This window comes from Globicephala melas, chromosome 4, assembly GCF_963455315.2.
Source record: "Globicephala melas chromosome 4, mGloMel1.2, whole genome shotgun sequence".
Classification (NCBI taxonomy): domain Eukaryota; kingdom Metazoa; phylum Chordata; class Mammalia; order Artiodactyla; family Delphinidae; genus Globicephala; species Globicephala melas.
The window spans coordinates 80381975-80526153 of record NC_083317.1 but is presented as its reverse complement, the minus strand read 5'-3'; the positions used below and the strand labels follow the sequence as shown (position 1 = coordinate 80526153).

At 40.7% G+C, this 144179-nt stretch overlaps 5 protein-coding genes, 4 non-coding genes and 1 pseudogene across 13 annotated transcripts; 9 read left to right on the top strand and 1 right to left on the bottom strand.

Moving 5' to 3' along the window:
• The first annotated feature begins 21909 nt into the window (after positions 1-21909).
• FETUB (fetuin B) lies at positions 21910-40686 on the top strand. Of its 3 annotated transcripts, XM_030856741.1 has the most exons (7): positions 21910-22137; positions 22471-22581; positions 24153-24240; positions 26306-26475; positions 27190-27288; positions 39217-39300; positions 40327-40686. In XM_030856741.1, exons 1-7 carry the CDS (start codon positions 21910-21912, stop codon positions 40684-40686), a joined length of 1140 nt encoding a protein of 379 aa, XP_030712601.1. The 3 variants fall into 3 exon arrangements, with proteins under 3 accessions (XP_030712601.1, XP_030712611.1, XP_030712619.1); XM_030856751.1 differs by lacking the exon at positions 22471-22581; XM_030856759.1 differs by lacking the exons at positions 22471-22581; positions 24153-24240 and having other exon boundaries at positions 21910-22141.
• A 10558-nt stretch (positions 40687-51244) lies between these two features.
• On the top strand, positions 51245-60203 carry HRG (histidine rich glycoprotein). The gene is given in 9 exon segments (XM_030864540.2): positions 51245-51404; positions 51407-51436; positions 53312-53400; positions 53402-53428; positions 54192-54282; positions 55654-55820; positions 56819-56899; positions 58763-58864; positions 60012-60203. Coding segments are annotated over 9 exon segments (939 nt in total).
• Positions 60204-65837: 5634 nt separating this feature from the next.
• On the top strand, positions 65838-93400 carry KNG1 (kininogen 1). Of its 2 annotated transcripts, XM_030856720.3 has the most exons (11): positions 65838-66180; positions 68391-68501; positions 69269-69353; positions 72327-72499; positions 73624-73731; positions 82951-83035; positions 83897-84069; positions 89453-89560; positions 89679-89765; positions 91149-91226; positions 93178-93400. In XM_030856720.3, the coding sequence occupies exons 1-11, from the start codon at positions 65989-65991 to the stop codon at positions 93256-93258; spliced, it is 1281 nt and encodes a 426-aa protein (XP_030712580.1). In that variant the 5' UTR covers positions 65838-65988; the 3' UTR covers positions 93259-93400. The 2 variants fall into 2 exon arrangements, with proteins under 2 accessions (XP_030712580.1, XP_030712574.1); XM_030856714.3 differs by lacking the exon at positions 93178-93400 and having other exon boundaries at positions 91149-91910.
• An 8382-nt stretch (positions 93401-101782) lies between these two features.
• Positions 101783-102593, top strand: LOC115853333 (zinc finger and BTB domain-containing protein 44 pseudogene; annotated as a pseudogene).
• Positions 102594-118900: 16307 nt separating this feature from the next.
• EIF4A2 (eukaryotic translation initiation factor 4A2) lies at positions 118901-125199 on the top strand. 2 transcript variants are annotated; one of them, XM_030861142.2, is made up of 11 exons: positions 118901-119014; positions 119830-119875; positions 119959-120091; positions 120384-120523; positions 121266-121434; positions 121537-121646; positions 121896-122039; positions 122359-122496; positions 122742-122831; positions 123051-123130; positions 124409-125199. In XM_030861142.2, exons 1-11 carry the CDS (start codon positions 118986-118988, stop codon positions 124551-124553), a joined length of 1224 nt encoding a protein of 407 aa, XP_030717002.1. In that variant the 5' UTR covers positions 118901-118985; the 3' UTR covers positions 124554-125199. The 2 variants fall into 2 exon arrangements, with proteins under 2 accessions (XP_030717002.1, XP_030716991.1); XM_030861131.3 differs by having other exon boundaries at positions 118925-119014; positions 119827-119875.
• LOC115857734 (small nucleolar RNA SNORD2) lies at positions 120214-120282 on the top strand. Its single transcript, XR_004041365.1, has one exon. It is a non-coding gene; the product is annotated as a small nucleolar RNA SNORD2 (small nucleolar RNA).
• LOC115857723 (small nucleolar RNA SNORA81) lies at positions 122089-122267 on the top strand. Its single transcript, XR_004041357.1, has one exon. It is a non-coding gene; the product is annotated as a small nucleolar RNA SNORA81 (small nucleolar RNA).
• On the top strand, positions 122546-122677 carry LOC115857650 (small nucleolar RNA SNORA63). The gene has a single exon (XR_004041326.1). It is a non-coding gene; the product is annotated as a small nucleolar RNA SNORA63 (small nucleolar RNA).
• Positions 122858-122997, top strand: LOC115857667 (small nucleolar RNA SNORA4). The gene has a single exon (XR_004041332.1). It is a non-coding gene; the product is annotated as a small nucleolar RNA SNORA4 (small nucleolar RNA).
• Positions 124404-138641, bottom strand: RFC4 (replication factor C subunit 4). Its single transcript, XM_030861172.2, has 11 exons — positions 138387-138641; positions 136881-137023; positions 135064-135142; positions 131528-131607; positions 129521-129640; positions 127725-127868; positions 127315-127435; positions 126647-126772; positions 125617-125697; positions 125428-125544; positions 124404-125346 (listed from the first exon to the last, which is right to left on the bottom strand). Exons 2-11 carry the CDS (start codon positions 137009-137011, stop codon positions 125251-125253), a joined length of 1095 nt encoding a protein of 364 aa, XP_030717032.1. The 5' UTR covers positions 137012-137023; positions 138387-138641; the 3' UTR covers positions 124404-125250.
• Between the last annotated feature and the right edge of the window lie 5538 nt (positions 138642-144179).

Below are 144179 nucleotides of genomic sequence, written 5' to 3'. Positions count from 1 at the left end.
AATTAAACAGAAAAGACAGAGATTTCTCATATACCCCTGTGCCCACACACACACAGCCTCCCCCATTCTCAGCATCCCCCACCAGAGTGGTACGTTTATCGGTGAACCTACATTGACACGTTATTATCACCCGAAGTCCATAGTTCATATTAGAGTTCATTCGTGGTGTTTTACATTCTAGGGCTTGGACAGATGTATAATAACATGTATCTACCATTATAGTATCATATAGAATAGTTTCATTCAAACTATTCATACAGAATAGTTTCACTGCCTTAAAAATCCTCTGTTCTCCATCTATTCATCCCTCTCTCCCCACCCCATTCCTTGGCAACCATTCATCTTTTTACTGTCTCCACAGTTTTGCTTTTTCCGGAATGTCATATAGTTGGAATCATACCATATGCTGCCTTTTCAGATTGACTTCTTTCACTTAGTAATATGTATTTAAGTTTACTCCATGTCTTTTTATGGCTTGATGGCTCATTTGTTTTTAGAGCTGCATAATATTGCATAGCCTGGATGTACCACGGTTTATTTATCCATTTACTTACCAAAGGACATCTTGGTTGCTTCCAAGTTTGGACAGCTGTGAATAAAGCTGCTATAAACATCCAAGTGCAGGATTTTTCATGTGCAGGTTTTTGTGTGGACATAAATTTTCAGTTCATTTGGGTAAATACCAAGGAACGTGACTGCTGGATCATGTGGTAAGACTATGTTTAGTTTTGTAAGAAATGCGTCAGTATTTTGGATTTTGGCCATTCCAAAAGGTGTGTAGTGGTATCCCACTGTTGTTTTAATTTGCATTTCCCTGATGACATATTATATGAAACATCTTTTTATATGCTTATTTGCTATCTGTATATCTTCTTTGGTGAGATTCAGGTCTTTTGCCAATTTTTTAATTGGGTTGTTCATTTCCTTCTTGTTGAGTTTTAAGAGTTCATTAACTATTTTGGATTAAAGTCCTTCTTCAGATATGTCTTTTGCAAATAATTTTTCCCAGTCTGTGACTTGCCTTCTCATTCTCTGAAAGGGCTCTATCTTTATTTTTACCTGCAAAGAAAGAAGTTAAGCTTTGCTAATATTTAGCATATCAATTATTGATATAAACATATATAATAACTAGTCATACATATATTGGGGATGCATATTCAAATATTTTGTTACTAGTAGGATGCATGATCAAAAAATTTAGAAACCCCTAATGCAGGGAATAAAGTCTAGATTCCTTATCTCGGCGTTTAAGTCCTTACAAAACCTGCTACACCCCTTCTCTATCTATCTTCATATGTCAGATGGTCTGATCCATTTTAATCTATCCCTTTGGTTTCCAGCCTACGCAGGACATCACCTTGTGCTTAGAAAGCCTCAAATAAAGTCTCTGTTGAGATGAGACATGGTACAATGACACTACGTCCTTCTGTGCACTCTCCAGTGGAAGTGTGGAATGCAGTCGAGGGCTCCCTGTCTCTAAGGGCCAGCAGTCGGTGTTGACATATTCCTGTCTCTGCGTTGGCTTGTAGGGTATTTTACCACTCTCCCTGAAACGTTCATTCTCCTCTGCCATTGGGCTGCCCATTCCCATCCTTGTCACTATGACTCTGCCACCCTCCGGGACTCCCCCACATTCACGAGTGGCTTTAGTGTCTCTCCTTTCCTGCCCTATCTGACTTCAACACCCCTGCTGAAGGGCCACCCACCCGACATCCGAATCTTTCCCCATCTTGCCTCCTCTGCCACTCCTCTGTTTCTGCCACCCTCTTGTTCCTACAGTCACACCCTCGTGGAGCAGTTGTCTTCATCCCACCCAGCAAACCTTGCTGTGCCCTTGCTCTGCCCTTAGCTGCCTTTTCTTCCACCTCTCACACACCCTTGGTTAGGTTGAACTGGCTTTTCAGCTTCACTGAGAGCTTCAGTCCCTCTGTCTCTATGAGTCCAATCTACCGGACTCCTCCTGGTTTCACTTCCTTGTCTGTGAGCCCCAATCCCGAAGTCAGTCATTTCAGTGATACCCACACAGCACCCTCTGCAAGTCTTGACCTTCTTCCTCTGGACCACATGTCTTTCCAGGACCCAACTCCAGCTGGACTTGCCCGTTCCTGTTCACAACCTGCTGAGTCCAGCTGAAGGGCTTCCCATCGCTTGGCCCTTGGTGCCCTGACAAGTGTTCCTCTCCATCCCCGGGTGGGACCACAAGGCTCCCCAGGCTCACGCTCCTCATTTTTCCTTTATTTCCCACTCCGCCCAATGGTGACTCCACATATCTGCCTCCTCAAGTCCCTGATCACACTCCCATATCTCAACCCTCAACAGATTGAAACTCCCAGTTTCCAAATAAAAGAAATGATCCCAGGTCAAAATTCCCTCCACTTCCCTCCAGTTCATTTCCAAAGTCGCCCATTCTTACCTCCTTCTCTCTTGCTCAGAGTAGGTGTCCTTCTCCTCTCAACTATCCTCCCACCTCATCTCACTCCCTCACTTTCCCTAATTACATTGCCCTCCCCCAGTAGCCGTTCTACCCTAAATCAGCCTCACTCTCTCCACTGACCGTAAACACTAATCCCCATCCTAAAAATTCACTCTTCCCTTGATCCTGCATCCCTCTCAAGCCACTTTCTATCCCTCCCCTTCCCCTTCCCATCAAACCTCCTTTTAAAAAATGTTTACTTAGGGCTTTCCTGGTGGCGCAGTGGTTGAGAATCTGCCTGCCAATGCAGGGGACATGGGCCTGCGTGTCTGGAGCCTGTGCTCCGCAACAAGAGAGGCCGCGACAGTAAGAGGCCCGCGCACCACGATGAAGAGTATCCCCCGCTCGCCGCAACTAGAGAAAGCCCTCGCACAGAAACGAAGACCCAACACACCCCAAAATAAATAAATAAATAAATTTATTTAAAAAAAAATTTTTTTTTTAAATGTTAACATTCTCACTAAAGAAAATTTGGAAGATACTGAGAAACTGAAAGAATTAAAAACAAGTGCCTCCTTTAGTCCTATATCTCAGGTACAAACACTATTGACATTTTTTCTGTATTGTATTCATCTTCCTCTGCTCCATAGAGGTGCTTTGTAAAACAGAGTCAAATTACCCTGTAGTTTCAGTGGTCTATCCGGCTCTTAAGCTTGAAACTTAACATTGTAACATAAACAGTTTCTGTTACTACACAGGCCTCACAAACATAATTTGTAATGACTGGTCAGGATTCCAGCAAATGGTCACACCATCGTTTACTTCACCTCTTCTATTGTTGGATATTTGGTGGCTCCTGCCTTCTCACAGTTGTAAGTGGCATGACAATTATTAAAAACAAGACAACAGGCCCCAAATGGAGCTGCTAAACCCCACATCACCAAACCAAGACTTGACTTAACTACAGTTCTGGCTCTCCCAGAAACGGAATCTTAAACCAGTCAACCAGGAACTGTCTGGTCAGCACTAGTTAGGTAACCTGCCACCATCCCCTCAAGGAAAGTAGCTTTGCAATAACCAACCCACTTTTTTGCCTAGTATAACTTCCTTGTTCCTCCCCCTTTCTACCTGTAAGTCTTTCACTTTGTACAGCTCCTTGGAGCTTCTTGCTCTCTGCTCGATTGGATGCTGCAATTTGAATCGGTTTTTGCTCAAACATACTAAAATTTTTTAATATATGCCTCAGTTTATCTTTTAACACAACATTATTATGCATAACATTTTCCAATATTTATGAATACTTTCTAAGGGTAGAGTCTCAGAAATAGAACTAATATTCCAAAGTAAGAGGAATATGTAAAGATTTTTGGCATTTATTGTCAAATTGCTCTCCAAACAAATTTTACTGATCTACACTGCCAAAATACGAGACTACCCATTTTACTGAACTTTTGCCATCACTCCACATTATCATTAATTCCCCCCCAAAGTGTTAACTTATAATTGCTTTAGTAATTAAGAGATAATTTAGTATACCCCATCACATCTCAATCCAATATACTTTGACTCATATTCACAACAATATAATGAAATCACTCTGGAGAAAAGTCACCATTGACGTCCTCATCTACCTAAGCCATTGATCCACTTATTAGTTTTTTCTTCTGTTAACTATTTAATCCCTCTGCAGTGTTGTTGTTTACCCCCCCTTTTTTTTTTTTTTTTTGCGGGTCTCTCATTGTCGTGGCCTTTCCCGTTGCGGAGAACAGGCTCCGGGTGCGCAGGCTCAGCGGCCATGGCTCACGGGCCCAGCCGCTCCGCGGCATGTGGGATCTTCCCGGACCGGGGCACGAACCTGTGTCCCCTGCATCGACAGGCAGACTCTCAACCACTGCGCCACCAGCGAAGCTCTGTTTACCCCCTTTTAAAGCTCTTTGTCTCCATCTCCTCCAGCCACCTCTAAAATGGTAGAGTCCCTGGGATTTTCATCTGGACTCTTCTCAGTTTATATGCTCTGCATTGCACAACTTCAATTGATTGAGTGGTCTTATTCCATAAAATTTCCTCCTTCTGGTGTGTTTTAACCCCTCCCCCCTGCATAATGGCCGTACACCCTCAGCATAGAAATGTACTCAGATCTCTCCCACTTGTTTTAAAGGCCCTTCCTCGATGCTGTATTCCTCTCTATCATGTGTTGCTTTCTTCTGTTTACAGCCAAGCTTTTAAGAACAGTGGTCTCAACTTCCTGAACTCCCGTTTCTTTTTTTAATGTTTTTGCTGTTTTTTTTTCTTATATTGTTCACAGCTAGGATTACAGAGGTTGGGATGAGTTTAGCAACAAACTACATCAATGGGCTTAAAACAAATTTTTTTTGTAATGGAATGGGCTCATTGGCAGCCCTAATCATGTTCATAAATGAGGATCGAAAATGCTAGTAGGCTTATTTCATACTAGGATTTCATATCAGGATTCAGTACGTCATGTCATCTCGTGAAGTATTATGTCCGTTTCCCTCTCGTTTCATAGTTATACATTTTGCACTCTTTCAACCTGGGCTTAACAGAAACTCCTATTTTTACTGCAGTTTGGCTCCCCCGCACAACCCCACCATTCCACTGAAACTGATGTCAAGAAAGGTCACTGGAAACCTCCTGGTGCTGATCCAGTGGATATCGGTTTAGCTCTTTTTTTGTTCAAACTCTCAGTGGCATCTGACCCTCTGACAACCTATTTCCTTTTTGAATTCAATCCCTTGTCTGTGGAGCCTGGCTTTCTCCTTTGCAGACTTTTTTTTTTTTTTTTTTTTAGCTCATCTTCCTCCGCTTGTCCCTAAAATATTAGTTTTCCCAGAGTTCCACGCCGATTCTCATCTTATGACCTTACCTCCTCCTCCCTCCATCCTTACCTGGATGAGAGGGAGCTCATCCACTCCCACAGTTTTACCTCCTGTGGAACTGATGATGATCCTACCCAACCCCTTTCAGCTTTGGGTCCCTCTATCAAACATCTATTATAAATCTCCACTTAGAGGTCCATCAGGCTCTTCAGATTGAATAGTCCCAACTCAGTTCTCCATCTCCTTCTCTCCCAAACCTGCTCCACTCCCCTGATGGCTGTGCAACTCCTCAGCCCAGTCACCTGGCCTGAAACCTCTGGGGTCATTCTTGACCCCTCCCCACTCCTCACTGCCATATTTGATGGGTGTTGATTTTCTACATCCTTAATATGTCTCAGATTCATCCCTTTCTCTCTGTTTGCACTGTCACGTCTGTCTCTGCAGCAGCATCACCTCTGACAGGTCTCCCTGGTTCATGACTGTATCAGTCAGGGTTCAACCAGAGGATTGGAACCCTTGGGAGTTATTCCAAGGAGCTGGCTTATGCAGTTGTGCACCCCTCCCTGTTGTGGAGGCTGAATAAACAGTCCCTCTAAGGCTGTCTCTGTATCTGATGCTAGAGCCTGAAGTCCACAGGGCAGGTGTTCTGGAAGAAAAGATTGATGTGAAGTGGGGGGATGGAGAGCAGGCTGGAACCCGTAAGCATGAGTTGGAACCCCATGTCCATTCTTTTGCCTCTGACCTCGTTGAGGAGGGTGTCCTGCAGAAGCTGGGTCTTTTATCGTTGTTACCTGGAATGATCTTTATGAGAACCAAGTCTTTAAAACCCTACTGTGACTCCAATGCTTTGAGAAGGCTGTGCAAATCATACAGCACAGGGGGCCCTGAGGTCCCTGCCTGCCTACCTCTCTGGCTTGGTAACTTGTCCTCCCCCTTCTCCCCTCCTCCCCTTCCCCTTTTAATTCACACACAGACACACGCACACGCACATGCACATGAACACACGTGTGCATGCGCACACACGTGCATGTGCACATACTCAAGTCATATAAAACTACAGCAGAAAAGAAATTACCCATAATCTTTGGGGCCCAGTTTGTTCAAAATTAATGGTATTTTTGAAGTTTAGCTATCTTAACTCCAAAAAAATTAGGTGAACGCTTGAAAAACTATGTTGTTACCTGTTAAAACACAGAAGAGGCTGGGAACTGTCACAAATTATGCATCACAAGCCAGGTATCCTCTATCACACAGGGATTTCATTATAAAGAGCGTGACCCAATCCACAAACAATAAATGCTGGAGAGGTATGGAGAAGAGGGAACCCTCCTACACTGTTGGTGGGAACGTAAATTGGTACAGCCGCTGTGGAGAACAGTATGGAGGTTCCTTAAAAAACTAAAAATAGAACTACCATATGATCCAGCAATCCCACTCCTGAGCATATATCTGGAGAAAACCATAATTCAAAAAGATACATGTTCATTGCAGCACTATTTACAATAGCCAAGACATGGAAGCAACTTAATGCTCATCAACAGAGGAATGGATAAAGAAGAAGTGGTACATGTATACAATGGAATATTACTCAGCCATAAAAAAGAATGAAATAATGCCATTTGCAGCAACATGGATGGACCTAGAGATTGTCAGACTGAATGAAGTAAGTCAGACAGAGAAAGACAAATATCATATGATACCACTTATATGTGGAATCTAAAAAAAGGATATAAATGAATTTATCTACAAAACAGAAATAGAGTTACAGATGTAGAAAACAAACTTATGGTTACCAGGGGGTAAGTGGGGGCAGGGATAAATTGGGAGATTGGGATTGACTTAAACACATTACTATATATAAGATAGATAAGGGCCTACTGTATAGTACAGGGAACTCTACTGGGAACTCTGCTCAATACTCAGTAATGGCCTATATGGAAAAGAATCTAAAGAATGTGGATATATGTATATGTATAACTGATTCACTTTGCGATGCACCTGAAACTAACACAACATTGAAATCAACTATACTCCAATAAAATTTTTTTTTAATTAATGAACCAAAAAAAAAAGAGAAAAGAGCATGACCCTGTTCTCCTAAGTCAGGCCGTCCTCCCTGTCATCACTGACTGTCATCTGCAGCCCCGTGATGCCTGTTATCCGCCACATGCCACTGGAGCAAATGATTCTCAAGTTACAATGGAATGGATCGAAAAATAGGCACTTATTTAAAAAGCCTTTTTAGAACATTTCTGGGTTTGGATTTGTTGGTGCTTAGACTCCCCTGAATCTGCTCTTACTTCGAGGTCTTGATCATGTGATCCCTCTGCCCTTCCTTTGCCCTTCGTCATGGAACTAACTCTTGTTAACTTCAAAGCTTGTGTAGGATGTCACGTCCTCCAGGAAATCTTTGCTAGTTCCCTTTGGCCCCTCCATCTACCCAGGACTGGGTTAGGGGCTAATCCGAAGGCTTAACTTTTGTCGTTAGACTTACCACACGGTATTTCATCTGCTTCTCAGGCAGGGAATATGCTGTTTTTAGAGGATTTAGTTCCTAATCCCCAGCATGTAGCATAGTGCCTATCACAGCTTCATTCACTGGAGAAGAATTTAGGACATTATACTTGAATGAAGGAATTTGCTTCTTACCTGCACCCTCATCCTGCCAAAATCCTGATCCATCTGTCTGTCCACTGACGAGCCCAAAAAATGCAAGCTTGGGACATTCAAATGAAGATCATTTCCCAGTGTTTTATACAATGCTGGTGTGAATACTATTTTTTATAATTTTGTGGAGGGCAATGTGATAAATTATATCAAAAACTTTAGCATTAGGAATTGCCTTTAACTCTGTAATTCCATTTCTAGGCATTTGTACTAAGAAAATAATTAAGGGTGTGAACAAAGGTTTACCCACAATAATGTTAATTGTAGCATTGTTTATAACAGCAGAAAATTGAAAATAATCTATGCATCTAAAAAGGAGAATTAATTTGAATAATCGAATAAATTGTCAATGAACTACTATACAGTAATTGAAAATTAAATTCTACACGTAGGTTTATTTATATGTTAAGATGTTCATGATCTATTGTTGGATTTTAAAAGCAACTTATAATACAGTAAGCACAGTATTTTATTATTTTTATATAAAAATATGTGTAACGTATGCATAGAAGAAAGTATAGTGGAATATTCTTGTCTTTTTTATTGTCTGTTTCTTAAATTTTTCTAAAGTGCATATAAATTGCTTCTAAAATATTATTTTAGCAAGAAAAACATTTAAGTTACTTGTAGTGAGTTCTCCAATCCCTCTACCTAAGCTCTATTAATAGGCATAAATGCTTTGGGACCGAAAGAAAAAGAAAAAAATTACCAAGCATGGGACTGGCTGGGCATACATCACATACATGATCTCATTTGGTCCTGTAAAATGTATGTGTTGCCTCCATTTATATTGATGAGAAAACTGAGTGCCAGAGAAAATAATTGTCTTATGCCTGAAATCACACAGCTAGTGACAAATTCCATCCAACAGGTTCACTCAACCATAGGCTCCAGGCTTTCCTTCACACCACACAGCAGAGGCCCCACTTGGGAACACCCACCCCTGAGGCCAGTGCCAGCACTGAGAAGGGTGAAAACAAATTCATTCCCAAGGTCAGTGTTCTCTAATGTAAACCCACCAGAGGTCAGGGACCCTTGCATTAGCAGAAGGTGGATCGAAGCTGTGGGGCTTATTGGTTTTGCCCTGTAGTTAATGATTATCTATCTGAGTATTGACCCAACAAGTTCCACGAAGAAGAACAGCAAACACCACGCACTCGCCTGGAAGAACGCCAGGTTGGGGTGTCTTGCATTCAACCCCTGCTGGATGTGTGGTTTGAGGAGGGTCATCTAATTTCTCCGAACTTCGGTTATCCCATTTACAGAATGTGAGGGTTGGTGGCCCAAACTCCAAGGACACTTCCATCTCTGATGCTCTACCATCCTGTAATAAAACACATATCACACATGCAGGAAGGGCAACTTCACAGGAAAGGGAGCAGGAACAAACATTTCCAGTGTCTCAAAGACCCCAGTTTTCACCAACCCTCAGAGAGAGGTTTTCCTATCCTTGTTTTCAAGGTGAGGAAACTGGTTCTTAGAAAAGTTACAGGGACGATTTCTCAAACTTCTGAGCAGCTTCCTATCTGGAACTTCACACTCTTTCTCCCTCTCCTAACCCCTTTCTTATTCTTTTTAAGAATCTGTGATTAGGATAACTTCCAAGTTTTCTAGAAAATTAGTGAAGGACAAGTTAATGCTTTTCTCTAACAGAGTGGCAGAAGGTTGGCACATCTTGTTTCCTCTGATAGAAACACAGATTATCTTTGCCCAGCTCAGCTGCAAGTCCTTTAGCCTGGCTCAGGGGATGCAAGACCAGTCTTTCTTAAAGGGACATTCCTCGAAGCTTACTTATTCTTCACTTATTTCCCAGAAATATGATACACTCTGATTGCTGTAGAACATACAGCCTCCGTGTTCTTTGTGTGCTTTGAGGACCTGGATCCTGAGCATTTGCACTCAGTACTGTCAAAGACACTGCTTAGAGTACCCCAGGACTCAACTGTGTTTTGAAAGTGAAGGAAATTTAATAAATTTTTTGAACACTGAAAAGCAAGGTAATGGCAAGGTAATGCTTGTAATTTAGAAACAAAGAAGACAACTTCAGAAATGTTGTTCGCTGTTCATTCCCTACTAGCTGGAAGATACTGCTGCAATGGGGAAGGGACAGGAAATGGAAAAAGTTCACCCACTCCCTCCAGATTCAGGGCAGGAGTTTTCAGTCTTCTCTCCTTCTCTGCTACCCACCCTTGTATCATTATCCCTCTTCTTCTCTTCTCCCCTCTCTCTCGCCATCCACCGTTCCCCTTAGAGCTTCAACAGGAGCTGCTCAGTTCAGCTGGCAATTAGGTGGTAATTATCAGCAAAGGGCATAATTGAGATGTTACCTCCTGGAGGACATAATCCTCATCCTTGCCTCCAGTGAAGTGCGGACAGGGTTAGTTCCCTCCCCTCCGTGCTCCTATAGCATCCAGATGTGTGCATGTGTGTGTGTTAGTTAATCTTCATTATTTGCAGATTCTGTATTTGCGAGTTCACCTACTTGCTGCAACTTACTTGTAACCCCAGAATCCCTGTCCACACTCCTATTACTTTGGCAGATATGCACAGAGTGGTGGGAAAGTTGAGTGCCCGGATGGAGCAGTTTGAGTTTTGAGCTGAAGTCAAATGCGTTTGTGCCCTGCTTTTTGTTTCCACTCTGATGCTATAAACAAGTGTAATTTTTGCCACATTTAGTGCCACATTTTTCACAATTTTGTGCTTTTTGTTGATGACTTCATTGTTTAAAATATCCCCCAAGCATAGAGCTGAAGTGAACGAGAAGGCTGAAAATGCACATGTGAGGTAAGCTTCATTCAGGTATGAGTTATAGTGCCTGGTAAATTCAATGTTAATGAACTAACAGTAAGTACTAAATAAGATGTCTTTGAACAGACACACATATAAAACAGGGTTATGTATTATTATTGATTTGATGAAAATGTTGTGACCAGAGGATCAGTGGACGGACACACACACACACACACACACACACACACAATATTGTATTTTCTCCTTACAAATATCCCTTCTCCTCTAGGCTATATGTTCCTTATGAGTCGGAACCCTGTCTAATTCACATCTCTGTCTCCCCTTCTATTTAGTACCTGGTACACATAGGTGCCCACCAGGAGTCTGCTGACTGAAGAATGAATGACAATCTTCTAAAGTTGTTTGAACCACACTGCAAAACCCCCAGTTCATTGGACACCCCCCGCACAGGCCTGAATCCCCATATGGGTTGTTTCCTTGGTTTCCCCAAAGCGATCAGTGTGGAGGTGTCAAGATAAAGTCATTTGTATTAGTATGTGTTTGAATAAAGCAAATGCCAGCTTCATAGCTATAATTTTATTCCCTGTACGCTGCCATAATACATATTAATTATAACATGAGAAAGCCTTGGATCTCTTGGGCTCCCTGGCCCCAAGAGTAAACATTGAGTAAACTTATGTAAAAAAAGGTGAGATGGCGTTTTATAAAGGACGGGGTCCATCCTTTAAAAGAAAGAGTCTTTCTCTTTAGAAAATTTACAGAACTATAGTAGAACTCTGACAGTCAGTCTCTAAAATTCCAATAGAGTTACTATATAAATTCTGTCCTTGACTCTTTCCCTAAGCTCAGCCCTGGTGGCCTTATAGATCCTTGGGGCTTCTACTATCAAGGCCAAGAGGCTGTCTTCCAGACCTAGCCTCTCTCACTTGATTGGCAAACAATTATTGAGCAGGTACTGTCTGGTAAACATCACATGGATATCCTGCAGGTATGTTGAATCCAGTATTTATTCCAAAATTTAGCTCCTCATCTCTTTCCTATCTTTCCCTCAAACCTACTCCTCTTCCTGGCATACCTCTTTCATGATACTCCTCCCTAACATTCTCCCCAAATCACATCTCTGCAGCCATTTCTGGCCCTTCTTCACCCATGTCCCCCATCAGCGCTTGCCAAGGCCCTTGCATGTTGAGTGAATGAACAAACTAAGCAGATCAATCAGTGATTCTGTCCTGGCTTCAAACTGTTGAAGCATTTCCTCCTCAAAGGTATCAGGATCTAGAGAGTATGAGGTAGAAATTATCAAAAGTAACGGAAAGGAGGAAAGCTCAGGGATGAAGACTGGGCCAGAACAAGCACAGCATCAGGCCTCATTGACTCAGGGTTCCAAAAGTGGTACAGGGATCATCTGTGTGGTCAGTCATTTCATAGAAAAATGAACATATGCACTCAGTCTAGTGGGAGTGTGAAGTGGTACTTCTGAAATCCATGTATAATGCTGTTGTTGGGAATGTCTCAAGCTATAAGCATTTGGCCCCAAAACTTAAATCTTCTCACTGGGAGATCACTTTACATTTAGGGTTTCCTGTTACATGGAGCTTAGTCTGCTTGGACTGCTATAACAAATACCATAGACTGAGTGGCTTAAACAACAGAAATTTATTTCTCATAATTCTAGAAGCCAGAAGTCCTTGGCTAGAAGTTCAAGATCAGGGTGCCAGCCTGGTTGGGTTCTTGATGAGGACTCTTCTGGCTTGTAGACAGCCGCCTTCTTGCTGTATCCTTACATGATGGAGAGGAAGAGCTTTGGTCTTTTTCCTCTCATAAGGGCACCAATTCCATCACAAGGGGTCCACCCCATGATGTCATCTAAACCCAATTACCTCCCAAAGACCTTACCTCCAATACCATCACACTAGGGATGGGGTCTTCAACATATGGATTTTGAGGGGACACATTCAGTGTGTCCACTGAATGAATTCTATAGCATTTGGACATTTATGGTAAATAATGCTACTAATAATTTCCTGCTTCTTAATCATTATCTAGTATTTATATAACTAGCAACTTTATAGCATTTCTAACTTTTTATTTTGATTATCTTCAAAATTACAGAATTGTAGTCGTACAAAGACCTCTCAGATACTCTTTGCCCTTATGAACCAATTGTTGATATTTTGTCAAACTGTCTCTGTCTCTTTCTCTCTCTCTCTCTACACACACACACATACACACTCAGATTAATGTTATTTTTTCGTAACCATTAGAGAATAAGTTACAGATATCATCACTTTTCTCTTTATTCCTAAATACTTCAGGTCTATTTTCTAAGAACAAGCACATTTTCTTACATGATCACAGTATCGTTATCAAATTCAGAAAATTTAACATGCATATACAATTATATAATTTACATTCCATTTGCAAAATTTGTTAACTTTTCCAACGGTATTTTTTAAAGCAATCTTTCCTCCTTATCTCAAGATTCAATCCAGGATCGAACTGGAATCACATATTGCCTTTAGTTACAAAGTCTTTTTAATCTCCTTTAGTCTAGAATAGTTCTTAGGCTTTTCTTTGTCTTTCATGAGTTGCCATTTTGGAAGAGTACAAACTCGTTGTTCTGTAGAAAACCCTTCAATTTGGTGTGTCTAATCTTTCCTCGTGATTAGATTTAGGTTATGCTTTCCCCCTCCCCACAAGAATACCGTGGAAGTGCTGCTGTGTCCTCAGTGCATCACATCAGGAAACATGTGGTATGTTTGTCCCGTTACTGGTGATGTTAAGTTTGATTGTTTGGTTAAGGTGGTGTCTTCCATGTTTCTCTGCTAATGTAATTATAATTTCTTCTTTTACAACTAATAAGTAATTAATAATTAATAAGTAGTTTGTAGGGAGATGTTTTGAGACTATATAGATAACCTATTCCATATAAAATTTTCATTCAATCATTTTAATATACATTGATGATTCTTGCCTTAATTAATTATTACAATGATGGTTACAATATTGATTTTCTGTCATTTCGTCTATATTTAGTAACTGGCATTTTATTGTAAACAAAAGTTTTTCCTTCTTCCTTATTTAGTTAGTACCAGTAGAGACTCATGGATCACTATTTTATTAAACAAGTTTAATTCACGACTATCATTATTTGTTTTGATGCTCAGGCTGTCCTAGATTTGGCAGTTGATTTCCTTCAAGTGGTTCTTTTTACGTGAACTAATCATTCTTTCAGTACTTGCTTACTTTCTGGCACAAGGCCATCTTGTACTTTTTCTCTTCCTGGAATTAGTCACTTCTTCAAGGAGCTTTGCTTGCTTTTCATGGGGACCAGTGCGTAGAAACCAAGATCTGAGCACTCGATGGGCTCACTGCTACTGAGTGCCTTTGCTTCTAGGTCTGCACAGTGGACAAAACTGGAAAGAATAGTAATTTCATATGGTTCAACAGTCACTCGTGCTACCTATGTAAAATTATGAGTTTACATGGGATTTGCTGAGATCTCCCACTGAATACATCTCCTCCTTGCCCCACTCAACTTTGGCTGTCCCATATCCCTTTTTTCTTTCCAGCTTTACTGTGATGTAATTAATATCGAACATTGTATAAATTTTAAGGTGTACAACGTGATGATTTGATATATGTATATATTGCAAAATAATTACCGTAATACGGTTAGTTAACACATCCATCACCTAATATACCTGCCATTTTTCTCTTTTTTGTGTGTGGTGAGAACATTTAAGATCTACTCTCTTAGCAACTTTCAGGTATACAACACAGCCTTGTTAACTAATCTAGCTAATGTCACCATGCTGTATGTTAGATCCTCAGAACTTACTCATATTATACCTGGAAGTTTGTACACCTTGACCGCCATCACCCATTTCCCCCACCTTCTAACCTATATCCTTTTACTTCAGCGGAATCTCCTTAACCCCCAACATGCAGACCAAATCCAGAAAAGACGCTACTGAATCGTAGCAGAGCTTCCACTGAAAGAAAATATGTCAGAGCTGCAGCCCCTCCATGACAATGTGTCCTGAAACCAAGTTCTGGTTCTGTTAATTTGGCAGGTCTTACACTTGGGGTATTAGAAAGGACATATGTTTTGGGGTGACACAGTCATCAATTGGGCATGAAGATAACTTCCAACAAGGCTTTATGAGGGTTGAGGGAGCAGCTCCTCAGAGAGAGTCTGTCCCTAATTAAATCTTAGCCTTCTGTCTGGACCATGCCTCTAATTCAGGAACCAGGGTGTATGCCCAGCACTGCATGCCAACTATTGAAGGCCAAGTGTATTGTTGCCTGGCATTCTGAAGTGACAAGGCAGCCTATTTGCAGGATATAAAAGGGTGATCTGGGCTTCCCTGGTGGCGCAGTGGTTGAGAGTCCGCCTGCCGATGCAGGGGACGCAGGTTTGTGCCCCGGTCAGGGATGATCCCACATGCCGCGGAGCGGCTGGGCCCGTGAGCCATGGCCGCTGAGCCTGCGTGTCTGGAGCCTGTGCTCCGCAACGGGAGAGGCCACAACAGTGAGAGGTCCGCGTACCACAAAAAAAAAAAAAAGGGTGATCAGAGAGGAAGAACTTGGTGGTGTTTGTCCAGCCTGCTGGGGAGATGCCAGAGAGACATCCCTCTCCAATGTAAATTAACCATCAGGCGTCTGGTTTATACACCAGTTGCTTGTGCATAGGGTTAGTGTGGGTTGGCCCCCAGGCCTGAGTGACCCTGGGTACCCTGCAAAGTTGAGTCATCCTTGATATCTCTTCAGAAACCACCACTGCTGCCTCCAACCTCCTTCATTAAAGTGAGTGTGAGATGTGGTTTGGAGATCCTACCCGCCTTCCCTTAGGGTCCCTTGTTATCTTTTAGAATCTCTTTGGTGACATGCTGAGGGCCAGCTGTGTCCCAAGCACTTTATTTGTGTGCAGGACCCTGCCTGACCCTCACATCTTTCCTATGGGTTAAATGTGGCCTCAATCTATGTATTAATGCTCACAGGGCTGACGAGTGGTAGAGCTGGGATCACATCCAGGCTTGTTTGAGCCCAGAGTCTGTGCTCTTGGCCGCAACACCATAGGGATTCTTGTAGAAAATCCCACTTTCGATACTGCAAAGATTCGCCCCAAGAATATTTTGATACTGAAAGATGAGCTCTAAACCTTCTGAATTTTTTCGTACATTGCCTACATATTATTGATAAAAGGGAGAGAGAGGTTCCAGTGTCCAGGAACTTTAGGAGACAGACTGTCAATGGGTGGCCTGAGGCTACTGGGTGGGTTGGCAGAAACAAATACCTTTCAGTTTATAGAGGAGGCAGTTGGAAGGGTTGGAAGGGCATAGAAGGTAAACTACATAATTCACATTTTTTGTTTTTACTGCTGCTCCAGCTCCCGCTTCCTTGGATACCCTCCCTGCCTTGCCCATCAGGCATACTCCTATTCCTCCTTCAAGCCCCAGCCCGAATGTCACTTCCTCTGGGAAGCCTTTCCTGACTTCTCCAGCAGAGCTAGTTCCTCCCCCATTGCTTTCCTAGAAGCCACTCACTGAGGACAAGAACTCTGCCTTCTTCTCTGAAGCCATATAGGCTAGATGTACACCCTTCTGTAAGACCTTGGGCAAGCTGCTTAACCTCTCTGTTCCTCAGTTTTCCTCATTTGAACAATGGAAATGACAGTGGTACCTACAGTGCTGGGTTGGTTGAGGACCTTAAATGAGAGGAGGAACACAAAATCCTTAGCACAGGGCTGGCACACACTGAGAACTCAGCAGCGGTACATATTATGTGTAACGCTGAGCCCTGGCAGCATACGGAATAAATGTTCTTTCAATATTTATGGAAGGAAGAGAAGATAAAAGGAGGAAAGGAGAAGAGAGAGAGAAACACAGCAACCAGCTGCAAAGATGGTCTTTAACGAGGGCAGTGCCAGCCTGACATTCTGGAGCTGTGGCTGCTGAACATTCTTCCTGAGTACGCAACCCACCCTCTCAGGTCAAGACTTGATGCCACTCTTTTACCTCCCCAGGGACCTAATCCTATGGGCTGTGCCTCTCCCAGCTGCAGCAAACAATGCCTCACCTGGCCTACATCTCCCTGTTGTAAAATCAACAATCCGCTATCTCTGCCCTGAATCACTCCATTATCAGGAGGCTGGAGGGAGGGGAGCCCAGGTACCGCCCCCTCCTGGCTCAAGGATAATCAGCCCGGTTTCTCCTAACCTGACCCCCTTAGCTGTGACTCCGTTCGGGTGGGCTGGGAAAAGTCGCCAGCTGAGTTGCCTGGGGTCTGTGCTATGTGAGACAAGGTGAGGACCACAAGGACAGTCACGGCTGTGACAGCAGATGTTGTCCCACGTGTCCTATGCACCAGGGCTGTACCAAGCACCTTGCACTTACCTCCCCTGTGACCAGTCTTCACTGAGGCCTCAGAACATGGCGGTTCCCGCTACGTTCTTTGGACCGGGAGAGCCTGTGCCATCTAGTCAGTGGCCACATCTGATTGTTAGCATCTTAAGTGAGGCGTGCCATAGTGTAAAACGAGTGGAAACGATCTCATTCATAAATCTTTCTATTAATGACAGATTGAAATGATGATATTTTGAATCTATTGGATTAAGTCAAATGTTAAAATTAATTTCACCTGCTCTTTTCTTTCTTTACTTTTTAAATGTGGCTACTAGGAAATTTAAAATAAAACATGTGACTTGCAGTGTGTTTTATGGAAAGCACTGGATTAGAGGATCACCCTGAACCAGAGCCAAGGTTTAAACCTGGGTTGATGGCCCCACAGCCTTGCTCTCACGTTCCTATGCCGAACTAAACTGCTCTGCTGATTCTAAAGTCCTCCACATACGTGATGGGGACAAAACAGAAGTGTACCTGGGGTGGGGCTCCTGGGGAAAGACCAAATGTGTTCCCCTCTTTCTACAAGTAGGTGCAGGTATGTGTGTGTGTGAGCCTGTGCGTGCTGGTGTTTTATGGGCAAGGAAGCGAAATGTTACGGCACCCACAGTGTCTCAGGCCATCTACAAAGCAAATGGCAGAGGCAGAATTGAAACCCAGGTCTATCTGACTCCAAAGACCGGCCTCCTCTCCCTGCTGCCTCTCACAGGGCTCCATACTCCACAACCTAGCAGGAGGCTGGGCCCAGGTTGTTTGAAACTGGCTTGAAACGCGGATTCCTTGGGCCCTGGTGAACAAGTTCCATCTTACCAGATCCTGGGAGGGATCTCTCCTGGAAAATGGAACCGTGTCAGGTAAAGAGAAGGGCAGGCATGCCTTCAAGGCAGGGCTGAGGGCTCTCAGCAGTCACCTGATTCTACACCCGATTTCACAGTTGAGGAAACTGATGCCTCTCACCTGTGGTCTACACAGCTAAGGGTTGAACCAGGACCTTCGAGTCAAAGTCCAGTTTCCTCTCCGGTCAGAGTTTAATCGCCCTTTAATCTATTTGCCTTTCTTCTTAGTTGCGGTGAAGGCCTTTACCCCTGCATGTCCAATGCATTTCCTCAGGCCCCAAACTCTCTCCTCCTCTTTTGGCTTCTCTTCAGTCCTGTCTCCCCCATCCTTCCCAACCTCTTTTTGTACATCATCTGAGCCCTGTGAATGTTTGTTCCCTCGCTGGCTGTAAATCTTTGTCGTACTCCAATAATTGAACGTCTGACGTCCATGCCCATTTCTGGTTTTCATACCCATTTTCCTACTGTTGCTTCTGGTTGAAAACAATGCCTCATGCCCATCTCTAAGGAGCTGGGATCATTAGATTTGAGTTTATAAATCAAGCCTTGAAAACTGATTGTTTGCTTGCAGAAATTAGTTAGGGGCTGTATCATATTAAGCTAATTAGCCTTATTGACCCTTGATTACCGAGAGCCTAACACAGTCCCTGGCATAACCCTAACCCTCAATCAGTATATGTGGGGTTTCAAGTAACTGCCATGATTATACCTATAACACTAGCTATCCTAGGTAACAAGTGTGTGTCTAGCCCTCCTCATATAGAATCTCCTATGAGGCAGGCTCTGTGATTAGCCCATTTTACAGATCTGGCTTTTGAGGTTTATGGTGGTTACCTGACTTTCCATGTTCATTCAGTTGGTAATTAAAAGAGTTACAATTAGGCTATTGCTGTAATATTTGCTCTGATGAAAAAGATTCTAAACTAGAAGTTTTCTATAACTGGTTCTGTCACTAATTCATTTATGATTTTTGTTAGGCACTTCTTTCCTATACCTCAGTTTTCTCACCTCAGAAATCTGCTGGCTAGAGTCACTAAATTATCATTAAGGGTACAGTACTTTTCTGTGAGTCTGTATGCTACCACCAAGTGATCTACAGTGACCCCCAAGAACATGGTGATCGATGAAGAAAAAAATATTTTCCACTCAACTTTTTAATAAAAATTTAAATTTTATCACATTAGCTAATTACAGCAATCCTTATTAGCAACACAAATCACTATATTTAAGTTTAGTGTGAAATTAAAGTTTTAAATAAACAGATAATATTAAATGACTTGCTTAGGTTTAGTTCACGGTTATCAGCCGTGACTATCATACTGCGCATTTCAGTTCAGGGAGGGACATTTCTTTCAAACCACTCGGAATATCTCCACTTTCAGTAAAAAATCTTCATACATCTGAGCAGTTTCCTATCAAAAAATCTCACAGATAGCTATCCTTATTTACCAGTGCAGCAATTCCAAAACTGGATTTTGCAGGTTAATAATAAGTATCACAAAAATCTCTCTTACAGTCAAGTTAGTATAGGAAATTGTGATATAAATAGATTTCTGCACCTCAAAGCTTCAGAGAGCCTTTAACATGCTCATGTGTGTTCAGACTCTATAAGACTGTGCATCTATGGACGCAGCGGTTCCTAAACTTCTTTGAGCACAGAACACTGCGGTCGGGGGGGTGGGAAGGGTGGAGAGAGGGGTGAGTAATGCGCATATCTCACGGAACGGGGTTCTATAGAATACCTTGTATGGTAGCCTAGTCTAGAAGCTTCCCTTCTCTTGTGACAAGCTATTTCTGATGTGTGTATGTGTTTTCAAATAGAAAGTTTTAAAAGATGTTTGTGCTTTGTACAGTTCCAGTCAGTAGTAACTTCCAAGTGGAACCCCAAGCAGAAGCTAAAAGAGAAAAGCCAGGGTCCGAACCAGTGTATTCCTGTATTTCAGCCCACCCTCCAATCATTATCTATCTCTTAACAATAGTATTAGGTTTTAGCCTCGGAACAAGTTTGCTCCCACACAGATCCATAGAAAAAAGTGTAGAATTGGAGTGTGATGCAAGAACTATTGACATGCCATTCACTTTTCTTTTTAAATTAATTAATTAATTTATTTTTGGCTGCACTGGGTCTTTGTTGCTGCTCACTGGCTTTCTCTAGTTGCCTAGAGTGGAGGCTACTCTTCGTTGCAGTGCGTGGGCTTCTCATCGAGGTGGCTTCTCTTGTTGTGGCACATGGGCTCAGTAGCTGTGGCTCGCGGGTTCTAGAGCGCAGGCTCAGTAGTTGTGGCGCATGGGCTTAGTTGCTCCGCGGCATGTGGGATCTTCCCGGCCCAGGGATAGAACCTATGTCCCCTACATTGGTAGGTGGACTCTAACCACTGCTCCACCAGGGAAGTCCCTCACTTCTTTTAAATGTAAATGAAGTCCTTGTTTTAAAAAAACTAAATGAGGCTAAATAGAACACCTTTTTTTAAAAGTTTAAAAATTTTATTTTTTATTGAAATATAGTTGATTTAAAACTATATTAGTTGTGTTGGTTTCTGGATGTACAGTCAAGTGATTCAGTTATACATATGTATGCATATTCTTTTTCATATTCTTTTCCATTATGGTTTATTACAGGATACTGAATATAGTTCCCTGTGCTGTACAGTAGGACCTTGTTGTTTATCTATTTTATATATAGTAGTTTGTATCTGCTAATCCAAAACTCCTAATTTATGCCTCCCTCACCCCTTTCTCCTTTGTTAACCATCAGCTTGTTTTCTATGTCTGTGAGTCTGTTTCTGTTTTGTAAATAAGTTCATTTGTGTCATATTTTAGATTTCACATATAAGTGGTATCATGGTATTTGTCTTTGTCCTACTTCACTTAGTATGATAATCTTTAGGTCCATCCATGTTGCCACAAATGGCATTATTTCATTCTTTTTTATGGCTGAGTAACATTCCATGATATATATATATATATATATATATATATATATATATATATATAATCTCACATCTTCTTTATCCATTCATCTGTCAATGGACACTTAGATTGCTTCCATGACTTGGCTATTGTAAATAGTGCTGTTAAGAACATTGGGGTGCATGTATCTTTTTGAATTAAGAGTTTCCTCTGGATATATGCCCAGGAGTGAAATTGCTGGATCATATGACAACTCTGTTTTTAGTATTTTAAGGAAGCTCCATACTGTTCTCCATAGTGGCTGCCCCAATTTACATTCCCACCAACAGTGCAACACACCCTCTCCAGCATTTATTATTTGTAGACTTTTTAATGATGGCCATTCTGACTGGTGTGACGTATACCTCATTGTAGTTTTGATTTGCATTTCTCTAATAATTAGCAATGTTGAGCATTTTTTCATGTGCCTATTGGCCATCTGTATGTATGCTAAACAAAACTGTTTCTAGCCAGATCCCAAAGTGCTTTAGGAATCTCATGGGGGCCTTTATGTAGATGATATGGGGTTAAAGCCCTTTTTCAGATATAACAAGAATGGTGATCCTGGGAGGTGGAGCATGAAGTCACTGAGCCCCGTTAGCACCGTGATTCTGGGCTCCAAGATGGAGATAAAGATCAGTGTGGCCAGGACATCAGCTAGAGGCAAGGTGCTAGGGGCATATTCTGACTCAGCTGGAGCGCTGGACACAAACCAGAACTCAATCATGACCTCTTGGGAGCCTTGACCCAAGGGTTTATTTTGATTTCTTGGGAAATGGTTAGGAAACTGACATCTGTTTACATGTATACATGAATGTGAGATTACTCAGGGGTCTAAGGTTACAGATAGTGGCAAATCCCATCCAAAGTACTGACTCAGGGAAATCCACATTTAGAATTCAAAGAGATAAAATAGGACATTGTGCTTCAAAACCTGATCACTGGTTTAGCTTGTAATCACAAAGCTGCTCAAGTTGGCCTCAGAGCCCTATATACAGCCCGGTGCCTGCAGCTCTGCATACTGACCCCTCCTGGGCCTTGCCCATGACAGGATGAGTCTGTTCCTACCTCTGGCGCTCTGCACCCTGGCCGCCTGCTGTGGGGCTCGATCTCCACCCCTTCCAGTCCTCGTCCCCCCGCCTCTCTTCTCCCTTGGCTGCAACAGCTCAGATGTGCTGGATATCGCGAACTTCATCCTGCAGGACATCAACAGGGACCAAAAGGACGGCTACGTGCTGAGCCTCAACCGAGTGAGCGATGCCCGTGAACACCCACAAGAGGTAAGTGGCAGTACCCTCTGGGGCAGGTGTTTGCACAATTTGAGGAGGCTGGCCAGGGCACGGGAACCCAGAGACACCTGTTGCCAGGTGTTTTCCAAATCAGAAACCCTGTTGAGTACATGTTGCTCTCCTCTGCCAGGGTGTTACAGGTTCTTACTGTTATTAGAAACAAGTGCTAACGGTATCTGCTCAGAAACGTGTGTCCCACCGTTTATAAGAAATCTTCACAAACGTCATAGCCTTTGGCTTTGCCATAAAACAGGGACCTTTTTTGCTGGTCTTTAGGGGTTTCTGCTTCATGTGGGTTGTGCATTTCTCCTCCCATTCCCACAGGCTGGTCTGGGGTCTCTGTTCTATTTCACGCTGGACGTGTTAGAGACTGGCTGCCATGTGCTCAGCAGGAAGTCGTGGAAGAATTGTGGGGTGAGGTACTTACATAAATCGGTGAGTACTTGTGTCCAGGAGCTCGAGGGGGAAAACTAGGTGTTCTCTGTCTACAGCATGAAGATGGTTCAATGTGTACCATCTTTAAATGTCCCTCTTTAAAATCTCTTTGGCGGGGTGCCTATGTGGTTATTCCAATTCTACAGACAAAATAGAGTTTAATCAGAGGCGTGTCTGAGGCTCCCACTGGGGTCATAACACCAGAATTGAAAAGTTGCCCCCAAATTATTTCCTACCTCCAAGACCTTTCTGTAGGCTCTGAGCTAGTGTTTAAATTGAGAAAAAAAGATCTGAAGCGTAGTGCTCTAGAAGCGTGTCTAAGGAAAACTGTAGAAGGAATGGAGGGGGAACTTTTAAATTTGTTTTATTTTGCTTTAGTTTGTTTCACTGAACACTGATATGAGATTTGAGGCTGGACACAGGGAGGGCTATGGTATGGGAGCTCTCAGAGGTTCCATGGAAGGATTTCCTGGAATCATAGAACCTAAAGGGAGTCAGAATTGATCCTATTAAAGATGACCATAGAAGAGGCTTGAAAATAACGTAGTGAGTTTTCATTTGGTTCTCAATTATCCTGAGATTATTTTCATTAATTTATATGAAATTTTATGAGTACAGGAGTGTGATACAAGTGTTTAGAAGTGAACTATTTGACCAAGATATCTTTTTCTAATCATTTAACCAAATTCGTCAAACTGCACCTACCTGGTTTTGAAAAGCAAATAGTCTATTTACCGTATTGTGAATTACATTTGTTAAGGTGACACTAGCTGCTATAACACATACACTAAAAAGCATATACTGATTGCAAAATGATAGAAGTTGATCCCCATTCACATAAAGTTCAAAATAGAAATTCTTGATCAGGAAGGGGCCTTCCTCCAGGAGTGATTTGGAGACCCAGGTACCTTCCATGTTGTGGCCCTAGACTCTGCTGCCTTCAGCGCGTGGCTTCTGTGGTCACCATGCTCATCTGCATCAAGCTATGGAAAGGGAAAGAGCACGGAGGACAGATAGCACGTGGGAGAGCTTTATGGGCTAGACCTGGAAGTGGTTACACATCACTTCTGCTCACCATGCTGTGGTTAGAACTCAGTTACACACAGTCTCACCTAAGCAGGAAGGAGGCTGGGAAGAAGTCAAGCTGTGTCTCAGGAGAAGGTTAAACTGTTTAATGATCAGCTGGCCGTTTCCCCACCCCAAACTACTAAAATTGACCTTAAGTTTCTTGTTCTTTAAAAATGAAATGTCCAGGGCTTCCCTGGTAGCGCAGTGGTTGAGAGTCCGCCTGCCGATGCAGGGGACACGGGTTCGTGCCCCGGTCCGGGAAGATCCCACATGCCGCGGAGCGGCTGGGGCCGTGGGCCGTGGCCGCTGAGCCTGCGCGTCCGGAGCCTGCGCGTCTGGAGCCTGTGCTCCGCAACGGGAGAGGCCACAGCAGTGAGAGGCCCGCGTACCGCAAAAAAAAAAAAAAAAAAAAAAAAAAAAAAGAAATGTCCAATTTCATTCTGGGGGTATTTAAAAGTCTTAGTTCATTCCACTGCGTCATAAAATGTATTTGTTGGTTCCAGGTTTATGGTCAATGCAAAGCAATATTTTACATTAATAAGGCAAGAAGAATTTTCTATTTACCTGCTTATAATTGTACTCTTCGCCCAGGTAAGAGATCACTTTGATTTTGTGCATTTTAATAATAGATGGAAAAAGAGTATTTAACTATACTATGCTATAGTGTATAGGGTTTCTCCCATCCTTACTTCCTATTCATTCCAAAGCCAAGTTCTTCATATATCCAACACTTGCACTGCTCCTCTCCCCACAATTAATCTACATTGTGTCCTACATCAAATCCTAAATTTTCAGTCGGACATAAATGGCATAACCTCTTTGACTGGTCCCCAGGCTTCCTTTCTAGCTATTTCTGCCTTATTACCTTGACTATACCAACTCTGCCCTCCATTCAACTGGATCGCTCACTATTTTCTGAATACACATCACACCTTCCAATCTCTGCATCTTGTTTGTTCTTCTCCCTCTGCTGAGGATGCCCTCCACTGATAACCTCTGCCCTTGGAACTCATAAGCATTCTTTAAAGATCATTGTCAATGCTGCTTCCTCCCCCACCGTTCTCTATTCAAGAAACTCCCCCTCCCCTCAAAAAACAAACAAAAAGTGGTGCTTTCCTATTCTACAGCCCTACACAACTTTAACCTAACCATTCATGGAGTACAGACCATGCACTGCCTTGATTTGGGGTCTTCTGTCTTATATTGTGTAGAACGTTTTATCCCTTCTTCCTGTCCGCTACAACTCTCCCCCAGTTCCTATCAAGTGTAAGGAGTCTGTAATATCATTGAATAAATTAATAAATACATACATTCATTCTGGGTCTCTCTTTGAACAGCAAGCATCCATGGCATGGGAAAATAGGATATGGCTACTCATCAAACTATTATGTGTGTGTGTGACTCCCCTGGGAGATCTTGTTCAAGTGCAGATTCTGATTCCATAGGTATGGGGCAGGGCCTGAGGTTCTGCATTTCTAACAAGCTCTAGGTGATAATAATGCCGTTGGTTCCTTTGAGAGGGCAACAGATCTAAACCTTCCTGGTTGTGAAGATGAGACTCGCCTAAATTAGAGGACAACAGCCAATAAAATGGATCAGGTCTTAAATGGAAGTCCTAGATACCTGAAGTATGGGAGGTCAGGAAATGACATGTGGGGATGGTGCCGGGAGTGACAGCTGTGGGTGTAACTTCCCCACAAAATGCCCGAATACATCCAAATAAACACACAGTTGATCAAAACAATGTGCTTGCTTTGTCAAAACAACTGCTAGACAAGTTTCCTAGCCTGACTTTTATACAAGTTTTGCCACCCCCCAGCTCCTCCAATCAGACATTCTAGCTGTACCATTAGTGTGATTAACCTATCCAGTCATACAGTGATTTGATCAACTTTTATTTTCCAGCTTACTTGCATTTTCTAACCAAAGAGGGTGTGCTTCCACCTTCTGTATGTCATTCACTCACTCATTCATTCAGCAGGTATTTACTAAGCACCAACCATGCATTAGACATTATGTTAGGTGTTGGCGACTAAAAGGGAAATAAAACATGACGGTAATGAAATCCCAACTCAGTCTGCTTTACAGAGGCAATAATGGTGGAAGATATTGAGCTAATTAGGAAAATGTTTTTATACCAATATACAGTTGACCCTTGAACAACATGGGTTTGAACTAACTATCATGGTCCACTCATGGATTTTTTTTCACTAAATACATACTGTAATATTACACTGTATGCAGTTGGTTGAATCCATGGTTGCAGAACTGTGGATACGGAGGGCTGAATGTAAAGTTAAACTGGGATTTTTGGCTGTCTGGAGGGTCAGCACCCCTAACCGCCGTGCTGTTCAAGGGTCAACTGTACTATATTATGTGTTTTTTAACTAAATTCCTAGGGTAAAAAAATTTGCGTAAGGTGAAAAAATATTGCTTTGTTTCCTTTTAAATTATGAAAGTAATACACGCTCATTGCAGAAAACTCTGCAGTAAGCTAACTTTCTTTCTAAATAATGCTTTTCCACTCCATCCTTGACAAAGCTGAGCATTATCTTTTTTTCTTTCAATCTCTGCTTCTGTTGTGATCATATGATTTATAGGATTATGTATCATTAAGGAGTTTTATTTTTAAACTTGCTCCCTTTGGCATCAACAGTTTCTCGAAGCAAGATTACCATGATATGCCCTGACTGCCCCAGCTCCAGCCCCCATGATTTGTCAAACCCCAAGTTCCTGGAAACTGCTACTGAGTCTCTTGCAAGATACAACGATAAGAGCCCCTCGAAGCAGTATTCTCTCGTCAAAATCACCAAGACTTCTCAGCAGGTGAGGCTGAAAGGCCAGTTACAACAATATGTCTCATAACTGTTGCTATCGCTATCGAGGCCCTCTTTTTGATTAGAACCCTAAGAGCCTTTGCTTCATTCCCTACCTTTGGTAACCTTGATGCACATTCAATCATGTTTTAGTTTCTGAGTCATTCCATGGGATTTCTGTTAGAGTTGTGTGGTATGATTTTACTTCATTGCCCTGAAGGCAAGAAGGGAAATGGACTCATAGTCTCCTTGGGTTATTCTACTTAGGTTCACTATTTACTACCACATTCCCATATCTGGTTGACCTTGGACCACTTAGCAAGTCAAGTTCTACTCTGTGTTTTAAGTACAGGAGTGGATGTTGAGTTTTATGGGTTAGGGGAAATGTTCATTTGTACCTGAATTATGTTGATATCTATCATATGGAGAAAAGCTAATTTAAAAACAAATTTACATGAGGAAAAATAAGCTCCCCCAGGGGAAGGTTTTTAGAGCCCAGTTAAATCCTTAAGAAGGGAAGAAAGGTATGGTGAATATGTTTTCTAAACAACAAAATCATAATACATGGTTTGATCATGGTTGGGATTACAGGGACAAAAAGAGACCCGTGTTGACAATGACTCTGGGAATGTATGGTTTCTGTAAATATAATGTTGCCAAACCTGACTCATTTCTCCACTTGAGAAGGTTTGATTTTTATTTCTCACCTCTCGTCTCCTACCAGTGGGTGTTTGGCGCTGCCTACTTTGTAGAATATTTAATCCAAGAGTCATGTCCCAAGTCCCAGGCTAGCAGCTGTGCACTTCAGCCCCCTAACTCTGTGGTGAGTATTGTTGAATGTCTTCATAATTTAAGCTTTGTGCTCACAGATCATCTATATATGTTTATTGAGCATAAATTATACATGAAGTGTTGTAATGCACGAGACACTTTTCTTCCCCTTAAGGAGCAACTGACTAGTTAGAGATGGCCCAGATGCAATAATATTTGATTGTAAATGCAGTTTTCATCAGCAATGTGATGGCTTTGCAAAAAATGATCATAGGAGGCTATAAAAATATAGACAACTCTCCTCAGTGGTTGGTGGTAGTCCTGCTTTTATCCAAACAGACCCAGTTACATTTGGAATACAGCATGGTGTTCCATTCCTTGGACCACTCTTTAAGAAGGACAAAGTGAAACAGGGCTTCTTTCAAAGAATGCAGCCAAGATGGGGAGGGTGCCCTGAAACTATCCCAAGCACACCTAGTAGGAACGTCAATTGGCAAAATGTATTGTAGCACAATTAGGAAAAATGCAAGCCTTTTTCCCCCCTTATTCACTTAGTTATAATAAAATTTTATTAAGATATAATTCACACACCATAAAATTCACCCTTTTCAGGTGTACAAGTCAGTGTTTTTTAGTCTATTCATAGAGTTGTGCTGTCATCACCACTATCTAATCTTAGAATATTTTCATCAGCCCAAAAAGAAACTCCACATCCATTAGCAGTCATTCCCCTTGCCCTCTCGCCTATGCCCCGGGAAGCCACTAGTCTACTTACTGACTCTATGACTACATTTTTTGAACATTTTATATAATGGAATCACACTGTATGTGGCCTTTTGTGTCTGGCTTCTTTCACTTAGCAAAATGTTTTCAAGGGTTATCCTTGTTCAGCATTGATATATCAGTGCTTCATTTCTTTTAATGGCCAAATAATATTTCATTGCACGGATATACCATGTATTGTTTATCCATTCCACAGTTGATTGATATTTGAGTTGTTTCCCCATTTGAGATGTTATGAATGGTACTACTATGAACATTTGTGTATAAGTTTTTTTTCTTTTGGCTTGCGGGATTTTAGTTCCCCAACCAAGGGTTGAACCTAGGCCCATGGCAGTGAAAGCACCGAGTCCTAACCACTGGACGGCCAGGGAATTCCCTGTGTATAAGTTTTTATGTATACATATGTTTTCATTTCTTTTGAGTACACGCCTTGGAGTGGGACTGCTGGGTCATATGAGAATTCTGTGTTTAACCTTTTAACTAACTGCAAACTGTTTTCCAAAGTGATGGCAGCAGTTTCATAATCCCATCAGCAACATGTGAGGGTTTCAATTTCTTCATGTTTTTGCCAATGCTTATTATTATTATCTGTCCTTTTTATTATAGCTATCTTACTGAGTATGAAGTAGTCTCTCATTTTGGTTATATTTGAATTTTCCTAATGGCTAATGATTGAGTATCTTTTAATGTGCTTTTGGCCATTTGTATGTATTCTTTGGAGGAAAGTCTATTCAAATCCTTTGTCATTTAAAACTCAGATTATTTATCTTTTTATTGTTGAATTGTAAGAATTCTTTACATATTCTGGATATAATCCCCTTATCAGATACATGATTTTCAAATATTTTCTCCCATTCTCTGATTTGTCTATTCATTTTCTTGATGATGTTCTTCGAAGTACCAAAATTTTTTAATTTTAATGAAATCTTCTTTATATTTTTTCTTTTGTTGAATGTGCTTTTTGTGTCATATCTAAGAATCCATTACCTAACCCAAGATCATTAAGATTTACTCGTCTGTATTCCTCTAAGAGTTTTATAGTTTTAGCTGTAGGTCTCTGACCCTTTCTTTCTTTTTTTTTTTTTTTGGCCACACTGCATGGCATGTGGGATCTTAGTTGCATGCGGGATCTTAGTTCCCCGACCAGGGATCAAACCCCTGTCCCTGCATTGGAAGCACAGAGTCTCATCCACTGGACAGCCAGGGAAGTCCCCTCTGACCCATTTTTGAGTTAATTTTTGTATATGATATGAGGTAGGAGGTTAAACTTCATTCTTCTGCTTGTGGATCTACAGTTGTCCCAGCACCATTGGTTGAAAAGGCTATGATTTCCCCCATTTAATTGTATTGACATATTTTTGAAGATCAACTGACTATAAATGTAAGAGGTTTTTTTTTTTTTGAATTTTTTTTTTTGCGGTACGCGGGCCTCTCACTGTTGTGGCCTCTCCCGTTGCGGAGCACAGGCTCCGGACGCGCAGGCTCAGCGGCCATGGCTCACGGGCCAAGCCGCGCTCTGTGGCATGTGGGATCTTCCTGGACTGGGGCACGAACCCATGTCCCCTGCATCGGCAGGCGGACTCTCAACCACTGCGCCACCAGGGAAGCCCTTTTTTCTGAATTTTATTTTATTTATTTTTTTATACAGCAGGTTCTTATTAGTCATCAATTTTATACACATCAGTGTATACATGTTGATCCCAATCTCCCAATTCATCACACCACTACCACATCCCCTGCCACGTTCCCCCCTTGGTGTCCATACGTTTGTTCTCTACATCTGTGTCTCAATTTCTGCCCTGCAAACCAGTTCATCTGTACCATTTTTCTAACTCCATATATATGCATTAATATACGATATTTGTTTTTCTCTTTCTGTTTTTCTCTTACTTCACTCTGTATGACAGTCTCTAGATCCATCCACGTCTCAACAAAAAACCCAATTTCGTTCCGTTTTATGGCTGAGTAATATTCCATTGTATATATGTATCACATCTTCTTTATCCATTTGTCTGTTGATGGGCATTTATGTTGCTTCCATGACCTGGCTATTGTAAGTAGTGCTGCAATGAACATTAGGATGCATGTGTGTTTTTGAATTATGGTTTTCTCTGGGTATATGCCCAGTAGTGGGATTGCTGGGTCATATGGTAATTCTATTTTTAGTTTTTTAAGGAACCTCCATACTGTTCTCCATAGTGGCTGTATCAGTTTACATTCCCACCAACAGTGCAAGAGGGTTCCCTTTTCTCCACACCCTCTCCAGCATTTGTTGTTTGTACATTTTCTGATGATGCCCATGCTAACTGGTGTGAGGTGATACCTCACTGTAGTTTTGATTTGCATTTCTCTAATAATTAGTGATGTTGAGCAGCTTTTCATTTGCTTCTTGGCCATCTGTATGTCTTCTTTGGAGAGATGTCTATTTAGGCCCTCTGCCCATTTTTGGATTGGGTTGTTTGTTTTTTTAATATTGAGCTGCATGAGCTGTTTATATATTTTGGAGATTAATCCTTTGTCTGTTGATTCGTTTGCAAATATTTTCTCCCATTCTGAGGGTTGTCTTTTCATCTTTTTTATGGTTTCCTTTGCTGTGCAAAAGCTTTTAAGTTTCATTAGGTCCCATTTGTTTATTTTTGTTTTTATTTCCATTACTCTAGGATGTGGATCAAAAAAGACCTTGCTGTGATTTACATCAAAGAGTGTTCTTCCTATGTTTTCCTCTAAGAGTTTTATAGTGTCTGGTCTTACATTTAGGTCTCTAATCCATTTTGAGTTTATTTTTGTGTATGGTGTTAGGGAGTGTTCTTATTTCATTCTTTTACATATAGCTGTCCAGTTTTCCCAGCACCACTTATTGAAAAGACTGTCTTTTCTCCATTGTATATCCTTGTCTCCTTTATCATAGATTAGCTGACCATAGGTGTATGGGTTTATCTCTGGGCTTTCTATCTTGTTCCATTGGTCTATATTTCTGTTTTTGTGCCAGTACCATATTGTCTTGATTACTGTAGCTTTGTAGTGTAGTCTGAAGTCAAGGGGTCTGATTCCTCCAGTTCCACTTTTTTCGCTCAAGACTGCTTTGGCTATTCGGGGTCTTTTTTGTCTCCATACAAATTTTAAGATTTTTTTGTTCTAATTCTTTAAAATATGCCATTGGTAATTTGATAGGGCTTGCATTGAATCTGTAGATTGCTTTGGGTAGTATAGTCAATTTCACAATATTGATTCTTCTAATCCAAGAACATGGTATATCTCTCCATCTGTTGGTATGATCTTTAATTTCATCAGTAGACATAGTTTTCTGCCTAGGTGGGAAACTTTTGCCTTTTGTCTCCATAGGTAGGTTTATTCATAGGTATTTTATGCTTTTTGTTGCAATGGTAAATGGGAGTATTTCCTTAATTTCTCTTTCAGATTTTTCATCATTAGTGTATAGGAGTGCAAGAGATTTCTGTGCATTAATTTTGTTTCCTGCAACTTTACCAAATTCATTGACTAGCTCTAGTAGTTTTCTGGTGGCATCCTTAGGATCCTCTATGTACAGTATCATGTCATCTGCAAACAGTGACAGTTTTACTCCTTCTTTTCAATTTGTATTCCTTTTATTTCTTTTTCTTCTCGATTGCCATGGCTAGGACTTCCAAAACTATGTTGAATAATAGTGGTGAGAGTGGACATCCTTGTCTTGTTCCTGATTTTAGAGGAAATGCTTTCAGTTTTTCAGCACTGAGAATGATGTTTGCTGTGGGTTTGTCATATATGGCCTTTATTATGTTGAGGTAGGTTCCCTCTATGCCCACTTTCTGGAGAGTTTTTATCATAAATCGGTGTTGAATTTTGTCAGAAGCTTTTTCTGCCTCTATTGAGATAATCACATGGTTTTTATTCTTCAGTTTGTTAATATGGTGCATCACATCGATTGATTTGCATATATTGAAGGATCCTTGCATCCCTGGGATGAATCCCACTTGATCATGATGTATGATCCTTTTAATGTGTTGTTGGATTCTGTTTGCTAGTATTTTGTTGAGGATTTTTGCATCTATATTCATCAGTGATATTGGTCTGTAATTTTCTTTTTTTGTAGTATCTTTGTCTGGTTTTGGTGTCAGGGTGATGGTGGCCTCATAGAATGAGTTTGGGAGTGTTCCTTCCTCTGCAGTTTTTTGGAAGAGTTTGAGTAGGATGGGTGTTAGCTCTTCTCTAAATATTTGATAGAATTCACCTGTGAAGCCATCTGGTCCCGGACTTTTGTTTGTTGGAAGATTTTTAATCACAGTTTCAATTTCATTACTTATGATTGGTCTGTTCATATTTTCTATTTCTTCTTGGTTCAGTCTTGGAAAGTTATACCTTTCTAAGAATTTCTTCCAGGTTGTCCATTTTATTGGCATAGAGTTGCTTGTAGTAGTCTCTTAGGATGCTTTGTATTTCTGCGGTGTCTGTTGTAACTTCTCTTTTTTCATTTTTAATTTTATTGATTTGAGTCCTCTCCCTCTTTTTCTTGATGAGTCTGGCTAATAGTTTATCAATTTTGTTTATCTTCTCAAAGGACCAACTTTTAGTGTTATTGATCTTTGCAATTGTTTTCTTTGTTTTTATTTCATTTATTTCTGCTCTTATCTTTATGATTTCTTTCCTTCTGCTAACTTTGGGTTTTGTTTGTTCTTCTTTCTCTAGTTCCTTTAGGTGTAAGGTTAGATTGTTTATTTGAGATTTTTCTTGTTTCTTGAGGTAGGCTTGTATAGCTATAAACTTCCCTCTTGGAACTGCTTTTGCTGCATCCCAGAGGTTTTGGATCATCGTGTTTTCATTGTCATTTGTCTCTAGTTATTTTTTGATTTCCTCTTTGAGTTCTTCAGTGATCTCTTGGTTATTTAGTAACATATTGTTTAGCCTCCATGTGTTTGTGCTTTTTACGGTTTTTTCCCTGTAATTGATTTCTAATCTTATAGCATTGTGGTCAGAAAAGATGCTTGATATGATTTCAATTGTCTTAAATTTACTGAGGTTTGATTTGTGACCCAAGATGTGATGTATCCTGGAGAATATTCCATGCACACTTGAGAAGAAAGTGTAATCTGCGGTTTTTGGATGGAATGTCCTATAAATATCAATTAAATATATCTGGTCTATTGTGTCATTTAAAGCTTGTGTTTCCTTATTAATTTTCTGTTTGGATGATCTGTCCATTGGTGTAACTGAGGCATTAAAGTTCCCCACTATTATTGTGTTACTGTTGATTTCCTCTTTTACAGCTATTAGCAGTTGCCTTATGGATTGATGTGCTCCTATGTTGGGTGCATATATATTAATAATTTTTATATCCTCCTCTTGGATTGATCCCTTGATCAGTATGTAGTGTCCTTCTTGTCTCTTGTAACATTCTTTATCTTAAAGTCTATTTTATCTGATATGAGTATTGCTACTCCAGCTTTCTTTTGATTTCCATTTGCATGGAATATCTTTTTCCATCCCTTCACTTTCAGTCTGTATGTGTCCCTAGGTCTGAAGTGGGTCTCTTGTAGACAGCATATATACAGGTCTTGTTTTTGTATCCATTCAGCAAGCCTGTGTCTTTTGGTTGGAGCATTTAACCTATTCACGTTTAAGGTAATTATCGATATGTATGTTCCTATGACCATTTTCTTAATTGTTTTGGGTTTGATTTTGTAGGTCCTTTTCTTCTCTCGTGTTTCCCACTTAGAGAAGTTCCTTTAGCATTTGTTGTAGAGCTGGTTTGGTGGTGTTGAATTCTCTTAGCTTTTACTTGTCTGTAAAGCTTTTCATTTCTCCATCGAATCTGAATGAGATCCTTGCTGGGTAGAGTAATGTTGGTTGTAGCTTCTTCCGTTTTATCACTTTAAGTGTATCATTCTACTCCCTTCTGGCTTGTAGAGTTTCTGCTGAGAAATCAGCTGTTATCCTTATGGGAGTTCCCTTGTATGTTATTTGTCATTTTTCCCTTGCTGCTTTCAAGAATTTTTCTTTGTCTTTAATTTTTGCCAATTTGATTATTATGTGTCTTGGTGTGTTTCTCCTTGGGTTTATCCTGTATGGGACTCTCTGCACTTCCTGGACTTGGGTGGCTATTTCCTTTCCCATGTTAGGGAAGTTTTCGACTACAACCTCTTCAAATATTTTCTCTGGTCCTTTCTCTCTCTCTTCTCCTTCTGGGACCCCTATAATGCGAATGTTGTTGCATTTAATGCTGTCCCAGAGGCCTCTTAGGCTGTCTTCATTTCTTTGCCTTTCTTTTTTCTTTATTCTGTTCTGCAGCAGTGAATTCCATCATTCTGTCTTCCAGGTCACTTATCCGTTCTTCTGCCTCAGTTATTCTGCTATTGATTCCTTCTAATGTAGTTTTCATTTCAGTTATTTTATTGTTCACCTCTATTTCTTTGTTCTTTAATTCTTCTAGGTCTTTGTTAAGCATTTCTTGCATATTCTCAATCTTTGCCTCCATTCTTTTTCTGAGGTCCTGGATCATCTTCACTATCATTATTCTGAATTCTTTTTCTGGAAGGTTGCCTATCTCCACTTCATTTAGTTGTTTTTCTGGGGTTTTATCTTGTTCCTTCATCTGGTACATAGCCTTTTCATCTTATCTATCTTTCTGTGAATGTGGTTTTTGTTCCACAGGCTGCAAGATTGTAATTCTTCTTGCTTCTGCTATCTGCTCTCTCTGTAAGGGTTTATTTTTGTACCTTCAATTTTACTCCATTGATCTGCATATCTATTCTTATACCAGTACCACACTATCTCCAATATTATAGTTTTGTAGTAAATTTTGAATTGAGAAGTCTGAGCCCTCCTATTTTGTTTTTCCTATTTAAGATTATTTTGGGTATTTTGGATTCTTTGCATTTTCATAATAAATCAACTTTAGAATCAGCTTGTCAGTTTCTATCTTTAAAAAGCAGGAAATTTGATAGGGATTTCATTGACTCTGTAGACCAATGTATATAGTAAGTACTGTCATCTTAAAATTAGTAATTCTTCCAGCCCATGAATATGGGATGTCTTTCCATTTGTTTAGGACTTATTTAATTTCTTTTAACAATGTTTTGTAGTCTTCAGTGTCCAAAACTTTCACTTTTTTGTATAGCTAAGTATTTTTTCCTCTTTGATGCTAATATAATGTATTTGTCTTCTCAATTTTATTTTTGGATTGTTCATTGCAAATATGTAGAAGTATAATTGATTTTTCATATTTTGATCTTGTATCCTGTAACCTTGTTGAACTCGTTTTTATAGTTCTAATAGTTTTCTGGTAGAGTCCTTAGGATTTTCTGTATACAAGATCATGTCTTCTACAAATAGTTTTAGTTCTTCCTTTCCAATCTAAATGACTTTTAATTCTTACCTAATTTTCTTGACTAGAACTTCCAGTACAATGCTGAATAGAGATGGGGAGAGCAGACATCCTTATCTTATTCCTGATTTTAGGAGGAAAGCATTCAGTATTTCATCGTTTAATGTGATGGTAACTGTAGGCTTTTTATAGCTGCTTTTTTTATCAAGTTGAGAAAGTTCCCATCTAGTCCTACTAGTTTGTTGAATGCTTTTATCAAAAAACAGTGTTAGAGTTTGTCTCATGCCTTTTCTGTGTTAATGAGATAATCGTTTGGTTTTCTTTTTCTCCTTTAATCTATTAGTATTGTACATAACAATGATTTTTTTATATTAAAACAGACTTGTGCTTTGCGGATGAATCACAGTTGATCATGGTGTATAACCCCTTTTATATGTTTCTGAATTCAGAGTTTTTAAAAAGTTTATTTATTTATTTTTGGTTGTGTTGGGTCTTTGTTGCTGCGTGTGGGCTTTCTCTAGCTGCAGCAAGCAGGGAATACTCTTCATTGCAGTGCAGGGGCTTCTCATTGTGGTGGCTTCTCTTGTTGTGAAGCATGGGCTCTAGGCACGTAGGCTTCAGTAGTTGTGGCTCATGGGCTCTAGAGTGCAGGGTCAGTAGTTGTGGTGCATGGGCTTAGTTGCTCCGTAGCATGTGGGATCTTCCCAGACCAGGGCTCGAGCCCATGTCCCCTGCACTGGCAGGCGGATTCTTAACCACTGTGCCACCAGGGAAGTCCTGCATTCAGTTCGCCAGTGGTTGTTTTTTTCTTTTAAAGATTTTTAATCTCATATTTATAAGAGACATTGGTCTGTAGTTTTTCTGTGTCATATCTGCCTGATTTTCATATGAGTTTAATATTGGCTTCATATAATGAATTGGGAAAATTTCCCTCCTCTTCTGTTTTATTTTGGAAGAATTTGTGAAAGGTTGATGTTCATTCTTCTTTAAATATTTGGTAGAATTCCCCAGTGAAGCCATCTGGGCCTGAGCTTTCCTTTGTGGGAAGATTATTTGATTAATATTTCAATCTCTTTACTTGTTGTAAGTCTATTCAGGTTTTATATTTCTTCTTGAGTAAGTTTTGGTAGTTCATATCTTCCTAGGAATTTGTCCATTTCATCTAAGTTATCCAATTTTCCAGCATACAATTGTTCATAGTATTCCATTTTTATTTCTGAAAGATTAGAAGTGATGTACCCTATTTAATTCCAATTTTAGTAGTTTGAGTCATTTTTTTCTTAGTCTATCTAAAGCTTTGCCAATTTTATTAAATTTTTCAAAAAAGAATCAACTTTCAGTTTCATTTTTTTCTCTGTTCTTTTTTTATTATCTAGTTCATTTATTTCCTGTCTACTCTTTATTGTAACCTTCTTTTTGTTTGCTTTGGGCTTAGTTTACTTTTCTTTTTCTAGCTTTTTAAGGTAGAAGTTTAGGTTATTGATTTACAATCTTTATTTGCTTTTAATATAAGCACTTACAACTACAGATTTCCTTCTAAGAAACGATTGAGCTGCATCTCACAAGTTATACATGTTGTTTTTGTTTCCATTCATCTCCAAATATTTTCTAATTTTCCTTGTGATCTCGTCTTTGGCCAATTGGTTATTTAAGAGTGTTATTTAATGTCCACATATTTGTGAAAATTCCAATTTCCTTCTGTTATTCACGTCTAATTTCATCCCATTGTGGTTGGGGAATGTACTCTGTGTGATCTCAATTCTTTTAAATGTATTGAAGCTTGTTTTATGGTTTAACATAAGGTATATCCTAGAGAAAGTTCCATGTACACTTGAGAAGAATGTGTATTCTGCTGTTGTTAGGTAAAGCATTCTGTAATTGTCTATTAGGTTTAATTTGTTTATAGTGTTGTTCAAGACTTCTGTTTCTTTGTTGATGTTCTGCAAACTTGTTTTATCCATTATTGAAAATGAGGTTTCCAACTATTATTGTTGAATTATCTATGTCTTCCTTGAATTCTGTCAGGTTTTGCCTATGTACCTTGGGGCTCTATTATTAGGGGCATTATATTTATAGTTGTTATGTCTTTCTAATAAATTGAGCCTTTTATCATTATAAAATGTTTTTCCTTGTCACTAGTAACAATTTTTGTCTTAAAGTAAATTTTGTCTGATATTTGTATAGCCATTCCCAGCTCTTTTTTCTTACTGTTTGCATTGTAAATTTTTTCCGTCTTTTAATTTTCAACCCATGTGTGTCTTTGAATCTGAACTATGTCTCTCAAAAGTCTTTCATAACCAGTCAATTGAATATTAAGGAATAATTGGGAAAATGTCTTCATCATCTTCTGTAGAATCTCTCTTTCTCACTTCTCAATGCCATCTTGGGCAGATCACATAGCTTTCTGGTTATATTCAGTAATAAGAACAATTTCACTTTAATTATTAAGATTCACTTTCAGGTATTAAAAATCCCTTTTAGTCAATTCTGAATCAAAACTTCTATCTCACATCCAATTCAAAGCTTTCTCCTCCCTGTAGCTCAAGCCTGACCTAGAGCTTAGAACCTGCTGTGAGGAAGGAGTCAAGGTCTGTCCTTTCACTCTTTCTCCCCCTCCTGCAATCATTTATTTAACTATGGTTCTTCCAAGTTCCAAGAAGAATGAGAGAGGAAATAGAGAAAAGAGTTTAAAGTCTTTTACATAACTGGACCTGCAGTTGTAATTTTCTCTTGGTCTACACTGGCCTTCTGTTTACACTTGAAAAAAATGCATACTCTATGACTCTAAAGTTTCTTTTCTAGGAATTTACCCTAAGGATATATGAAAATAGCTTCAATGTTTAAACATAAAAAATTAGATTCAGGGCTTCCCTGGTGGCGCAGTGGTTGAGAGTCCGCCTGCCGATGCAGGGGACACGGGTTCATGCCCCAGTCCGGGAAGATCCCACATGCCGCGGAGCGGCTAGGCCCATGAGCCATGGCCGCTGAGCCTGCGCGTCCGGAGCCTGTGCTCCGCAATGGGAGAGGCCACAACAGTGAGAGGCCCGTGTACCGCCAAAAAAAAAAAAAAAAAAAAAAAAATTAGGTTCAATCCAGCTTCTAACAAAAGAGAACTTGTTAAATAACACAGAGGAATATTAGGTAGCCATTATAAAGAAAATCATAGAAAACTATTCAGTGTCATAGATGGATTTTTACTATATATTGTTAAATGACAAAAGAGAGTTATAAAATATTATGAAGAGTATAATTCTATTTTTCTAGAAGAAAAATTATGTATGCATAGGAAGAAATGTTAGAAGAAAAGAAATCAAATCACTGCAGGAAACGGGTACCTTTCATGTAGTTACAGGTCTTTTTATTTTCTATTTGTTTATCCATATTCTAAATAACTGTTTATTACATTTCTAATAAGAAAACAAACTTATTTTATTTTTAAATAAAGAAAAGTTTAAGGAGATGAGAGTAGTCTTGTCTGAGAAGCAAAAACTCAGGTGGAACATACATAAAGAGCTGCTATATGAGAGATGAAAACAAGTTTTCTAGTTGACCCAAGGGCAGAAATGTGGCCAAGAGATAGACCCAGATTTCTGTGTCTGTTCTATAGACACAGATTTCTGCTCAATACAAAGAATTTTCTAATAGAGTTTGTTCCTCAAGAAATCCTGAGTTTCTCTCATTGGAGGTAATTTAGCCTAGTTTGGGTGATTATTTGGTAGGGATGAGCTAAAGAATTGGCTCAGAGCCTACCTATTGTATGGTAGGAGCATCAAAGTGTTGATTGGCTGTGTGTCTCTGTAATCAGAAAGCAAGTTGATTTCCATTTATGATCATTGATAATTGTAATACACATGTGACATTGTATTTTCCTTTTTTTAGCCTGTTGGTATTTGCCACGGTTCTCTTACTGAACGACACTCAGAAAAGTCGGTCTCCGTGACTTGTGACTTCTTTGAATCAGAGGTATTTTTTAGTCTAATCGGTTGTCTTTCTGTGAATAAAAGAGCAGATTATTTTAGTTGCCCCTACCCTACCCTCTCCTTTCATTTTCCTAAAATCCATGATCACCACTTTATTCAGGGTGTCCTAAGGCCACATCCACAGGGTAGCTAAAAGAAAAACCTGTCACCCTTTCTTTTAGTTACAACATGGTCCCTATAGCATAAGTAAGACCCCTGTAGCTTGAGTGGCTCAGGCATCTGAGATATTAAATTCAGTGTCCCAAAGACTCTTACCTGAACCATAGGTAGAAGTTGTTTCCATGGAAATACTGAATCCTTTTTCAGAAGTATTTATTGAGCACTTATCATAAGGCAGCCTGGTGTAGTTGAAAGGGTGGTTGAGACAGGCCACCTGGGTTCCAGTCCTGTTCTGCCACCTACAAGTTTTGTGAACATGGACAATTTCCTACCTCTCTGAGTCTTGGTTGCCTCATCTATAGAATTGGATTGCAATACCTACCTCCTTCAGATCCCCATGAGAAACAGGTCAGAGGATCTGGTTGAAGGGCACTGCCCTGGGCCTGGCACAGAATAAACAATCACCAGAGGTGGCTTCTTTTGCCACTACTAGGAGTGGGGAGACACCTTACTAGGGACTTTGAACAAGCCATCTTACCTCTCTGGATCATTGTTCAGCTCTGAAATTTGTGAAGCCTACAGTCAAGCTTCTAAAGGTTTGGTTCCCCCTGGCCCTTATCTGTTTTGCTTTTTAACCATTTACTTATTTAAAATTTTTTTTTGGCCATGCAGCTTGTGGGATCTTAGGTCCCCAACGAGGGGTTGAACCACAGCCCATGGCAGTGAAAGCCTGGAGTCTTAACTACTAGATGCCAGGGAATTTCCTTTAAGCTCTTTAATCAGAGGCCCATCTAGCTAGTCTCCCTTTGAAAATTCCATCAGAAAGGCACAGAACAGCATAATCTAGTACCAGGCATGGCAGGAATTTTCTTGGAGGACATTCCCTTATTTGAAAGCATTCTTATTTCAGGCTCCCACCCCTAGAGGTGAAAACCCTACTGTTAACCCGAGACCTGTGAACCTGTTCAAGGCGGAAGAGCCCCAGCAGACAACTCATCAGCCAAAAGCTGTGCCCAAAGGAACTGTCCAGTACCTTCCTGACTTGGATAACAAGGCTGAAGATTCCCAGGGAACAGACCCTGTTGAGGCCTTCCCTGTGCAGCTGGATCTAACCACAGATCCCCAAGGAGAACCACTGGATGTCTCCTTCCTCTTCCTGGACCCTATGGAGGGGAAGCTGGTTGTCCTGCCTTTCCCCTCAAAAGAACAACGCTCTGCTGAGTGCCCAGGACCAGCTCAAATGGACAACCCTCTTATTCTCCCACCTTGAGAACCACGTAGAGGATCCTGGGCGACATACTGCCCTACAGGAGATGAGCGGCATTGGGAAAAGGGGGACAGAGAAACAGTTCAAACATAGAGAAGGCTAATAAAGTATGTCTTTTTGACTCCTCTTGGTCTCATCATGTTGCCTGGAAATGGAAATAAGACTTAACTGTTCACTTGCACACTGGACTGCATCCCTCCTAAAACACCCAAGGCCCCATGCCATGGATAGATGCCTCTCATATCATCTGCCTCTCTCTTTGTAATGACTTCTTACTTTTAGCTAATTGTTTCTGATATAGAGCCTTACTTAAGAATGTCCTCATCTTTCTGAGGTTAACCTAAAACAAATAGACTGAAGATATTTCTCCAGCAAAGATGGGTTTATTCAGGATCAGCAGAGGGTTGTGATTTGGGGTCTGCAACTGCGGAGAGCCACATGCAATCCCCCAAACAGCAAGCGAAGGAGAAGGCCTTCATGGAGAGGAAAAGGAAGTTGGAAGGGCCATACTAAACAAAAAGTCCATGGCTTTTCATTAGCTGAGTCCTTGCCAGGAAAGAAACGTCTTTCTTCTTCCTATAGGACTGTACTATTGTCACAGGTGAGAGCTCTCCCCTCTGGTCTCCCAACTCTATGAACTGAGGTTTCTGTTTATTAATTTTTTACCTTTCTCCCCTTTTAATCAAGATCTTTCTCTGAAAGCATCACTGATCAAGAGTCAGGTATTCTAGTTTCAATGGCTTTTTGTCATCCAGTGTCAGGAAGGACCTTTCCTTGGTGTAGTGTCTCAAATCGAAGGGAAAGTACGAAGATTAGAAACCTATTAAGGTCACCTTTAAATGACAAGAAGGGGTAGGAGGGAGAACTCTCAGGCCCTTTTTATCTAAAGTTCATATTTTATCAAGATCCTAGACATTGGAGATCATCTGAAGCATTCTTTAATCAAAATTTTGGCAACAAGCTTCCAACAGGCCTGTTCTGGTTATCCTGGGAAAGCTGTCTCATCAGCTGTCATCTGCTTCAGTTCTGGGAAATCTTTACTTTCAGGTCACCAGATGATGGGCAGGTCCAATTAGGGTTTGGCTCTTTCTTTAGGTGTGTCACATGAATCCAAGAGTCTATTCCTTGGAGTTTGGTGGCACAAGAGCTGGCTAGCAGTACCTGATAGAGGCCTTTCCATGAGGTTGAAGGAGAGTTCTTCTGGAGACGTCTTTTCAAAATAGATAAAATCTCCAGGTTGCAAGGTGTGATGCTTAAGGTCTTTTTCTCCCGAGGGCACACCGTGAAAAGATTACCTTACCAAAACATGGTTATTTTTAATAGAAACAATTAGGGCCTTGGCGATATTGGAATAGTTCTCCTTTATCAGTTGTGGGGCAAAAGAAGCAGGAGCCAGGTTCATTGGGTGTCCTGTGACCATCACAAAGGGTGAGAGTTTATGAGCTCCAAGATAAGCAGATCTGAGATTTAGCGGGACCAATAGCAATGCTTTTGGTCAGGGTAGTTGGAGGACCTCTACAGATTTTTCCCATTGAGTCTTCATGATGTTGTCAAACCAGAGGATTGAGGGTGGTGAGCCCAATGAAAGTGTCGTAAAAGCGACCAAACAGCACATGTTTGTCAAATACCTGGCAAATAAAATGTGTTCCTTGATCGTTATGAAGTTTGAGAGGAGTTCCCCAGACAGGGAGAATCTTTTCCAGGAGGACTTTAGTTACAGAAGAGGCAGTAGTCTGTCTGCAAAGGAAGGCTTCAGTTTGGTGTGAAAACATACAGACCATGACTGAAATATATTTATATCCATTAGATGGAGAAGTTGCGTCAAATCCATTTGCCAGGCCTTGAACTGTCCATCTGGCAGTTTAAAATGTCTGGGAACGATACAAACAGGCTTCCCTGGGTTGCACTTTGGACAAGTGGGACAAGTGAGGTAGGCACTTTTTTCGACCTTATTGTTTTCCCACCAATATTGGTTCATGAAGGCTCTCATTTTGTCAGGAGAGCAATGGTTTAATGCACATACAGTGGTAAGGAGTAGGAATTTTAGAATCTCTGGTAGGACTGTGTTGTTATTCGGTCCAAACCAGAGCTCTTTTTTTTTTTTTTAACATCTTTATTGGAGTGTAATTTCTTTACAATGGTGTATTAGTTTCTGCTTTATAACAAAGTGAATCAGTTATACATATACATATGTTCCCATATCTCGAGATTTCTCTTTTTATAAAATCAACAATCGCTGAAAATCTTGTTTTTCTGAGCCCAGTTTTAGGGCCTCTCTAGCCAGTTTTTCTAAATTATCGTTTGGGGAAATATCCCTTTGGACCATGACAGAGGTTTGGCTACTCTTGGTCCCTTTAAGGGCAGCATTGCTTGCAGAAATCTCAGCAAGGTAAATTTCCCTTACTTTCCAGAGAGTCCAGTTTAGAATGCCCCGGGATCTTAATAACAGCTAAAGCAGCAGGTTAAAGTATTTCATTTAATAATTCCCAAATGTAGGGACCATTCTTAAATTTTATTTCCATGGAAGTAAGGAAGCCACATTTTCCCCACAACTCTCTAAAATCATGAGCTACTCTGAAAGCATATCTACTATCAGTATGGCAGTTTTGTCCTTGGCTAAAGGACAAGCCCCTGTAAGAGCATATAATTCAGCCTATTGGGCCAAAGTAGCCATAGGTAAAGATGCTGCCTCAATACCATCAAAAGGAGTTGTAATGGTATACCCAGCACAATATCCACCATTGTCGCCTTTAAATACAACCAACCCATTGTTGAACCATGAGAAATTAGCGTTACCCAACGGAATTTCCTACAGATCGTGAGAGGGGTCAGGTGGTTGGTCAGCGTTAAGTAGTTGCGAGGGACTTCATCAGTGACAGGAGAGAAGAGTAGCCAGGTTAAGGTTATTACAATGTAAAAGAGTTGTGTAAGCAACAGTTAACAAGAGGACCTCATAAGAGGTGAGGCGACTGGCTGAGAAATGTTGAGTGTGATGAGAGTTCAGGAGGCTTCTGCTGCATGAGGTACAAAAATGGTTAAAGGGGATCCCACAATGATTTTCTCAGTAGTGTTAACCAAAAAGGCAGTAGCCGTAATAGCTCTAAGGCAAGGGGGTATCCCTGTGCCACAGAATCAAGCTGCTGGCTATAATACCCTGCGAGTTTATCATGGCCCCTGTCTTTTCGGTGAGTACCCCAAGGCATTCCCTTCCTCTTCGTATATAAAAAGGAAAAAGGGAATCTGATAATTGGGACGGCCAAAGTCAGCTGAGAGTTCATCAAACTCTTCTTTAAGGCCTTGAAGGCTGTGTCATCCAGTTCTTCCCATAAAATTGAACTGGGTTATTGTTGAGCAAATCATAGAGGTTTGGCCTTAAGAGAGAAATTTGGAATCCAATTTCAGTAATAACCAACTAGCCCAAGAAAACCTTGCAGTTGGCACTTAGTTTTAGGTCTAAGGGGACTTAGGACACTAAGAAATCTTATCTGGATCTAGGTGTAGTCCTTGTTCTGATATCAGATGCTCTAAATATCAAACCTGGGTTTGGACAAGCTGCAATTTTTCTTTGGCAACCTTATGTCACTTTAAGGCTAAAAGCTTTAGCAAGTGGATGATGTCTTCCTGTGAGGAGGCTTGAGAAGGAGAGCAAAGAAGCAAATCATCCACCTGTTGCAACAAAGTAGAACCCCTGGGGAACTTTACATCATCCAGATAAGCCTTCAGGATTTGTAAGAAACAAGGACTCTCAGTATAACCCTGAGGCATTATTGTCCAGGTGAACTGTTTTTCTTCCCAAGTAAAGACAAAAAGGTATTGGCCAGCTTTGTCAACTGGAATTCTAAAGAATGAACTGCGTAAATCTATTATAGTAAAAAGTTTACTTCCGGTGGGAATGGATGTTAGCAAGGTATGAGGGATAACAATGCTGTTTATTGCTCGGAGGTCCTGGACAAATCTCCACGCTTGGTCCTTAGGTTTTTCCCACCGGTAAAATGGGAATATGACAGGAGCTAGTACAAGGGACAATGAAACCATGAGCCTCGTAATCTTCTATTATGGGCTTTATGCCTTGAAGGGCTTCTTTACAAATAGGGTATTAATTCTGGGAAGAGGTCTTGAGGGATCTATTTGAATCTTGATGGGAAGTACACTGTGGATTGTGCCCATAAGGAAAATGGTAGCTGATTCAATAGGGAAAAATGATCAGTGTTTCCAGAATCTGCTCTACTATTATCAGAGATGGAACAAAAAAAAAGATGTCAAAGGATCATTTAATTCACCTGGTGGATAACTTTGATGACGACTGTCAATTTTCTAGAATTATTTTCCCTTTTTTGGACAAAGACATTCAGGCATGCTACTTCTCTAAGAAGTGTCAGCCTAATAAATGAATAACAGCAGAGGGACTAAGGAGAAAAGTGTGGGTATCTCTCAAAAGGCCTAAACAAAAGGCAATGAGTTCAGAGACAGGAACCTCTTGATGTTCATTGGAGATCCCCACTACTTGAACTGTTTTAGTACTCCAAGGCATCTATTCTTGCTTTCTTACCTATTAACCAGTCTTTGAACTTTTGTAACCTGTCTGGGATTCTATGTGCCCCGAATGGATATACCCTTACACCTGGGAAGATTAAGATTTTGGCTGTCTTCCCTGGAGGTGACTCATCTAGAGTACGAGAGAGCTGGTTTGCCAGATTCTCTAAATCTGGAGTAAACATAGTTTCCCTTCTATCCTGGTCCTTTTTACTAGAAGGGAAAGGTCCTTGTTCAGCCCATTAATAAACATAGAGTTAAAGGCTACCTGGGTGGAATCTACATCTGAAGGAAGACCAGAATCTGAAGCCTACTGTAATATTCATGAACAGGTTCATCAGAGTTTTGTGTGCAAGCCTGAATTTTGTTCCCTTCAACAGGCTTTGGAAAAGCCCTAGGAATTGCTTCATAAAGTTGCCTAGCAATTGCCTGAGCTTGATCGCATAGTAAGTTAGTAGGCTGGATTCCCAGCTGTAACTCTAGAGACCTTTCAGGACTTTCCTAATTAGCGGTTTTCATCCAGTGCTGGGCCTGGCCTTCACCAATGAGCATATGAACTAGCTGAGAAAAGTCACAGAAACCAGGTTGATAAGTCTGAATGACTATATTAAATTCCTCAGCGGATCACTGAGATCTTCAGTTTCTTCGGGAAGGTCTTTGACTATGGCTTGCCTTTCAGCTTTAGCCCAGGTAGTGTAAGAAATTAAGGGCTTAGCCTCTGGATCCTCAGAAGTCTTAATTTTAAAAAGACAGGATCTGACAAGTGCAGAGGAAAAGGGAGTGGGGAGAGTTTCAGAGAAAAGGGAAAGTTTGGTGGAAGAATTATTGTGAGGGATTTGAAGGTATAGTGGAGGCATAGGCATCCTAGAAAAGAAAGAAGAAGATGGTGCCAAAGGCAGAGCCTGAGACAAAGAAGCCAAGGAAGAAGAGCCTCAGGCTTCAGGAGCCATTTTATCTTTCTTCAATCATTTGTCTGCCTCAGTTAATCTTTTGCAGAGGTAATTTCAGACTCCTGATAATAGTTGGGAAGCCTCAAAATACCAACTGAAATAAGCATTCCACTCAGTTCTGGAAATTTTTGACCTATTGTAGTCCAGTTTGGTTTTTTTTGGTTTTTGGTTTTGGCTGCGTTGCGTCTTTGTTGCTGTGCACGGGCTTTCTCTAGTTGAGGCAAGTGGGGGCTACTCTTTGTTGCGATATGAGGGCTTCTCATTGTTGTGGCTTCTCTTCATGCGGAGCACATGCTCTAGGCTTGTGGGCTTCAGCAGCTGTGGCACGCGGGATCAGTAGTTGTGGTGCACGGGCTTAGTTGCTCCGCGGCATGTGGGATCTTCCCGGACCAGGGCTCGAACCCATGTTCCCAGCATTGGCAGGTGGATTCTTAATCACTGTGCCACCAGGGAAGACCAGTTCAGTTTTAAGGAAATTAAATTTTGTGAATTTCAAAAGTTCCCCACAATGGCCATTGGTACTCTAAATTGAGTTTGGTCAAGTCCGTTTATTTAGTTAGAAATGAACATGAGGAAGGACCCTGGTGTTTAGACATAAAATCATCTGGAATCCCTGTAGTGAGGGCACCCTCAAAATACTTAGATAACTAGGAGCCCATTTCTTAGAGGTTTTTCTCTAGGGTAAAGAACAATTTTCAAACAGCTCAAATAGCTTACAGAACAAATGGCTCAATTCAAATAGCTTGCAAGCCAATCCCAGCCAGCCTTAAGGAGATAGCTTTGTCCTGAAGGATCTAGACCAAAGGCTTTTTAAAGCCAGTCTCCAGAAGACAGCCATTCCAAAGGAAAAGGCAAAAGGCTGAAAAACTCGGCACTGATTCAGAAAAAAATTCCCCTGTTCCCGAAGGAATGAGTCAAAGGGTATCCAGCTTCAGGAGAAGCAGCCTTTGTTCCAAAAGGAATAGGCTGAAGGTTAGCCAGTTTCAGTGAAACAGTCTGATCTCAAATCAGACAGAAGTGCCAATTTCACATACAGAACAAGGCCTTAAGGAGAAAGAGGAAACCTTCAAATAGATACTGAATAAAGCCTGGAGCTTCAAAAGCAAAGAGGGTGCGAGCTCGGATCCAGGAGAAAGCTACACCTTCAAACTCCGGGGTTGGAAAAGCAATGAGGAGCAATGGGCTCAACTGTGGATACCACACCTGTTTGCTCACCAACCCTGGAGCTGTTGGGTGTCTTCTCTGGTCCCTGTACAGGCCACCAAAATGTTGACCCGAAACAAATAGATTGCCAGATATTTCTACCGCAGAGATGGGTTTATTTGGGATCAGCAGAGAATTGCAATTTGGGGCCTGCAACTGTGGTGAGCCACAGCGAAGTCCCCAAACAACAAGGGAAGGAAAACTCTTATAAAGAGGAAAAGGAAGTTGGGAGGGCTGTAGTAAACAGAGCCCATGGCTTTCCATTGGCTGAGCTGTTGCCACGAAAGAAGTCTCTCTTCTTCCTATTGAGCTCTGCTACTGTCACAGAGCGTGAGTGCTCCCCCTTCTGGTCTCCCAACTTCTATGTAATTGAGGTTTCTGTTAATTATTTACACTGGGCAAAAGCATACTGTGATTCTTTTGATCAAATAAGATGAAAATTGAGGGATATCAAGAGACTGGGATTCATCAGAGTTTCACTCTCCCCTTATTCCATAATTATTTCAACACCAAGTATCGGTCAGATATTGTCTGCACAACCTTCAGCCTGAAGGTGGAATTTTTTTTTTTTAACCTGTCTGAATACTCTCCAAGTCCCAAGTGAGTTGATAGACTCACTTAGCAATGGGGTAGGTGAAAGTGACATTTACCTGTGGCCTGTGGTTAATCCTGGAGAGAACCAAACATGGTCCAAGTTGGGGAACTTTCTGATTCCTTTAAAAGTTGTTTCCCAGAGGAGAAGTTAAGGGCCCAGATTATATTTATTCCCAATTTTTTCACTTAAAAAATTACGTAATATAAAAATATAATATTATATGTGTGTATATGTATAATATATAGACACATGCACATATATGTCTGCATACATTTACATATACACATATCTTTTGAAGTTGGACAGGTGTTGTGGGCTGCATTGTGTCCCTCAAAATTCATATACTGAAGTCCTAACCCCCAGTACCTCAGAATGTGACTGTATTTGGAGATAGGGTCTTTAAAGAGCTAATTAGATTAAAATGAAGTCATTAGGGTGGGTCCTAATTCACTATGACAGGTGTCCTTATAAGAAGAGGAGATTAGGATACAGATGAGTATAGAGGGAAGACCGCGTGGGGACAGAGAGAGATGATGGCCATCTACAAGCCAAGGAGAGATGCCTCAGTAGAAACCACTCCTCTGACACCTTGATCTTGGACTTCTAGCCTCTAGAATTGTGAGAGATTAACTTGTTGTTTAAGCCACACAGTTTGTGGTACTGTGTTCTGGAAGCCCTAGCAAACTCATACAACAGGGAATGTACAGATGTAACTCTTGTCCTCTCTCCTGGCAGCTGTTTCTCAGAAGAGGCACATAGGGCTTGGCATAATTTGTTTAAGAGCAATAGACAATATTCACACTCTATTACTCTTACCTGCCTCCTTTAAGAAGGAAAAATGACTAAGTAGGGGTATTATGTGGTGGCTATGGCCTTATTTCAATCAGGGTCTAGCAAGAAACACAACGCATCACTAGCACTGTATGTGTCTTTCAGGTTCAATAAAGTGAGCGGAAGGGAATTCATGGCTCTAGTGACTACCCCTAGGTCTCAGCACAAGAGTATGTAGGAAAAGCTGATTCTCACCCTCGGTGCCCTTTCCCATCCGCTCAGCGTTCCCATCTCTTTCCCTCCACCAGCATTTAGCTCACCCAGGGCGCTCCATATTGGGTGTGACCAGTGTAGCAATAATAGAAAAGCCTCATTAAGGAGCTCAACTTATTGAAACATAAAACGGTTTTGTTCTAATTAATGGCTTTCTCCACCTCCAACCCTGGGTTGGAGCCGCTTAGTAACATCTTGGCCAGATTCCATACTAATCCTGTCATTCTAAACTACACTGAAGCTGTCCTGTTTGGATATTTAAAAGCTAGTGTTACTAATATTAAAAGTTCAATCTCAAATATAATCCGAAATGGGTTTCTTCCCCTTTTAACACTTGCTAAACCAACCTGTGACTCTGGGAAGTGAGGTCTGCTTTCCATACCCCCGTCCCCATTGCTTCTCTCTTCAAACTCTTTCCCTCCATGCAGGTTCTGTCTAGAGCTTCACCAGTTCCCAGCCTTGGCTGCACATTGGAAGAACTCCCAACACCTGGACCCATCTCCAGAGATCCTGATTTAATTGCTCTGAGGGAGGCCTGGAAGTAAGGATTCTGAAAAGCATCTCGGGTGACTCACCGCAGAGAAGAGAGTGGGGAGGAAGGCAGATGCCATTTAAGTCCCTGGTAGTGGGGAAGCAAGCTGGGCTGACTCCCTCTGGTCCTTTTTTTTTTTTGCGGTACGCGGGCCCCTTACTGCTGTGGCCTCTCCCGTTGCAGAGCACAGGCTCCGGATGCGCAGGCTCAGCAGCCATGGCTCACGGGCCCAGCCGCTCCGCGGCATGTGGGATCTTCCCGGACCGGGGCACGAACCCGTGTCCCCTGCATCGACAGGCAGACTCTCAACCACTGCGCCACCAGGGAAGCCCTCTCTGGTCCTTTCTGATGCCGCTGATCTCTGCTGGCATGAGGGATCCCTGCAGGTATATTGACTTATACTATTTTATTCATTTATTTATTTTTATATTTATTTTTGGCTGTGTTGGGTCTTCGTTTCTGTGCAAGGGCTTTCTCTAGTTGCGGAAAGTGGGGGCCACTCTTCATCGCGGTGCACGGACCTTTTACTATCGCGGCCTCTCTTTTTGTGGAGCACAGGCTCCAGACGCGTAGGCTCAGTAGTTGTGGCTCACGAGCCTAGTTACTCCACGGCATGTGGGATCCTCCCAGACCAGGGCTCGAACCCGTGTCCCCTGCTTTGGCAGGCAGATTCTCAACCACTGCGCCACCAGGGAAGCCAATATTGACTTTTTAGGAGGAGTGAGGGTGGGGGGAAGCAGCTTAATCCCAGCCCTGTCCTCCAGTGCTGAGCCCCTCCCCCAATGGTCTAGTCCCTCTAACCCCTTCTCTGGAATGGGCATAGAATGGCTTGACTTCTACCCTCACCACCATCCTCTTCCACATGAACTAATTCTCTTTAGCATACTTTAAGGGTCACAAAGAACTGGAATGACATGAGTGTGCCCCCAACTTCTTCCCAGTCACACTAATTATAGTAATAAAATAGCATTATGTATTCAGCACCTGGATCTGTGCTAAGAATTGTATTGGTGACTTTTTATGCATGTTTTCTTATTTAATCATCACACAAGCCTGCCGAGAGATTTTTAAACCCTATTTTATAAACGAGGAAACTAAGGATCAGAGAAGTTTTATAGCTTACCCAGCATCACACAGTAAGAGAGTAACAGGCCCAGGGTTGAAATTCAGATCTGACTTCAAAGCGACAGCCTCTTAATCCTTCTCCTCTACCTGAACTGTCTTCCTTTTATGGTGTTAACCATTTAACATGTCTCCTCCCTTCAATAATGCAGCTACATTCTACTGAGGACTTTCAGTGCCACAATCCAAAGAAGGGACTGATGGCGGAGATTTCTGGCTGGCAGATGGAGGAAAATTATTTCTGACTCGACCTCGTATACCAATGCAGGCAGTGCTTACGGCCAAAAACACACTTTGGATCTGCTACCTACTAGTAATAACCAGATTTGTGCAGATCACAGTTTCACCCACTCACTGGTGGCATGTTTCAACTTTCTGTCCCCAGGACCCACTAATCATTTACAGCGTGTTGACTGATATGTGAACCAGGGGTCAAGGTGAACATACCCAGTTACATAACAAAAACGGATAAAGACTTTGTTGAATCAATCGTGTGTGTATGTGTGTGTGTTTTAGAAAATCTGTATAAACTTCTCTGCTGTGGTATCCCAGAGCAAAGAATGGTTTTCACATTTTAACAAAATGAAGTTACTCACTGCAGCACTGTTTTTCATCCTTTTGATCCCACTGCAGCATTCCTGTGCTGTGAGTCCCACAGGCTGTGATGCTGCGGAGCCCGTGGCTGGGAAAGCTCTAGACCTGATCAATAAAGGACGGTGGGATGGCTACCTTTTCCAGTTGCTTGGGTCGCTGATGTCCACTTGGACAAAATGCTGTGGCGCTGCCCATGGCAGAGCTGAGTGGGGAGATGATGTACCAGGGGTAACTGAGACTCTAGCCCCTAAGCCTGCTGCTTTGCACAGTGGATTGGCTTTGGGCAGGGTTTTCTGTTTCATCTGTGGGCTGCTGTGACTGTTCTTTTTTCCTTCAGATGAATGTTTGTTACTAGTATGTCCTTAACTATGAAACAGCCTGTAAGTACTTGTAAACACTTATGCAGAGCCCAGTCAAAGGCTCAGTACTGTAAGAGAAAGATTAGAATAAACTGTGGGACTTGCTCTCAAAGAAATAATAATCAGCTCACATGCACACATATGTGAACTGCATAAGATGGGGTATATTCAAGTGACCAAGTGAGTGGTATAGATGCAGGAGTGATCTCATAAAAGGACTATTTCGATGGGATGGGAGAAGGCTTCCTTTGCGTCCTGAAGGGTGAGGAGGATTTGAATAGGACGGTGGCTTGTGTAATGGCCTTCCAGGAGAATGCCAGCCATACCACCTCTATGTGGGTAGGGAATCAGGAAGGAAGGTGTTAGGGAGAAGCGGAGCAAAAGCAGAGGGGTTCCAGCAGTTCTCTGTGGGCTTTGGAGCAGCCATCACCTTGGAAGAGAGACCGTAGGCTTGAAGAAAGCAAGCCTACTGTTTTCATTTAGGTTATATGTTTATTCGGAGTGCATTTGAGGGCTTGATAGAGATTACGGAGGCAGTCCTGCTTCTCCAGCACCACCCCAGAAATAACCTACCCTTTGGTGGAACCACTGAAATCAGGGAGGCGAGACCATGGGGCACCAAAGAGGACAAGCAGAGATATTTATACTTGTTACAGTGTTAGAAACCAAGGCCCTAAAGGTTACAGAGAACGAGAGTGGAGGGATTTAGGATTCCACTAGCAATCTGATGACCAGTCGCCCCCTTCCAGGCTCTCTGCCACATGTGTAGGACACAGGATGAATCATAGGACACAGGATGAATCAGCACAGTGCGACCTCTGAGTGGCAGTGGGGAAGGGGTGGGGGTGGGGGGCGGATCTCCCTGTACCTGGGAAGATAGGGGCCGGAGCAGGGACACAACTAGGAGCTGGTTCAGGAATGACGACATGAGGAGCAGCCCCAGGCAGTGGGAATTAGGGCAATGAGTGTAAAGAAAAGACATGAGATGTTTCAAAGAAAGACCATTCAAGCCTTGAGGACAGGACATTCTTTAAGACAAAGACTAAGGCAATAAATGATTAATGGTGCCACTGACCAGACAAAAGAAGTTGAGAGAGGGAGCTGGTTTGTAAGAGAAGAGACTGAATTTAGCTTTGGGCAAGTTGAAATCAAGACAAGAAATCTGAGACTTCCCTGGCGGTCCAGTGGTTAAGACTCTGTGCTTCCACTGCAGGGGGCACAGGTTTGATTCCCTGGTCAGGGAACTAGGATCCTGCAAGCCACGCAGTGCAGCCAAAAGGGAAAAAAGTCAATCTATATTTTCAAAAAAAGACAAGAAATCCAAGTTCAGGAATAGAGCTGGATGAGAGGACACGACTGCATATACAGATTGGAGGCCGTGATGTGACTGTCAGCACTTATATTCTAGGCTTGTACCTTCAACACCTCCATCCAAACCAACACTGCTTTTTAGTGATTGCTTTTGAAAGTTCAAGGGCAGAAGCAACATTGTGACCAGTTAAAAAGAGCATTCAGAAGTAACTCTCTGAAGCGTTTTATTAAATAAATAGATCAAATGACGCAAAGGTAGGACATCTGCAATGACTTGGAGAAGAGCAGGAATTCTATTTAGGAAATAAAAAGATTGGGGTTTTTTTGAAGAAAACTCTGGGCTCCCACATGCTACCCACCCACTGCTTTCTTGGTATTCCCCAGGGATCCACAGCTGTCTAGTATTTAGTCTTGGATGTGAAAGAATCTGACTGTTCAGTCCTATCCAGGAAACACTGGGCTGACGGTGAGCCAAGCTGTTTCTATTCGTCCATCTGAAATCGTAAGTAAACACGGTTCCATTCCTCTCCTCTTAGCGTTCTTGACTTCTGTCTATTGTGCTTGCCCAGGGTGGCTGCATACCTGGGCTAACACTGTAAAAGAGTAAGAGCAGCTTCTGCCTCTTGGCTCATGAAGACTGTGTTGACCTTGAGTAATATTTTCTTGAGAGCTACACCCTGGAACCCAGTTCAAGAAAAGTCAGTGGGGCTTGTGGTCCCATGTGATAGCATGACCAGCTGTAAGGCCTTGAGCAAATCACCTAACGTCTAAGAACCTATGAACTTGTAACCGTGTCCTATGAATACTGGTCCCACTAACAGAAATGGCCAAAGGGATTAGTTGCAGTCACCATGAGGAATAGGGTCTTGTTCTGCACGTTGCACGCAGGTACTCAGAGCCCAGGCTCCCTGCCACAGGAGGAGGACACAAAGATGAAAGAGCACAGATATAAGATTTCAACTCCAGAAAATAAGATGTTTACATGCCCAGGGGTTTTAGCATTTTTTTCCCTTGCAAATATTTAGGGTATGGCCATGATCTGTTTCAACAGTTTCTCCGTGGTTCTCATGAGGGTTTTGGATGCTTATAGCATCCAGATCACAGAAATATGCTAAGAAAATACAGGTTTTTGAGAGAGGGTTTGGTGAGAGAAAGCACAGACAAATTTCAAATGGTTAGTAGGAGTATGTTGCCTCACTTTTTTGTTCCCTCGTGTCAACCTGAGGAAAGCAGTAGGCAATAATATAAACCCCTCTTTCTTGCAGGTGATTGGACAATGTAAGGTAATAGCTATAACACTTTTGGATGGGTCTCAGAATCTTAGAGTGAATGACTTTAACTGCACCACAAGTTCTGGTATGATCATCTGTTAAAATGCTAATTAATTCTAATTAATACAAAATTCAATCTTACAGTGGTATCATCATATAAGACTATGAAGTACATATCAGAAATGGTTCCTGCCCTTGTGGACGTATTATTACTTGCTCTCCTGAGAAGAGAAGAGAGAGGGGTTTTCCTATTACTGGCACACCTTCTTTTAAATAAATTCAACATATAAAAATAGAAATTTACAAGAGGCTGTATGGAATCATCATAGAGAACATAAGCTCTGGGGTCAGATTTGTTTGAGTTTAAATCCCAGCCTTATCACTTACCAGTTGTGTGGTCTTGAGGGCAAGTTACTTAACCACTTCAAGCTTTCCTCCTTTGTAAAATGAGGATAACAATAATATTATCCCTTTGGTTCCTTCTCAGAATTAAATAAAATTGTCTGTGTAGTACACTTTGCAAAGTACTTAGCACTCGAGTATTGCCATCAACATCTGAAAGTTATGTATGTTCACAAAGCAGTCATACAAAGGATATATTATCTCCTTTAATCTCACAACAAGACTATGAAGTAAAGATTATGATCCTTTCTATTTTAGAGATAAAATAACTGAGCCTCAAAGAGATTCAATGACCTGCCCGGGGAACACAGCCAAAGTGTGGCAAAGTCAGGACCCTTTACCACCGGTGTTGACTCTAAATTCCATGCTCTTTTAATTCACTTTTTCAAAAAGAATTATCACAGAACTTCTTTTAAAATAATTAATCTTAACATGTTTCAACACATAAAAATTCAACAGTCAAGCAACTCCCTCAGGAGGTTGCCTTAAAGAAAGATTGAGCTGTACCTTCTCCTCTCTCTGTTAACGATGCCTCTCTCTCGTTGGCAGCGACAGGAAGAGGTCATTAAAATCTTAGCGTTCTAGGGCTTCGCTGGTGGCGCAGTGGTTGAGAGTCCGCCTGCCTATGCAGGGAACACGGGTTCGTGCCCTGGTCCGGGAAGATCCCACATGCCGCGGAGCGGCTGGGCCCGTGAGCCATGGCCGCTGAGCCTGTGCGTCCGGAGCCTGTGCTCCGCAACGGGAGAGGCCACAACAGTGAGAGGCCCGCGTACCGCAAAATATATATATTAGCGTTTTATGAGTGATGGGGGTGGGGGCATCGTGAATAAGGGTCACAACAGAGACTTGAGCATCGGAAGGATCTGGGTTTAAGAGACGTGGCTGCTGATTGGCTGATTTGATCTTAGACAAGTTACTTAGCCTCCCCAACCCTCAATTTGTCCATCTATAAATTGGAAGCTATTGTTATTCTTGCTGCCATGCTTATATGTGTTAAGTCCTAGCATTGACATTGTAACCCAGTAACCACAAAGCTGCCAACTGCTTTCTCTAGTCTCTTCGGCACTGGTCAATACTAAAGACAGCCCAGTACTCTCAAATTTCTTTGCGGATACAGAGCTCTACAGAAAACAAGCTGACAAAGCCCTGGAGAAGTACAAAAAGGAGAATGGTGACTTTGCTTCTTTCAGAGTGGACAAAGTGAAGAGGGTTGCAAGAGTTGTGAATCACCACTAACGTTTAGCTAGAGTTTGAGGGCCCAGGCTCCACCCTGGCAGGTGCAAACTCAGCAGCACTGTTCCTCTCCGCTGGCCTCACTCGGCCAGCTGCCTTTTACCTTGAGACTTCTGTTGCAGCCTCAGCAGAGAGGCAGCAGATACCATAGAACTGCCCTCCTTCAGTTCTTTAGTCTTTGGAGTTGGGGTGTGTGTATCTGAATATCTAACAGAGAAAAGGGAAAACCCAAACAAGGAAGAGGGAAAGACAGAAGAAAGAGCATAATAAGATGATGCGAGTCATTAAAATCATCAGGTCCTAACCTCCTTCTATTACAATGGAAGACTGAGGCTCAGAGCGCCTATCTCACCACACCCAGTGGTGTGGCTCGAGTGGGGCAGTTCTGCCTCCCAGTCCAGGGACCTAAGTGCTTCCCACCCAGAGGGGTCTTGTCGAGCAGCTAGTTGATGTCTGTTGTGCATTTTGAAAATGCGAAGTTAAATAGAGTACGGGGCATCCAAGCAATGGAATGAATACAACGTAATTACTAAAAACAACGTTTTGGATGGATATGCCCTGGAAAGTGTTTCAAGATACATTGCTAATGGAAAAAACAGGTTACAGAACAATACTTAGAATATGATCCTATTTATGTTAAATAATTAGATATATGTGTACATGTGCAACATATTTAGGAAAAGGCTTGAAGGAAAAACTCATCAAGTGGATGATAATGGTACCTCTGGGAAAGGGAGGCTGGGGTGCAGGAAGGGTGATTTTTCACACTGTGCTCGATTACGTCTGTGTTAGTTGAACGTTTCAATGAAATAGTATTCACCTTATCACTTATGTGATAAATATTTTACAGGCAGAGACCATCAGAAAAATGGCACATATTGGGGCTTTTGAATCCTCATAGTGCTATATTGAATATTGGATCGTAGGTATCCACTGCCTTTTTTACTTTTTACGTCCCGAAACTGCTTGGATTCAACTTGTTCTAGAGAGGAGGGGAAAGAACCAATTACTACCTGGACTTCTCTATGAGGAACTGCTCCAGTCACCACTTTCCCAGGCACTCTCATGTGAGTATAATGAGCCTCTGTGAAATACTAGGTGACATTTAGAGACCACTTACTATGGGCCAGGCAACTTTCTAAGTGCTTTACGTATGTGACCTTATTAACCCACCACCACCCTATGAAAGAGGTACTATTTTTATTCCCGATTTACAGATGGGGAAACTGAGGCACAGAGAAGTTAAGTGAATCATGAGAGTATCATGTATATTATAGAATTATATGCTATATACCTCAACACCAGGTTCTTTACCCATTAGGATTAAAGACTTAGCTAAAACTAATAACTTGCTTGTATTAAGAACTGACACCCAAGGGTGCTTTCACTCACTTCACCTCGTTTACTCCACTCAGTGACCCCGTTTGACAAACGAGGAGGTAACTGAGGCTCAACAGAGGGAGGTGTGTTAGTTTCTGCTTTATAACAAAGTGAATCCGTTATACATATACATATCTTCCCATATCTCTTCCCTCTTGCGTCTCCCTCCCTGCCTGATGTTCACAACTGAGCTGAGGTTAGAATCCTGTCCTCCAGTTGCTCAATCGATGGGATTGCTCCCCTAGTCACTTATACTTTGATACTCAGGTACCTGCAGGAAGATCTCCTTAATAACACTCAGCATCTGTATGGTGACTTACAGTTTACAAAGCACCCATGTTATTGCCTCGTTGGAGCCCTGTGACAAGCCCTCTGAGGAGAAGCAAGTGTTTGCCTCCATTTCCCTGGAACAAGATGGTCTAGAAGTTTAAACACTTGCCTAAGGGCACTTAGCTAGAAAGTGTTAGGACACAGGATGTTAATGGTGGCCTTTTGATTTCAAGTCCAGGAATTTTCTGAGGTTTAATAACACATTCTCCAGGACGGAAAGAAAGGAGGCATTCATTCGTTCCTTCTCTCACTGTTCAACTTTTCAACCTCAAGCAGTTCTAGAATCCTGCTTAATAGCTACCAGGAAAGACACCCCACCTCCTCCATTTCCATCCCCAACAAACCCCTATCTTGGTGTAGGTAATGCAAACCCAGTAGAGAAACATGGCAGCTGGAGAAGAGGAGCTCAGTGCTAAGTGTTTTCCAGCATATTATCTCATTTAATTAAGCCTTCCCACAACGTGTGGTTAGTTAGCATTGTGCTCACTTTACAAAGACAAATCCAGAAATTTTATGTAACTTGCTTAAACTCACAACCAGTAAATGGCAAAGCCACGATTAACATAGGTCTGTTTGACTCCAAAACTGTACTCAGATCCTCAATGCTTAACAGTCTCTTCTAAAAAAAGTTTTCTTCTTGTCCTAGTCTAACATTGACAGCTTGGTATTGGGGCCTCTGGGGCATAGCGGTGCCAACCAGTTGTAGCCTCGGTACCTAGGGTAGGGCCAGCAGACAGTCACTTTGACAGGGTCTGTGCAAACCCACTTTTATACTGGCTCCCTTCTTCCCAACATTTCCTTCCAAGGGCCCGGTTTAGGTTGTGCAAATCCCTCTTCTGCACCACTCTTCACTCTCTCTAGACACAGACAACTCAGGTCTTCATGCAGAAGATTGGGCTAAAGGCAAGGTATCAATGATGCAGAGTTCCTCCTACAGCCCATGGGGAAGCCCAGCGCGGGGGACCACTCATGGAAGGGAACCACTGCAACTTGGAATGAAACCCTTCAGAACGTACACTTTCCCCAAAGTGTTGACTAGGAAAAATGGTTAAATAGCTGATGGAGATATTTGATAATATTACCCTGATTTTTCGAAAGCCTGTTTTCCTTTCTCAAATGTCTGGAAGTTCACAACAAGAGCTGGGCACCTTCATACCACCTGCACACACACACTCAAATACACATACACAGACACTAACAGGTTTATCTCTTCTTTATAGATCTTTGGATTCTGCAGAGCAAATTTGTCCTGTGATGTAGAAGACTCTGACTTGGAAACCCCAAAAGACATTGTCATAAACTGTGAAGTTTTCAATCTTAAGGTGGGTTGCTTAAGTAGCCTTTGTCATGAGCAGTGCCAAACTAAGTGATATTTTCACACATATAGTGTATTTTGTTCTTATGGCTGTTGGTGTGTATTGTGTGTGTGAGAGAGAGAGAGAGACAGAGACAGAGACAGAGACAGAGAGAATAGGGAGAGGGAGAGAGAGAGATGATGGATGAGAGATGGGGGGGAGGAGAAGTACAGAGAAAATAGGCCCCTGGGAAAGTACAATTGTTGATATGACACAAAAAGTATGAATTTTTCCCCAAGAATTGAGGGTAAGATTTGCCAGAAAAGTAAAATCATGATCAATTCAATCAACCTCTAATGAATTTGAAAGTGGCCCTTGTAGTCAGGATTCCAGTGCTGACACTTAATAATTCCTAGCTTTTATTATTAGGCATAGAACCTAAGAAGAATGAATTAGCCTAAAATTTACTATATAAAGGTATATGAAATAAGATTCAAAACAATATTTTACATATGTCCCAGAAAGTTTTGTTCTATACCAAGATATTCTTCACAGTATTTTTTACATCAGCAAAAAAAACACACAAAAACCAAAAAAAAAACCCTGAGTATAATCCAAATGTCCATGTACCAACCCTCACCCCCAAAATGGAGGGGGCAGGCTTGTCACCATGAACATGGCTCCACAAGTGCAAAGAGGTAAGTGCTCGTCCTTTAGGAGTAGGAGATGTTTGTACCATAAAGCCTCAACTCTTGAGAATATAAATTACAAAGCACTAGTTTCCCAAAGGTTGATCTATAGATGAGTATCATTTTATAATATAATTTCACCAGATTATGTTGAAATGAGAAGAATAGTAATAAGGAAAGTTTTCATAATACAACATTTATTCCATCAAAAGGAGTATCCTTTACTCTGAGATTAACTTTCTGACTCGTGTTATCAAAGTATTATTCCTATTGTGAAATAATAATGGTGGTAGATGATAGTTTTGTTCATATTTTAAATGCCAAGTTGGCTAGATAAGAATTCGAGGAACCATTTTTTTGGGTCTCCTATTTTTAAAATTAGTTGTGAAATCCAAAAGTCTGGAAACCATTGGTGTAAATTAAATTAAACATCTAACTTCTTTTGTGTTACAGGATGATATTCACTCTTCTGTGTCCTTCACCAGGAACATACAAACATCAGTGGTGTGAAGCATCGTTTGGGCCATGCCCTCCACCCTGGTGAGCATTCTCCTGCTGGCAGGACTCCATTTAAGCCCAATGGATCTAGAGATCACCATAATCCCCACGAGTCACATAACTTTAGATGCCCACCTCCTCTAGAAGACAAAAATTACTCAGACAGTCCACCATTTTGAGTAGGAGTTCCTCTACCATTGCCCCGTCCAGGGTCAAGATGCCATCACCCTCATTTTGACACCAGTGGGACCCATGGGCCCCCTCATGATCATAGTTCAGGTGAGTGCTATCCACACACACATCGTCCTCACAGTCACCATCCCCATGGCCATGATTTCTACGACCATGGACCCTGTGACCCACCACCCCATAGCCAAGGTCCCCAAGACCACCATCGCCGAGGCCATGGCCCACCACCTAGGCATTCAGAAGAAAGAGGTCCAGGTAAAGGACCTTCCATTGGAGACAAATTGAATATGTTCACTGACTCCCTCCACTAAAGAAAGGTGAAGTTCTCCCTCTTCCCGAAGCCAATTTTCCCAGCTTCTCATTGCCAAACCACAATAATCCCCTACAGCCAGAGATTCAGGCCTTCCCCCAAGCAGCCTCTGAATCATGTCCAGGAGAATTCAAGAATGAGTTTCTACAAATCTCAAAGTTTTTTTGCATATACAGTTCTAAAATAAAATCTGATTTCCAAACTTCCCTGGTGGCACAGTGGTTAAGAATCTACCTGCCAATGCAGGGGACACGGGTTCGATCCCTGGTCCGGGAAGATCCCACATGCCATGGAGCAACTAAGCCTGTGTACCACAACTACTTAGCGCGCAGGCCACAACTACTGAAGCCCATGTGCCTAGAGGCCGTGCTCCACAACAAGAGAAGCCACCACAATGAGAAGCCCCTGCTTGCCTCAACTAGAGAAAGCACGCACGCAGCAACGAAGACCCGACGCAGCCAAAAATAAATTTTTAAAAAAGTAATAATAAAAAAATAAGTAAAATCTGATTTCCTTGATGGGAAAAATGAATCATGTCCTAGATTAGAAACACAAATAAAATGTGACCAGTAATAAATGCAAAATGACAAGTTATTTTAACCTTATATTCATACTCAGCATTGGGAAAAATGTGAGTGGGGGTGGAAATGGCATGAGAAGAGGGAGACAACTGGAAAGGAGAGGAAAGATCTCAGCACTACAGATTAGAAGTTAAGTCCATCACTGCCTATTACATCACTTGAGGCAAATCTCTGATCCTCAGAATTTCTTTCTGCCTGAACTTAACTCCTTTAATTCTAGCGTCTTTTCTCTACTAGTACTTATGCTGAGGTTGGGCCTGCCAAGAAGCAATGTATTCTCACTTAAAGGATTATTCTTATAAAAGGGACCCAAATTCTCTTCCACTTGTTTTTTCCAGCCCATTTGTTTTTTGGAACAAATTAATTTCGATTTCAGGTTGATGTCCTAACTGAGCTAACGGGAAATTTAACCTCAGTCCTTCTTGGAGTTCCTGCTACTTCCCACACGAAGTGGTGCCGAGTTTTACTCTCGTAGTGCCAAGGTGTTTGGGTGGTGGGCATGAGAAGGAGGTCTGATTCTTTTTTTTTTTTTTTTTTTTGCCGTACGCGGGCCTCTCACTGTTGTGGCCTCTCCCGTTGCGGAGCACAGGCTCCGGACGCGCAGGCTCAGCGGCCGTGGCTCACGGGCCCAGCCGCTCCGCGGCATGTGGGATCTTCCCGGACCGGGGCACGAACCCGTGTCCCCTGCATCGGCAGGCGGACTCTCAACCACTGCGCCACCAGGGAAGCCCAGAGGTCTGATTCTTCATCACTAATCCACCAGGTCCCCCGGCTGAGGGATGCTTACTACCCTGTTCACATCTCTCTTTAGGTCTCGTTTATCTGCTTCTTCTGTACCAAACTGGGATATAGGAGTCTCTGTAAGATGCTAATGGACATGACTGCCAAGAGACACCATATGGCTGGTTTCTCCCTCAGATCTTGCTGCCTCCAAGCTACAGCCCCAGAAAGCAGGACAGAGGTGTCCTCTGCTTCACAAGTCCTCTGTTCTTCTCTTCTCTTCTCCCCAGGCTAGGGACACTCTAGTCTCAGATAACTTCTCTTTATTCGTTTTTGCTCAAAAGACTCCTTTCTCACACTTGGATCCTCTTTCTTTCTCCTTCTTCCCAAATCAAGTCTCAAGCATAGACACAGGCTACTAAGACTTTAGATTCTCTCTACCTGACTTAGTGAAGCAGTTTCAGGTGTGTGGTGTTGGCAGAAGGTAGATTCTAACAGCAGGGCTGCGGGTGGGGTAGGAAAAAAAGCTAAGGGTGAAAGCAACTAAGCTCTTAGACTGGGAAGAAGGAGAAGTGCGCAAAGATGGAGAAGCTGAAGCTGGGAGAGTGAGGGGATGGCTGAAGGTGCACGGTCCGCGAGTTGGAAAGGAATACACGGCTGATCACGGTGGTGTTTCAAGTGAAAACTCAAAAACAGTGTTTTCGAACCTAAGTTTGTGTGCCTGACACACTGTGAAGCCAAAAAAAAAATGTCAGAGTTTGGATCAGAGAAAGGTTTATTAGTGGAGGAGGCGCCAGCGTGGAAGATGGGACTTTTCTCAAATTTATCTTCCTGGCTGGCCGGGGTACAAGGTTCTGAAAGGCAAAAAAGTAAAGGGGAGGGGATCTTTGTGATTTTCGCTTCCTGATAAGACCTCAGTTGCAGACATCCTGGCGCCATCTTGTGACTCGATGTGTTCTTGGTGATTGTGATTGATCTATGTGTTCCTGCAAAGCAAGTTAGTCAATGGTGGTCTTGTGATCCCTTAACTTCTTTCTAGGAGAGAGCAACAGCGATGGTGGAGGCATTTTATTATTTCTTAGAGCCTTCGTGATGGTTCAGGAGTTTCGATTCTTAATTGACCCTCCCAGGGTCATCAATTTTAAGCCCGCTTGGAGCCAGCTGGTTTAAGCCACAGGACAGTTTGGGGTCATAAATCAAGGCATTAGTTTAAACTAACAGTCATGGATAAGATTATGTTGGACTTGATTTTTCTTCCTCTGCATTCCCTCACTTCCCTAGTTAGTAACTGTTCGAATCTGTCTTTGGAACTCAGGGAAGGTCTAGGAGACTAAAACCTTTTTACAAACAAGAGGCAGGCAGAGGACATGCAGTGGGGGTCTGGTCCTGGGAAGGCCCCAAAGGGTCCTGTTCAGTTACAACTGGACTTGGCACTGTATACAGGTGTATAACTGATAGGAAAGAGTGACTTTGAAGGACACTGATCTGAGCTCTAATCCAAGTCCCACAGTTTACTAATTATAACAAACATTAAAGAAGCATTCGTATACTTTTTAGCTGTCATATGACAACAACAACAAAAATCTAGAAATGGAGCAATCAGTGGTATATTGTCTAAACCTCTAGAACAATGTAAGTCCCTAAAGTAAGTAGGAATCCTTTCTTACCCCATTATTCACCTGTAGCAACTATTTGCATATTATGAATGCATTTAATTAAATGAATTGAGAGCATTCAATCCTATGTTTTCCAGGAAGTAGTTTTAATAACTCAAGCAATATTTGTGAAAGGACTTAATAAAAATTATAAAACACTGCTCAAATGCTTCTGTGGGTTATTAAGCTATGTGTTTTTTTGGTCTTCCTGGATTTCACCTTTTTCCACTCCCTGTGTCCATGCCTTCATGGAGGAATGTGATTCTGCAGGGCTGGCGTTCGGCAGGTGCCACCCTAGTTGTCTATGGCTGGTGACTCTTCTGACTGGTTGTTGTATCTGGTCTGATTGGTCAGTGCTTTCGTCATATTAGTTATTGAATACTTAGAGTATCAACACTGTGGCTCCAGGAAATGAAGTCTAGCTGTATTCCAAGGAAGAAAGAAAAATGGGTTGCCACCATTACTATTTTTTAGAGAAGAAAGATGAGGCCCAAAGACGTTTAATTCCTTTCTTAGGATCTTACAGTCAGTAAATTGTGGGTCTGGGATTACAACCCAGATCAGCCTCCTCCAAAGTCACATTCTTTGCTACTTATTATATTTCCTGTATACGCTGCCAAGTCCTGTGTTTTTAAATTTTTTGTCAGTTTTATTGAGGAATAATTGACATACATCACTGTGTAAGTTTGTGTTCTGCATGATGCTTTGATATACATAAATGTGAAATGATGATCACAGTAGGTTTAGTTAACATCCATCATCTCATATAGATACAATTAAAAAAAAAAGAAAAAAATTCTTCTTGCGACGAGAACCCTTAGGATCTACTCTTAATGACTTTCCTATATATCACACAGGAGTGTCAGCTATATAGTCACCATGATGTGCATTATAGCCCTAGTGCTTATTTATCTCATAACTGAACGTTTGTGTCTGTTGAGCACCTTCCTCCAAGTCCGATTTTTGAGTCTTCACTTGAAACATCACCACGATCAGCCTCGTATTCCTTTCCGAGTCCTCCTGGACCGTGCACCTTCAGCCACTCACTCTCCCAGCTTCAGCTCACTCTCCCAGCTTCAGCATCTCCATCTTTGCACATCTCTCCTTCTTCCCAGCCTAAGAACTTACCTAAGTCTCTTTCACCTCTAGCTTTTTTTTTTCCTACACCACCCCCGACCCCGCCTCAATACACACACATACTGGAATCTACCTTCTGCTATCACCATGCACCTGAAACCACTTCAGTAAATCAGGGATTCTTAACCATCCCACTCTAGATGTGTTTATAATTTATAAGAACTAATTACCAGGCCCTGTACATATCTTAATTCATTCACTCCTCAAAAAAAAAAAAAACATGAAGATACTATTCTACATTTAACAGAGGAGGAAACTGAAGCTCAGAAAGGTTATATGACCCTGGCTTGCTCAGAAACACAGAGCAATTAAGGAGCAGAGCTAGATTGGAATCAAGGTTGGATTACTGTCAAGTGAAATGTTCCTGCCACTCCACTACAAGGCCGCCATTCAGCCCACATTGACCCTCTTTTCCAAGGGCTCTCAGGAAGACGGAATTGCCAAGCTAGAGACCCTATCAACAACAGAGAAGTCAAACACCTTTTTTGTGAGGAAGGGGATAAGACTTGAGGGCAAACTTCTGCTAGGGGCTAGCCCTTGTCTTAGACCACCTCTCCCCGAATAGCCCATCTTTCTCAGACAGGTGGCGGAGGCTTGGTAGTGAAAGACACCAAGCCAGAAGCACGGCCTGGGGATGCAGGGCTTCACCCAACCCATCTCTTCTTATGCTTCTCCCCTCTCTCCTCCACCCTGGGGAGCATTTTCCTTTCTAGAACTAATGCAAGTGAGTGGAGAGAGGCTGGCTTGAACACAGACCAGAAAGGATGTCCATATTTTATTTTTAGTTGCACCAATATTCTGGTGTAGGACCCCCAGCACTTACTACGTCGCTGTGCATGGGCTCCCCAGGCACGCAATATGATTGCTGGCAGCTTGCTTCTCTGCAGCTAGAGAAGTTAACATGCAGAGCAATTTTATTGAAAGGTGTCTGCACATTGTATCTACAGTTGCATTGTTGCCACGTGCAGTGACCTTCATAAATGGCTTTGGGAAAGTCACAAGGGAATAACAGAGGTAGTTGGTGTTTTTTTCTCTTCCTTTATTAGAGTCTGCTCTGATTTGCTAGACAAAGTTGTGCAATCACCAGGAAATGTGCTCTGTGCTCCCACATGCTCCCCAAATGCAAACAAGCAGGTCAACAACCCCAGTGTTGTAATGTTTCAGCCTGAAATCTGCTTGGATTACCCAGCAGGGCCATTTGTCCTTTTGGAATAAGCAAATAGTGCATGGCAGCAGGAATTAGCCAGGCCCCCAGAGCACTGAGGCAGCAGGGAGAGGAGAGCCCGGAGGAAATAGAGGCTGAAGATAGTTAAAATCAGCATCTTAATTGGCTCCCAATTCTTCGTGAAACTCCCAGAGGGAGACTTAAATCATGAAATTAATCACCATCCTTTTTCTTTGCTCCAGGCTGCTACCAAGTTTAACCCAGGATTCCTCGCAAGAAATCGACTGCAACGACCCGGATGTATTTCAAGCTGCGGACACTGCTCTGAAGAAATATAACAGTGGAAACAAAAGTGGCAACCAATTTGTATTGTACCGCGTAACTGAGGTCATCAGGACGGTGAGTGAGCTGTGTTTAACCTTGAGGTCATTGGGGATTTGTGCTGTCACTTGGAGCCCAGGCCTCACGCCACACACGCACCCCAATCACCAAAGAACTGATAATCGAAGGGAAGCTTACAGCTCTTAGAAAAGACCAACACCATTCTCTGGCCTGGGGGTGAAGGGAAAGGTATGACTCCTCCTGGGTGATCAGAGCAGCATATCCTAGGGTGAAATGAAACAAAGGTAGATGGAGAAATTTTAAAGGGACTGTGCAAAGTGGGAGAATCCAGGAACTCGGTCAGGCTGCAGCAGCAGGATTTACTGGGTGACCAGTCCTAGACAACAATATGAAGACCTCCAGACCTCAGGTGGGAAATGGGTTCTTAAAGGGGTACATCTAACAAGTATGATATGATCTCACTTATGTGTGGAGTCTAAAAGTTCAAACTCACAGACACAGAAAGTAGAACGGCGATTGCCAGGGACTGGGAGGTGGGGAAATGGGGAGACGCTGGTCAAAGGGTGCAAACTTTCAGTTATACGATGAATAGGTCCTGAGGATCTAATGTAGAGTGTGGTGATTATAGCTAATAATACTTTATTGTACACTTGAAATTTGTTGAAAGCCTAGATCTTAAGTATTCTCACCACAAAAATATAAGTATGTGAGGTGATGGGTGTGTTAATTAGCTTGTTTGTGGTAATCATTGCACAATATACATGTGTTTCAGTTCATCAGATTGTACCCCTTAAATATATACAATTTTTATTTGTCAATTATACCTCTATTAAGCTAGGGGAAAGGGAAGGTTTGTCTAAGAGGAGTCAGAAATGAGACTAACTTGGTTCAACTGCATTGGACAAAATACCTGCCATGAAGTCCATATGGCTGAATGCATCAAGGTAACAGCCATGTTCTTCTTGATTTTTAGCACTTTTTTAAAATCAATGATCGATGCACTCAGGATGGAGACAAACCCTGACAGGGTATGTGACTTCAAGAATTACAAATCTTTTCAATATAGTTTGTTTGAGTGAATTTCACTATAAAACATTGTGTTTCTGTGATAGTTAAGCAATTGATTACTTTGGTGGAAAAAAACCCCAGGTATTTGATATGATAAGGAAAAAGGAAAAAGCCCAGTAGATATGTTTTTGTTTGTTTGTCTTCTGAAAGTCCGGCCTTTCTGTTTCACAAATTTGTGCAGTCCTGTGAGTCCTAGTGTTCTCTAGTATGGTTGTAGTCTTTATTGGCAGACATCCATGGCAAATGTGGTTTTTTTATTCTAAAATGTCCATAGAATCACTCTTTATCTCTACCTTGCTGTGTGGGGACTGCCTGTACCATGACCACTTAGGTTTTATTAAAATCTGAGACCTAGGAGGAACTAGAAGAGTCTATCTTGTCTGATTCCATCATCTCCCAAATGCAAACACTGTGGAGAGAGCACTGCCTGGTGAGTCAGGAGACCTGCCATCCAGAGCTGGCTCTGCCTTTCCAAGGTGGGGAGGCTGCCTAAGGCATACGCCATCTACCTGGGGCCTCCTTTCTCTCACCTGCAAACTGAGAAGATGGACAACATCCCCTCTGAAGTCCCTTGCTGTTCTGACACACCAGGACGTTGCATCTGAAGGCTCATCTAAATCAGCACCTTTATACTTTAAAAGTTTAATTTATTATTTCACGTCATGCTATACTAAATAGAAAACAAAACAATGCCCATAAAAATACTAAAATTACCCATAATTATTCCCACTATCCAGATAACTGTTACTTTTTTTTTAATGAAAAAAAGGCTTCTGGTTTGTTTTCTAACTGTAAAAATAATGTTTGTTCAAAAAAATAGACAATTCAGGAATGTTTGTTGAAAGAAGAAAGTGAACTGTACTCCCACCACTGAAAGACACACATTTTAACAGCTTTGCTGCATACTTTTCCAGACTTAAAAAAAAAATTTTATATATATTTACATATAAATTGGTTTCTACAAAAATGGGCTAAAACTATGGACCTACTTTGAAATTTAAATATATATATATTTGTAAACAGTATATTATGAACATTCCTCCAAGTAAATATTTATAAACTTTCAATATTTTTAATAAATGTTTTTGCCTTCATTGAATCAAATCAAGATCAAATATAACTGCACCAGATCCCACTCAAATGATTTGCCGTTGGGTCAGTTAGATGAACCGTACGTATCTTTGGTTGCTGTTTTTCAGGATGATCCTGACACGTTTTATTCCTTCAAGTACCAAATCAAGGAGGGCAACTGTCCTGTTCAAAGTGACAAAACCTGGCAGGATTGTGACTACAATGACTCTGCACAAGCTGTGAGTGTGTTGACAGTTTCCGAGCCTCCAGTTTTCTCGGCCAAGTTTACCAAGGGCTGTCTTAACCTAACGCCTACCCTGCCCTGGCACAGCACAGCTTCTTGCTGGGCCGTAATTGAGGGAGAAGCAAGCCACTCTCCTCCCAGTCCAGGGAGCCACCTGTTCAATGTCAAAACCCTGGCTTCCTGTATGCAGTTTGAACACTGAAATTGAAAGGTAAATCAAGAGGACAGTTTAGCAGGCTGGTTCTCAGGCACTGTGTGCATCTTGATGAAATAGAAATATCTCTGGGGCTCAAAACAAAGATTCAGGGCTTCCCTGGTGGCGCAGTGGTTGAGAGTCCGCCTGCCGATGCAGGGTTCACGGGTTCGTGCCCCGGTCCGCGAAGATCCCACATGCCGCGGAGCGGCTGGGCCCGTGAGCCATGGCCACTGAGCCTGTGCGTCCGGAGCCTGTGCTCCGCAACGGGAGAGGTCACAACAGTAAGAGGCCCACGTACCGCAAAAAAAAAAAACAACACAAAGGTTCATACTCTAAAACCTCGCCATTTAAACTGCCTTTCCTCCAATATTTCACGAATATCAGTGGCTTGTATAAAATAATGATTAGGCTGCAAAACATTCATTCTTGTGTCTCAAAACTCTGCTAGAAACATAAAAAATCTTGACAAGGTTGTTTTTTGTTTGTTTTGTTTTGCGGTACGCGGGCTTTCATCTGAAAGATTAAGATAAATCTTTTTTTTAATCCTTTTTTCTTCTTCTTCTTAGGCTACAGGGGAATGCACAGCGACGGTGGCCAAGAGGGGGAATATGAAGTTCTCCGTGGCTACCCAGACCTGCCAGATTACTCCAGGTAGCTGCTGTGCCTGGTGGTGCTGCCCTGGGGAAAAATGAACCTCTTCTGTGTGGCACCAAAGACCCCTCTTTCCCGGAGGGCAGCAGTGGCAATACCACTTGCAGCCTTGCGGGGGCGCTGGAGGGGGTGGAGCGGCAGAGTTCTGAGGTGGGGCCGGGCTCACGCCCCTCGGCGCTATCCTGATTCTCTTCCTCAAGAGCAGCATTGTATTAGGTGTGTGCAAAAGGATGAGAAGCCACAGAACTGGCTTCAACTGTAGGCAGCATCCTAGAGTGAGAGTAGCACAGGCTTTGAGGTCAGATCTGGCCTGGAATCTTTCAAAGCTCTCACCTTCTTGGCTTTCCTTTTCCTTACCTATAAGAGGAGATCACAGTAATTCCCACTTTGCACAATTGTTTAGAATGAAACTAGATGATACACCTGAAGATGTAATCATAATAATGTATTAATGATAATCAAGGAAAAGGTAATAATAGCTAACATTTATTGAGCCCTTATTACTAGCCACAGTTCTAATCACTTCATGTGTATTAACATATCTATTCCTCAGAACAACTCTAGGAGGCAAATGTTAATATCCCCAGTTCACAGATGAGGAAACAGGCCCACAGCAGTCAAATATCTTGCCCAAGACCCCATAGCTAGCAGTTAGCAGAGTTGGTGGAATAGACCCTCCATAAACGATATTCCTTTAGAATCTTAAGTATGGAGAAACTTCTCAACAGATGACCACTGTTAGCTCCTTCCCTCCTGTGGCAGAGGTGCCACATACAGAAGGATGGGCACGTCTAGGTGAAGTCAGTCACAAAAGCCATCCTGGAACTGGCCTTCTGCATGATAGCGTTTTTGTACCTAAGCTCCAGAACAGCATCCTTAGCCATGCTATTGAACTCCACTGTAGTAGTGGTCCTTCTATTCCAGCCTTAATCCCCTAAATGGTATCCACAAAAACGATATCCCTCGAGTTTCCGTTCCTGCAAGAAGTTGCATTCAAAGAAAAATAGTCCAAAACAGAAATCACAAGTAATTAAAATCTTTTGATAGGGGTAGCTTTTTATTATTTGGTTTAAGAGCTCTATCTCGTAAGCACATTTTAACATTATCCAGAGCAGAGCACGTTATGTACCATGAGAGAAAAAGCTCTTTGCCACACCTTCAGAAATTAGTGCTAGGTCCACAATCTCTTATCTGAAAACTTTTTGGCCAGATATGTTTCAGAATTCAAAATTTGAAACATTTTAATTTAAAAATCTCTCTGGAAATGTTGAGGCAGTGTGGAAAATCATTGTCACCCAGAAAAACTGAGTTTGCATCTTTCCCTGTTCATCTCACCCTCAAAGGCTGCTCCATTGCTTCCCCTACACCAGTGGGAGCTGCCCTTGAGGTCAGGCAAACCAGCCTCTGGGCTTTTCTCCATCTCTCCCTTTCACCTCCTGTGTTCATCTTTTTTTGTTTTGTTTTCCCATCAGTAATTCTCTCATCTTTCCCATGTCATCCCCTCTAGTTTTTTTTTTTTTTTTTAACAGAAACCATCTTAGAAACAATTTTATTCAAAGGGTCTGTATATTTTTCTCGGAAAAAATGTAAATATTATTTCAACAGTATTTATTTATTTATTTCCCTCTAGTTTTTTAACTTTGCCCATTACCCTGATTCAACCTAACTTCTACAAGGAAAGGAGGGGGGAAAGCTATGAATATTCACACAATGTGTCATTTCCTGACACAAACTTATGGAGAGAATGCCGAGAAACAGTTGCAAGGGGGGTTGCGTTGAACTGCTGACTGGGGGATCTTACATCCTCGGGCTGTGAGAGCCCCAGGGCCAAGGGGCCCAGGACTCCTTCATTTCTTCCCCTTTTTGCCACATGTACTGCTACTGACCAGGGAGTCAGGGCTGTGTGTCATGAACAGTGGTGATTTAACACAGACTCTCTCCTTTTTAAAATATTTTACATCATTTTATTAAAACCCATTCGGTGGCTCCCCATTCTTACAGGGGACCATTCTCAATTCACCTCAGAGGGTCTAGGAATGCCCAGAAGTGGAGAAGGTTGTGAGTATGTGCATCTGCCAGGAGAGGGCGCCATAGCTTACATTAGGGTCATCAAAGGAGACTATGACCCAGGAAAATAGTTAAGAATCCCTGCCTACAGAGCACAGCCCAGACTCCACAGCAGAGGCCTCCCTTCAGACTGCTCACACTTCAGACCACCCCTCCCTGCCTCCTGCTATAAGCTCTGGTTAAGATGTGTGTACAACACGGTCCCTGCCTCATCCTTCTTCCTCAGGAGCCGTCCCTCCCTTCTCCTCAGGCCTCATACCTTGTTTTGAGAGGTTGACCTTGACTGCTCTTCACCCTTCTTAGCTCAGCCTGTTCTCCTCAGGAAAGGCTTCCCTGGGCTCACTCTGGGCTCCTGCCTTTCCAATCTCTTGCTGAATTATATTGAAATCATCCATCTCCAGTTCGGTCTCTCCCCCTTGATTTTTCCCGACTCCTTCATGGCAGTGGCCATTACTAACAAATTAATGCATCCACGCAGCCATGTTCAACACAGGGCATGTTATAGCAGGTGCGAAATACATGTTTGTTGGATTGAATTGATACAAAATGTATTACATCCTGCTCCCGGCTTCAAGGAGCTTTGGTTAACACTGAAAAAGAAATAAAAATGCACCTGTAATGTTTTAATTTTATGAGGATAAATTCGTGTATCACTTCCATAATTTAAAATGACTTTAAAATAAATTTAAAATAATTATGCACAATAGGATGCATATAAGATGTCCCTAAGTGAATGATAGGTCTTCCCTATCATTCAGTCTTGTGTTCTCTTTTTCCAGTGCATACTAGGACTTACTGGAACGTTTGCTTATCAGGGCCTTCCAAATTATCTGGCTTATTTAGGGCAATGTATGTGAATGCAGGTTTTGCTTGTTAACGCTGCCCTTTTGCTTGCTCTTTGTCAAGCCGAGGGCCCCCTGGTGACAGCCCAGTACGACTGCCTTGGCTGCCTGCACCCCATATCAACCGAAAGCCCCGACTTGGAACCTGTACTGAGACATGCCATTCAACACTTTAACAACAACACTGATCACTCCCACCTCTTTGATCTTAAAGAAGTAAAAAAGGCCCAAAGACAGGTTTGTCCTTTAATTTTTCCCGTGTCATAGTATTGTTAGAATTTGTTAGATCTTTATGGTTTAGGGTTTCATTACCTAAAATAAACCTTTGGCCGAGGAAAACATATGATTCCACAGGTGGTGGTGAGGAACTCTTTCATGTTCTCATACGACTAGCTCAGGAGGCAAAGCCTTTCTCTTCAGGCACAATGATTTGGATACTGCAGTATGTAAATGGGGAAAGGGAGCCTAATCGGACCCCCTTCCTGGGAGATTTGTTTTTAATGAATGGGTGGTCAGCATTGCATGTTCTCCCAGAGATGGTAAAAAGGAAAAGTCATTCTGGCCTTAGGGTTTTAAGAAGACTCTCTCATCACCTAACTATTAGGAGGCAAACATGGCCCCCCAATATTAAATTGTACCTAAAAAAGTTGGCAAAGCTTGCTGGGTACCCTCTAAATTATGGTTTCCATTTCAGCAGAGAAAAAAGCAAATACTTGTAAATCTGGTCCTTTCTGTTGCCTCAGTTCATGAAGACTTTACTGACAACTGACTGGGCCCCTTGGATTTCAGCCTCTAATTATGAGGGACCCACTTTGGTCAGTAGCATTTCCTGCTTTTAATTGACCTTCCGACTTGCCTTCATGCAAGATGCATGCTCTCCTCAGTTCTGTCCATATCCAGCTATCAGGGTGGGACCCACCCTAGATAAAGCAGGAGAAATCTTACTGTCTGGCAGTCTGGGAACGTAAGGACCTACTGGTCAAGGCCACTCCAGCTCCAAAGTTTTCTTTATCCATCTAGAAAAGCATTATTAATATTTTACAAAATTCAACAGATCATTTTTTCCCTGTTGCCTGGCAGAGGAAATATTGCTACGTCTTACTTAAGGAAATACATTAACTCCATCTATAAATTGCTTTTCATTTTCAGATGTGTAGCTGTGTGTGTGTGTGTGTGTTGTGTTGAAGGGTGTGAGAGTCATAATGTGCTCAATATTTATTCAGTAATGACTTTTGCCTAGTAATAATAATAGTTTGTATTTTTGAGCACTTATGAAATGTCAGGCAGTATTCTAAGCTCCTCCTAACACTATGAATTATGTTTAAACTGCCCTTTAAATATTCAATCCAAAATCGTTTCAGGTGGTGGCTGGATGGAACTATGAAATTACTTACTCAATTGTGCAGACTAATTGTTCCAAGGAGAATTTTCTATTCTTAACTCCAGACTGCAAGTCCCTTTCAAATGGTGTAAGTAGGCAAAAATCTAATCATAAAGTTCTTAGCCTTTTGTGTCCAGTATTTACAGGTGTGGGAACTCTCAGCTGTGGAGGAAGTCTCAGTCACTAAAATTTTTGATGACATACGCAGCTCACATTCACTTTCACTTGAGACTCTACAGTTCACATCATTGGTCAAGCTGCTTACCCAGCTGGTCAGAGTCTGTACATCTGGCAATAAGCATTTACAGATATAACCAGAGGCTAGGAATAGCCTGAGACAAAATGATGCCACGGTCAAGTTTGTCTTTTCATGTCTTCACGCTTTCCTGTCTCCCTTCCTCCCCGTGTGCTCAATGTCCTTACAAGGCTCCCGAGCTCTACCCAGGACACTCCTTCACTTCCAACTTGTCTCTGCTTGTTCTTTCACCTTCCCTCCCCTACTTTTATCTTTAATAAGTACATCCTGTGTCTCTCTCCCTTAGTGGCCCTTTCCAGGTTGATATCTTATTACCTGAACCAAAATTATGTTAAAAGAGAGCATCTCAAAGTGGCAGGAGTTAGTGCATGTTAAGATGATAAGGCATGATGACCTTCCCAGGGCTATTTGCATTTTAGCAGAAGGCTGTTCTTTAAGCAAGGGGTGGCTGCAAGTCCCTTCATCTAGTCCAGGGGTCTCCAACCCCTGGGCCGTGGACCGGTACCAGTTTGAGGCCTGTTAGGAACCAGGCCACACAGCAGGAGGGGAGCTGCGGGCGAGTGAGCGAAGCTTCATCTGACGCTCCCCATCGCTCCCCATCGCTCCCCATCCCTCCCCATCGCTCCCCATCCCTCCCCATCACTCCCCACAGCTCCCCACCACTCCCCACCGCTCCCCATGGCTCCCCATCCCTCCCCATCGCTCCCCATGGCTCCCCATCCCTCCCCATCGCTCCCCACGGCTCCCCATCCCTCCCCATCGCTCCCCATCGCTCCCCATTGCTCCCCATGGCTCCGCATGGCTCCCCATCGCTCCCCACCACTCCCCATGGCTCCCCACGGCTCCCCATCGCTCCCCATCGCTCCCCATCACTCCCCATCGCTCCCCATCGCTCCCCAGCACTCCCCATCGCTCCCCACCGCTCCCCATTGCTCCCCATCACTCCCCCATCGCTCGTGTTACTGCCTGAACCATCTCCCCCACCCCACCACTCCCTACCATCTGTGGAAAAATTGTCTTCCACGAAATCAGTCCCTAGTGCCAGAAAGGTTGAGGACCACTGACCTAGTCATTCTACTTCTCAACGTCCATTATATGGGAAGAAAATGAGAAATCCAGGCAGCAAGATGTTAATTTTGACTTTTTATTAAAAGGAAAATATTAAAAATAACATATTTTCAACATATGGAATGGTTAAGCAAATTACAGTATATCCATACAGTAGAATATGTGCAGCCATTAAAATTATGTTTGCAGAGATTTTAGTGACCTAGTAAAATGGTTACGGTATGTTAAGTAAAAAACAAAAAAAAGCACGGTACAAAATTACACATACAGATTTACTCAGGTACATAAAGTAGATGTAAACATAAAAAGTGATGAAAAACAAATATGCCAAAATATAAAATATGGCTAACTTTTAGTTGGAACTATGGCTGTTTTTTCTGATTTTTTATACCTTTTGAAACTCTTCAATACTTCCCAATGTTTCTAATCAAGCATGTGTTTGTTTCATAAATGGGGGGGAAGTAAAAAGGACACTATTAAGAGAGTGAAAAGACAATCCACAGAATGGGAGAAAATATATGCAAATCATATATCTGAAAAGGGCTTAATATGTAGAATATATAAAAAACTTCCGCGGTGCAACAACAAAATTTTTAAATGGGCAAACAACTTAAATAGACATTTCTCTAAAGAAGTCATACGAATGGTCAAAAAGCACATGAAAAATACTCAACATCATTAGCCATCAGGGGGAATGTAAGTATAGACCACAGATGAGATGCTACTTCACACCTAGAGGATGGCTGTAATTTTAAAAAATTGTAAAATACCAAGTATTGGGGAGAATGTGGAAAAATTGGAACTTTTGTACATTGCTGATGGAAATGTAAAATCATGCAGCCATGGTGGAGACCAGTATGGCAGTTCCTCAAAAAGTTAAATGTAGAATTACCATATGACCTAGCAATTATACTCCTAGATATATACCCCAAAGAATTTAAAACAGGGACTCAAAAAGATACTTATATGCCAATATTCATTGCAGCATTATTCACAATAGCCAAAGGTGGAAAACAACCCAAATGTTCATCGATAGAGGAATGCATAAACACAATGTGACATGCATATAACAATTCTTTAGCCATAGAAAGGAATGGAATTCTGATATATGCTACAACATGTATGAACCTTGAAAATGTTAAGTGAAATAAGCCAGACACAAAAGGACAACCAGTATATGATTTCACTTATATGAATTATCCAACATACACAAATTCATAGAGACAAAAAGTAGGTTAGAGTTTACCAGGGGCTGGGAAGAGGGAGAACGGGGAGATTTTGCTTAATGGTTGCAGAATTTGTGTTTGGGGTGATGAAAACTATTGGAAATAGATAGTAGAGATGGTTGCACAGCACTGTGGATGTAATAAATGGCCCTGAATTATACACTTAAAAATGGTTATGATGGCAAATTTTATATTATATATATTTTACCAGAATTTTAGAAAATAGTATAAAAGAGAAAGAGAGAGAGAGAGGAACCCTCTAAACACATAGGTTCTAGCCACTATTTAATTTTGTCAGGTTGAGTTGAGTCTGGCCTTTTAAGCATCTGTTAACATCTTCTGTTTTTATGCTTAGCCGTTTGAGGTTATATAGGCCTAAATGTTATCTAGCTTTAATCTTGCTGCATCTGTTTATAAACCCCCAGTTAAGTTTTCTCTTTGCAACACAGAGAGTTGCAAAGGCTGGTTGGAGTCACAAAGCCAATCAGATTTGGTATAACTTTTCTGAGCCTTCACTTCCTCATTTGTAAAATCGTGAAGAATAATAGCACCTATATCACAGAGTTGTTACAGTAATTAAAGGACATGAAATAGAAATGAAATATTTTGCCCACAAGTGGTAAGATTTAAGGCCTTGCTATTCAAAGTGCATTAGCATCACCAGGGAGCTTCTTAGCAAAGTAGAATCTCAACTCCACCCTTAGCTACTGAATCAGAATATGCATATTAACAAGGTTCTCAGGTGATTCATCTGCACATTAAAGTTTGGAAAGCACTGATTTAAGGGTTTTCCTACGTAGTTCTCAGGGCATGTTGCACCTTAGAAGCACTAGCCTAGATTTAAAAAACACCTATTCCCAGATCACTCCCCCAGACATTCTGATTTTTTTTTTTTTTTTTAGTTGCAGCATCCAACAGTGAACATACTGAACATTTAAGTCTTTTTTTTAAACATTTTTATTGGAGTATAATTGCTTTACAATGGTGTGTTAGTTTCTGCTTTATAACAAAGTGAATCAGTTATACATATACATATGTTCCCATATCTCTTCCCTCTTGCGGCTCCCTCCCTCCCACCCTCCCTATCCCACCCCTCTAGGTGGTCAGAAAGCACTGAGCTGATCTCCCTGTGCTGTGCGACTGCTTCCCACTAGCTATCTATTTTACATTTGGTAGTATATATAAGTCCATGCCACACTCTCACTTTGTCCCAGCTTACCTTTCCCCTTCCCCATGTCCTCAAGTCCATTCTCTAGTAGGTCAGCGTCTTTATTCCTGTATTGCCCCTAGGTTCTTCATGACCTTTTTTTTTTTTTCTCAGATTCCATATATATGTGTTAGCATACGGTATTTGTTTTTCTCTTTCTGGCTTACTTCACTCTGTATGACAGACTCTAGGTCCATCCACCTCACTACAGATAACTCAATTTCATTTCTTTTTATGGCTGAGTAATATTCCATTGTATATATGTGCCACATCTTTATCCATTCATCTGTCGATGGACACTTATGTTGCTTCCATGTCCTGGCTATTGTAAATAGAGCTGCATTGAACATTGTGGTACATGACTCTTTTTGAATTATGGTTTTCTCAGGGTATATGCCCAGTTGTGGGATTGCTGGGTCATATGGTAGTTCTCTTTTTAGTTTTTTAAGAAACCTCCATACTGTTCTCCATAGTGGCCGTATCAATTTACATTCCCACCAACAGTGTATGAGGGTTCCCTTTTCTCCACACCCTCTCCAGGATTTACTGTTTGTAGATTTTTTGATGATGGCCATTCTGACCGGTGTGAGATGATATCACATTGTAGTTTTGATTTGCATTTCTCTAATGATTAATGATGTTGAGTATTCTTTCGTGTGTTTGTTGGCAATCTGTATATCTTCTTTGGAGGAATGTCTATTTAGGTCTTCTGCCCGTTTTTGGATTGGGTTGTTTGTTTGGTTTTTTTTGATATTGAGCTGCATGAGCTGCTTGTAAATTTTAGAGATTAATCCTTTGTCAGTTGCTTCACTTGCAAATATTTTCTCCCATTCTGAGGGTTGTCTTTTTGCTTGTTTATGGTTTCCTTTGCTGTGCAAAAGCTTTTAAGTTTCATTAGGTCCCATTTGTTTATTTTTGTTTTTATTTCCATTTCTCTAGGAGGTGGGTCAAAAAGGATCTTGCTGTGATGTATGTCATAGAGTGTTCTGCCTATGTTTTCCTCTAAGAGTTTGATAGTGTCTGGCCTAACATTTAGGTCTTTAATCCATTTTGAGTTTATTTTTGTGTATGGTGTTAGGGAGTGTTCTAATTTCATTCTTTTACATGTAGCTGGCCAGTTTTCCCAGCACCACTTATTGAAGAGGCTGTCTTTTCTCCATTGTATATTCTTGCCTCCTTTATTAAAGATAAGGTGACCATATGTGCGTGGGTTTATCTCTGGGCTTTCTATCCTGTTCCATTGATCTATATTTCTGTTTTTGTGCCAGTACCATACCAGACATTCTGATTTAATTGGTCTGGGGTGAGTCCCTGGAGTCAGATGATCTAAAAATTTCTCAGGTAAACCAAATGTGCTAATAATACTGAGAACTTCTGAGCTATCTCCAGCATCCTTCTCCCCATCCAAAATTAAGGTACTATAAGTGTGGTATTCCCTGTACCTTTAAAAAACATGACTTTTTTTTTAACATCTTTATTGGAGTACATTTCTTATATGTGTGTTCCTTTATTGGAAATATACATTTATAGAAAGCTTCAAGACAATGCAGAAACAAAGAAAAAAAATAATGTTGCACCACATACCCAAACACCCAAAGTTATCTGAATGTATTTCCCTCTTGTCTTTTTTGGTGGGGAATACGGGCAATTTTGAGTGATTTTCTTTTTTGCCTTTTTGTAGTTGTAATTATTTTACATGCTACACTTTTTTCACCTAAGAATTCTTCTATGTCATTAGAACCCTTGATAAACTTTTAAAATAACTTTTAATATCCTAGTGAAGATACCATAGATTATTTTTTAAATTACTTTCCTACTTTTGGTCATTTGTTCAAAACCCACCAAGAAAATGGGTTGTTTCCATTTTTATTATAATTAATAACTCACCAAACATCTTTTAGAATACAGCTATTTCTGTTTGACGTTGTTTTTCTCAGAATAAAGTCCTGGCTTTACACATAGTGTAAAATTGTATGAAAGCTCTTAAAACTCTTGATATATATATAGGTTAACTGCTAAATGCACCAATTTACATTCCATCAGCAATGTTTACCCTTGATAGAATTCAGTATTTTTTTAACTCAGCTAAATTCATAGACAAAAACATTTTTAGTTTTTATTTTCTCAATCAATAACATAGTTAATATGCATTTATTTAAGCATTATATTTTCATACATTCATTAGAAATTTATGGGTTGAATTTATGAATTGTCTTCTACATCCTTTGCCCATTTCTTTTTGGGATAAATCTTAATGACTTAGAAATAGTATTTATATATTAAAAGTATCAGTGTTTTGTCATATTTTCTCATTTATTTACTTTTTAGTTTTCATTATGGTATTTCTGACTTACAAATAGTTTTTGTTTATAGGTGACTAAATCTATCAATATTTTCCTTTTGAATCTTTCTACAACTTGCTCAGCAGTCACTATATGTTTTTTTTTTTTCTAGTTTGTCTATGGTCAGTATTTTCAAATATAGCTTTTGAAACTATATGGAATTAATTTTGATGTATCTTGTGAGGTATCTAACTTGATATTTTCAAGAGAATAACCAGATACCTTAACAGTCTTTCCTTCAACAAAATTTGCAACAAACTTTATCCCGTAATAATTTCTTACAAAAAATCTGTTCTCTGTTTTTGTACCAACACTACCGTATTTTAACAGCCATAGCTTCATAGTAAGCTTGAATACATGTTTTATTATTCTAGTGTTTGTATTTTTAAAACCAATCTTAGAAGAGGTTTGGAAGAAAAACTTACACTGTCACATAGATTGGAATTGCATTACATTTCTAAATTAATTTGAGGAGTTGGCATATGTACTATATTTAGTCTTTTTAATCAAGAACTTGGTATACATCTCTATGTAGTCAAGTTTTATATTTCTAAAGTTGTGTGATTTTCTTAAATATATTCAGAACAATGCTCACTAAAGTTATTACTAGGTTTTGTTTTGTTGTTTTTGGTTATTGTTATTAGGAATTAAATCCTTTTTTTTTCTTTTCCTTTCATTCTCTTTTAAACAAGTTATTGTTATATACAAATGTATACTTTTTTTTTTTTTTTTTTTTTTTTGCGGTACGCGGGCCTCTCACTGTTGTGGCCTCTCCCGTCGCAGAGCACAGGCTCTGGATGCACAGGCCCAGCGGCCATGGCTCACGGGCTAAGCCGCTCCACGGCATGTGGGATCTTCCCGGACCGGGGCACGAACCCGTGTCCCCTGCATCGGCAGGCGGACTCTCAACCACTGCGCCACCAGGGAAGCCCTACAAATGTATACATTTTGATTAGCTTACCTTATATCCAGAAACTTTATTGAACTCTCTGATTAACTCTAATGTCTTTTCATTGATTTTTTTTGATTGTTCTAGATCTATAATAATACCTTATGCAAATAATACTATCTCCTATTTTCCAATGTTTATTTTTTTGTTTCATGTCTCAATGAATTGATCCAAATTTTCAGAGATATTTTTTGAAATAGTGGTGATCACACAAATTCATGTTTTATTCCTGATTTTATTGAGAAAGCCTCTAGAATTTTGTCATTACGTATAATATTGCTGTGGGATCCCGGTAGATATTCTTCCTCATGTTAAGGAAACATCCTTACATTCCTCCTCTTTAAAGAGTTTTGTTTTGTTTTTAAATAAGGAATTGGTGTTGAATTTAGCAAATGCTTTAGAATATGTATTGAAATATCATATTTTTCTAATTTAATCTATGCTGTTTTGACAGCTTTCCTAATAGTAATCTTTAGATTCCTAAACTAAACTCTACTTGTTTAGTGTTAATTTTTCTTTAAATATGCATTTGGATTCTATTTCTAGTTTAGTTAAGCAGTCTACGTATACATTTATAAGTGAAAGTGGTGTAACAGTTTTCTCGGTATGTGTTTGTGTGTGCATTCTATTTTTTAAGGTTTTGGTATCCAGAATATACTTTTATAGAATGATTGGGTCGTTTTTCTGTATTCAGAAATGGTTTATATAACATGGAAATACAGTATATATTTCTTTAATTTTTAAAATTATTCATCTATAAAACATCTATGCTGTTTACAGGTGAAAAATGGGATGTAAATTGAGAGTAGTAATAGCATTCTCCATTTCTTCTTTAGTCATTGGTCCATTCAAGTTTTCTTCTTGTTCTTAAGTCAGTGTTGGTTATTTATATTTTCCAGAAAAGTGTCTTTCTTTGAGATTTAAATTAGCATACACTTGTTCATAATATTTTCTTATATTTTTACATTTCTCTGTATACTTTGTTAGGTTTCCTTTTTTATGCATTTGATTATTTTTCCTTACCCCATGAATGATTATTTGGATTTATTTATTAATGCTAGTGCTTTCTGTTTTCTAATTCACCAGCTTTGCTTTTATTTTTATTGTTTCCTCCTTCTTGTTTTCCTTAAGGCTGTTTATTGTTCTTCTTGTTCTAACTTCTTGAGATAAACACTGAGGTTGGGGGTGTTTTGATAGTTTTTGCCTCTCTTTAAATTGTGGAAGTGTATAAAGCCGGGAGTTAACTCTGAGTGCTGCCCTGGCAACATGTGGAATTCTCGTTTTTCTCAGTTTGTTTTTTATTATTTTCCTTATCAATGAAGATTTTAGTTAGGAAAGTGTGTTTATTTTTCCAAGTACTTTTTGGTTGTTTATTTGTTTAAACTTATGTTATTAATTTTTACGAACTTTTTTGTTTCATTGTGGTGCTGAGGTCAAAGAACATGCCTGTATTGTTTTCAATTTGCAAAATTTATTGAGACTTTCTTGTAACCTAGTATAAAAGCAATTAGAAATACTATTTGCATCATACTTATGAGAGTATCATTTTAAATCGTGTGTATCATATGAGAATACCATTTCAACAAATCTTTATTATGTTATTCAAGTCTTCTATGACCTTATTTATTTTTTATACATTTTGCCTGTTGTATAATAGTTATATATTGGAGTTTCCCAGCACAATTATTTTTATCCATTTCTATTTCTATATGTTTTCTGCTTTATGCATTTTGATTCCATGCTTTTAGATAAAACTAAAATTATCTTTCTTTTACCTTTATGAGTTGTTACCTTGAATTTTACTTTGTCCAGTATTAATAATGCTCTAGCTCCTTTTTTGTTCATATTTGCTTCTTGTGGCTTTGCTCATCCATTATATTTAATCTTTCTTTATCTTTTTTATTACATGCTATTATTCTTGAAGATGTAGTACATTGATTTTGGTTTTAACCTAATCTGAAAGTCCTTGTCTTGCTAAAAGAAAATGTTACCCATTCACTTGTATGGCTATTATTTCTACATTAGATATTCTTGTCATCTTTTTTCATGTTTCTGTGTGTTTGTGTGTATGTATTTGCTGTTGGTGTTGGTACTACTTTTTCATTGTTTATTATTCTATCTTTTGAAAATAGACTATGTTTTGTTTTTTTCCACGTGATGATTTGCAAAGTCAACATCCTATTTTTAATTTTACTAGTCGTTTAAAGATTCTTAAAAAACGTTTTTAATTTATGCTCTTATATGCTTTTTAAAAACCAGAATATCGGTGAATGTACAGATAAAGCATACGTGGATATCCAGCTAAGAATTGCTTCCTTCTCGCAGAAATGTGACCTTTATCCAGGTACAGGATGATATATATTGGTGCTCATGTTAGTCCCAGACAACTGGCTAAATCTTTCCATAGATATTGTGCTTTGGTTCCCATGATATGCCACAAAATCTACATGACCCACAGACCTTACTAGGAACACTGTGCCCCATCTCTGCCCTGCTGTGCTGCAGCAGGTGAAGCTGAGATTGCTTGGCAAGTGGCAGAAGGGAATATGGTGACAGAAGGGAAAATTTATGTTTTCTGGGCAAAGCTAGCCTTCAGATATGTCAGCTGGTCTTTCTTATATACAAGCTGTCCCTGCATCGGATATTGTGAATTGGGGAAGCTGTATCTCATTTTTAACTACTCAGAATAAAATCCTTTCAATTAAAGATTTTTTTCCCTTACATGTTATAATGTGGGGAAAGGGCGATAGTGCAAGTTTAAGGTCAAGTCAGTATTTCTTACACCAAGAGTTGGCTTTTCTCATATTTGGAAGATAGTTGTATATGTTGTACAATATAAAGCATTATGGAAGTTGCCTGCTCACCAGAATTTTCCCACTAGAAGATCATTCCTTTACGTTAAGCATTGCTTTTCACAGTTTCCATTAAAAATGCAAAAACTTAAGAAAAGTGCGGCCTATTGATTGTCACTAACTAACACCTTCTGATTGAAAGTTTCCCTACACACACTTGGCTCTTAGGAGAGGAAGAGAGGAGAGACAGTAAGTTGGAGGTCTGACAGGCAACCTCCACCCACTCACTGCTGGGCCTTGGGCTGCCACGTGGCCCTCTATAAATGGATGCTGGATCACATGTGGGAAAGGTACAATACTAGGCTAGACGGCTCCTTCAGTGCACACGCTGATATAAAACCTGCCTCTTTCAGGGGAGGATTTTGTACAACCACCCACCAGGATTTGCGCTGGCTGTCCCATATCTATACCTGTCAACAGCCCAGAGCTGGAGGAGCCTCTGGAACATTCCATCGCAAAGCTTAATGTAGAGAATAATGGAACCTTCTATTTCAAGATTGACACTGTGGAAAAAGCAACAGTGCAGGTCTGTAAATTATGCTACAAAAATAGTGATTATCTATTGCAAATTGCTTACTAATTTTGCCACTGATCTTGGCTCTGGATTGGGAAACAGTATATCTGGTGAATGGGATTTGGTAGACTTGAATTTCAGGTCCCAACCTCGCTGCATGCTTGGTGTGTGATCTTGGACAAGTCATTTAAAATGTTGTCTCTTTTATCCGTAAAGGACTACAGTGAGGGTTAAAAAAGATAATGTATGTCAATCACTTTTCAAAATCTAAAGTGCTATATAAATATTAGCAATGATTATATATATAATTAATAAAATTCAGGGCTAGGAAAAGCGAGACTTATCCTCTGCCTTTCTAGACTCATCTCTCATTCTAACATCACTTCATGCCTTGCGCTCAGCCACATCAGCCAATCGTCCCCCAGGCTCTCTTCACACATTCATCTTCATGTCATTTGTTCCCTGCCTGGGGTGTCATTCTCTCCTACAAATGTAGCCTCTGGGGATTCATCTCTCTTGTCCATGCTTGTCAATAGAGGATAAGGAGTATCCTGGTCTGGAGGTCAGGAGACTCAGCTCTGCCACAGCATCCACCACTTGCATCCCAGGTGATCCTGGGCAGTCATTCAGACTCACACAGCATCTGTAAAATGAGTGGCTGGATTAGAAGAGCCCAAATCCCTTCTAACTCCAATAGCCTATGACCGATGTATTCATGGACAATTCCTTTTATGGAACCTCAAAACGGGCTTCCCTAAATACAAGCTAAAAAAAGTAATCAAAGTAGAACCAAACTCCTATAGCAAACCAAGATGGTTTTTATAATCTATCAATACAAAGAAAATCTCACTAAAAATAAGTTTATAATTCTGGCTAAATAATTGAATTTCTAGAAATCTAAAATAGAAGGAGTCTTTAAATACAATGATATTCATTGCAGCTCTAACTACAAAAGCAAAAAAAGTAAACCATAAAAATGATCAGTAATATAGACATGATCAGATAATGTCTGGTATATTTGTACAATGGAATATTAACCAGCAATTTTAAATAATCTTTGTGAGGAGTTCTTGATGTGGAAAATGCTTATGTTATAATATGCAGCGAAAAAACAGGCCATACACGGGGAACTATATACAATATCCTGTGATAAAGCATAATGGAAAAGAATATGAGAAAGAACGTATATATATGTATAACTGAATCATTTTGCTGTACAGCAGAAATTAACACAACATTGTAAATCAGCTATACTTCAGTAAAAAAAAAAAAAAAAGAGGCCATAAAATTGAATAAACATTCTGTACTCAGTTGTGTTATTTTAAAAAGTTTAAGGACTTCCCTGGTGGTCCAGTGGTTAAGACTCCGCACTTCCACTGCAGATGGCACGGGTTCAATCCCTGGTCAGGGAACTAAGGTCCTGCATGCCACACTGTGCAGCCTAAAGAAAATAAATAAATAAAAACCAAAAATAAAACAGTACAGGAAACAATACTGAAAAGAAACAAATACCTCAGATTATTCATAGTGGTAGCTTTTAGGTAATGGCACAATGGGCTGTTTATTTTCATCTTTCTTGTTTCCTGTAGTAGTTTTATAACTGGGGGGAAAAAAAGGACCTAAACAAACTGTATTAAAATAAAACTGACACTTGATCTCTCTCCTACTCAGGCACTTATTCCTGTCCTAGTCGCTAACTCCTTTCACTGATTTCACTGACATGTGACCCACATTAGGCTTACTTGAAGGACCTACCAATGCCTACTACTCCTGTCTGTGTCAGCTTTTCTTCTCACTCTATATTTCTGCTTTTCTGTGAAATTCCTTTATTCCTAAGGATGCAGGAACAATCTTGTACTCCACCATATATTGCATGTCAGAGAGTTACTGTCAGGAGAGAACCGTTCATTCTCAAGCGTGAACTACTAGTCTTGGTAGTCACAGTTCTTTCTGTAAATGAGTCGACACACTAGAATGGGTGTGTGTTTGTTTACGCTAAGGGTGCAAGGGGAACCACGATAGATTATGCTACGAATTGAAAGGGAATGACATTCCTTCATTTGCTAAATTAATCTGGAATATTGTGAGAATTTCAAATTTACTTTTAAGAGGTGACTCTTTACTGATTTTTGCATGTAAAGAGAGCAATTTGGTTACTCAAGGCAGCCTTAGTGGGAGCAGCCAATTTATTATTATTGGAAATCAACTTACCATAATGAATTTGCAGTAGCCAATCTCCAAATGACCAATTTGCCAAATTGCTAGATTTGTTTTACAATTTTAGTCTTGCCTTGGCTTCGCATGTTTAGTCCTATTTGGGTGCATGTCCGTTCCAGGTTGGTTTCATATTTCAGATACCAAACATTTCTTAAATCCTTCGTTTGCACATGTGAATGGTTGCGATTTCTGTTATATACCGTTCATTTTGCTGTGTCCCTACTGCCTCTGTCCCCGCTGCTGTCAATGTCCCTCCCTGCCTCTGCACAGATGAACACACTTCAAGGATCTGTGTGTGCACATTAGAATTTTTCCTTTGACAAAGTCCTAGAAATGTCAAGGAATATGTGGATGTCTAAGACTTATGATGCAAATTGACAAATCACCAAGTGATTTGCAATTATGCCAATTTACATTCACACCACCTGGGTGTAAGACACTGGTTGATGGTCTTGATCTGAATTATATTCCTACCATCAGTGATTGAAGCTGCATGTTTCCCACACCTGGCCGACACCAGGTGTCATCGCTGTTTCTCATCTTTGCCAACACGCAAGGTTAAAAATGATGTTGCATTGTTTTTTTACGTACGTATCCTTGGTTATTAATGAAGGTAAACTTTTTTCAGGATTAATGACCATTTTAACTTCTCCAAAAGATCTGGTCATGTCCTTTGTCCAGTTTTTTAGTGTTGGGCTTTCTATGACCAACACTAAATATTGGTCATATTGACCCTACATCATATTCTTCCCAGTTTACCCTTTTTACTTTACTTATGGTGACTTTTGAGAATCAGTTTTCATTTTTGTCTAGTCAAATTTAGACATTTTTCCCTTCCTCCTGGTCCCTTCCTCTGCTTTTCACCTACAAAAAGCCTTCATCATCCTGAGAACTGATGAATGTTTTTTATATCTTTCCAGCTTATTTCTTTAATTTAAATGTTTTAATGCATTTGGAACTTATATTGCTACATAGTGTTCTCTACCTTAAAAGCAAAACTTGGGCAGGATGGGCTTAAACAGGGAAGACTTCTGATAAGAATGGCACCTGATAAGAATGGCAATGTGGATGCGATCTTGAGGCCCTCGAACAGAAGACGTTATTAGGTCTACTTTATTCCTGCCCTCTGGACCTGGAATAGTGTTGAGCCAACAGCTGCAGTTTGTGTCATATACTGTCAGCTTTCTTAGGCGGCATCACATTGATCAACTGTAATGTCAAACAAACTGGATTAAAGTATACTCTGAAATAAGCAACAAAATTCATGATCACCGAAGTATAGACTCTAAAACGCTTTTCAAACCTTCCTGCCCAACTTATACATATCTGGAGTTTTAAAAGTTAATTACCAAATTTGTCCTAAAAATTTAGCTGTGCTTACCTAGCAAAATGATGCCAGAAAATGTAGAGGAGTTTAGTTCTTCCTGTGACTCTTCGCTCTCCTCATCCTCCTCCCACCATAATTTCTCCATGCTTTTAGAAAACATAGAGAGCGGAAAGACTGTTATGATTTGCTTTTACAAAAATGGGATTATACTATCACCCTATAACTTTATTTTTTCAATAACAGTCAACCCTCCAGGTCAACATATATATGTGATATATTCTTTTTGATAGCTACTTAATATTAAACACACACACACACACACACACACACACACACAGTGTTAGTCTGCTTAGGCGGTCATAACAAAATACCATAGACTAGGTGACAAACAACAGCAGTTTATTTCTTACAGTTCCGGAGGCTGGAAAGTCCAAAAACCAGCCAGTTTGTTTCCCTGGTAAGGACTGTCTTCTTGGCTTGCAGATGGCTGCCTTCTCACTGTGTCCTCACATTTCAGAGAGAGAACGGGGTCTAGTCTCTCTCTTATAAGGTCACTAATCCCATCATGGGGGCCCACCATCATGACTTTATCTAAACCTAGCTGCCTACCAAAGGCTCCCCCTCCTAAAACCATCACCTTAGAGGTTAGGCCTTCAATATATGCATTTGGGAGGGATACATTCAGTCCATCACATACACACACACAGACACACACAGACACACACACACACACACACACATTTAAATCCTCGAATGAAATACTGAATAACTTAGCCTGAAAATTGAGCCACATCAACTAACTTTTTTTTTTTTTTTTTTTTTGGGTTGTGTTGGGTCTTTGTTGCAGTGCGTGGGCTTCTCATTGCGGTGGCTTCTCTTGTTGAAGAGCACAGGCTGTAGGCACGTGGGCTTCAGTAGTTGTGTCACATGGGCTTAGTTGCTCCACAGCATGTGGGAATCTTCCCAGATCAGGGATCGAACCCATGTCCCCTGCCCTGGCAGGCAGATTCTTAACCACTGCACCACCAGGGAAGTCCCTAACTTTTAAATTTATATATATAATTTTAAAACATTTTATAAAGTGTGTTTTTCAAGTATATAAAGGCTGTAAGGCTTTAAAAAAAAAACTGTGCTCGGGATTTTGTTGAAGTCAGTGTATTAAAAAAAAAACACACACACACAATGATTTTTACTTTTTAAGTAAATAAAGTGTGCCTCTTCTAGACCAAAAAAAAAAAAAAAGGAAAAAACTGGGCCACAAATTGTTAACAGAAGACAGCATTGTGTAATGATTAAAAATATTGCTAGAGTGCTAGAGCTTAAAATAATTTCTTAATATTAAAAAACTCAGAGAAGCGAGCTAGAAATCCAAATCATTTTCCTATTCACATAATTTAATCCACATAATTTCTATAGTGGTACTAACTCAGTATTTCTCTGATTCAAGAGAAACACAATAAGAAACACAATAAGATTGTGTTTAAAGGAAATGTTTAAGTTTTACTTCCTACTCTTCCTAGAGTCTATATATTATGACTTGAGGCTTAGAATTACTAGTGAATTTTGCAGCTGCTAAACAATAAAACTGAGAAAAATATAAAAATAAAAATTATAGCGTGGTTTTCTTTTCCCATTTAGAAAAGGAAACGAGCCCAACCAATAGCCAAGTGTTTTAACATGCGTACAAACAAAGTTTTGTTGTCAAATATTTGTGCTTTTTGAGTGTAGCTCTCACTTGGTCAATGTATAATTAAAATTTCAATATTCTCCCCTAAAAGCCCTTATGGTAAAATGTATGATTTATTACACAGTATTAATTAAGCTCCTATGTTGTACTAATTCATTTTCCAGGTGGTAGCTGGAAAAAAATATTCTATTGTGTTCACGGCCAGGGAAACCACATGTTCTAAGGAAAGTAATGAAGAGTTGACGAAAAGTTGTGAGATCAATAAACATAGTGTGAGTAGTAACGCAACCATCTTACTTATTCCCTGGAAACCTATATGACGTTTTATGCTTGTTTATGTATCTCATGAATAACACTGTTCTCTCTTTGGGCTTCTGTTTTCGTGGATAGCTAATTCTAAACTGTAAAGCTGATGTTTACGTGGTACCTTGGGAGAAAAAAATTTACCCTACTGTCAACTGTCAATCACTTGGACAGGTATGATTCTAATTACAGTTGGTTTGGGTTAGTTATGCTCATTCTGAAAAATCATATTTTGGGGTTGAAAATGAACCACTATTTAAGTGAATTGGGGGACTATCTTTTTAAAATGCGGAGAGCTCTCACATTTCTGTGCTGATCTCTTTTTTTTTTATGACTAGAAAGGAGAGCAGCAGTCCTCTTAATCACTTCTCAGACACTGTCAGTGCCCCAGGGGTCCACAGGCTCTCTTAGTGAAGCACATCCAGGGAGCTTGGGAGAAACACAGGTCTCATACTCCACTCCACATTTCCTGAATCAAAAGCTGCATTTTAACACAGTCCCCAAGGGAGTCATACCCATATTCAAGTTTGAGAAGCATTAGTTTGCATCATTTTTTTAATTCTTAAAAGAACCCTGGGAGGTAAGTAATACTTTCCCCACTGTCAATGTTGAGACACGAAAAATTACGAAGATGCTAAAGTCCTAAAGTGAATAATAACTTTCTCAAGTGCTTCCTCCCTCCCAGGCACTGTACTGAGGACCTGACACATACGTTCCTCCTGACAATTCTATGAGGCAGGTGCTTTTATCATGCCTATTTTACACATGAGGAAAGTGAAGCTAGTGGTGCTCGGATTCAAATCTAGGTCAAATCAGAGCCCACTCTGTTCACCAAGATGCTGGTAACTAGTAGGGTCTGGCTTGTTTGACTTCAAAGACCATGCTCTTTGCATCACCAAACAGTGCCTCCGACTGCCACGTCCTCATAGGTAGTGAAAGTGTAGGTAGAAACAATCCACAAATCCATATCTTCAATGCAAGTTGCCTCCGCTCCCTTTGTCCTCATTTAGGTTTTCGCCATGTGTAGGTATGTATATACTCTAATACAAACATTATACAAAGGCTGTGTTTCAAGCTTATGAACATATATATTCTAATGTGTTTCAGTTCAACAGAGTGATTGTGGTATATGCTGCCTATGTATTCCATTCTTAAAGCCAGGTAGGGCCTTTTTGGATAAAAGCAGTAATTGTGCTAATAGAAATAGCATCAACTAATAAGTAATATGCCATGGCTTTAGAGAATCATAGCCTTAGAAAGTACCCTAGAGATTATATAGTTAACCATCCAGTTTTTCCAGATAAATAAAAAATTCTCTAGTTTAGAGTATTATTAAGAAAAAGAATCAATATCTACAAATTATAAAATCAATCAAAAAAGGAAAAATATTATTCATTTTCATCCTTTTTGGATTATTTTTATAATATAGTACTTAAAATCTGGCAAAGACATGACCCACTGTAAACTGAGATAACATTGCCAGGTCCCTGTCCCTTCTTTCTTCTTTGATAGTGTGGTTTTCACAGTAATGCATTCATCTTAATATCTCCTGTTTAGACCACACTGATGAAAAGGCCTCCAGGTTTTTCACCTTTCCGATCAGTACCAGTGGAGAAAACTAAAGAAGGAACAATCGTAAGTCCACCCCACACTTTCCTGGCACCTGTACAAGATGAAGAGCAGGATTCAGGAAAAGAACAAGGACCCACTCATAGGCATGGCTGGGGCCATGGAAAGCAAATAAAACATGGCCTTGGCCATGGCCATAAACATGAGCATGACCAAGGCCATGGACACCAAAAGGGTCATGATCTTGGCCATGGGCACCAAAGGGGTCATGGACATCAAGGGGGACATGGCCTAGCCCATGGACATAAGCATGGTCATGGCCACGGAAAACATAAAAATAGAGGAAAAAACAATGGAAAGCACGATGGTTGGAGAACAGAGTATTTGGCAAATTTTTATGAAGATAGTACTACCTCTTCTTCACAGGTACAAAAGAAGATAGAAGGGCCAACACCCTTCCCTTCCCTAGCCCAGCCAAGTGTAGCCAATACCTTTCCTAACTTACAGGACTCAGATCTCGTTGCAACTGTGATGCCTAATACACTACCACCTCCCACAGAGAGTGATGATGATTGGATCCCTGACATCCAGATAGAGCCAAATAGCCTTGCATTTAAACTGATTCCAGATTTTCCAGAAACAACTTCCCCCAAATGTCCTGGACGCCCCTGGAAGCCAGTTAATGGAGTGAATCCAACTGTAGAAATGGAAGAATTTCATGATTTCAGTCTCTCTGATGCTCTTTATTAATTTATGCAGCCACGGGTATTTCCTTAACATCTCATCATCCCCTCTCCCCATGGTCCAAATATCCTGATATAATACAACTAAGACCATGAACGTTCAGAGCAGCCTAGAGAGAAATGGTGAGACTCCTAATGGGGACACCGTCAATCTCTACGGACGACATAAAGCTGTGCGCAGAATTCAAACTCCTTTCTGAGTCTTCCTCACAAGTTTTCTCAACTAGCACAGAAAATGGACAAACTAATGTGACTCGTGGCCTACTGCAGTTTGCTTTTCTGTTAATGAATGTGTACCTTAAAACGTATGTCATCAATTTTCATACAAAGATTCTTGACATTTTGAATAAACTGTGACATCTGGGCCCTGAACACATGTGAAAATAAGGGAAGTCAAGAGACTGAATGCTGAACTTCTTAATGGGGAAAAAACAATAATAAAAACCTCCAGAGGTCAAAGAGCGACAAGAGAGAAAGACAGACTGGCCACAGGCAGGAGAGAGAAAGTAAATTAATTGACTTTTTGTTTCCAAAATGGGCTAGTTATATTAAACAGTTACTCCCACTTGACAAAGCTATTCTGATAATTCTCTTTCTGGGTGACAGTGTTTCTTATAAGTCAGTAATTTCTGTTTACTCATTAACTGTGCTTTGCAACAGGGCTTTCAAATAGGAGTTTTCTGTTTGTTTATATGTTGCCAGGGCTAGATTGAGTAATCCTTAGTGTTTAGTAGCTCTGAGTTTAATGATAAGGATGGAAAGCAGAAGAAGTAATACAAAGGCAGGCCTGCTTAAGGAAATCTTTTTTAAATGATTGATAAGGGAATATCACGCGATGTGATGTAAATTTTGTTTACTATACTTACAGGAATTTTATGAGAAACTCCTCTCTAGCCTCACTTTATAATTGCATTATTTTTTTTGGCTACAACATTGAAGTGTACGGACTTTGCAAAAGAGAATAATATGATTATCTTTAGTTGCCTGATAATGTGAAGGAGGCATATATTTTATAACCCTTGCTGTGCTTTTGCCTAGGGAAACAGGTAGGGCTTCATACAGCTACACTCACTTGTGGATGCATGTGTCACTGCTCCTTCAATTTACTGGATGCATTTGAGCCTCTGAGTTTTTATTTCCTTTCAAATATTATCTGTATTTGCAAATAAAGAACCTATGATGTCAGGAAAAAGTCTCATCTTGTCAGCTGGTGGCTTCACTTTTCTCTTCTTGCATGATAACATCAGATTAATGGAGTTTTACTATACTTACAGAGGCACGTAAAGTCTTGCGAGTACAAGGGCCGACCTCAAGAGACAGGGGCAGAGCCAGCATCTGAGAGTGAGGTCAATTGACCAGTGGGCAGAATCTCCACACCTGGCACAATTGCCCCGACAACCTCTGTCAGCAGCCCTGCGTGGAAGGACAAGAAGATGGGATAGAATTTAAATAGAGAAGAATGCTGTTTTATCCCTCTGTGGCTGGGTGAAATAAAGTTCCAACTTGATGTTCTCCCTCCTAGTTAATTCACAGTGGTCTCCTTTCAGTCACAACCAACCTGCAGCAAAGTCGAGCTGATCAGAGAGCGGGCAGTAGGGCTCTGCCCTGGGAGCTCACAGCCCAGCCCCGAAGCATTCTTGCTCACCGAGAAAGGATCCCTTTGGTGGGGCTTCCCCACCACAGAGACCTCGTCATGGGTGCCCAATCAAGGGTTAGTGGGTTATGTTTCTACCACCAATCTAAGGACTCTCTTTCTCCCTTCCCTTCCTCCTCCTCCTGATTCCCAGCCCAAAGCTGAGAGAAATTCGTCTTGTTTTATTATTATTTGTTATGATCCAAGTAATTACCAAAAAAGGAAAAAATCTTTTGTTAATATGATGTCTACCAACTTCTCATTATCAGAAAATATTAAGTTTCAAAAAAGTTGAAGGAAAATGTAAAATTATCTTTCTGATCCAGGTAAAGGAAAAAATAGAAAACCAGTAGAATAAAAAATAAGAGATTTAAAATTTTCTGTAGCAAAACACATTTATTGAATGCTCCTTTTCATGTGTAACTTAGTCCTCACAACCACCCTGAGGTCCCGTGATCACCTTTCTTTTACAATGAGGAAACTAGCTCACGGAGCCCTGCCCAGGGTCACAAAGTTAATATGTGACAGAGCTGGCATTCAAACTCAGTCCTTAAACACCTTTACACCATATTATCACGAGGCTTTATCATCAATGTTGTCATTACAAAAAACACATCAAGATAATTTCTGATTCTGAGATGATTATTATTTCGCTCCAAAACCTTTATGAAATATCTCATTTGGCTGGTACTGTTCTGAGTCCTGCTCATGGTAAACTAGAATGGAGTCAAGCACAGGCATTGGCTATTTACCATAGTCAGTCCTGAGAAAAAGAGAAATACTTATTATTTTTTTTAATATTGAATTTTTATTTAAAACATCCCACTCCATTGTACTATCCAGATTGAAGAGAAAGTCAACAAAGAGAAACCTGTGCAATCATTTTAAAGAATTACTGAGTAAGGGACTTCCCTGGTGGCGCAGTGGTTAAGAATCCACCTGCCAATGCAGGGGACACGGGTTCAAGCCCTAGTCCGGGAAGATCCCACATGCCATGGAGCAACTAAGCCCGTGCGCCACAACTACTGAACCTGAGCTCTAGAGCCCACGAGCCACAACTACTGAGCCCATGCGCCTAGCACCTGTGCTCCGAAATAAGAGAAGCCACCACAATGAGAAGCCTGTGCACCACAACGAAGAGCCAACGCAGAATAAAAAATAATAATAAATTTATATATAAAAAAATCGTTATGTATTTTTTAAAAAAAGAAGAATTACGGAGTAAGATGAAGATGTCATCAGTAAGATGACAGAAATTGACGTAAGCCCTCTTTTTTGTCAGTCTTAGTTTAAATACCTGCCAGCTCATCACATTTTGGGGGTTCCCTGGGTGCTCAGAGCACGGGTGTGGTGATCGGGTGCTTCTACTCATCTTTAGTTGACTTGTGTTCACATATTCAGTCTATGGGAACCTCAAGGCAAAAGAAGAGAAATAAATTTTAAAAGACATAAATGCTTTCCCTTGAAGAGCTTACAATCACTTTGGGAAGCCTAGACGAAAGCATATGAAACAGACATTTAATCCAAGTAGGATCTTTGTGGAGCAGTGAACCCGACTAATGTGACAGGAAGATGCAGAAGAGATGGAGGGACCAACTTGGAAAAGATAAAATGAAGCCCAAGTGGGACGGCTTTTAAAAAAATTGTATGGAAATATAGTTGGTTTATAATGTGTTAGTTTCAAGTATACAGCAAATAATTGATATATGTGTGTATATATACATATATATATTCTTTTTTAGATTCTTTTCCATTAGAGGTTATTACAAGATATTGAGTATAGTTTCCTGTTCTACCAAGTGGGAGTTTATATTGAAGTAGGCAGTAGAGTACCTTTTACATGTCCTGAGCTAAGACATGCTAAAAGAGCATTTAAGACCCAGTATGCTGAAGATTCTGGAGAGCACTGATTAGATGAGACAAGACGGGACTCAAGGCAGTGTTCTGGGTATCTCCAGACCATCACATCTCAGCAGAAGAATGACCACTCTCAGGGCTGGCATACAAAGTCTACAGGTCTCACTTTACTCGACAACAGGAAGTATTTCCACCTCAGACCCTTGTTAGATAAAATAATCATGAGTTTCCTGAGACCCAGCACCTACCTTTCACTCTTCTGAAGTATCTACACCCTCTGCCTACTCCCAAGCCAAAGGCACACCCATGTTCATGACCTTGGCTCTGGAACCACACAGCTTCATCCATTTGTGCTTCTTTTTTTTTTTTTTTTTTTGCGGTACGCGGGCCTCTCACTGTTGTGGCCTATCCCGTTGCGGAGCACAGGCTCCGGAAGCGCAGGCTCAGCGGCCATGGCTCACGGGCCCAGCCGCTCCGCGGAAGGTGGGATCTTCCTGGACCGGGGCACGAACCCGTGTCCCCTGCATCGGCAGGCGGACTCTCAACCACTGCACCACCAGGGAAGCCCTAAGGTAAATCTTTTGTACCGTAATCCTCACAGTGGTTCTGCTTCCCTGATAAAACCTTGACTGACACCAGCCTTTTCCCTCCATCATTTTTCATTAGGGGAACACATTCCATTAGTCTTAAATGCAGAGCCAGGCCCAGCAATGCAGCTGCTTTTGAGCATCTCCTAGGAAATGAGTACAGTCTGTTCCTGCCCTGAGGAGATCAGTTTCGTGGGGGACACAGACATATAAAAATATATATATAAATCAGCATAAAGTTTACAACGGTAGGTGCTTAAAGAGCAGTGAGAGCAGGAAGGAAGAGTTGAGTCTGAGAGGCTGCAAGCAACCTGAGGACGAGCACCTGTCTCGTACAGCATCGTATCCCCAGGACCAGGCACAATGCCTTAAAGAAAACTAGCACTCAATCGGTTCTTCATTTCATTTCTTTCTTTCTTTTAAAAAAAAATTATTTATTTATTTTTAGTTTTGGCTGCGTTTGGTCTTCATTGCTGCGCACTGGCTTTCTCTTGTTGTGGCGAGCAGGGGCTACTCTTCACTGCGGTGCATGGGCTTCTCATTGCGATGGCTTCTCTGGTCATGGAGCACAGGCTCTAGGTGTGCGGGCTTCAGTAGTTGTGGCACGTGGCCTCAGTACTTGTGGCTCACGGGCTCTAGAGCACAGGCTCAATAGTTGTGGCACACGGGCTTAGTTGCTCCGCGGCATGTGGGATCTTCCCGTACAGGGCTCGAACCCGTGTCTCCTGCATTGGCAGGTGGATTCTTAACCACCGCGCCAACAGGGAAGCTCTCTTTTTTTTTTCTTTCTTTCTTTTTGCCCACACCATGCAGCTTGCAGGATCTTAATTCCCCAACCAGAGATTGAACCCAGGCCCCTTCTGTGGAAGCATGGAGTCGTAACCACTGGACCTCCAGGGAAGTCCCAACATTTCTTGGTTGAACTAAACTGAATTTGTGTATGGCACAGTGTCAAGCCCTAAGAACATGTACGGCATTGAACAAGACAAACGGTTCTTGCCTTTACTTAGCTTACAATCTAGTGCAGTGGTTCACAAATGTTAGCATGCCTCAGAATCTCCTGGGAGGCTTGTTAAAACCCAGATTGCTGGGGCTCACTTCCAGAGTTTCTCATTTGGTAGGTCTGCTAGGGGGCCCTGGAATTTGAGTTTCTAACAGTTTCCCCGGTGCTGTTGGTCCAGGTACCATACTTTCAAAACTGCTGGTGTAACAGTTCCCCACCTGGCAGGCTACACATTAGAATCACTTAGGCAACTTTCAAACAATGCAAACTTTGCTAGGAGCATCAGCCCAGCCCTATTAAATCATGTTTTAAAAGCTCTGCAGGTGATTTTAATCTGCAGGTCAGCGTTGAAACCACTGATGTTAGTGGTAGCAGTTACCATTTATTACTTGCTTGCTACGTACTGGACACCACATGAAGAGCCCATACACATGACCACATCTGCGAACCCCATTTTACAGGTAAGAAAACCGAGGCTCAGAGAGGTGAGATAAACTGGCTAAGATCACACAGCAAGTGTTAGCAGAAGAGGCAGGATTGAACCCAGGTCTTTCTGACCCCAGAGTCCACACTCAGAAGCACCAATGACTGTGCCACATGGGCCTGAGAAACTGAGCACCTGATTTGAATATTGAATGATGAGTAGAAGTGCTGCAGGCAGAGAAAGGGGGAAAGTATTTCAGGCAAAAGTACTGAGCTCCACATTTCTGGAGGTGCTGAAGGAGAGGCCAGGAAGTTAGAGGTATTCTGGGAAGAGTCTCTGAGCTGGGTAGAAGGGCAGGACAGGATGACAGGGGTGGCCCATCCTCCTCCAAGATTCTAGAGTCCTATAATGAGGAAATCTAGAACTGATGGACCAAGAGTAGAAGGAAAACGACGTGGGCAGTGACATTTGCCCAGGTGCCCTGCAAGAGTAGTAATGAGCAGATGCCTCTCTCCTGCATTTTTTCTCTCTGTTTTGAACATCTACTACCACTCAGTGCCGAAATCTTATTTACCCCCAAACAACTTTATGCTAGTTCTATATGCTAGGTAAATATTAATAAATAAAAGCCAGGACATGTAACAGGAAAGTGTAGGACTAACATGGAGACTATTCACATTTAAATATTCATTTAAATGTTGAATTTCACTATTATTTTTTCTCTAAGGTTGATGATATCTCTATTCTTTATTTTATATACTATTTTATAGTACATACTTTAATGCTTAGTATGGAAAATTTAGAAAACACAGACGAAGTTAAAGCCGGAAGTAAAAACTCCTGTAATCTCACCAGCCAAAGGAAACTACTGTTGAAATTTTGGTTATGACTTTCCAGAAATATTTTCTCAAAATGCCTGTAGGTATGTGTATTCCAGAAAGGAAATCATGCTGTAAATATAACATATAATCTCTATTTTTTTATTCAACAAGTATGACCATTTTTTATGCCCTTAGACTTGATTTTCATAAGTTCCTTCATAATTGTGATAAACATATGAATAACTTTTAATAATGATACACTGCTGAAAATCTTAGTAAGAAAATTCAGTAAGTATGGTATTTGTTGTTGCTGTTACTGTACTGATATTACAAAAGGTGGGTCCATACAATAGGTGGAGACCCATCTGTGAGTAGCTGACTCAAAATAGTCCTTTCTGAATAAGTGTTTCTACATTTGAGAGGTGATTCAGCTTAAATCTTATTCAGGTGAGTGAGGATTTTTTTGTGAGTGTCCAGCCCCAGTAAGAAGCAAGTTTTCCCTCACCGCCAGGAAAAATGAGAAACGAAATGAATGACTGCCAGTGGCCCTCACCTTTCCCAGGGGTATCTTTCCTCCTTTACGGGGAACTGCTGACCCCCAGAGGATAAATGCAGAAGTGAAGGTCTTTACCGGACACCATAAAACTCTTAGAGGAAAACATAGGCAGAACACAGTTTGACAATAAATCACAGCAAGATCTTTTTTGACCCACCTCCTAGAGGAATGGAAATAAAAACAAAAATAAATAAACGGGACCTGATGAAACCTAAAAGCTTCTGCACAGCAAAGGAAACCATAAACAAGATGAAAAAACTCTCAGAATGGGAGAAAATATTTGCAAATGAATCAACAGACAAAGGATTAATCTCCAAAATATATAAACAGCTCATGCAGCTCAATATCAAAAGACCAAACAACCCAATCAAAAAATGGGTGGAAGACATAAATAGACATTTCTCCAAAGAAGACATACAGATGGCCAACAAACACATGAAAAGATGCTCAACATCACTAATTATTAGAGAAATGCAAATCAAAACTACAATGAGGTATCACCTCACACCAGTTAGAATGGGCATCATCAGAAAATCTACAAACAACAAATGCTGGAGAGGGTGTGAGAAAAGGGGACCCTCTTGCACTGTTGGTGGGAATGTAAATTGATACAGCCACTATGGAGAACAGTATGGAGGTTTCTTAAAAAACTAAAAATAGAACTACCATATGACACAGCAATCCCACTACTGGGCATATACCCAGAGAAAACTATAATTCAAAAAGACACATGCACCCCATGTTCATTGCAACACTATTTACAATAGCCAGGTCATGGAAGCAACCTAAATGTCCATTGACAGATGAAGGGATAAAGAAGATGTGGTACATATATACAATGGAATATTTCTCAGCCATAAAAAGGAACAAAACTGGGTCATGTGTAGAGATGTGGATGGACCTAGAAACTGTCATACAGAATGAAGTAAGTCAGAAAGAGAAAAACAAATATCGTATATTAACCCATATATGTGTAGTTAGAAAAATGGTACAGATGAACTGGTTTGCAGGGCAGAAATAGAGACACAGATGTAGAGAACAAACGTATGGACACCAAGGGGGGAAGGGAGGGTGGTATGAATTGGGAGATTGGGATTGACACATATACACTAATATGTATAAAATAGATAACTAATGAAAACCTGCTGTATAGCACAGGGAGCTCCACTTCACTGTACAATAGAAACTAACACAACATTGTAAAACAACTATACCCCAATTTTAAAAATTAAAGATTGAAAAATAAAAGAAGTGAAGGTCTTTCTAGGAAACTCAAGGCCACTGGGAAAAAGTGCTTTCTCTTCTTAATGAATACATTTGCATCCTTTTCCTTGTTCTTACAGGGCTGCTGTATTATTTCACTTTGCCTAAGAGCTTACTGATTCCTTTTGTTATATGGCCTTTTGTTATATGTTATATGTTATATATCCTTTTGTTATATTCCTTTTGTTATATTCCTTTTGTTATATATTCCTTTTGTTATATATTATGACAATATTTTGTTATATTCCTTTTGTTATACTTTTCTATGTGAAAGTCCATATGTACCCAGGAGGATGTAGGACCCCAAAAGGGACTCTAGCTTTTCTGAAGCCTTTGGCAGTAAAAGCTTTCTGTTCTGGCAGACCAGTGTAGATATGCCACTAAAGACAGAGGACAAGAGCCTCCCTTGGTGCCTTTGCAGTATATAGGATGACTCACCCATGGAGGAAATTAGAAAATAAAGTCCAGTAAAATATCTCAAATTTAATGGGACTCCTATATTGGTGACAAAAGACCACTAAGACTTTATGAGTCTAGGGGAAGGGATCATAAGGATTTTCAAAAAAAATGAGACATTGCGCCTGAGGAAAAAATCTCCAGGCTGTGAGGAAAGATAGATACTGGGCTGTCACTCTGTCTGCAAGTGCCCAGCAGTAAACTCTATGGCCTATAGAAAGGCCTCAAGTAGGTTAACGTGTAGTCTTCAGAATATTGAAACTTAAAAAGTCTTTTTCCTAGGAAAAGGTGCCTTCCAAGTGGAAAAGTTTAAGTTTTAGATGAGAGTTAAAACTCTGAGCAAAATAAAACTTAAAACATATAAATTATGATATAAAGATAACTAAGTTATTAATGAAAATTTAAAGAGTATGTCTATTGTTTTCTAATATAAACACTCTCAAAAACATTTTTAGATGAGAAAAAGGAAAATTTAACGTTCATTGAATGACCTCTTGTCTCTCTTATTTATAACATAAAAAATAGAGGTAGGAAAATTGACAACAAGCCAACAATGAGTAGTTACAAAAAGGGAAAGAAAAAAACAAATACAGGAGACCCTTTCCATTTGTAAGATGATGAATTATAAAGACACAGCTTCCTGGGACTTCCCTGGTGGCGCAGTGGTTAAGAATCTGCCTTCCAATGCAGGGGATGTGGGTTCGATCTCTGGTCAGGGAACTAGATCCCACATGCATGCCGCAGTTAAGAGTTTGCATGCCACAACAAAGGAGCCTGCAAGCCACAACTAAGGAGCCCGTGAGCTGCAACTAAGGAGCTCACGAGCCGCAACTAAGGAGCCTGCCTGCCACAACTAAGACCCGGTGCAACCAAAAGAAAAAAAAAGAAAAAATATATATATATAGAGAGAGAGAGAGAGAGAGAGAATGATTTTTTTAAAAGACACAGCTGCGTCCCCCGGGGGAGGAGAGAGGGAGCGAGGCCGCGCGCTCCGCCCCCTCCCCCCAGGCTGCCGTCGCCACCCCCTCGCCGCCTCAGCCTGGCGGGGAGGAGGAGGAGGAGGAGGAGGAGCAGCAGGCCTCCGGGCCCTGGCACCGCCGCCCGCAGGTTCAGTAGATGAAGGCGTCACTGAAGGGTTACCTACACTTCAGAGCACTTCTAGCACCAGTGCTCACGCAGATGATGATGATCGCAGCACAGAACGGCCAAGTCCAAATGGTCCAGATAGACCTTTTCGGTGTCCAACATGTGGGGTGCGATTCAGAACCTGAAACAGCACATGCTCATCCACTCAGGAATTAAACCATTTCAGTATGACCGCTGTGGGAAAAAGTTCACCAGGGCTTACTCGCTAAAGATGCATCGCCCAAAGCGTGAAGGTAAACGCTGTTTCCGGTGCCAGATATGTAGTGCCACTTTCACTTCCTTCGGGGAATATGAACACCACATGAGGGTTTCCCGGCACATTATCCGCAAGCCTCGGATTTACGAGTGCAGAACATGTGGCGCCATGTTCACCAACTCTGGAAATTTAATCGTGCACCTGAGGAGTCTGAACCATGAAACGTCAGAGCTAGCAAACTACTTCCAGAGCAGTGATTTCCTAGTACCGGACTACTTAAACCAGGAGCAAGAAGAGACCCTTGTTCAGTATGATCGTGGAGAACACAGTTTTGAAGACAACGCCTCTGTCCAGATGCCTGTAATTTCACAGGTCTCCTCGACCCAGAATTGTGAAAGCACTTTTCCCTTGGGGTCTCTTGGTGGGCTGACAGAAAAAGAGGAGGAAATGCCAGGGCAGCCAAAGACCAGTGCTTGTGCCGAGGCAACCAGAGAGGACCCCCCAAAATCAGAGCTGTCTTCTGTAACTATTGAGTAATTTCATGGTTTGGCTTCATTTTTGATTTTTGGAAAGTGCCTGTGCTTGGTCTTGTACATTTGAATTTAATTGAACTTTTCAAGCAAAAAAGGGTTTGGGAAAGAATTTCCCTTTTTACTTTGTAAGTCCTGCAACTGATGTTTTATTTTTCATGACTGAGAGATTGCTTCTGTAAGTGCACAATAACATGGTGTTGAAATATAATAAAAACCTTGAGACTTAAGGAGAACCAGCTGACTTAAAACTGGTATCAGTTTCCTCTCCCATTATCAGGAGTAGGCTAACAACAGATCACTAGGTCAAGAAGAAATCAGGTGATTATTGACCTTCCTGAAATGAAAGCGTACATCAGAAACGTATTACTGAGTGAATCTGGCAAATGGCCTGAATATCCTATATCCTATACACAGGATATTGTACAGTCTTTTGTAAAGCCTGTTGTTTTTGGAAGTATTTATGGTGAGCTTTCTTAAAAATTATTAGGGTATATACTTCTGAAATCCCACGTGTTTTGTGTTTTTTTTTTAAGCTTTGTTGTTATAATTTTTCATGGTGAAAATTTGGTATTGGGATAGGTATTCCCTTTACCTTTATAGTACCACTCCTCCAAATAATCCTTCTTCTGTGAAAGAAGGCGAAGAAGCATGGTTAAGGATAGTCAACTTGTGCATGAAATGACCAGGAACAGAGAATATAGTGTGTGAATCGGCTTCATAGGAACTCTTTCATACAGCTTTTCTGGATAAAATTATTGTTTACCTGGTCTTTGAATGTTAATGCCTGGCTAATTGGGTCATTGCCTAAATCAGTTTTCTCTTGCCTATACTTGGCATGATCCCATGAAAAGGAGATATACTGGAGATGTTCTATATTTTATACATAGGTTTGTGTATTGTTGAGGATGTTTTTATTCTGCTGTTTTGGACAAAATAAAGAATTCTCTGTTAAGGCTATATTCTTTTTTTTTTTTTTTTTTTGTGGTACACGGGCCTCTCATTGTTGTGGCCTCTCCCGTTGCGGAGCACAGGCTCCGAACGCGCAGTCTCAGCAGCCATGGCTCACGGGCCCAGCCGCTCCGCGGCATGTGGGATCTTCCCGGACCGGGGTACGAACCCGTGTCCCCTGCATCGGCAGGCAGACTCTCAACCACTGCGCCACCAGGGAAGCCCTAAGGTTATATTCTTAACCCAACTGAGATTGTTTACAAAATACCCATATGACAGTGATAAATTGTCCTTACTCCAAAATATTTTAAGACATTGCCAAATGTCATATTAAAAGCAGTTAGGATAGTTTTTACGCAATGTAAGCAATAATGTAGAAGTAGAGGAGAGTCTATAAAATGATGATCTATGACTCAAATCTATTTGGGAAAAAAAAAGAATTGTTAAGACTAAAGAAAAACTAAAAACCTTAAATTAATGACTATTACCTCTTGCTGCTAAAAAAAGAAAAGAAAAGAAAGAAACTTCGTGGTTTATAGTCGAAATATATATGATACTCTAGACTGGAATATACGTTTTTACCTGGTGCCATTAAAGCATCACTGACCTTGATCCTAAATATTCATGAGTCCATGAACAATGATCTTTTGAGTAACTCGTTTTTTCTATGTATATACCCAAAGTTTAATAATTATGAAAACACCTGATTAGGTTAGAAGAAGAAAATACAGTTTCTTATCCAAAACACAAGATCTCAGTTTTGTCTGGGTGCTACTCGTTAATAATAAAATTTTTCTAAGTTATAATAAAAGAAAAGACACAGCTTCCAACTGAAAAGACTTTAAAAAATCCGTTTAGTGAAGATTAGAGTTTCCATATTACTTTTTAAACGCATGAATAAAAAGTAAAATATAAGCTAAGTTTATGTGATACTACTCAGATACTTTAATAAATTGTTTTATGTATTCTGGATGTGAACGATAGCTACATATCTTCTCCTGGTTTTGCTATATGAGAAATAAAAATGCAAACAGAGCAAATGTGAGAAACACAGCATTTTACAAAGTGCTAAATTAAATGAAAATTCCAAAATTCTAAACACTTGCCTTATAAATTACTATTGCTTAAAGTATATAAACATGAATATGGGCGTACAACTGAGTTGTGTTTTTATCTGAATGATTGGTGTCCTTAGAAACTGGTCTTGAACACCTCAGATGATATTGCAATTTATGAGAACCTGGAGAGTTTCTCCACTTCCCTTTATGTGTAAACTTATAAGATGTGATATCTTTCTAATAAAAGTTTTTAAATAGTATTTAGTGAACTTTAATGCCAACTTAATATATTTTTCTAAAATCTTAAATTGTCTTTGGAAACTTAGACTAATAGTTTATTGAGAAACCTAGTTAAGAATCAATATTTATCTGAGACTTTGAAAAATATTAAAATTCAGAGTGCCAATGGACTTCCCTGGAGGTCCAGTGGTTAAGACTCTGCGCTTCCACTGCAGGGGGCCTGGGTTTGATCCCTGGTTCCAGGAACTAAGATCCTACATGCTGTGCAGTGTGGCCAAACAAATAAAATAATAAAATAAAATAAAATTCAGAGTGCCAAGAACTGTGAAGAATCTAAGATTTTACTCTAATTTCAGCCAACAAGCTAGCCTTCCACAGTTTCATGGACTGGCAGAAGACACAGGACACCTGGGTCAGAGATAGTATTACTCCCAGCAATCCCAGCATTTCACCAGTCCCCTAAGTGCCATTTCCCACAGAGTGACACAGAGAGGGTCAGGGGATACCCGCATTGCCCACACAGTGGATTGCATTACAGGAGAGGAACCCTGAATTTGAAGAACACGAATATTTTATAATGAACAGTAAGCCCACCTGAACTTTGTACTGGAGGGAGACATCGCTACGATGGGCAATAAATAAAAACATCCTTTGCTCTGGAGGAAGACACAATCTCTATATCCTGGTTGCTCACTGTACAAACATCTTTGAAAGAGAGTCCAGAGCAAAGTTAATCATTGCTTCTGCTCTTATGATGTGCAGAATCATGAGAACCCCATGGAGAATGGTCTCCCAACACAGAGAGAAATAAAAAATAAAATGCATATCTCCTACACAACACCTATGCATGGTTTTATATATGTATTCTTATTTATGCGTGAACACTTTTTTCCTTCAGAATACTCAAATTAAGATTAAAAAGCATATAAACATCAAATTATGATATACTTGATAAAGTTGTTTTAAGAGCTGGAGTTTTAAAGATTTAAGTATTGTCATTTAAACTTACAGGACTATATATGTGTGTGAGTGCATATGTGCATATCAAAGTTATATTAAGGTTAATAATTTTAAAAAATTATATATAAGAGAGGAGAGATGACTTGCAGTTTGGGAAAAGAAAATTGGTCTCTGGGTATGTCATCTATTGTCAATATGAAGCAGGTAAAAGTTCTTTGCCTAAATTATATTCTGACATGGGAGCAAAGATTGTCAAACCTCTGTGTGTGCCCTCTCCTTTTTTGCAAGTGTGCCAATATTTATACTGATCCTTGTGATGCTTTCGAGTGCTTCATGATTGTACCCAAGTTCCTGACTGCTAAAAGAATTATTACGATTTCCACTGTTATCTCTCTATGGCTGTTATAAAATATCCACTTCTAATTTTTAGTCACCTTTGCTATTATTTGTATCAACTCTCCAGTCTCTTAGGGCTACTTTTTCATATATTACCCATTTCTACAACTTGACCCAAAATTCAGAAGCTTTGGACACTCACAGGATGTCATTTTCACCTAAACTGTCTTTGCTGCTCCCCAGACTAACAAAGATTTGCTCCCTCGCCTTGTCCAGTTCAGCACTTGCCAACAAGGAAGAGAGTCCAGGAGTGAATGGGCATGATCTGTAAGCTGCAGTTTTTTTCCAGAATTGCCCTGGAGTCTTGTAAAAGCTGCCCTTTCTTTTTTTGCCAGCCCCTCAATGTTGAAGAGTTGTTGATATGAGTGTGCTCTCGTGATTGCAAGCTTCTATTTAGGATGAGTGGAAACAGCCACAAAGAGAGGTAGACACAATGACTATCTGCAAAAGACTTCTAAGAGACAGTTTATTCCCAGGTTTGGAATACCCTTGTCTGGTAACAATACTTGGATACACTTCGCAGGAGAGATTGTAAAAGAATTTTGTTTTAAGGCCCTACACGTATATAGCAATGCCTTCATTGATTTTTCCATCTTAAATTAATCAAGGGTAATGTTAAAATAGAAATCTTAAAGAAGAAGTAAAAGGAGAAGGAGGAGGAGAAAGAGAGGCGAAGGAGAAGAAGGCAGAGAAGAAGGAAGGACCAACCCACTGGCTAAAGATTTTGAAAAACTGGATTAAAGTGGCCAGAAATATTGTCTATAGCCAAGAAGCAAGTAGCAGAGGTTACCTCTGGGGAGAGGAGCTAGAGGGAAAGGGTATGAGGAAGACTTCTTTTTCACCATTTATCCTTTTGTTCTTTTGCATTTTGTACAAAGTTTATAATTGCTTATCAAAAAGTTCATATAATAACACTCTTCCAAATTACAATGTCACATACATAACCCTTGAATTACATTTCTTGCAGATATAACTGCACATGTGCAAATAATGATGGGGGAACCCTGTTCATGGCAGCATCATGTGTAATAGCAAAAGATGGGAGGCATCTAAATATCCATGAAGGGGATGAGTGAAAGGAACTGTGTACATCCATGCAACAGGATCAAATGCAGACCCAGGAAAGGATCAAGAAGCCTATTATGCACTGATACAGAATCTGTATTTCCAAAATATATTACGTAAAAAATTAAATTAATAAAAGAAAAAGATACAGAAGTAAACTATGCTATCACTCTCTGTAAAATAGACGTGCATTTCCTTGCTTATGTATTAACAACTCTACCTAAAGGATACAGAGGAATAATATTATTGGTTGAATCTGGGGAGAAAATTAGGTGGCAGTAAGACAAGAGTAAGAGGATGGCTCTTCACTATATACACTTTTGTACCTTTTAAACTTTAGGTCTTATAAATATATTACCTATTCAAAAAATAAAAATAAGCATTTTTTGAAGGGGATAATAGTAAATGTTACCAATTTCAGAAAACCTCATCCACAGGCATTTTCTACACCTCCACCAAAGTTCAATTGGTATCCCAATAAAATCCATTTAGACTAGCTCTGAAATTATCCTGAGACTATAAGAAATAGAAAGAACATGGCAACTGAATTATTCTGTAGAGATAAATGAGGAAACCCAAGTCATTTTCTGCAGATGAAAACTTTTTTCGATATATAAGTATACATATATCAGAGTGCTCTTCTTGCTATGAGTTTTTTAAAACTTTTAAATTTGTGATATAATTTTAGACTTACAGAAGAATTGCAAAACTAATACAGATAGTTCTTGTACACCACCTTTCACCCAGCTTCCCCTAATGTTAACATCTTGCATAATCATAGTACAATTATCAAAGATAAGAAATTAGCATTGGTGTATTACTACACCACAGACTTCATTCCAACTTCCTGTGAGATTTTAAATTATGTTTCAAAACCTACTTGATTCAGGCGGACTTCCCTGGTGGCGCAGTGGTTAAGAATCTGCCTGCTAATGCAGGGGACATGGATTCGAACCCTGGTCCGGGAAGATCCCACATGCCATGGAGCAACTAAGCCCATGAGCCACCACTACTGAGCCTGTGCTCTAGAGCCTGCGAGCCACAACTACTGAAGCCCGCACCCTCTAGGGCCCGCCTGCCACAACTACTGAGCCTGCATGCTGCAACTACTGAGCCTGCATGCTGCAACTACTGAAGTCCACGCGCCGAGAGCCTGTGCTCCACAAGAGAAGCCACCGCAATGAGAAGCCTGTGCACCACAACAAAGAGCAGCCCCTGCTCGCCTCAACTAGAGAAAGCCAGCGCACAGCAACAAAGACCCAACGCAGTCAAAAATAAAAAAAATAAATAAAAATAAACCTACTTGATTCAAAAAGCAAGCCATTAAGAACATAAACATTATTTCTTTGTTACACAGCAAAACAAATTGTATTTTTTGTCTTTAGATTTTAATTTTTGTCACAAATATTTTTTGTAAATGTTCAAAATAGCTAGATAGTATTCTGAAGATTTTTAAATGTTTGTATAGGTGTACAATAAGGCAAACTGAATTCATGTTGGAAAAAGTGGCATCTGTAGAATTGTGGATTTGGCTTAAGGGACTTAAATTATGGCCTGAGAGAAGTATTCATGTTTCATCAATTGATCACAAGCTTTTGCTAGTCAAAAAATTTGTGAATTAGCCACTTAATTGAAGAGATTTCAATTCCATTCCTGAGTCTACCAACAAACGCAATGGTTCTCAAAGTGTGGTCCCCAGACCAGCAGCATCAGCATCAGCTGGGAGCTTGTCAGAATATGTGAATTTCCAGTCATCTGTGTTTTAGCAAGCCCTGGGTGATTCTGAAGGCTAAACTTTAAAAATCTCTGATTATAAGTGTTTCAATGACTAAAAGGAGGGGAGAAGGAGAAGGGAGGAACTAATAAAGAACAGGAAATTCTCAGTGGAACATTCAACCTGCCTGCTTGTTAACAGGAAGGTCTTGGTTCAAACTTTACTTGTTTGTTTCCAAGAAATAGATTGTACTTCATTTCTCTTAAATACAGACTTACCTTTTCTATACATCAAGGTTTCACCTTTGACCTGAGTGAACTGGTTCCAAAGACTACAAAATGATTGATGTAGAACCTCTGCATTGATAACCTCTTCTGCCAGAAACCGATTTGATCACTTTCTCATTGGGAAATGAGTATAATAACTCCTCACTTTGCACAGTTCTGATATGCACACATTTCAGTCACAGCAGTCTAAATTAAGACCAGTCCCCCAATACCTGTGAGTAATGACATAGGAAAAACTTCACTGTCCTCAAAGCACTAGGGAAATAAGAGATGTGTATCATGATCTGTAGCCAATCACATCAATTCTTTCAAAGTCTGTTGACGACTAGTCACCGTGCATTTGTTATTCAGTATGCAGTTGCTGCTTTGTCTTCCAGTGATAAAGCCCACCTGACATTTTACAAAAATGAATGACTGAAAAAATTGTCCAAGAAAAATTAAAGTGCAGCCCCCCACCCCCCACCCCCCCAAAAAAGGAAAAGTGATATCGCTAGAAGTGAAGTGAAATTGAAAGTGATTAGAAGATACCGCCAGGGGAATGTTGACACCGCTGCCATTCTTGAGACTCCAGGCATGCAGCCAGGGGAACCTTGTAAAGGTGAACTTAGCGACATAAATGAGGAAAGTGGTTGTGACACCAAGGATGAAGATGTGCCAGTGGAAGTGATGTCTGCAAAATCCTTCATGTTGAAGAATCCTCAGATTTCGTAACATAGAAATCACAAAAGGTAAAATCTTGGAAGCAAAAATAAGTTGTCAAATTGTACTCCCCTGAGAAGGGGGAGCTATATAAATGGATTGGTGGACTTTCAGGGAATTAGGATCTGTAAAATTGTGCAGTAACTTGGAAATATTTTAGTTCAGAGATTGTTGTTGTATCTCGTATGTTACCTTTGCTGACAGAAAATCAAGTCACAATCAAGCTAAGAAGAGGATTATAACCCGGGACACAGATTCTCAGAAGCTCTGACAACTGTTCCACTGGTCAAGAGTTAGAGGTGCAGTTTTATACATTCCTGAGACAGAATTTATGTATCACATTTACAGGTTAGCATTGTACATCAAGTTCATTAGAGATGTTTTGGTCAGTTATGTGTGTACAGAGTAAGCCTTTGGTCAATGTGACCCCCTGTATGGGATGAAAAAGAAATATTAATCTTAAAATTACCATGCTGGTGTCTGAAGAAAGGGACCATTTTTCTCAACAGTTGATTATATCGTCCTGCTTTGAGGAGGTCTGGTTAATGTATCATGCTGATGCACATGCGCATTGGGAAAGACCCACCACAAAGAGGGGCGTTTTTCTTTTTTCTTTCCATCTTAGTTTGATTCTCTTGTCATAGAAAATTTATGATTTTTCCTCATCACCTTTATCATCTAAAGTTTGATTTCTTTCTGGTTGTCATTCTCAGTAAGTTACTGGTCTGGTAATAATTAAATTATTGTCTATTTTTTTTCTGAAAGATATAAATACTTGTGAATTTTCTTTAGTAAGCTAGAATAGGATTTTGGGCTCTTCTCCCACATTTATGGTGGTTAAAAAGAAGAAAGGGGAGGAGAAAAAGGAGAGGACAGGGGAAGGGAGAGAGGGGGAGACTGGAGAAGAAGAGGTGCTCTGTTCACCCACCCATCCATCCCCCTTCCAGATTATTCTTTTATGGTGTTTTATCTTTTTCTTAGGTATTCAGTTATTCAATGTCTTAGTCATTTTAAATTGTTCTATTTTGTGTTCTCTTTCAGATAGTCTTTCTAATACCAGAAGTTCACGGCCACTGCGTCCTACTGCTTGTTGTAAGTGCTGACTCTTAACAGGGTGAGTTGTTTCCACGTATGTTTCAATCATGATCAAAAAGTATGATCTGTAGCAGGGCTTTCTTTTTCCTGAGAGAACCCATTGTGCCCTGGGTGAAGAAGAGTCCTGGCAGATCCATTCTCTGTTGACTTCCGACAAGAGTCTTGGGATGTCACTTGGACTTGGACACATTTTTATATTAAATTCCCACCTTGGGGTTGGGGGACTTCATTGGTAAAAGAAATTCAATCTCCAAACCTCTATGAGAAACTGGACTCTAAGATGTTAACAATCTGGGTAAGGGGTATATGGGTAAGGGGAAACTGGGTAAGGGGTATATGGAGGAACTCTGTGTACTATCTTTACAACTTTTCTGCAAACCTAAAATTATTCCAAAATAAAAAGGTGATTTTTCAAAAGGGAAGCCCCTAGGTTAGACCCTTAGGTAGCCATGGAGTCAGCTTGCATGCATCCTGGTCCTGTGCTCATTTACATCTTCATTTTGTATATCTGCAATATCCCTTTTGCCTTGCAAGTTCAGCTATGAATTTAAAATAAATTTTGTTGTAATTCATCTAGCACATCTGAGAGTTATTACAGGTAGATTTTCAGATCATATCAGTCCACTACACATGGAACTTAATTTCCTATTTTCTCTTTAATCCACACAAATCAGGCTTTTATCCCCACCAGTGAAACTGGTCCAGTCAACCTTACCAATAACATTCATCTTGCAAACGCAGTGGTAAATTCTTAGTAGTCAGATACTCAGTCCTTTGTTAGCATTTGAACAGTTGAGCATGCCTTCCTTGAAACCCTTTATTCTCTTGGTTTGTCAGACCTTCCTCTTATTTCTTGTACTTCAGTGGCCTCTCCTCAGACTTTTTTGTCGTCTCTCTCCTTTGCTGACCTTCAGATGTTGAGTGCCTCTGGACTCAGTCTTCCACCCAGTCTCTTATAATTCTGCACTTATTCCATGGGTGATATTATTCAGTACAGTGATTTTAAATATTCATATGCCACGACTCCCAAATTGAGATCTTAGGACCTGATGACCTGACTTTTTCTCCTACCCCTGCCCCCCTGCTTCAGGTCCCCAGACTCATTTATACAACTGCCTACTCAATATCTCTGCTTAATGTCAAATTTAATAAAGCCCAAACAGAACTCTCCATCTGGCGCCAAAAATAACAGATATGTTGTTCAGTATATGCCTGTGGTAGGCCTTGACCAGGTCTGGCGATGTAGCAGCAAATAGAAAAGTAAATCACTGTGGCATAGCAAAACCTCTTTATGGGGACTTCCTGGCGGTCCACTGTTTAAGACTCCATGCTCCCAATGCAGGGGCATGTGTTCGATCCCTGGTCAGGGAACTAAGATCCCGCATGCCACAAAAGGAAAACCTCTTTATGGAGTAGTAGGTAGACCTTTGAGTGGGAACATGGCCCTTCCCCAATAATAGTATGACATGGTAAAACCACAGTTCTCTACATTGACCACCAAATTTCAAGAATACCTTCATGAGGGCCTTCAATCCGGAGATCTACTATTTTATCAATACTATCTTTGGAGAGTAAACTTCTAGACTAGCAGGAGTAAAGGAGAGAAAGTTGCCTAACTACATGAAGTAGGGGAGGAATTCCTGAAGTCTGCTTTTTCTTTTTTTCTCATTTAATTTCACATTTATTCTCATTGCACTGGGCTGGGAAAGGAAGGAGTTGTGAGTGTATAGAATTGCACTATTGCACTGTCTTTCAGACAGAATTGGGATCCAGGTTCTAACTTCCTTTGAGTTCAGGATCTGAATCAGAGTCAGAGGAGGTTGACTGCAGCTGGAGGCTGGGGGCTGCTAGGAAAAAGGCAAGGAACAGGAATGTACTTGACCTTGGAGAATTCCTGTTCCAGGGCTCCCATCCAGGTACCTGAGGATCCTTCATGTAGATCACATGTTGGGGCGGTGGGCACAGCAGCTCCCCAAAGGGAATATGACTGGCTCAGGCCTGGGACTGGTATTCAGGAGGTGGGAGGCTGGCCACATGTGCACAGGGAGGACTTGAGAAGACATTGTCCAACCATCTGTATCCCAGGATCCTGTGAAGGGGCCTCTCCATAAGGACAAGGCCAGGGCTTGCTCCTTGACCTGCGGTTGGCCTCATGAATAGTGGAGCATAAGTCATGCAAATTTATAAGCATTTGGAGACATTGTTGCCACTCTTCATTATGCCCCTGTGCTTGCGACCCTGGGCAATTTCTTTTGGTTGTACATGAGTCTTCTCACCACTTCACATTCAAGGAATTCCCATTCTTGTAGGAAACTCCCGATTTCCTGGTCACTCTAAGGTTTAATTAACTGGCCTGTTGGCTTTTCTGATCCCTGGGTTTATTTTTCCTCCTTTACTTCCTGGGGGGTTGCCAATGATTTCAGCCTGAAGTGTCTATTTTAATTCCTGATAAAAATGTCTATTTTCTCTGCAGCCACAGGGTTCTAATCCAGGGTCAGCAAAGAGCTGGTGTCCAGGGTCTTTTGAGCATGGGCCACTGCCTGTACTCCTTGCTTGGCCCTTGCAGTAAACCTTTCTCTGCTCCAAAGCCCGATGTTTCCGTTTGTGCGGCTTCACTGTGCATTGCGCACATGAACCTGGGTTCGGCAGCACAGGCACTTACTCTGGCATGCTGGAATTCAGCAGAGTGTTTGCTCCTCTCTGCTCTGGCCGTTTCTAACTGCTTTTTCAACAGACTTTCAACCAGTGTTCATGTTTTAATCTCACATCCCTATATCCAAAAAAAACATGGTCCTACCAATTTCTGAGTCTTTTGGTTGTTCTGCAATACAAATGAGGTTGCTTATCAGCTTTCCACACTCTGAATTTAGGGCTTTCTCCCATCTGCTAATTTTCTCATCATTTTCTCATTTGCTTTCCAATTCAAGTTTTGTGAGCTGTTGTCTCTCTTCCAATTTTCTTGAGTGTTTAAGTCTTTTCAGCAAGACTTTTTACTATTATTTTGGTGAGCTTTCAAGAGACGGCAGAGGTTAAATATCAACCTTCTAACTTTAACCAAAATCAAGACTTTAATACATAGGGACAAAGGTCCCCATTTGAAGGAGGAGGGTGGGATGGAGCAAAGGCAGGGCCACTGATACTCTTAGGAACCTAACAATCCACCTAGATCCACAAACTATTCAGAGTTGCCTGGGAAGCTTTGAAATCTCAGTTCACACTAGTTAGCCCAGGGGGAATTCTCATCACAGTTCTCTCAAGGAATGCATTCAAACGCAAGCGTTTTGAAGTAAATCATTTAATCTCTATACAATCTCTGTACACTCTGTACAAATCTCTGTATAATCCCTCCACAGTTTTTTACCTCTAGGAACCAGGGTCACTGCAAAGAAGGAGGGCAACCCAAATTGGAAAATAGGTGCCCCAAAGGAAAATTTAGTACCTATTCCTCAATCTGTTTTCTGTTGAGAGTCTATCCCCTCAGTGATTCCCACTGTCCACAAGTATCGGCTATCTTATCAGACAGCCTTTGAGCTGGCTGATTGATCTAAACTCATATAGAAATGCACTCCCTGACTCTACTTTTTAGCCTCAGAACTTCATTTAGTTCGTTTGATAGATTTTCCTTTCTTTGTCTACTTCAAGTTGAGTCTAACTGATAGAACAGCTTATTTCAAATTAGAGAGAGCAGGAAAAATAAGAAGCTTCCCATTCAAGGTCCCAAAGGGTCTTCTGCCTGTCCCCTCCTTGGCAAGCCAGGGAGTTCAGTCCCAAGCGTCTCCTTGCCTGCTGGAAGGAGTTTGCCAGCTGACTTTACCACAGCACCACCTTGTCCAGTAACCAAGTTTTGAGTTGTGTTTAGAGTTAAATCTATTAGAATCATCTTTTGTGTTTTTGTTTTTTTACTTGCAGAGCCAGCAGAAAGGCAGCTAAACACAGGGTCTGGGGTTTTTTCATCAACTAACAGACATCAGCTTATAGAGAAAGATAGGTCATATAAAGTCAAAGCTATTAAGTCAACTACAATTTAAGTGAACAAATTACATTTTCTACTGCAAACTCATTCTGCAGATTAAAGAAACACTGCAAAGTTATATTTGCTTTGCAGTAGAAGGGAGTTTAAACATGAATGATCAGCTCAGGGAAAACAGCTAGTAGCAGTGGACATCTCAGGAAAATTTTCGGTGTTTCTACTGAACATCGCAAGAGACAGAGCCTTACAAATTATAATTAAATAAGACTTCTCCTCCACTGGTCTGGGCTGCTTATTCCTGATATCACCAGAGTGTACATATTCCTGGCTCTTGACTTCTGAGCTTACTGTGGAGGATAATGATCAGCCTAATACTTTGAAAATTTCAAGTATTTAACGTAATAGGTTTCTTGACCACCACCCCCCGCCAAAAAATGCCATTATAGCCCATATAATTTCTTTTATTTGGGTCAATTGTGAGTATAAAATTTTAAAGTTACTTTTCAAAGGAATTTTAAAGGAAAATAAAAATAGAAGCCTCTAGCAAGCAAAGGGGCACTATGCCTTGACCATCTTCTCTTTTCAGAGGCGAAGGCCTTCCCAGAGACAGTCTCAGGGAATACCAGCTAGTTACGCATCACCTCAGCCTTTCTACGGGAGTCAGGAAGATGACAGTGCCCGCCCCCTTTATTTTTTCGAAGTCCTATTAATATAATTAAAAAAAAGTTTTCATCAGAAACAACTGACAATATTTAGTCGGTTATTTTCAGACTTTAGTTGGCCTATCATTCAGAATTCAGAACTGGAAACCAAGATCTAACTTGCCTCTGCCCTGGTCTGGCTAACGAGTACAGATTTAGTAGGCCTGCAATCCGTCTGAAACAGTGTATCCCAAACAGAAACGTTCAGATGAGCTATATTGACACACAGTATTTATGTTGATTTTTTTTTGGTAATTACTTTAATCAGTATTAGAAAATACAAGAAATTAAACCGATGATTTCACTCAAGCGAAGTAAATGCAAATTGACTTAAAAATTAGGTAAATAATTCAGGTGGTACTCAAGTATGGCAAAAATCAGGAAGCCTGAATAGTTGAAGAATGGCTGGATTTATTCCAAGGCAATGAGGTCTATAAACTGCCACTTCACTTCTACGTCTACTGCACCCGTTTCTGATGCAAGGAGTGGACCTAAGGACCACCACCACCCAGCCTATGCTCCAGGCCCACTTTCAAATGGGGGCAAATTCACCATACAAAATTCACAGACGGCATCAGCAGAAGTAACAATACCAAAGCAACTGACGGAGCAGTGAAGAGGAGGAAAATGCTGAGCTTTTTTCCTTAATGTAGTAGGGTTAGGAGAAATTTTATTTTTAAAATGCTCTGTATTGTTCTTAAAGGATTGTTTGTGCAACAAAAAACATAAAAACTTGCAAGTAGAACTCATTTTGTTTTACAGTCCAGACAGTTTAAAACAGCTTCTTCTTAAAAGTACCTTTATGTAAATCGTCACCATTTCAGTAAGTAAATGCAGGCCTACAAGTTCAGGGGATAAAAATGGTCACATAAGCTGAAGGGGCCATCAGGATGTGTCCTTTTTTGAATATGAATAGCAGGAGTAGTTCTACTCTTTAAAAGAAATTAAAACAGCATATCAACAGTACAACTCATTGTAGGAAATAGATAATATCCCTTCATCTTTGTAGTTCTACTATTTATTCTTCTAATTATTCACTCATTCATTCAAAAACATTTAAGGGCTTACTGTATGTCTAAGGAATTACCGCCAGCAGTGAAAAAATTCTTTTCCTCATCAGTTTGTTTGACCTAAGAATAAAAGAAGCAAAAACATCATTTTGCCATTTGTGGATTAAAATTCACAACTTCCTAGAAGCTATTCTGGATCAACTCTACGCTAACAATGCCTTTACTGTCTCTTCTTGGTTCTTATTTTATACACTATTCAACAAAGTTGGTTGCTGTGGCAGGCAGAATAATGTTCCCCCCAAATAGGTTGGCTTACAATCGCTAGAGGGCTTTACAATTGTCAGCGGAGGCTACTGGAGAGTAAGACTAAACTAGGTGGTCACACAGGGAAAGAAGCCGAGTTTTAGCATCACTTGCCATATAAATGGCCTCACATGTTCCAGGTTAGCAAAGAAGCATTGTAGTTGACTTAGAGATAGCCATCCAATTTTAGATCTCAGGTAAGTGGAAAAGTTTCACAGTATACTCTGTGTTGATATGCAAAACTTTGTTAATGTGTATGTTTTGTTCGGATCTTTATCTTATTTTTTACTTACTAATGCTATTTAGTAAGCACTTGAGAATGTGGCAAGCACAGCATTTATTAGAAATACATGGTAGAGTTGCTGGCAATGTGGGTCTGGATTTTTGCTGAATTTTGGATTAGGAAACTTTCTTACCTTGAAACCCCTTGAGCAATTGTGACTTAAACCAGAGTTTAGCCCTTGATTATTTCCTGTTAAGGGACTCTGGAAATCCTCCACAGCATGTAACAGTAGTGCTAAACCTAAAGAAAACACTCAACAATTAGGTGTTGTTGATTGATTTCACCCTGTAGACTCAAGTGAGACTAAATTGTTCGCCATTTTTCTCATTTAGTATTTTCTTTAGTTTCCTGGATCCCAGGAGATTTTTAGTAGGTTTTGGATGAGCCAACAAGGATTTCTGACCTCCATTCTCAGAAAATGTCTGGCATCACCTCAAATCTGGATTTGACCATTACAGAGGGTGGATAGGGAGCATCATCACTAGACTGAGGGTCAAGTACACTTTGTCATCTTGGTATTAGTTTTTGTCACAGTTCCTAGCATGATAATTTTCAAATAAATGATTTTTGGAATAAAATGTATTTACAACCAGGTATCATGTTGAATACACAAATATAGAAAATTAAGTCATTTTTTCCCCCGTTATCAGACTTTAGGTTGGCCTTCTGAATTAATGAGAAAATGTTTTCTTGAGTATTTGTGTTATCTTGCAGGGTGGGTAGGACTGTATTTTAAAGTTAAATGACTAAAAATACTATTTTTGGTTTTTATTAACGAGCCTGGGTTAGGGCTACAGTTGAAAACCTCTGGATCTTTACAAATCATGCAGTTTATTTAAGCAGCAAGGGTTGTATTGCTCTCAATTTCACTAAATCAACATTCATTACGTATAAACAATTAAAGCGCAAAAAGCCTTTAAAAAAAAAAAAGACCATAACCAAAACCTGTGTAGTCCCAAAGCAGCATGGAGCTGTACAGGCCGGAAGCATCCATTTAAATTCCTGAGTTACAAGGAACATCACCCCTACATAAGCAAAAGTTTACAGTGATTTTAGCAGGCATTTCTCACACCTGTTAAAATTATAAGCATTATTTTAAAAAGAGAGCGAGAGAAGAGCAGAGGCAACATGAGAAGAATGGAGTTGGCTGCTCCAGAGACATCTGCAGAGGACACTACATATTTCTTCTCGCCCTGCACGCTGGACGGTAAACCGGATCTTCTGGGGCTTGCTGGGCAGCCGACATTTTCCGTAGCAGCAGTTTCACTGTCAAGGTCTGAAGGATGTTAAACGCTCGGGCCAAAGGCCAGGCGGCTCTTTACCGTCAAGTTAAGTAGCGGTGGGAACGAGCGGAACAGCCCGATTCCCCTCCAGTGCAGAGTATGGACGTGCCTGCCCCTCCGGCACCGAGCACTGCGGAATCGGCGAGCCTGGTCCCACTGTCCGGCGGGAAAGCCGGAGCTGCCAACCGTCCGGCGCGCCCCAGCCTTCCGCCTCCCGGTCCAGCCCGGCGGCCCGGCCGCCTCTGCTTCGGGGACGCGGAAACCCCGTAGGAGCAGGGCGGGCGGGGAAAGCGGGTCTTCTACTGCTTGCTGCAATATTCTTCCGCCGCAGAGCAAAGAGTCCCAACATCCCCCGCCAGGGTCTTGGGATGTTCAGCAACGCCGTAAGATCGGCAAATAACTAAATTTGGGTTTTCCCACCGATCTGCTTAGGATATTTTCTGAGATAAGCACCCCAGGATCACAATTTTGTGGCTGGTCGAAGAACGACGGGAAAATTCCTCCGCAGAAAACGGGTCCCGGCCGCGAGCCTATAAAAAACGGGCGGTGCGGCCCTTCTGCCTTTCCAGTGAGGCACTGAGTGGTTCCTCGGATCATGTCTGGTAGCTCCGCGGATTATAACAGGTATGCCGCTTCCTCGGTGGTGGTGGTGCTCTGTGGCACAGGTCCTAAAGCGCTGGAGGAGGTTGTAATAGATGGAGAGGAGGCAGGGAACCCCGGGTTCATAGGCGTGGCTTTGGGGTACAGTACTCCTGTGTTTTGTCGAGAAGCTTCCATGATAGGTAGGGCCCGGATTGTGGGGAGACGGGTAAGAAAACGAGGTGGTGAAAGAGTGTGTTTTCCCGAAGACGCCTTGAAATCACGGCCGTTTCCCCTGCCCATACGGAGCCCGGCATTTATTGGCAGCCGTGGCGCAGTCCGCAGTCGGTACGGTGTAACTGGGCTGTCTAAAGCTCTATTCGCGGCCAGCGGCGCGGTTTGGGAGCGCTAGGCAGTAGGTTGGGTGGGGGCAGGACGGCAGCGGCGGCCGGAGGCCGGATGGGGCCGGGCCGGCAAAGGGGCCCCGGCGAGCCGTTGGCAAGGCCTCGCCGGGCCTAGGCCCGCGTCAATCACTACGGCTTGCGCATTGTTAGGGGCGGAGCTCGGCGCGTGGAGCTCTCGCGAGACGGTGCACTGCCGAGAGGGGAGCGCCTGGCGCTCAGGCCTGGGGGGAAGGGCCGGCGTCCGTGGGGCCTTTCCGGGCGTCCCCGGTTCCTAACCTTTGAGCGGCCGCGCAGTACATCGTGTGCCCTGCGGCACCAGCTGCCTTTGCTCGTTTGGGAAGTGTACACGTGCGGGGGAGAGCGACCGGATGAGAAAGGGCTTCTCTTCCCCTCAGTGTGCAGTTGCAGGGGTTTGGGGAAGGGACGTTCTCCTAACAGCAGTATTTTTGTCAGCAGAGAACATGGCGGCCCCGAGGGAATGGAGCCCGATGGTGTCATCGAGGTAAGAAATGGGTGTGGAATTTGGAACATTGGAAAGGTGAGTTTGTTCATCCGTTTATTCCTTTTTTTTTTTTAACTTTTCAGAGTAACTGGAATGAGATTGTTGATAACTTTGATGATATGAATTTAAAGGAGTCTCTTCTTCGAGGCATCTATGCTTATGGTTTTGAGAAGCCATCAGCTATTCAGCAGAGAGCTATTATCCCGTGTATTAAAGGTAAAAGAACTCGTTGGCGCTTCTTAAAAATGAATTCCCTGTTCTGCCTAGGACCTGCACCTTTTTCTCTTTAATATGGGAAAATTATCTTCTGGGGGACTAGCACCTATTTGTATTCCTTAAAGTGAAATGATGGCAATCATCTTTCGGGACTGACCTGAAATGAAGAGAATACTCATTGCTGATCACTTGATTATTTGGGCATAATTCGTGTTCCAAATGGAATACGTGGTGTAAACTAGAAGTGGCGGTTTGATGTGGGATCGGTAAATGTGTATCCTACTTTTTTTAGGGTATGATGTGATTGCTCAAGCTCAGTCAGGTACTGGCAAGACAGCCACATTTGCTATTTCCATCCTGCAACAGTTGGAGATTGAGTTCAAGGAGACCCAAGCACTAGTATTGGCCCCCACCAGAGAACTGGCTCAACAGGTATTGATAGTGTAGTTCAAAAAAACTGCTTGCGTGTTGTACAGGTTTCAGGTTTCACAATTGTGAAGAATTTAAAGCTTAGTATAAATTTGTCCTACAGAGCCCTCCTTTTAACTGTGTGCATGCAGGGAGTTTCTGTTGAAAGCTAAACAGTCAAACGGGAACTGGGTGTGCAGGTATGGTTTTTGCAGGGTTGTGTAACAGATTGAGAAACAAGTTTTTGTTCAGGGTGGACTAGACCTGTTCTCATTTTCAAGTTTGAATGCAGTTGTGCAACATGAAAACTACAGTGACATGTTATTTGACTGTCTTAGTAGTTTGTGATGTATCTGTTGCATGCTGTGTTTTCAGAGCTCACTGCCATATTGGTTTGAAGTAAAACCTTGCTAATACATCTGTAGGGTTTATTAAAGCCAAGATTACGTCGCAGTGCTACGGGAAAAATTATTGTTTTACCATGGTTTACACTTCAATACACAATGAAGAATAACAGTAGGAAATGTTTTTAGTTACGTAGCTGGTACCTGGGGCAACAGGATCTCAAGTTTGACAAGGCACAAGATGTTTTCAGGGAAGTTTATCTTGAGGCATTTAGATTGGTCTGCATTTTAAGCTCGGAAGTAGTTAAGTGCTCTGCATGCATTAAAGCTGTTTGTAGACCAGATATTTGCCATTATGCTTTGGAAGTTAAGTCACAGAACTAGTAATTCTGCTGGATAATAATCAGGGTTTTGGCTTTCAGATCCAAAAGGTAATTCTGGCACTTGGAGACTATATGGGAGCAACTTGTCATGCCTGCATTGGTGGAACCAATGTTCGAAATGAAATGCAAAAACTTCAGGCTGAAGCACCACATATTGTTGTTGGTACACCAGGGCGAGTGTTTGATATGTTAAACAGAAGATACCTTTGTAAGTATTGCTTGTCGAATATAGTTTGGTTTTACTATTATAAATAAAGTAAATAGCATGCCTGTAAACCTAGAGATGATAGTATGACTTTATTTTAAACAGCTCCAAAATGGATCAAAATGTTTGTTTTGGATGAAGCAGATGAAATGCTGAGCCGAGGGTTTAAGGATCAAATCTATGAGATTTTCCAAAAATTAAATACAAGTATTCAGGTGAGCTTTATTTCACTCCCACTCTTAAAATAGCTGGAGGTTAGGTTTAATGCAGGTATTATTACAACATAACTGAAGTGTTCTGTTGTCATTCCCCCTGAAAGCAAAAGCAACTGATGCATGACTCTCACAATTCCATGCTCAGACAGAGATGCTTGGTCTCAAAGATTTTTTTACGTCGAGTATTGTGCCAAGTTGTGCTAACTACTTGTGTGACGTGTGACAGCATAATGAATTTTTTTTTTTAAGGTGGTGTTGCTTTCTGCCACAATGCCAACGGATGTGTTGGAAGTGACCAAAAAATTCATGAGAGATCCCATTCGAATTCTGGTGAAAAAGGAAGAATTGACCCTTGAAGGAATTAAACAGTTTTATATTAATGTTGAAAGAGAGGTAATTTGTCTAATTGTCAAACATAAAAATGTAGCCAGGTTTTTTTTTTACCTTCTTGAATAAGCACTGTGCTAAAATTACAGAAACTAGGATCACATCTTGGTTTTTGTAATAATGCTAGCAGAGTACACACAAGAAGAAGAGTAACTGCACTAGGTTGTAAAAGACTGGGGTGGACCTCTTTCTTAATGTCCAATGTCCTTTGTCTTAAGATTTGGTGCAATATGTCTTTAGACCAATCTAATAATGAGTTTCTAATGAATGTAAGTTGGAAACAATCATGTTAATTACTGTTAACTTTCTCTTTGAAATACTGTAGGAATGGAAGTTGGATACACTTTGTGACTTGTATGAGACACTGACGATTACACAGGCTGTTATTTTTCTCAATACAAGGCGTAAGGTGGACTGGCTCACTGAGAAAATGCATGCCAGGGATTTCACAGTTTCTGCTCTGGTAAGAGGTATTCTAACCTAGTAATGGTAACTTAAGTCTACCTTCATTAAAGCAGGATTTAGACTACAATATAGCTGCTAAGTGCTGTGTTGTCGTTCCCCCTGCTCAAAATAAAGTTGTTTCTTAACTATACCTGTCTGCTGTACCCCTGTAGCAGCCAGGGACGCTTGGTCTCATACATGTTGATAAGGTTAAATGTTGATTTGATTGGTGATTCTTGAATTAATAGGTTTGTTCCTTTGCAGCATGGTGACATGGACCAGAAGGAAAGAGATGTTATCATGAGGGAATTCCGATCAGGGTCAAGCCGTGTTCTGATCACTACTGACTTGTTGGTAAGTCTTTCACTGCTCTTTTTAATTCACCAAAAGTTTGTTTGGGGGGAAGGTTTTTTAATAACCTTTACCAATTCTAGGCTATTTGGGAGAATAAAGAAAAGACCACACTCCACAGTGAGCTATACCACTTAGTATAGTTCATTACTATTTTGTGGCCTACATTACATAGGTGTCTAGTATTTCAATTAGAATTTGAACATCGTCATTGTATTTCAGGCTCGTGGGATTGATGTGCAACAAGTGTCATTGGTTATAAACTATGATCTACCTACCAATCGTGAAAACTATATTCACAGGTAAGTAGATGGCATCTTGACTTTACTGTACTGGTAAAATTCATATTTTGCTTTTCTACTGACTGATTTGTCTGAAAGGTAACCTCAAATCAGGGAATTGAGTAATATGACATAGTAACTTGGTAGGGTGTAATTAAAATTGTACTTGGGAAGATTGGTCATACACAGTGGGAAAACAGTTGTGAATGTTGCCCAAATTGTGGACTCTGTACATACAGATGAGGTTGTTTTAGATCGGTTGGTCTTAGCTTATTTTTGAGCTGTATTTTTTAGTGATGCTCGTGTCCGTGTCCATGCGCTTTCTTGGTGATTCCTCTATAGTTGGGATTTTCTTGGTGTCATCTGGTAGCAATTTGAGCAGTCCCTGGTTTAGTTATAGTGGCTTTATCCCTAAGTAAATTGAATTGTACTTTGTTATATGATGTAAAAAAAGACTTTTTAAAAAATACAGGGGTCGATAGCAGCAGTTGATGACGAGATGGCGCTCAGAAACGGCGTTGACGTAATTTAGGACGTGGAATCATAAGCGAAACAGCACACTGTTTGAATAAAGAGCGAGTCGGTATTTATATTTGTTTTTCTTTTGTCATGATTATTTGATATTTTAAGATGCTCCAGCCAAGGCATTTTGCATACTAGCCTATTAGGTGGTTTGTATTGTCTGGTTTCTATCAGGAAGGTTAGAAAGCTGTTTTTGGAGGTAAACACGTTTGAGTAATTTCAGTTATAACGTGTGAAACTGAGCAAAAAAGCAGTGATAAGTTTGGGTCACCATACCAAATATTTGTTTTCCCACTGGAAAAAGTTGTAAGTTTTAGACAATAGTTAACCTTGCAGCATTTGTATTTGCAGTTTACAGTTCCAGAAGTGCGTCGAAATGGATTACATAACTGTTCTTTTTGTTTTATCCCTGGTGTTTTACATCTGTCCCAGGCTGACATCTGCTCTTGGCTGGCCCACTTTGGTATGGGCTTTAAATTCACTACCCCAAACACAATACTGTCATCTGCTTTAAAAAAAAAAAAAAATAATGCTCAAGATACTTGATAAAATCTCATTTTGCAGCCAGACAAGCCTTGAATCCTTTTGGCACTAACTGCAAAGGAAGATTTTTTTCTCTAGATATTGATTAGCAGCTAGTGCTCCAATTAGAAGCACGAACTATAACCTTGATAAGTAAACAGCAGCTGCTGGTTAACAAGTGGATCATCATGTTCAGTAGTTCATGCAGCATGTGAAGTAGTATATTCTAATTGCTGATTTCTTTTTCTTACACAGAATTGGCAGAGGGGGTCGATTTGGGAGGAAAGGTGTGGCTATAAACTTTGTTACTGAAGAAGACAAGAGGATTCTTCGTGACATTGAGACTTTCTACAATACTACAGTGGAGGAAATGCCAATGAATGTGGCTGACCTTATTTAATTCCTGGGATGAGATAGTTTGGAATGCAGTGCTCGCTGTTGCTGAATAGGCGATCACAACGTGCATTGTGCTTCTTTCTTTGGGAATATTTGAATCTTGTCTCAATGCTCATAACGGATCAGAAATACAGATTTTGATAGCAAAGCGACATTAGTCGTGAGCTCTTGTGAGGAAAGTCGTTGGCTTTATCCTCTTTAGAGTTAGACTGTTGGGGTGGGTATAAAAGATGGGGTCTGTAAAATCTTTCTTTCTTAGAAATTTATTTCCTAGTTCTGTAGAAATGGTTGTATTAGATGTTCTCTATCATTTAATAATATACTTGTGGACTAAAAGATATAAGTGCTGTATAAAATCAGCCAATTATGTTAAACTAGCATATCTACCTTTATTGTGTTTGTCATTAGCCTGAATAGAAAGGCCCTTAAAATTGATTTTTTTAGAAAGCATTTGAATGCATTTTGTTTGGTATTATATTTATTCAATAAAGTATTTAATTAGTGCTAAGTGTGAACTGGACCCTGTTGCTAAGCCCCAGCAAGCAATCATCCTAGATAGGGTTAAACGTTTACCCCAGTAAAATTGCCATATTGCACATGTCTTAATGAAGTTTGAATGTTAAATAAATTGTATATTCACTTTAAAGGTGCTTTAGTCATTTTATTTTAAATTGTTCACAAAAATACATGCTGAATATGTTTTAACAATTCTGAGTTAACTGCTGCATGACAGTTGCGCAGAGGCCGATCAGCTGTAGATGTTCATCAGCACCATCTGCTAAACATTTATCAACTTCCTACAAGAAAATGAAAGATGAGTAAGTAATTTCCCTTTCAGGTGTGTATGCTGTGCTGAAATGTAGAAGATGCCTACTTACAGCAAGTTTTTCTGTAATAACAGATTTCTGTTTATCAGAAAGGTTCTCATTTTCTACAACCCCATCATGAAGTTGATTTACAAGCTGAGTTGCTGCATGACCCTCATCTATTAAGTCCTGTAGCAGAAAAAGAAAATGATTTTGGTATGATTTCCATCCCTCCCCACCAGTTTAGTAAAGTGTCTTTACCTTTACCACAGCTTCTAGTTTGTCAAAAGAGCCACTCTGACATGCAGCAAATACTCCATCAATTGTTTCAGCTGGTATTACCTAAAATAATTAAAGAATGAATTAATTAAAAATAAAGCATAAAGTTTCTGGGTAAAGATGGTTGACTTGTTTCTCTGCCAAGCCTGTGCAAACTCCCTGGTTTTCTATGCTAGGACATGTGCCACTTCAAGCGTGGAACTGCTACCTGATACTGAATCCATACATACGGAGTTGGGAGGGCAAAGAACTGACAAAGGGTCAGCTTCAACCCTTATGCTCATCTGGTCTCCAGACAGGTGATGGAGAAAGCTACTGGACCTGAAACAAACTCTGGAAACATCCTGTTTCTAAGATGCCACTAACAAAATGCAGAGATGGGTTGGTTTATGTTTCATTACAATACAAAATGAAACCTGAAGACAAGGGTGTGGCACAAGAGAATTGCTTTAATGATTTAATTATAAGTTGGATATGACCCTTTTTCCTTTATAAGAAAAGGGATATCTGTTAACATATCTGACATCTGTTAGATGTCTGATATCTGCCGTATCCCTGCCTGCCTGCAGCATTCTGCTAACTCCCAGAATGGTACAAATGTTTATATTCCCTCAAAATTCATGTTAAAAATCCCTAATGTATTTGGAGGTGGCACCTTTGGCAGGTGATAGGAGAGTGGAACCCTCATGAATGGGATTAGTGCTCCTAAAAAGCTCAGAAAGCTGCTTTTTGCCACAGGATGGTGCAGAGAGCTAAAGGCCATCCGTGAACTAGGAGTCTACTCAACTAGGAAGTGTGTCCTCAGGCACTCAATCTGTGGGCACCTTGATCTTGGATTCCCAGCCTCTGGAACTGATTTTTGTTTATAAGCCACTCAGCCTATGGCATTTGTTACAGCAGCCTGAATGGGACTAAGCACATAATAAGCACTCCATATATATATAAAAATTAAAAATTTTCTAAAAGCCACAAAAAAGCAAACTAAAAATTTCAGAATATCCAGTGCTCTTACCCCAGCAATGTCTGTGATCACCTTTTCTGTGACCTCCTTTCCACCTGTTAATCGAGTAGCACTTTGAAGAAATGTAATGGCTTTCCTTAAGTCTCCTTCTGACACTTTAACAAGATGAGCTAGTCCCTGAAGAGAAAAAAGTTCTTTAACCTGTTAATGGCCAATTAAGGATGTACTGGGGGAAAAACAAAATCTATTTCCATTTTTGAAGAAATGTCAGTTCTATAGCGGCAGAATTCATGGAGACAGCCATGATTACATACAGCAAGGAGAATTCAAATTACAGTTAAGTTCTGTTATAATGAATAAGGGCCTATACATTCTATTACTGCCAGAATTTCATCATACCAAATTAGTCCTTGCAGTGGAGTATGGGTATAATGACAAGTGGAGTACGCTGTCATGCAGAGATTGGCTGTCGCAGAATTTGCATCCTAACATGAAATCTGCCTCAGCTTTCAGTTTCTGAAGTATTGACAGATAATAAACTTCTAGTAGCAACAGAAAGGCTGAACCAGTAATTCCTAGACATTGTTTATTTAGCTTAACTTTGCCTGAAGAATCGGCATCAGAAATTGAAGCAACACAAATTTGACTTTCAGGAAGTGCCTCTTCATAGGCATTCATCAAAGGAATTAGTAATTTACAATAGTAATAACAGTGATTACCTCATTGCTAATTTTGATATGTTCTTTATCAGCGATGTCTAGTAATCGCTGCTCTTGAATTTTATCTGACAGAGGTTTGAAGCGGAATTTAGAACATCTAGAGGTCAGAGGTTCAATTATTCTGTAAAATATTGGAAAAAACAAATCAGCGGCTAAAGAAGAAACTCCCCAGAAGAACTCATTTTTGTCAAGAACAAATCAAGATTTGATGGAGATAACTGATTCACTTTGTTACAAAGCAAAAACTAACACCTTTGTAAAGCAATTTTACCCCAATAAAGATGTTAAAAAAAAAAAAAGACGTGATGGAGAAACTAATGTAGCCTTGAAACATTTAAATTTTTTCTCTCCCTATTTGGGTCTATCAGAATAAGGCTGCCTTGCATCCACCTTGAGGGCATTACACATACCGACTGACATAGTTACAGATGAGGCAGAATCGGGTGGTTTTAGACTCTTTCTCCATGGTACGTCTTAAAGCTGCCTGAGCAGCTGAGGTCATAGAATCTGCTTCATCCAGGATCACAATTTTAAAAGGAGGACATGGCTTCCCACTGATTCAGAGAAACACAAAGGAGTTATAATTCACACATCATTATCACAATCTAATTTTGGAACATTCTCATCACCCCAAAAGGAAACCCTGTGACCCTTAGGAGTCATTTTTTTCTCTCCCAACTGTCCCAGCCATAGGCAATCAGGAATCTCTACTTTCTGTTTCCACAGATTTGTCTATTCTGGACACTTCATATAAATAGAACCACATGTTGTCAACTTAATACATTGTCTTTTGTGATTGGCTTCTTTCGCTTAATGTTTTCGAGGTTCATCCATGTTGTACATCATTACTTCATTTCTTTTTATTGTCAAATACTATGGCAAATGGATGGATATACTACGTTTCATTCATCCATTCTTTAGTTGATGGATACTGGGTTGTTTCCATGTTTTGACTACTGTGAATAATGCTGATATGAACATTTGTGTATATGTGTATATGTTTTCATTTCTTGTCAGTATATATTCTAGGACTGGAATTGCTGGGTCATATGGTAACTCATAGGAGAACTGCCAAACTGTTTTCAAGATGGCTGCACCATTTTACATTCCAACCAGCAATGTATAAGGGTTCCAATTTCTCCACATCCTTGCTGATACTTGTTATTTTCTGTCTTTTTGATTACAGCCATCCTAGTGGGTGTAAAGTGATATTTCATCATGGGTTTGATTTGCATTTCTCTAATGGCTCATGATGTTGATGAGCATGTTTTGATATGCTTATTGACCATTTGTGTATTTTCCTTAGAGTAATGTCTATTCAGATCCTTTGCCCATTTTTAAATTGGGTTGTCTTTTTATTATTGAGTTGTAAGGGTTCTTTTCTTTTCTTTTTTTTTTTTGGCGGTACGCGGGCCTCTCACTGTCGTGGCCTCTCCCGTTGCGGAGCACAGGCTCCGGACGCGCAGGCTCAGCGGCCATGGCTCACGGGCCCAGCCGCTCCGCAGCATGTGGGATCCTCCCGGACCGGGGCACGAACCCGTGTCCCCTGCATCAGCAGGCGGACTCTCAACCACTGCGCCACCAGGGAAGCCCTGTAAGGGTTCTTTATTCTTGATCTAAGTCCCTTATCATGTATGTGATTTATATACATTGTCAATCCAAGGTGGATATCAAAAATTGTGTTATTCACTTTCTACAAATTCCTAAGTGTGCTCTGATATAAATTTAAATATATGCCAGGTACCAAAAATTTAACCTTGGAACTTTGCAACCTAAGGAATATACACAGTTGCGTAAACACCCCTATTGAATTATTATTAGTAACAACTCCTTTTTCACTCAATGTGTCCCAGTTTGGACAAGGTTTTACATTGTCACCAACTATGAAATATACACTGAAGCTTAAGATATATGATAGGACTTTAAAAAAATAACATAATAGCAAAAATCAGGATTTTTATTATGAGTGTACAACCAAACCATCACATTTGATTAATAAATACTCCTTAGACAAATATCGATTAAAACCCCTTGACAGCTAAATAACTTAAAATTAGTTACTATAATGGAAAGGTCATTTCTAGGTTTAAATAATTTAGATAAAAATACAATCTAACATGAAAAAGAAGTTGAAAATCTGGCAGAAACATGTTTTTTAAACAAATACAATGACATGGCATAGAGAAGGGAAGGTGAGCTTACTTACTCTGAACGGCTTCCTGTCACAGTTAATTGGGCAAAATTCTTCACTTTCTCTCTAACTACTTGTATTCCACGTTCATCAGATGCATTTAACTCAAGAACTCTTAATCGAAAAAGTTCAGGCCTATGTCAAAATGAAAAAAAATTATGAAACATCATAGAGCATATAAGTAACCCAGGTTTATACCATATTTTAACATTTGTACATTTTTCAATAGTTTAAAATACACCTAGTAAACAATATGAATAGAAGGTATACAATTCATTCTGTATTTTCTCTTTTGCAAAGGCATACAGTTAACATTCTGGCTTTTTTCCATGCATTTAAAAAAATAGATGATAATGTACTAAATTTTAAGTCAATTTTCCACTTTGGACTGTATCATAAGCATCTTGCCATGTCATGATAAACACTGTAAAAACCATTTTAATAGCTATATAACTTTCTAACCTAAGATTGTACCATCATTTAATTTACTTAACATATTTCTGTTATTAGACATTTAGATAGTTTTAAATATGTTACAATTTTAAATAATGCTGCAATGTAGCATATTTTGAATTATTTCCATAAAGTAGTTTGCTGTAAGGAAAATTACTGGATCAAAAATGAACAGTTAATTTTTAAGTGAGTTTTTTAAAAAAAATTAAAAGTAACTGTAGGAAATCTGAGAACACAAAAGAAAATAAAAATACCTGGCACACACTGCCAAACCCTGTTTTGAAGACTTCCTTCTAGTTATTTTTCTATATATATGTGTATATTTTTTTTAATAGAAAAAAGAGTTGGGATTTCGTCTTTATTTTTCCTAAATAGCATGATACCCTACGCATTTTTCTATGGGCATAAACATCTAGAAAGCTCTGTGCATGTATTTTCTATTTTAAAACCACATATACTATTAAATGTGGAATTTATAGTTAAGTCCTTTTAGGTCTATCAAGACAAACATTTAAAAAAATATATTTTACAAGTTATATAATTTGGACTAACCTACTGTAGAACAACCAATAATAAACTATACTTAACAGTTTCATGATGACTACATCGCTAAGGATGATTCAGACTGGATCTAACTGACTGAGTTGTAGAATAATCAAAAAAGCTCTCTTAAAATTTCCTTGGGAAAATGAAAGTTGCTGTCAAATAAAATCCTCAGTTCAGAGCAGCTTCCCCTTTTGTCCTCCTTCACATTTCAACAGAACTGATTATCCTTATATATTTGGTGGTTTCAGAGGCATCTAATTATCTTCATGTGTAGGATTTCAGATGTACCCTTAGGTCATATGCCTGATATTAAAATTCTGGATTAATTAAAGATAGACTTTGTTATGTTGGTGCATGTTGCATAGATATCAGACATGGCTGATACGTGTCTTTTAACCTTAGGTAAAGGGCTCCTCTACTACAACAGTCGGCTAAGCTGAGACAGTCAGTCTAGGACTGAATAAGAAGGTGGCTCATAGAGATTTTCTGCTGTACCTGGAATCATACTGCCTCAACTACCACACATTCTTATACTCAGGATACTTGAGGGCAAGGAGCTGGCCCAGCCACTCGAGAGGCAGGCCCTGGCAAGTCCAGAGCAAGAAGGAACTCAAGAAGGGGTGGTGCGCATCAGTAGCATCAAATAGCAAATTCTATGACAGATGTGAACACGACCACTAAAAGTCATGAAACTATCAGCATGACTGGAGATAGGGTCTTCTGGTTTCCAAAATCATAATGAAAGAGCTAAAGTGATGAAAAAAATCACAAGGCTCCTTGTAGTACACTCAAACATTTGAACACGGTTCAGAATAAAAGTTACAAAAGATACAGGCAAGCTAATTTATTGGAGGGGAGGAACTGGAAATGGGTCAGCTGGATTATTAAAAAATTCAGAACAAAAATAAACCCAACAACCTCAGAAAAACCAAATGCAAAGTTTTAGAGAATGAAAAGCAGTACCAGAGATTCTTAGCGTCAAGTCTTTAAAAAAGAGAGAGAGAGAGAGAGATTTCAACTTACCCAAAGAGTTCCCTAGCTGCTGCCAAAATAGTGGATGTTTTTCCAGTTCCAGGTGGGCCGTAAAACAAGAGATTAGGGAGCTGTAGAAGTTAAATTTTATTTTTTTAAAAATTGTATTCTGGCACAAATAGGTGAAAGTGACTGAAAATGTCTATGGAACAGTGCAATGACTTCCCTAATAGGGCATATATATCTGAATACAAGGATTTCTTAATGTAACTGGTATCATAGTAATAACAGTACTAAATCCTGCTTTTTCACAAACACCATCATTTTTCCCTAAGAGATCTTTCTAATATCTTAAGCTGAATCAATATTTATGATTGTTCTACACCTAATCTAATACTTAGGTGGGATTTTCAAAGCTGGAATTAAAAACCTCTTATTTCTAAAGGGAATACTAGGCTTCTGTCAGTTCCCTGTCCCACACCTAGGCTCAGGACTGGGCAAGATGTTATATTTTATAAAGATGTCAGTTGCTTCAAAAGGAACACAGACCAAATTGGATTTGGCCAATACTGAGGAAAAAGGAATGAAAATGGCATACTGGGGCTTTGCATGAGCTAAAGTTCCAAGAACAGAAATATTACAACAAAACAAGCATCTTTTAAGTGCCAGGCCGTGGTCCACATCATGATTACATACCCTGCCTGTAGGGATACCCGCATGTATCAGGGAGATTTCATCAGTGGAAGACAGGATAAGATTAAATAACTAGTTATCTTCTTTTATACCTTAAGTCTAGCTGGCTTGGTGCCTATCAAATAGGCAACTGATCTGTGGTACAGATTAACAAATGTACTAAATTCTAATGAGCACTGTAATTAAACTGTACATTCTTTTTTTCTTTTAATTTTATTTCATATTGGAGTACAGCTGATTTACAATGTTGTGTGTTTCAGGTATACAGCAGAGTGATTCAGTTATACATATATCTATTCTTTTTCAAATTCTTTTCCCATTTAGGTTATTACAGAGTATTGAGCAGAGTTCCCTATGCTATATAGCAGGTCCTTGTTGGTTATCTATTTTAAATATAGCAATGTGTACATGTCAACCCTAAACTCCCAATCTATCCCTCCACCACCGCTTCCCCCCGGTAACAATTAAGTTTGTTCACTAATTCTGTTTTGTAAATAAGTTCATTTGTATCATTTTCTTTTAGATTCCGAATATAAGTGATATATATTTGTCTTTCTCCATGAAACTATACATTTCTTTCATGTACAGAAATCACTGCACATAGGAAACTAAGCAGTATAGTTTATTTGCTTCCACTCTTGCCTAACCTTCCCCGCTCCCAGCCATTCATTCTTCACCCAAATCAGATGCCACTCTGCTTGCTACTTAAAGCTATTCACTGTATTCATACTCCACTTAGAAAAACAAAACAGACAAAAAAAATCACCCTGCTTACCATAACCTACAAGGATGTCCATGATCTGCTCACCACCTCTCACACTTTCTAAGTTCCAACTTACAATGGCCTTCAACAGCTAAGCACTTTCTGGCCTGCACATATGCTGTCCCCCATGAGCTGGGGTCTGACTCCATTCTTCTGTCTGGCAACTCCTACTGCATTACAAGTCAGAAGCTTTCCCTGACCTCCCAATCTAAAGAGGGTTTCCTCTGTTATTCTCTCACTGGTCTTTGTTGCACTTGATGTAATTTGCAATTATTTATTGTTATTTATGTAACTGTTAGGTTTAATTGCAAAATACCCATTCACCTCACTATATGAGAAGCTTGAGAAGGTCAAGAACCTTATTTGTTCTATTCACATCTATATTCTCAGCATCTCCTACAGTACTCAGTATGCACCAAGTAAATAAACCAACATATAAATGTATTAGTTAAAAGACTATTACTGTTACACTGGTAACATACAGCTTAAGATACAAACTATGAGATTCACTATTTAAAAACAAAAGCAAAAGCAAAACCTCCTAGGCGTCTTCATTTTTAAGGTTGTAACTGTTATTTTGATCCAACTACCTCAGTAGTTGTAATGATTCATCCAGTCAACTATTACAATAATTTAAATCCTTTAAAACATGGTTAAATTACTAAACCCTACATTATGTAACAGTCTGATGTATATATATATATATATATATATATATATATATATATATATGCATTTAAGAACTGTACATGGACTAGCAGTTCTAAAAATTGATTTCTGAAAAATCTCTTATAATTCTACTGTAAAACCCTTTAATATAAATGAAGGAATGAATTTTTTCCTTTACTCTTTAGAGTTAAAAAAATTACTTCAACTTTAAGTTTCAAAAAACTTAAGTCTGAAAAGAAACAAATCATTAAACAAGTGGATAAAGAAGAAAGTTCTTAGTTCAGCCTCATAAATTAGATGGTATAAAGAACTGGATCATAATCCCACTACATTTGCCAAAAGAGTTGAGAATCCCAGCAATTAAAATACATCATGGGGCTTCCCTGGTGGCGCAGTGGTTGAGAGTCCGCCTGCCGATGCAGGGGACACGGGTTCGTGCCCCGGTCCGGGAAGATCCCACATGCCGCGGAGCGGCTGGGCCCGTGAGCCATGGCCGCTGAGCCTGCGCGTCCGGAGCCTGTGCTCCGCAATGGGAGAGGCCACAACAGTGAGAGGCACGCATACCGAAAAAAAAAAAAAAAATACATCATGTCCTGCAATCTGTGTAAATATTACCATGCAATTTAAATTATATACTATTATAAAATTAAAAGCTAAAGATACTTGGATCAAATCAAAAAAATACTGGTAAAGAAAAAGATTTTCAACAGTTTTATAAATATAACTTCTTTCAAAATATATACTGTTGCAGTGTAATTCCAGGAAGAGACCAATGGCAGCAAAAACCAAGGAACCTCTAATTCAAAGCAGCCAGGTTGAGAGGAGGGAAGAAAATCTTGGGAATAAAGTAAAAACCACATCCCACTTTCACCTGCAACTGCTTCCCTTCTTCCACTAAGTTCTTAAAACACTTTATCATATACAATTTTAAATTGCTAATTCTTCATATGGTTTGTCTCTGAATTAATCTAAAATGCAAGTCACTCAATGACATTTTATCCCACATATCACAGCAGGGGACATGATGCCATAAGCAGAACTAAAGACTCAATTTTTTTTGTATTGTAGTTCAAACCAAATCCTAAAATTAGGTGAGCAATCATACGGTCAAAGAATCTTTGACTCTCCCTTATAGTGCCTATATCATTATCTATAATTCTATAATTTATTTTGCTTACGTGTTTATTCTTCTGTGTCTCTTCCCACCAAAATAAAAGCTCACGAGCAAAGGGACCTAGCCTGTCTTGCTCAATGATCTCCACTTGAGTACCATATAACAATGCCATAGAACAGAAAAGGAGATGCTCAACAAATATTTGTTGAACTAATCATCCATTGTACAAATAGTAATCAAGGGCCTACTGTATATACAGGATAGTATTTAAAGGGGGCCGGAGGCTATAAAGGAAGAGGGTGAACAAATTAAATCTCCCAATGACTTTAGACAGCATCTGCTACTCACATCAGCTCCTTCTAAAGACTTTTTTAGCACTGCAACCACTTCTTCCTGGAAAGCAACTTCATCCACATATTTTGGGCGACTGGAGAAAAAAGAGAGAGAGAAGTTATTCAGTGTATTATAGTAGCCACAGAAGTCTCTCCTTTTGCTAAAATATCAATGATAACTCTCTCATATCAGTATGAAATGAGAAACTTTCATAATTGGATGTGGAAACCCCATCTATATTTACTTTATGCAAATATATACTGAGGAATGAAGTAATTTTTCACTTTTCCAGGTGCATTGCTTATATCTGTTGTGCTTATAAAAACTATGCAAAAGGATTTTACAACATCACAAATGCCAACTGGTTCAAAATGTAAAATGAACATTTGCCTAGAAAGTAATATTACGTTTTGACAACGTGCCCCTAAACTGAAAAGGGAGACCTATTTAGCAACCTCAAGATAGGTAACAAAGTTACATATATGTTACTATGTTGTTAATGGGTTAATACCAATTTCTCCTATCACCTAACTGCACAAAAAATGCATACCTATTCACTTCATTGAGGGTTAACAAAATAACAAGCTTAACCAATATGGAGTGTAATTTTTGTCTTACATTGTTAACTAATGATGTTAAACGAAGTTATACTCCCAACCCTAAGTCAGGCTCTGTGCTTAGCTAACTAAACAAAAGTTTTTCTTTGATTTATACTTTTCTAACTAATCAGGCCAACGCTGGGCAGATATTTTATGTCAGATAATGTTATCTTGGAAAACCAGTGTATATTATAAACCAGGGTTTCATATTAAAATACCTGCAGAGTCCAGGCAGATAACAAGAGTGAAGAATTCGAGTGTAAGACAAGAGACACTAGTAGGGACTATGGTGAAGTGAGGAATATATGACCTTTCCAAAATGAGTAGTACACACATCCATCTAAGTGTTTTCAGGTGAGAACTTGCATCTAGTGCTGCCTAGTCTCCTGAGTCTGTAAATCTAGATTTTTCCCCTTATCTAATTTATTTAATGAAAAGTTTCTAGACTTTTATGTGAAATTTCCAATTTTTAAAAGCATTGTTGGTGCCAAACAAAACTTATGAGGGCCTTACTTGCCTTATAAGTAATCTGTAATCCTTTGGTAATAACTGAGGGTACACCAGGGGTTCCAACTACTTGTTATAATATCACTTAGCTGACTGAAATTTGAGCCACTTCAGGGGCTTCCCTGGTGGCGCAGTGGATGGGAGTCTGCCTGCCGATGCAAGGGATGTGGGTTCGTGCCCCGGTCTGGGAAGATCCCACGTGCCACGGAGCGGCTGGGCCCGTGAGCCATTGGCCGCTGAGCCTGCGTGTCCGGAGCCTGTGCTCCGCAACAGGAGAGGCCACAGCAGTGAGAGGCCCGCGTACCGGAAAAAAAAAAAAAAAAAAAAGAGCCACTTCAGGTGCTGTTTTTGCCAAAAATGTATAAACAAAAACTCAACAATTTTCAGCTATCAGTAATGAAAAGAGGAACAGATTATTTGGACTTAAGTCGAACTCCTAAGAGCTTATAGAAACTGTTTTCTTCACTGCTGTATCATAGCCCCAAAAATCGTAGACCTGAGTTACAGAGAAGGCTGTAGTTCATTCAGAAAATACGTGAATTCAACTAGATTATTCTAAGGTACATTTCAGTTCCAAGGTTCTATGACTTATATAATTGGGTGACTTTTAAGGCAACATTTAAACAAGGCAAATCATCCTCCTCTTAAATTAAAAAAAAAAAGTGATCAAAACTGGTCAGAGAGATAATTTATTAACTATTTCAACAAAAACAAAAGCATTCTTACTATTTTTCCACCCACGGAACAGGTTTAGCTTTCTTGTTCTCTCCACTACTTCTGGCAGTGGCAGCTACTCCTCGATCCTTAGTCAATGGTGGTTTACTGCTGATAGATGTGCCTTTTAGAAATGCCTGCATGGTTACTTCACCCTGACCAGGTGCAAGACAGAAAAGGAAAAGCTCTTTTGAAACCATCATGAGGAAGTACAGCCTGAAAGCACACTTAACCTTGTGCAAAGACATTCAAAAAATATTAAATGAAGGACATCACCCCATGACCTAGCATCCTTTGAATGCATTCTACTGAGGACTGCAGGGACAGAAAAAAGGCCAAAGTGCTGAAGGAACTTAAAATCTACTTATAGGGACTTCCCTGATGGCACAGTGGGTAAGACTCAGAGCTCCCAATGCAGGGGGCCCGGGTTTGAACCCTGGTCGGGGAATTCGATCCCACATGCATGCCACAAGCTAAAGATCCTGTGTGCTGCAACGAAGATCCTGTGTGCCGCAACTAAGACCCGGCACAGCCAAAATCTATAAATAAGTATTTTTTACAAATCTACTTATAGTGAGGGGCTTATAGAACAAAGTTCTATAACTTTAACAAACTTTTTGATAACTATGATGGCATTAATGGCCAAACTGTACATGGGTCTCAACAGTCTCTTCAGTCATGGGCCTAACTCTAGCTCAGACCCTGGAATGAACTCAGCAATTAGGAGGAGTACTGGGACCAAAAATGAGAACCTCCACTTCTCCTGGGCCTAAAGCGCCACTGGAGAGCCTATTTTATGGGCAGAGCCCGTGCCTGCCTTCAGACAGAAGCTTTTGTGGGGAGGGGAAGGCGGGGGCGGGGGGGGGGGGAGGCGAGACACTGTTGTTAAAATGGAAACAGCTGTTTTTCTCATAGCATGCTCATTTGAAGAAACCAAAACAATTTGGAAAAGCATGAGGAGTTTTAAAAATTCAGAATCTCACCCAGAAGATAAGCACTATTAACATTCAGGTAAACGTTCTGCAGGCAGCAAAAGGCTGTTTTTATGGATAGTTTGTCTGAAAATCCCCAGCATTAATGGCAATTCTATTTTTTTCACTGCTGTGTCTCCAGTGCCTGGCACAGAATAGATGCTCCATAAGATTTGGTGACTGAATTACCACTTATCAGACTCAGTTTCGCCTTCTGTAAATGAGCTAAGGCCCATTTCATAAGGCAACCGGGTCAAATAAAAGAATCGTGCAAACACACAGCTCTGTGCTTGGCATATGGGTATAATCAATAAAATAAATTGTTAACATCTGTAAACAACTAAGGTTTTTAACGTTATTGGATTACTCAGTCCCTACCACAGGCTGCCAAACAGTAATACCGCCCAAAGCAGGGCTCTGAACGATGCTAGACTGAGCCACCCGTAGACCAAGGAGTGCGCAAGAGGTGGAAGACATCACAGGGGCATCGAGGGCACAGGAGTAGAGGAAAGCGAAGGCAGTCCTCGCAATTTCTCTAGCTGGTCACCTGTTCTCCCCGGCTCCCCGCGTGTGTCCCCCGGCACTGCCTGGGCCTTTTAGCTGCACGTCTTGAGAGCTAGGACGCCACCGGCTCGTTCCTGAGGTTTCCGCAGCAGGGAAAGGACGAGGTGGTCGCGAAGTCTTAGCCCCGTTCCCCAAGCGGAGACTCTCAGGCCCAGGAAGCCCCGAGCCGCCAGAATGGCGGGGGGAAACCCTTACGGTAGCCGCCGTCAGCAAGCAGCCTGAGTTCCCGCCACCGAACAGCGGCGAAAGGGAGGGCGGGAACACGCCGCACGTCAAACGTCACTTCCGGCCTGCTGCGCGCGCCCCACCTTAAGGGAGCCGTATCCTCCTATTCTGTGGTGTTTAAGCTGAGACACGCGGACTCTCGGGGATGCTGGGGCTGGATGGGAATGAGTCCGGAGGTGTAAATAAAGCTCCATCCTGTCCCGACGTAGCCCTCCGACTAGAGGCTGCGGGGCAAGGGAACTTGAGAGCTGCCGTCTGTAGGAGAGGCTGAGGCCGAAGACCCGCCTGCTCAGCGGACGGGGGCGGGGAGGGCTCCGGGAGCCCTGACCCGCTAGGGCGGTTGAGGAGGGGCTTGTGGGCCTCGAATCGTGGAGGTCCACTCTCTTTTGTAGGTACGAGCCTGCAGAACCTGTAATTCATTGGCAGTCATGGGCATGTCACTGACATTTCTGCGGCGACACAATTCGGCCTGCAACCTGCTTCACCCCAAAGAAGGGCGGGGATTGGGGAGGGTGGAGTCTATCCTTCGCCAGAAGAGGGCGCCGTGAAGATCCCCGCCCTCTCCCTCCGGCTTGGTCGTCGCGGAGCAAACCGTGTGTGCTTTAAGGGCGGAGACGTCGGAAGAAGATGCCTTTCCTTGCCCTTTTGGGTGCATGTGGCTTATATCTCTATTAGTGTCTGCCCGTTGGTGAGAGGGAGGGCCTTGCCGCGCAGCTATGGTCAGCTAATCCCAGGGCCCTGCCCAGAGATTTGGTGGTGCAGACGCTCAATAAAAGTTACAAGATTGATAATGTTAACGCCACCAGGGTACATGCAATGTGTGCTCTAGGCAAGTGTTTGAGGCCACCCTTTTAATCTTTACCCACTGCTTGTCTTAACTCTGGAGTTTTCCTAAATGTTATTGAAATCTGAGCCTTTTGAAATGCTGCCTTCGCTGCAGACCTTTACTAATTACCCTAACCCACAGGGTTGATCTGGGGCTTCTCCGGATGAATGACTTTTATTTGGCACATACTCATCATGACACTCACTGTTAACTTTACATGTTCATTTGTCTTTCAACAAATGCTTATGGAGTGCCCATACCTACACTGCGAGGTGCTGGGGATACGGCAGAGAACAAGCTGTAAGGTCTTGCCCTCAGGAGAGTGACAGTGTGACTTGTTATGCAGAGGAAGTAGGGGCTCTGAATATATACATCCCAGGCCTAACCTAATCCAGGGGTTAACCAGATTAAGGGTGCTTTGTTTTACTTTGTAACTCCCACAGGCAGGGCCTGGTACAATCTCTGGACAGTATAAAAAGCACACAGTTTACCTATCTGGTCACTGGTTTACATTGTCAAAACTCATCACAACGTACATTTAATGTTTGTACATTTTATGTAAATTATACCTAAATAAGGTTGATAAAAACAAAGATCTGTGAAGGTAGGTGGCATTCATTTGCTACCTGAACACCACAACCACACAGAGGGAGATATAATCCCATTTTACAAAGGAGACTCAGCCTTAGATGGATAAGGTTAACAGCAAGTAAGCAGCAAAGCCAGAATCCACATCTAGGACTGTCTGGCTCTGGAGTGGAGGCTTGTACTTAGTCACGAGGCGGGTCCAAGGCTGGCATAGAGGTGCCTTTATCCTAAGTAGAAAAAAAGAGACCTGAATGGTAGCCTGTTAGGGCAACTGGTTTAGAAAAAGTCCCACGTTCCTTCAGTACAGTCAGCCCTACGATGGGGTGAAAGTCTTGGTGATTAGAGGTTGGGCTGCATTTCGGCCTCCACCTGCCGTTCCATTCAGCTGGCCGTTCCATTCTTGAACACAACTATAGTAGCATCCTAATCCAGGTATTTCGTGAGTTTATGTGTGCACCAAGTACTGTCTCTGTCACCAGAACAAGAAATGTCATTATATAAATACATAACTTTTTTTGTATTATACATGGGTGCTCACCAGTTTCTAAATTTATAATAGCTTTTATTATTTTTTAATGGATATTCATTTAGTTACTATTATGGTACGATAATGTGGAAATTTGTGACGTTTTTCAGTGTTAAAAGAGGGCTTTCAAAAGTTGAGTACAACTCTACTTAGTATGTTGCCAAGACAGTACTGTACCTGGATTATGATTTATGGGTCCATTAGAAAAGGAAAAGACTTGGATGGAAATTAAGATTGCTGTCAGGAGTGGGAAGAACTAGATAGTGGATGGCCGTGTCATTTTTAAAATCAGGAAATGCAGGTGTAGTGGATGCTATGGTGTGCCACCTTTCAGGACTGAGACACTCACTCCCATAGCTGCTTTGAGTGTCAACAGCTGACAGCTCTCAGCTGAGTCCTCTCTAGCAACTGTCCTCAGCCAAACACAGCCACTTTGCCCAAAGTCACTCTTCCTCCTTGGGGCAGTCCACCTCCAAGGACAAATCTAGGAGAGTTATAAAGGCTAAGCCATTTCGCCTTATGTGGCACAACTCATGGATTGTCCCAGATCTCTGTGCACTTGCATCACAGTACAACCTCTGCCCAGTCCTGCTTCCCTGACCCCTCTCAGGTGTTGGTCTCTAGAGTACCACTTAATTAAAAACCTACATGTGAATCTCAAAATCTCAGACTCTGTTTTCCTAAGGAATTCAACCCATATGGTTGCTACAAAAAGTAGTCCTAGAAAAAGATTCTAAGATGAAATTTTGAAGTTGGATCACCTACCAGCCTTCTGGTAATGAGAACCCCATCTCTGGTGACAGTGGGGACTGATAGCCCCTGGAATGGTATGGCAAAATGGGATGCCAGTGGAAGGGAATGTACTAACAGAGGGTAAATCCCAGATGTTTTAGGGAAAAGCAATTATAAGAACTTTGGAGTTGGATGGCCACTGGGGGAGGCGGGGCTCGTTAATTTATTAAATGAAAGACTGACAGTGATTAATTGCCAATTTCAGCCCAAGTGTGAAAGCCAGAGGATCTATTTGACAGCTTATAAAATGATTCACATATCCTGCAGCCAGAGGGCAAAAAATTCTGGGGCTGGACCAAAAAAACTAAATTTTAGGAGTATCAGAGTTCCAGAGAAGTTTAAATTCTCAGCCTCACCAAGTCTGCCACACTAAGGTCAAGGCCCTGACTGGGAGAAAAATGGGATGCTGATACCTGAAATGAAGTCACCTGGGTTGATGTATTTGAAAATCTTAAATTTCCCTATTTCCCTGAATGTTTTTGATCTACAGAAGTAGCTCCTTCTTCCCTGTTAGAGGCTGATGCTAGGCTCTTGGGGATGTATGTATATGCTTGATGACGTAGAGGCTTCCGCCTTGTACACGTCTGCCCTTACCCCCAACCATCTATTCCACTTTCCACTCGCAACCACCAGAATGATAGCCAGGATTAAGTCACAAGGTAGCCCACCTGGGGAAATGCTGTGATGGCTCAAGGTAGAAGAGGACTATATGGAAGAGCTGCAGGACTGCAGCGTGAACTGGCAAAGCAGGAGAGCATATATGGGACTGCGCTGGATGAAGAGGAACAGAATACACAGTTGGAAAAGGGGGATAAACCTACAACACAGGATTTAATAGCTTGGCAAAGACCCCAGGTAATAGTATTTGGTGGGCCCTTGGAAGCTTGGAAAAAGAAATAGCCCACACTAAATAGGTAGAAATGCCAGAACTACAGTGGTAAACACTGGCGGAAGAAGTCAAAAGACTCACAGAAGTAGGATATACTACGTAAGGCCAAAAAACCACTAGCCAGCTCAGTTCTTGGGATACAGTGTTCTTGTCCAAAGCGATAAGGATCGTGCTGATGAGGAGGCCTCCAGCTCAGTGGTGGGCTGTCCTCTGTAGGCCAAGGCTGCTGGTAGCAGATGCTGGGACAGAGCAGGATTTTCTGATAGCAATGGAGACAACAGACTTCCAAAATAACAGAGGCCAGATGGCAATGCTTAACTCTCAAAAACAAGATAGGTGCAATTGTCATCATGAGTGGCGAGGTCAGAGGCAGTCACGGAGGTCTGACTCACAGAGAGCTCGGGAGGTGGTTGATACAGCACCACATCCCAAGGGACATGACAGATGGGCAGCAAATGAGACTATTGCTCAGTCTATACAACCAAAGCAAGGAGGCTGAATGCAGCCACGATAATAAAAAGTCATGATCACTTTCTAAGTTTCCAGACCTGAGCCAGTTCTCTGACCCAAATTCCACTGACTGATGGAGAAACTAGGTCCTTATGAATCATGGCATGCATGTAACTGAGCGGGACCGTATGAGGCCTTCCCAGAATAGACCCCCACTCGTGTCCTCCGCCTGCATTTTGCCTGCAGAAAAACTTTAGTTAAAGAATAAATTTAATCAGAGAAGTGAGGAAATGCAGAAAGAAAGGAAAACAGTCAAGCAAGACAAAATAATAATACTTTAGCCATTAAACAAAGTCAAGGACCTTTAGTTCTTCCTTAAGGACTATAGATAATATTCTGAGCCATGTCCTTTGAGCTGTTTTGCAGATACTGAAACCCCTATCAGGTGGAAGAAGTTAACTGTATGCTGCCCACAAGCACGTAGACCCCAGACCGGTTGGAGAGAGGTTGACGTTGACTCCCAAATACTTCACCTCCAACCAATCAGCAGAATGTCCACGAGCTGATCACGCCCTGCTTCTTGAACACTATGAGACTCCTCACTATCCCCTCCAGGGTGGGACACACAGTTCTGAGGGCATTAGTCCATTGTGGCCCCCTTTGCCTGGCAAAGCAATAAAGCTATTTCTTTCTACTTCACCCAAAACTCTGTCTCCGAGATTTGCTACACCACTTGCATACGGAGGCGGAATTTCAGCAACCTGAGCAGAGACTTCTTAAGTCCTTGCCCAGAGCCATTTATTCATGAGACTATACACTGGGGGGGGGGGGGGGGGGGGGAAGAAGGATACAAAATCCTTTCAAGGACAGTTGGATACAAGGTGTGAGTTGAGGAATGCAGGGACCCAAAGCATCCTCATAACTCCCTTGTTGGAATGGGTGGATAAGGGGTCAGGTAGTAAATGGAGTTTGGACTCAGGTCTGGCTCATGGTAGGCCACTGGCTCCACGGACTCACTCACTGATCATTTCCTTGGTTCTCAAAGGAATAACTGGACTAGCCATACTTAGGTACTGGCAATAACCACATTGGTTCCTTGTCCTGTGCAGTACGGGCTAGTAGCGAAAACCAAGTAGAAGCCTTTGAAATCCCCTTACCCTCCCCAGCCAAGATGGTAAATCAAAAACAATACCATATGAAGTATATGGCTAATATAAGTGCCACCCCACTCCCACTTAAACACCAGAGTCGGCAGGAGTGGTGGTTCTCATCACACACCTTTTCTATTCATCAGTATGGCCGCTATAAAAACTAGATATATCCTGGAGGATAGCAGTGGGTTACCATAAAGTCAACCAAGTAGTAGTCTCCCAATTACAGCTGTGAGCTAGATATGGTATCTTTGCTAGATCAGGTTAAAATGGCCTTAAATATATAGCATATGGCCATCAGTCTGATAAATGTATTATTTTCCATCCTT

Excerpts from the sequence above, each read along its gene's own strand:
- FETUB (XM_030856741.1), top strand. The coding sequence starts at position 21,910 with ATGAGTCTGTTCCTACCTCTGGCGCTCTGCACCCTGGCCGCCTGCTGT. Across the intron at positions 24,241-26,305 it reads TAATTGTACTCTTCGCCCAG|TTTCTCGAAGCAAGATTACC; the intron begins GTAAGAGATCAC and ends TGGCATCAACAG. Across the intron at positions 27,289-39,216 it reads TTCAGCCCCCTAACTCTGTG|CCTGTTGGTATTTGCCACGG; the intron begins GTGAGTATTGTT and ends TCCTTTTTTTAG.
- KNG1 (XM_030856714.3), top strand. The coding sequence starts at position 65,989 with ATGAAATTAATCACCATCCTTTTTCTTTGCTCCAGGCTGCTACCAAGT. Across the intron at positions 68,502-69,268 it reads ACAATGACTCTGCACAAGCT|GCTACAGGGGAATGCACAGC; the intron begins GTGAGTGTGTTG and ends TCTTCTTCTTAG. Across the intron at positions 84,070-89,452 it reads TGGAAAAAGCAACAGTGCAG|GTGGTAGCTGGAAAAAAATA; the intron begins GTCTGTAAATTA and ends TTCATTTTCCAG.
- EIF4A2 (XM_030861131.3), top strand. The coding sequence starts at position 118,986 with ATGTCTGGTAGCTCCGCGGATTATAACAG. Across the intron at positions 120,092-120,383 it reads TATTATCCCGTGTATTAAAG|GGTATGATGTGATTGCTCAA; the intron begins GTAAAAGAACTC and ends TACTTTTTTTAG. Across the intron at positions 120,524-121,265 it reads CCAGAGAACTGGCTCAACAG|ATCCAAAAGGTAATTCTGGC; the intron begins GTATTGATAGTG and ends TTTGGCTTTCAG.
- RFC4 (XM_030861172.2), bottom strand. The coding sequence starts at position 137,011 with ATGCAGGCATTTCTAAAAGGCACATCTATCAGCAGTAAACCACCATTG. Across the intron at positions 125,698-126,646 it reads TGATCACAGACATTGCTGGG|GTAATACCAGCTGAAACAAT; the intron begins GTAAGAGCACTG and ends TAATTATTTTAG. Across the intron at positions 125,545-125,616 it reads AACTAGAAGCTGTGGTAAAG|GACTTAATAGATGAGGGTCA; the intron begins GTAAAGACACTT and ends TTTCTGCTACAG.